The 127887-nt window shown below is 38.0% G+C and overlaps 1 protein-coding gene and 2 long non-coding RNA genes across 3 annotated transcripts; 1 reads left to right on the forward strand and 2 right to left on the reverse strand.

The window, feature by feature from the left end:
• Positions 1-42954: 42954 nt before the first annotated feature.
• On the reverse strand, positions 42955-50517 carry LOC131189171 (uncharacterized). The gene is made up of 4 exons (XR_009152937.1): positions 50385-50517; positions 46609-46663; positions 45334-45489; positions 42955-44611 (listed from the first exon to the last, which is right to left on the reverse strand). It is a non-coding gene; the product is annotated as an uncharacterized LOC131189171 (long non-coding RNA).
• On the forward strand, positions 50401-68247 carry LOC131189170 (uncharacterized). The gene is made up of 3 exons (XR_009152936.1): positions 50401-50877; positions 64272-64602; positions 68114-68247. It is a non-coding gene; the product is annotated as an uncharacterized LOC131189170 (long non-coding RNA).
• Positions 54504-121524, reverse strand: ANAPC1 (anaphase promoting complex subunit 1). Its single transcript, XM_058165095.1, has 48 exons — positions 121201-121524; positions 119819-120055; positions 118262-118423; positions 116380-116431; positions 116114-116217; positions 115804-115886; positions 115136-115209; positions 110941-111086; positions 110382-110602; positions 109183-109389; positions 107958-108053; positions 107214-107304; positions 107049-107114; positions 105590-105727; positions 104808-104948; positions 103990-104050; positions 103432-103619; positions 102139-102213; positions 98903-99168; positions 98182-98273; positions 97096-97244; positions 93762-93840; positions 93603-93639; positions 91355-91425; positions 90727-90905; positions 90033-90259; positions 87124-87242; positions 84651-84922; positions 83001-83235; positions 80876-80967; positions 79915-80049; positions 78977-79059; positions 78311-78389; positions 75878-75952; positions 74397-74473; positions 72316-72406; positions 70007-70060; positions 68126-68319; positions 66288-66374; positions 65018-65135; positions 64058-64135; positions 63740-63807; positions 62848-62986; positions 60429-60515; positions 59134-59229; positions 58598-58796; positions 55723-55857; positions 54504-54887 (listed from the first exon to the last, which is right to left on the reverse strand). The coding sequence occupies exons 2-48, from the start codon at positions 120029-120031 to the stop codon at positions 54772-54774; spliced, it is 5847 nt and encodes a 1948-aa protein (XP_058021078.1). The 5' UTR covers positions 120032-120055; positions 121201-121524; the 3' UTR covers positions 54504-54771.
• Between the last annotated feature and the right edge of the window lie 6363 nt (positions 121525-127887).

Here is a 127887-nt window from a genome sequence, read left to right on the forward strand (position 1 = left end):
TCACACAGAGTGGCCTCCTAGTTACTTAAAAATTGATCCTGCCAAATAAGAATAAAATCTTACTATACCTCGTCATTACTTGAGCTACCATAACAAGTAAAATCACTTTAATTTTATTACTGCTTATTTATTTTACAAATAGTCTGCTACATTTACTTGGTATTTCTTCACAAGACAGGTAATGTTATGAACAGTTAAAATTACTACTAGTAGTAATTTAACAGTTTAAAATTACAACTGGTAGACAAGAATCTTCCATCTTGACCTTGATATTCCCCAACTCTTTCAAGGAAGTTCCAGTTATCTTCTCGATCCATTCCCCTTATATTATGTCTTCTATTTCCTGCATTTTCATGAACCCTGTCAAGCACTGTTGCTTTTTATTGTGCATCATCCACTCATAACACATTGCTTGCTGATCCTCATCTCAAGGGAACAGACGGCCTTTGTTTTTACAGGACTAATTGTTTTTTCTTTCAGCCCATGGTACTTTTGGTAATCATGTCCAAATCCAAATGTGAACCCATTTATTTTAGTTTGCTTGTTCTTTCTCAGTGTGTTTTTTTTTTAGATAAAACTGGGGAAACGATTGTGTTAACTATTCCATTCTTCGTTGTCACAGAATTATCTTTACATTTCATTATCTTGTCTAAGTTTTCAAAGTGTTTCTCTCTAGGATTAACACCCTCTTTTCTTTTCCAGCAAACTGTCCATCTTTATCTGCTGTTGAGCTCACCAAAATAAAACTATCACTTCTTCAACTGTCAGTTTGCTAAGTATGTTGCCTAACATTACCTTTGTCCCCTTAATATTCTGTTCATGTGCCCCTTCACCTTCTCTAAACTCCATCTGTTTATTTGTTTTTTCTTTCCACATATATAGCTCTATTTTTTTTCCTAAGATCTTACCTTAAGTAACACTTACAATTTAGTAATTGGCATATTCTTTTCATCCCCCTTGTTTATTATAGCAATATATACTAATATTTTCCAACATCTAGGACACAGTATTGTCCCTGCTAGGACACTAACTTTCTTTTTTCCTACAGCTTTAAACAGTCCAATTTTATTTGCAGCTGGAGATTTCAAATTTGACTGTCCCAAAGGTGCTTTTTCAAAAGGCAACTGGATTTTGTTTTTCCTTGAAGATATTTTGCTTCTCGTCTAAGTAATTTCTTAAATTCTCAGCTTCTTGGATGAGAAGCAAAACGTCTTCAAGGAAAAACAAAGTCCAGTTACCTTTTGAAAAAGCATCTTTGGGACAACTAAGACCTGGATGATTGAGAATGTCTACTGACATTGCAATTTGATTGTTGTACATCTCTTGCACCTCAGAAATTATTTGCATATAGTAGACCACATTTAACATGCAAATATTCCTGTAATTTCTTGGACTTTTAAAAAAATATTTAATTTTCAATTGACATTTCTGGGATTGCTTCTTGATCTATCTTATCTGATGCTAAAAGCCATGTTCACTTTCATCTTTCCCAAGCTATCTCAACAGCTTGTTCTGAAATCCAGTTGAACCTTGTTAACAGGGAGGTAAAAATGGTTTGGTTTTCACAATGTCTCATCTCTTTCCATTACAATGCAGGTTCCCTTTTATGCAAGTTAAACACACTAAATCTATTCCTTATATTGATCTTATATTTGGATTGTGAACTGTTCCTTATGGCTATGTCAACATACATTCCCACAATCCTTTAGTCAGCAGAAAACTACGCTGGCAATAATTTGTGCTGCCCCAGAGACCAAGAATTATTCTGCCTCATCAATGAGGCTGGTGACTAATATAGACATTACAGTTTTAATACTAAACAACTTAAGAGCGGGTCCTTGGGCAGTTGCCCTGATTGCATTTCCATTCCCACCCAGTGGCAACTGCTGGTGGGAAAAACAATCATCAATCACTGTCCGTAACATGTGGTAGAGGTTCAAAACTCTGTTCATTTTCCCAGGTGCTGCTTCTCAAAACCACACTACTTAAGACTACAGCTGCACAGCATTCAGTGCACATGCAATTTTTGCCTGAAGCAATTAGGTGGGACATCTATGCTATTTTTCAAGAAGCCCAGGAGTAGAAATCTTTACCTTCTCCCCATTTTGGCTGCTGGTATAACTACATGCAGCATCTCTCTCTCTCTCTCTTTTGGCAGGATTGCCTCTCTAGAGTTCTTAAAGAGTTTCTTTTTTTAATTAATTTATATGACCACTCATCTCACATAACGTACATGACTCCAGGCAGCTACCAGCTAAAGCGAAACAAAACAGAACAGAAACACAACCAGTAATTAAAAACATAAATAACATAACACAGCGTAATAAAATATTTCCCAGTCAATATAACCAAAACAGTGAGCTCAACCACACTATCAGGACCCCAGGCTTGATGGCAAAGCAGGATTTTAACACCTTGGGAAAGGCCATCCGGGTTGGGGGAAATCTAATCAGAGAGAGAGGGAGAGTGACATTCCAAAGGAGAGGCGCCATGGCACGAAAGTGTCTCCTCCAGGGTATTGCTAGAAGGTACTCCTTAGTGCAGGGGTCTCCAACCTTGGCAACTTTAAGACTCGTGGACTTCAACTCCCAGAACTCCTCAGCCAATAAAGCTAGGAGTTAAGTCCAAGAGTCTTAAAGTTGCCAAGGTTGGAAACCCCTGCCTTAGTGGACAGGTCCTGGAGCATACCTCACTTGCCTGATCTAACTTGCCTGATCTAACAGGACAGATAGATGCTATTGGGGAGATGGTTCCCTGAATAATCCATAACCATGAACAGCTTTAAAAGTAACCACCAGTGCCTTGAATTAAATAGCCAATGCCGCTCATGGAGCAAAAGTGTCGCCTCTGCCACCCGTTGCTGCATGTTGCAGTGCAGAGTTGTAGCTTCTGAATACTCTTCAAGGACAATCCCATGTAAAAGGTATTGCAGTAATCCAAATGGGTTGCATCATCAGTGATAACATTTAGCTACCTTGTCGTCCGTTGATCTCTTTTAATGGCATTTGATATTTCCAAGCACCAGCGTCTTCTCTAATGATTCTTGCTTTCACCCTGTGTCAAACTTCATTATTAATGTTTCTAGTGAGTAGTCTGGTTTTACTTCTGGCACGGAATGATTTATTTCTTCTTGTGGTCTAAGGTATTCGCAACCATTTTCTCTGGCATTATAATTTAAAGGCATTTTTTTTTCTTCATTTGGCTTTCCCGATTATCCCTACTTTAAACAGAGATAATCTGGGCCCTTTTCTATTTCATAAGATGAAAAATGATGAGGTAGGCACTTCTATCACTGGACAAATTAATCAGTCTTTCAGAAATCTGGTTGCATTTTAGCAGATTTACTTATAAGTAAGCATCAATGAATTCTACACGCAGTACTGTTCCTGTAAGAATATGTTTTAAAGTTAAGATAAATTTTATATTTTTAATGATATAGTGAAATTGCCGTCTGGTGGCCAAACCAAAAAAAAAAAAGTGTATCAGTATCATAAAGAGGAAGAAAATTCTGTTCTGGATCCAACCCTGTGTATTGTTGTGTGGTAATTATAAGTCTATTGATGTAGCCTACAATTGTATTTGCTTTTTTTGCAGCTTTGTCACACAATCCCAGCATAGGATTAGTTTGTCATTAACTAATTCCAACAATGGATATAAAAACCAGATATTAAAGTGGTAGATATCTTCTGCCTTTTAGGATCAACTATCAGCAGTAAAGGAACAAGCAGTCAAGAGGTATGTCACAGACCAGCATTTGGTAGATCATTCATGAAAGCCTTGGAAAAGATTCCAACATGTGTCTATACCTACAAAGATCAGAAACATGCAAGCCAATACATTCCCTGTGACACTCTATGGAAGTGAAAGCTGGGCTTGGAAGAAGCAGGACAGGAAGAGTATTGATGTCTTTGAACTTTGTTGTTGGAAAACACTCTGAAGAATACCATAGAGTGGACAGCCAAGAAAACAAACATATCTCTGAACAAGCCTCTAGTGCTGGAAAAAGTGGAAGAAAACAAGAAGAGGACAGCCAGCAGTAAGGTGGATAGACTCTGTTACAGTGTCAATGGAAACACCATTGAAAGACCTGAAATAACTGCTTAGATATAGAACATCATGGAGAAAATCTCTTATCAGGTCACAAGGAATCAAAAGTGATTTGATGGCACACAATCAATCAATCATTCCAGACCAGATAACCTTCATGCTAGAGCTGTGTGGTATATCCTTTAAGGGGTCCCCAACTCCCAGTCCGTGGACCGCAATTGGTCAGCAGCCCATTGGGAATCGATCTGTACAAACAGCAGGCAACCGTCTAAAACTTTATTTGCACATGTGCAGGATTAGGTTGTGCACATGAAACCATCCCCTCCCCCCTGTTGCTCCTGCCAGTCCGCAGAGCCAAAAAGGTTAGGGACTGCTGCTCTAAGATATTTTTGCTAGTACTTTTGCCAGCAGAAATCAGGCAGGCTGTTAGAATGTGATCTGTCTGATTAAAATTGTTGCACATTTGTTCCTTTGTTAAGGATGTAAAAGATGTAAAAGAATTGAAATGCAGAATGTTCTCAAACAAATGTTGGTGTTTTGCTTCCAAAGTCACTTATTATGGTAATTAATGCTAGCAAGAAAAAAGTCTACCTACTGTTTGTTGTCTTCGTATTAAAAAAATTCTTCTAAAAACATTTGAGACAGCTGACAGGTATCATCCAAATTATAGTACAGTCGTTCTAGGAAGCACTAGGAAAAGCATGAAGGTTGTTTTAAAAAGAACCTGGCGTTGAAGTAGGCATGCTAGGTTTCTGAGACGTTAAAAGTTAGACGTAATCCCTTTAACTCCAAGTTTACTGTAAAACTAATACTACTACTCTTCAATCTGGATTTTAAAAAACCTCCCCTCCCCCCAGTTTGCACTAGAAAACACCTTCACGAAAGCAGTATAATAAAGCAGGCTTTCTTTTTTCTGTTTTTGGAGGGGTGGGGGTGGGAATAATCTAGACATGAGTTGTATCAGTCTCAGAATTTTCAACAAAGAAGGGGCAGCTGTTGAAGCCTGGAAATCAGGAAAATGAGATGAGTTGCTGACAGAAGGGAAGCACAAAGTCTTGGGTAAAAGACACAATTAGTCTGTGTAACATTTAGGTTTTCCCATTCCTATTAAAGTTTTCCACTTTTTGAATGTGTTCCTTTGTGAAATATATAATTAACGAACACTTATAGTTACCATCTCTTGCTTAGGAAATAATGGCCAAATAATGTTGCCTCAAGCAATGTTTCATACATTTCTTTTCTTGTGTACTCCCTATTTTTTCCCTATATCTTTCCCACTGCAAAGTTATTTTCTCTCCCGGTCTGCAGCTTTAACTGTGATTCACAGAAGCATCATCTCCTTCCTTAGCTACCTCAGCCTAGTCATTAATTACCACATCCTGGATATTCTTCAATTGTGTTTCAGATATGTCAGGATCATTCCACATTGGCTTTTACCTCCTGTATCCAATACAATCGCGTTTTTGTTTCTGATTCCAGAAATGCTCACTTTCTTCATAGTCATGAAATAATTTTGTTCATATTCATCCTTGCCCTTTATTTATTTATTTATATTCTATCTGTATTATTTTTACAAATAAGTCAAGATGGCGGACATATCCAACACACCCTCCTATTTTCTCCACAACAACCCTTTGGTGGTGAGTTGAGCTAAGAGTGTGTGACTGGCCCAAGGTCCCCCAGCTGGTTTTCATGGCTAAGATGGTACTAGAACTCACAGTCTCCCACTTTCTCGCCTTGTGTCTTAACCACTAAACCACAAATGTCTTATCTCAAGCTGTCATGTGTTGCTTAAAATGTTTATTTTAGGGAGTCTCTGAAGTACAATGTACCTGAAAGGCAAAATATTTGTTTATCTCCCCGCTTTCCATCTTTACTTTCAAGTGGCTCCTTTGGTATTTTCAGCTTTCTGAAATACCTTTAGAGCTTAGGAAACTTATAAATATTTTGCGCATTCACCAATGTTGCTGTTAAGCTGGGAATTATTAACTTCCAAAATGCTTCCTTGACTGGTTTGTCTTCATGAGATATGTCTTCAAAACCCTTCTTTTTGAACTGTTTCTTTTCTCACTGCTACTTCCTCCACAAGTCCTCTCAATCAGTACAAAAGTTAGTGTAAACTTTTGTACATGTATTGTTAATATTAACTGCCAGGGTAATTCTAACATTACATGTACAGTATTACATGTACAAACCATCTAAAATCAGGATTTTAGTTGCTTACTTTAAATACTTTTCTTTGTTTTAATACATATCACTGTATTTTTAATGAGACTTTGAAAGTTACCTTCAACAGGTCCAGAATGGAACAGTAAGATATATATTTTAAAGAAAAGGACAAAACAGGAAATTTAGCAAGCAGCAGCTGCTTAAATTGACCTCTTTTTTTTCTTGATTTTTTTTCATCTTTCTTTACCATAGGCGGGCAAATTATGGGGTGAAGAAATCAGTATACTTGCTTTTCACAGCACCAATGCAATTGAAGAAAATCCTAAAACATACTTTACCAGTACAAAGCTGATATTTGATCTGATGTACATCAAATACAAATTTTCACGGAAAATTCATGTTAACAAACTCTACAACTCCAAATTTTCAATATGTGACACAAGCCAACGAGCATTTTTTAAATCACTGGGTTGCTCTACAATTAAAATAAAGAGTGTAATAATCACGCTTGCAAACATTGATGCCCTGTGGAAATGTAAGAAAATCCAGGAATTATTCCAACATCTGGAAAGGGAAATTGAGTAGCTAATAACATGGATGTATTTCAGAAAGTGATCTTTTGTCTCCTGATCATTTTTTTCTCCCTCTCTCTCTTTCTCTTTTCTTTTGTCTTTTCAGTTCCTGCTGAATGTGAGATCTTGGGAAGATGCACTTTCACACTATTAGCAATCTCCAAAGGGACCCTGGCAGCCAATTAGAGAGGCCAGTGGAAGAAAAGGACAAAAGAACCAAATGCAAAAATCAATATCAATATGAACTATCTGTGCCCTCCTGGCCTAAGACTTGCAACCCAGAGACTTCATTTCTTAAGGGATTAGGATACACTTACGAGAACCTCTCTGCTAAAATAAAAATGGGGAGGTCTAAGGAAGGCTTTTTGAATTTAATGAGCAATATGATCTTTTCAACAGGAAGATTTTCCCCGATTACTTCCTCGATACACAACTAACTTAAGAGTTACCATGTTTCTTCTATAACGTTTGGTCCATGGCATATAGACAAGGAAAAGAAAACAGACAAACCTAACCCCATTACTTGCCCCTTCCAAAAGCCGTAAACAATATACTTGGCTAAGGTTACCCTGCCAATCAACTTGAATTATTGACTTCTGCTGCAAACTATTTACTATGGTTCTTGGTGGATGGCTGGAGACAAACCAAAGCTCTTCTGGGGGTAAATGAAAAATGCAGGTTGTCACCTAGAGTGAATGCTCTTCAGGTTATTGTTGCAAAAAACTATTCATCCTTGATTCTATAATGCTGCTTATAATTTGTACTTTGCACGTCTGTGTCTAGACCTCCTGCGTAGTCACCATACACCTGAAAAGTCAAGAGGTCCATTCAGGTGCAGTTAGTTAACAACTTCAAATTTTAAAAACAGTGGTGGTTCTTTTCCGGACACATACCAAAACAATGAATTTGTTTTGCCTCATTCTCTGGGAATCCTTTTCACTACTAGGTTTTTAGCTGACTTGAAATAATGCTTTATAAAGATTACTGGCAATGTCACTATTCAGAAAAATACAGAGGAAGATCCACCCATTTTCTATAGTGATGTACTTACAGATTAAGAAGATAAACGTATCAGCAATCTGGGGAGGGGGATAATCAAATCAACAAAATCTGAATCTCTGTTAGCTAACTGTAATAGAAAGGCTGTTGTATGTACTTTTGTACAGGGAACATGTAAGCTATGTTGAAACTAGGTGGGTTGCTTCAACAAACGATTGTGAACATTTTCATGTTGACATTATGATTTCATGTCATGAATTGTAGTAGACTTTAAATAGATACGTTCCATGATTGTAATAAATTGGACGAAACCATGTAATACATTTATTGTTATATAGGTAATCCTTGACTTACAACATTTAGTGACTGTTACAAAGACTGAAAAAAGTGACTTATACTGATTTTCATACTTAAGATCATTTCAGCATTCCCATGGTCACAAGATCAAAATTTGGACACTTGGCAAATGACTTATATTTATGATGGTCGCCGTACCCCAGGGCCAAGTGATCACCTTTTGCAACCTTCTGACAAGCAAAGTCAATGGGGAAGCCAGATTCACTTAACAACCGTGTTACTAACTTAACAACTGCAGTGATTTGCTTAACAAATGTGGCAAGTAAGGTCATAAAATAGGGCAAAACTCACTTAACAAATCTCTTAGTTAGCAAAATAAATTTTGGGCTCAATTATGGTCATAAGTCAAGGACTACCTGTATTTGAACAGGAAAGGTCCTGTATTCCAAATCCTGATCTAAAACAACTTGAGATATTTATGGACAGATATTTATGGATATTTAAAACTGAATTTGTTAGATTACACAATACAATTAAAGCCATTTTTGCAATACTTACAAGAAATACATGGGAAATCGCTTGACCATTTTTATTTTTCTGTTCTTTTTATTATGTGTAATTTAATAGTATTTTTTGTTGAGATTTGTGTTTTGTTTATTAAAATTTTTTAAAAAATACTTTGGTTTTGGAGTGTTTAAAGAGTAATGTTGAAAATTGCATTACAAGATTGTTGATGAACAACAGACAAATCTGGACACCTAAGGAATTACCCTACTTTTATAATTAACTGCTTCTTCTTGGAAAGTAACTTGCCAAACCTGCTATTGCTCAAACTTTCCTGTGATGCATAGTTATTGCATCTGTGGGTAGACAGGCAGTATGTGCGTCCTCTGACTGCTCTCAAAGTCAAGCTCCAAGAATTTTGGTTGGCCTTGATAAGTAGCCATTATCTGTGCTCACTCTTCCTTCTTTGAAATCCTCCAACAGACACAAAGAACTCAAGGGAGGAGAGAGGTTGGCTTCTGTTTTGCAGACTTTCCAAAGCAATGAAAAATTATCTTGCCAATTTCAAGTTTCTGCAGATCCTAGTGTAAAGTGAGTGAATGACCCAGCCTGTCCCCTTTCCCAACTTCAAAAAGATTTGGTAGGAAAAAGTATAGCTGGTGGGGGCTTTTTAACTTCACAATGAAGCTTGCAAAATCTTTAAAGTATAAAAAATAAATTTAACACACACACTTCCTATGATCCTTGCTTACCTCTTTCTTCTTGACCCCAAATTATATGAACATTTTTAAAAGTTTTTTTGTTTTGCTGCTTTTTCTCTCAACATACCTAAATATTTTTTTCTAAATGAAATTAGTAATTGGGCTGAAAGAATGTTTGGTACTGTATGAACAGGCTCCTCCTAACCCAAAGAAAGATATATTGCCAATTTTAAGTGAAACCTTAACTTGTTCTGATGTAAAACTTCTCAGTGACCAGCCCACTCAACAGTTCATACACTTCTTTCTCTGCTTGCAAGTTTCTATTAGTAGCAGATTTTGCTTTGTAAATTAGTGAATGATTATCATTCAGTACCATTCTATTTCTTGAAAAAATTGACCCTGGACAACATTATCACATAGAAATGGTATCTGTGTGATAATGTTATCCAGGGTCAATTTTGGGGTATACCTTCTGCCTGTAAAATGTGTTTTTACTGTTTTCCATAAAATGTTTTAAACTTCAGCTGCATTGTTCTAACCATGCTAAAAAAAATACCTTCACAGAAAACTTTACCCTATGGAATGAGTAATTTGTATTTTGCAAAATATTGCAGACTATGATTGTCTAGTTGCTGGAACTTGCAGCTGATGTCAAAATTAATCAATCCTTATTTCTTTAAGCCACAAGTTTTTAATGATTTTTTAAAAATGAAATTTCATTGCTACATGAAGCTCAATTTTTCTCTCCCTAAAGCAGAGCTAACAAACTCGCGGCCCATGGGCAGAATGAATCAAACACTGGCCACATCCACGTCTGGTTTAGCGAAGGGGAAAAAAGTCATATGTCATTTGACAATGCCAGGACGATGTGATTTTGACACCCCTGCTCTAAAGGATCAAAAACAATGGCTGCTGATTGGGAATTTTTGCTTTATATGCAACAGGATACTCTGATAAACCTATTCTGCCTCAAGTTTGAACTTCATCATCAGTTGCAATATACCAAAACCTATGAACAAATTTTGCTCTGACTTCTGAAAGTGTTCCTTGGTGGTATTAAAAAACCATGAATAATCGTTGTTCTCAGGTATAATCAGGAGTTTAATAAAGCATTCTAACAGAAGCACATACAGTTTCATTGTGGCAGGATTTGGTCTGTTGATCAAAGACTCCTCGCACCGAACCAACTAATTAAAATTAAATCTTCAGATATAATTGCATGCAGAAACAGGATATACAGTTAATTAACTGATCCATTAACATACTGTTTGCTAGCTAATCTTCCCTAATTCCAGATATATTTGCTCCGACTGCTTTGTTGTACTTTTGTGAAACAGATTCAATATCTTAATGCAGTGAGATGGGAAATAGCATTTAAGGTCATCGCAAATATTTAGGAACTTTTCAAGCATGCAAGACATGCTCAATCACTGAAGCACAACAAGTTTGAGAGCTTTTTTACCAGCTTCATTACAAAATTAAATATGTTATCTGAGAAGTGCTTTCCTTTTGGCACTAGGGATTCAATAGAAAATTATGTTAAAAAACTGTTTTATTGCTTAAGCAGCTGTGAGATATACTAAATGGTATACAATGCCAACAGCATCCATTTTTATACTATTTTTTTTTCAGTAGAACGGGTTCTCAAAATCAAATTGTTGCAAGGGACACACAGAGATTAGCTCATTAGCCAAAAGGCAGAACCATATGTATACATGGATACAAAGTCTTTAGTGAATTAACAATAAACAGTATCATGTAGTGCACAACCTATTTTTAAAAAAACTTTATTGTGAAATGCAGTAATGTAAAATCACAACTGCCAATTCTTTAGCTGGTATTATAGCTTTCATTTGGATTGAGTTCTTCCTAAGAACCAAGGATGTTGTAAAGTATCAGTGCACTATACACTTAGATCCAAGCAGTGTGCTTTTGTTATTATTCTGCCACTTGGCCACTTACCTGAAATTTGACAGGATTTATTCCCTCAAAGGAGACAATTATGCCTGAATATTTTTTCCAAATCTTTTAAAAAATGGGGACGTTTTGGATGAGAGTTTGGAGCAAATTAACCAGTGCAAATATTCGGAAAATGGAATGGAGGACATACAAATAAAAGTGGATAAATATGAAGATTTGATCGTGAAGAAACAAGGTGATCTAAAGAAGTTTTCTTTAAATAGTTTGGATGAGCTGCCTGAATTTGTGCTACAGGAGATTGTCCCTCAAATGGAAAAGACTCACAAGCTTAATGTTTCCCAAGAGTTTTCTTTTTGGACTGATCGAATATATGGCAGTAAATTTTGGATTTCTGGACATAAGGAATTACTAGGAAATATTGTGATTGACTTTTTAAAAGGAGCAACGAAGGAAAGACAGAGATTAATGCACCAAAAAAAATGGCAAGAGACAAAAGTATTATTTTTGAAACCAGGTTTTTTTAAAATATTAATAGACAAAAATATTAGTGTCCCCGAAAGGCAATTTGTGATTATAAGAGACTAGATATTTGGATATACTGGATTTTGATGAGGAAGGACTAAAAATATTTTTTCCAAATCTTTGAAGACAATAATTATATTTGCAACTCTCTAATGACAATTAAAATCATATTTTATCCTCCATTTGGCACATGCTACTATGAAAGGCTACAATTATTGCTAATATAGCTGAATTGTGTAATAGTTTTAATGACAAATTAGCTAAAAATTGATTAAAGAAATATTTTCTGTCACATATATACAGAGCAAAAAGCTTTGCTGGGTTTTCTAGTTATAATTAATAGGGAAGCATGATGATTGGGGAATTTGCATCAGGTTTAAAATTTGAGAGTCACATATCTCCCTGGGCTGTTGCAGAAGGGAAATGACCCGAGGGGACAGAAACTGAGACAAGAACATCTAGGGTACATGGGGTACAGGGGTGAAATTCACTTACCTTCCCTACCGGTTTGCAAATGTGGGTACGCAAATGTGTGCACGCCATCATCCAAGCATGCGCAAAGCCTTCTGCTAAAAATCATTGCAAAAAAGGGATGTCATGACATACACATGGGTGGGCGGGACTTCACACAGTCAGCCTTACCATATCATGCGATCCAGATAGAACCAGCTGAATTTCACCCCTGATGGGGTACTTTTACAACCTTATAAAGGGATGGGGCATGGATCAAGGTGCAACTCCTGGGAGGCAGGTGAGGGACAGCCCTGGAAGAGGAGTTCTGCGAAATGCAGCAGCATCACTTCACCTTGGCTGAAGAGATAGAGGCTAGCTAGCAAAGGCCCCTTCCTTCCTACCACCCAGGCAGAGACATTATTTTGTCTCTCTTTGGTGCTGAGACACATATTCTGCACCCAGCCCGGTTCTCCAGGTATGCTATGAGATATCAAACCTGGGATGCTTCCTGCTTCTGACCTATTTTTCTGCCATTCATTGATCATGGCTGTGAATGCAAGGAAGCCCTGAGCAACAGCAGCGGTACTTCACCCACCCTATTGTCCCCCAGCTGGGGCAAACAAAGAGAAGCCCTAGAAAGGAAGAACTGATGGCAAGAAGTCACGGAGGGGGAAGCAGGAATCCCTACTTACCTGTTCTTTGTGACCTTTGAACTCCCTCTAAGCAGCTTCTTTCCAGCTGTCCCAGCAAGACAGGGGTTAGTGGGATAAGTAAGGCAAGGTACTTCTTGTGGCCCGACAACTCAATCAGGGTGTGAGCAAAGAAGCAGCAGTGTGATATCTCTGAGAAAACCCCAGCAAGCCTGCCTGAGAGGGGAACATGATCCTGACACCATGAAGGGTAGAATACTATACTGTCTTTGCTCAAGGCCAGGTTGCTCTCCTTGGGTGACTTTTGTGAGTTGTACTAGTGATGTAGTCACAGGCCTCAGCTTGAGCTATGATGTCTGGAACCTGACAGAATGATCTGGAGCAGTGGTCACCAACCGGTGGTCCACAGACCACTGGTGGTCCGTGAGAAAATGGAAGATGGGACTGGTTGGGCAGCTCATGGTGGGGTTGTAAATCTCCACTTTTGGGGGAGGTTCGGGCAATTTGTAACTTTGAATGAGGTATGAATGGTTTGAATGGTACAGGGGGGGGGATGGCGATGCAGGTGGGCCGAAGCAATGGGTGGCGGGAACCCTGGGCTGTTTCTTCCCCCTGCTGTAACTTCCTGTCAGCTGAACCAACCAGTGGCTGTCCACGCCCCTCGCCCTCCCTTCCCAGTCACTCCTTGCCTGGCAAGGGAAGGGGGGGAAATGGAGATTCGCTCCATATTCCAGAGTGGGAGCTGGATCTCGCGGCTGTTTCTTCTATCCCTTGTTGGTGCTCCTGCACCTCGGTCTCTCGGGGAGACGCTTGACTTCCTCTCAGCCCCAAGACACTGGCTGGCCCATGAGATGAGAGAGAGAGAAAGAAAGAATGAGAGAGAGTGAGAGAGAATGGGAGCACCGCCTTCTTGGAAGAAGTGCAGGATGTGTGTAGGGGGATGTCTTGTATTAAGTATCGATCCCCCACCTCAATTTCGTGAGATCGGCGCAGCAGGCAGCGGTCCTTCCCAGCGCGCCTTGTTTCTCCGGAGCACTGCGCCGCCTCCTGCTTCTGCCCGCCTCTTCCTCCTCCCAGAGTCTCTGGGCTGCTTACTCAGCCAGAGGGAAAACTCAAAGGGCGCTCCACCTCTTGGCTTGCCCGCCTCCCGGGGGATGTCGCCTAGGGGGCCACTCTCTTTGCAGCTCTTGCTCGAAGCTGCCTGGCTCTGAAAGGGACACGCGGAGAATCAGAATCAGAGAAAGAAAGAGAGAGAGAGTGGGGGGAGAGAGAGAAAGAGAGAATGAGAGAGAAAGAGGGGGGAGGGGGGAGAGAGAAAGAGAATGAGAGAGGAAGAGTGGGGGAGGGAGACAGAGAAAGAGGAGGGAGAGAGAAAGAGAGAGAAAGTGGGGGCAGAGCGAGAGAAAGAGAGGGGGCCAGAGAAAGAGACAATGAGAGAGAAAGAGTGGGAGAGAGAGAAAGAAAGACTGGGAGAGAGAGAAAGAGAATGAGAGAGAAAGAGTGGGAGAGAGAGATGAGAGAGAGAATGAGAGAGAATGAGTGGGAGAGAGAGGAGAGAGAGGGGGAGAAAGAGAGAGAGAAAGAGAGATGAGAGTATGAATGGGAGAGAGAGAGGGGGGGGGGAAAAAGAATGAGAGAATGAGAAAGAGTGGGAGAGAGAGGGGAGGGGGAGAAAGAGAGAAAGAGAGAGAAGGGAGAGTGTCTGAAGGACCCCATCCTGTCACTGGGAGTCCAGGCGCGTAAGCAAGTGGTGCGCTGGATTCATATTAGTGGTCTGCAGGATTTAAAATTATGGACTTGGTGGTCTCTAAGGTCCAAAAGGTTGGGGACCCCTGATCTGGAAGGCTACATGTGACCTGTGAGTTTGAAATCCCAACCACAGAAGCTTTGGAGTTCCATTTTGCTTTCCAATAAAGTCATTGTCTGAGACAAAAGGCACACGGGTCTCTCTCTTTATCAGAGATACATTGTTTAATGATCTTGCAATATTTTCAGTTTTGGTATGGTTTACTTAGGGAATATTGAGAAAGTACCAAATGAACCTTGAGAATCTTCAAAGGTGATAAATTCTGGAAATAATATTTTTTAAAACATTTTTTCAGAACTTTGTGGTTATGGGTTTGGAGAGCATTCATGCTTTTTTCCCCCTCAACGTATTGTGTTGCTTTTTTGTGTCCTTATATATTGTCCTTAGCTCCTTCACCAATTTAGTTAAACTGTCGTTTATAGCAAATAAAGAATGCTGCAGTGGAAGCCACTGGTATGTGCCACATAAAAGACTTCTCAAGTCTGTATCCCCTACAGCAGGGGTCTCCAACCTTGGTCTGTTTAAGACTTGTGGACTTCAACTCCCAGAGTTCCTCAGCCAGCAAAGCTGGCTGAAGAACTCTGGGAGTTGAAGTCCACAAGTCTTAAAGGGACCAAGGTTGGAGACCCCCTGCCCTACAGAATATGAGATACTAAATGTGACTTCATCTTCCTTTGCTTGGATTTCTACCTGGGCATAAATCTATATGAAGAAAATCTAAGAAATAAAATACTTAAAATCGCAAATAACCAATTTTTGAAAATAAAAATGTGGGAAAATGAAATAATTTTGTCTCTGAAGTAAACTTTGGATATAAAATAGTGTTCTGAATAAGCAAGACTCTGATCTGGAGCCAGATCCTGGAAATAAAATGGTGATTTCCAACAGAAAGATACTGAATATGTTTTAAATAAATATTCAAATAAATATTTCTGTATTTAAGAAAGATATCTTATTTCTATTAAAATAGAAATTATTACATTAATTTCTATTAAAATAGAAGTTATATTAATTTTCTTGTATTAAATAACAGCATAATTTAGATAATGAAACTCATTGACTTAAAGCAATCATCAGGCCAATGGATTAATATTTTGCTCATAGAAATAACCACCCAAACCATTATTTATATTGGAAATTCTTGTAGCTAATGGCCAAAAATGCAGGCCATTTTTCCTACTTTCACCCTCCCTCTGAGATGACCAGGGAGCCCTGAAGCTTCCCTACAAAAGAAACAGCAGCTATATGATTTTTTTAGTTTCTTCCTGACCCAGGAGAGAAAAAAAGATGGTTCTTTAAAAGAGATATCATACTGCTATGATACAAGTAAAAAAACCAAGCTTAGTAAACTAATTAGATTCATCCATTTTCTTTCCTTAAAGAATGGTTTACCGGATTAACAATATATGCATTCTAACTGTATAGTTGTTCTACTTTTTTTTTCTCACTTCTTGCTGGTCCTATTGTAGATTTACAAAATAGATTTTCAAAAATAACACTGATCCATTTTGAAGTTTTATCTTTGCACAAGAATAAAGATTCCTTGCTGTTTCCCTTTTTCCATTCTACCTGTGTACCTCCCTTGAAATGACTGACACCTGCCGAGCTAGGCATTCAATTGCACATTCAAGCTTTTAGCAGGGTTTGATTTTAGAGTAGGACTTCACCTTGAAAATTGGAGAAAATAAAATATTTGACAAATATTGTATTAATGGGGAAAATTTATCCTGGTCAAGCTGAAACTGTTGGTCAATCCACTATCAACCAATTTAGAATGAACAGAAACTTTTCCCTTGTTCTAGCTAATTACTTCCATTGCATGCCAAAAACTCAGAAGAAAACATTAGGTATATTTGCACAATACAGTGAAGCATGAGTACATTTTAGCTTAATGTTGTGCAAAGTCAGCTCATAGGGTTAATTTATGCTTTACTGTGTTGTGGTAATTTATTATTCTTGCTGACAGTTCAGCTCAAGGGAAATACAAGCAGGAGTTTTGCAGCTCATCTAAAACGTGAATGGAATGAAATATAAAGTTTGAATGTACTCTGTTTGAATATGTATATATTTAAATGTATACATTCATTTATATTTAATATGTAAATATGAGCTATTTTATACACACATTTCCTTAAAACTGACTGCTCTCCATGGTTTCCAAGAGGCAGGAGTTGAACTGTGGTCTTTATGTACGGAAAGCATGTGAACTACCATTAATGCTTTATAGAAGTATTGTATTCTTTTATCTACAGAAAAGTTCTAAAGAAGTCGTCCAAAGGCTGCTGCTGTTGCTACCACTAAAATCACACCCACCAACACTACCTCTATAAGAACACGTGTACACTCTGCAGGATGAATAAGATTTTACTTCTAGTAAGATTCAATAAACAAACAGAAGAGAAACCGAGTTCATAAGCAAAGTGTAAGTGTTGTGTCTTGTCCGCTCTCACCGCAGCCGGGGTCTGCTTATCTGCTCCCGAACACGGAGGAATGTATGCCTCCCGGCCCCAGTCCTGGCTCCATGCCCAGACAAGCTGCAGAGGAGGGGGCACCTCCCGGTCCCAGCCCTGGCTCCATGCCCAAGCAGGCTGCAGAGGAGGGAGCATCCCCCGGCCCCAGCCCTGGCTCCATGCCCAGGCAAACGGAGCAGCTAGACCCCTCCCCCTCCTCCACAGCATGTGAGCCTGAGGAAAGTTTACTTCCAACAGCTGATTCGAGTGACCCTCGCATCAGAAGATTGGATAGGCGGAGGCAACAGAAGGAAGGGAGGGGCAGGCCTTAATGAGTGCTGAGTCATGGAGCCACACCCCATGGCCTATATAAAGGATCTGCTTTCTGGCAGTCTCTGAGTCAGGCAAAGTCGAACTTATCTTGCTGAAGTCACTTACTGGTCTCCTGCCTGCTCTGAGGACTTTGCTAGGACTTTGGGCAGAGCTGCAGAGGCAAGCCTGATTCGGATTTCCCTGACCCGGCCGTCAGCGGAGGAGTGGGACACAACAGTAAGAAACTGAACAGCTAACTATTTCCATCCATTAATCACAACAACATAAGAATTTTTCATATATTACAGATTAATCACATAAACTATGGAAATCTTCTTGTATGTCCCAAAGGTGCTTTTTTTTCAAGAGGCAACTGGATTTTCTGGTTTTTGTTTGAAGGTATTTCACTTCTCATTCAAGAAGCTTCTTGACTTCTGACTGGATGGTGACGCTTCTTGGATAAGAAGCGAAACGTCTTCAAAGGAAAAGCAGAAAATCCAATTACCTCTTGAAAAAAAGCTTTTTCAAGGGACAACCTTAACCTAGATGACTGAGAATCTCCATAGACATCTTTTTGTCTGTCTGTCACTATACGTGGGAGTGACCCTGTCAGACAGAAGGGAGAGCTGCAGGGTGGACAACTGGCATGTAAAAGATATCTCAGACCACAGAAGGAGAGAAGTCATGGGATACCATTCAGAAGGGATTCTCCCTAGTTATACAATGAGTAAAAGGAAAGGAGGAGAGAAATACTCCCAGTCTTGCAAGATTTTATTGATACAACTTGCAGTAAAGACAGAGTTGATATTCCTGTTTGTGTTTCTTATCTAGGCTAACACTATCACATATATGCCATACACACATAAAGTGCAATGGGACCTTGGGACACAGAGTAAAGAGATGCTGCCAAGGGAACAGTCAAATAAGAGACAGCATAGCCCACAATTGGATAGCAGATGGGGCAAGACACCCAGAAGAAATGCTCCCAGATTTTAAAGCTGTAAAGGAAACTTGGGGGGAAAGGATTGTACTTTCAGACAGGCAAGATTCTGTCCAGGTAGTTTTACAATAATTAGCAGATCTGATTGTGATTTTTATCTGGTTTATCCCACAAGGCTTACACATGCATACAGAGGAAATATTATTCACCCTGTACTTTGCAGAGTTCATGAAAAAGCACTTAAGATGGTCATGCCCATCCATGAGAGAAAAGAACATTGTTGGATAAAATAAAAAAGTCAGAGACAAGTATGCAATACTTCATCAAGACACAGAGTATAAACATCAAAGCACAAAAAAGCAGCAGGAGGAAAGAACTCAGCAAAAGGTAGTCGTTAGAAGCCGAGATCATTAAGTTCAGTCATCCCTCAGCTAGAAAAGTACCTCATCATTTGATCAGGCACTCTGAATCTACTTCATAGGGTTATTGCAAGAATAAAATTAGAGGAAGAGTATCATGTAAGTAAGGCAGGGTACAAAGGCTCTCCCTAAATCTCCCTAATTCTAAGACCTAGTGAACATCTGGCGACAACTAACTGCCCAAAGACTATTTTCACACATCTTTGTGGTTCTGCTCTAGAGAAAAAAAAATTAGCTGTCCAGGCAAAATTACCCTATCACTTGAAAGTCAGACTTTAGTACAGTCATTCCAATATTGACAATCACCAGAGCGGCTTAAGCAGGCAGCTTGGCTCCAGAAGGCGTGTCTGCCTCCTCTAAAAGTGACAGCAGAATTGTAATTATGTCTTGGAGCCTAATCGGGGCACAGAAACTGTTTGATCTCCCTTGCCTTCTACCCGAAACATCTAATTTCATGAGGTATGCATGCTTAATAAGGGGGTAGATGCTGGTGTGGGTGACTTAGATGGCAACTAACTGGTACTGCAGGGTGACTTCCTTTGACTTGTGTTCTGATATGGGAAGGAACTTCATTTAACTGTTGCTCAGCTCTCCCCAAGGCTTTACTTACAGATCTTAGAACAACTTAAATGACCTGTTAATCAAACAGGTATAAAGTAAGTAGCATGCCTGCTAGATTGCAATTTTTTTATATAATTCAATCTAAACCAAGATATGGAAGGAACTTGCTTATAATCATTTGACGAAAAAAATCCTTGTAGCCCATTATTCTTCTGAAGCAGGAGGATTAGTTAAGGAAATGAACAGTATGACTGCTTAGGGCTGGAAGTTCTGTGTGCTTTATAGCTCCCCCTTTTTATGGTGATTATTAACTCAGATGCTAGCCACTATCAAATAATGCTTTTTAATTTGTTCAAATATGGATGGAACTAGGCTGGTATCAACCTCTACCATCTCTGGCCACACATCCCCAGCATGGCTATTGCTTCTGCCGTTGGCCTCCCATTAAAAAAAGTCCAACTGTGAGGAATGCTGCGTGGCTGAGTCTAATTGCCATATTAACTTCCCACAATGCCTTTAGTGTACTATCATATTTTAGTGGCAACAACATTTGAAATTTTGAGAGAATATGGTGGGCATTCCCACAAAATGACTGCCCTGGGGTGCTTGCCTGCTGTCAGATTTCACACCAGACACTACAATAAATCTCTGCTCTACAGGAATTCAACTCTGCAGTTAGCTAGCAACACAAAGTTCAACACAGCTTAGAAAAATGACTTCATGGAAGGTATTAAAGAAGGTATACATTACGCCCCAAAAATTTGCTTACTGCAGAACATAGAAATCTTCATAAAATGGCTCCATAAGCCCGTTCAGTTGTGAAGAGCCATGCAACCTGTGAAGATAACAGCTTGCCTTCAGAAGTTGTGGGTGCTCTATCATTGAGGCTTTTAAGAAGAGACTGGATAGCCATTTGTCTGAAATGGTATAAGGTCTCCTGCTTAAGTAGAAAGTTGGTCTAGAAGACTTCCAAGATTCTTTCCAACTCTGATGATATTCTATGTTCTATATGTTTTACAATTCCTTCTAATATCCATGGATTTTCTCGACTATCCCATTTTTCATTTAGCATTTTCTTCTTACAGGCAGGTTGGTACTGTTCCAAACAAATGTGGTCATCTGAGGCCTAGAAGCATTACTGAATATAAAAATGGTGTTAGAAGCTTATTCTTTGCTCTGTTGCATGCCAGTTTCCAATTATTATGGTTTTAAAAAGTAAAATGCTGTCATTCAAATGCGGCAGGAAGTCTTGCTTGCTTCAAGGGAGATGTCTTGGGTGCCATGTTGTTAGCAATTAAGCTAGCATAGGAGAGACCAGTGGTTGCCTAATGGGAACCAATATTTTAATAAATCCCAAATGCCATCTGTGACCTTGAACAGGACAGGCAAATATCCACTTTAATTCAGAAATGCAGAAGAATAAAAAGTCTAACATTTAGTTCTTGGAATACTGGCATATATATATGCTCTCACCACATTTAATGCTTGTCTGAAATAGAGGTAGTCTTTGACTTATGACCACAACTGAGCCCACAATTTCCACTGCTAAGTAAGATAGTTGTTAAGTGAGTTTTACCCCATTTTGCAACCTTTCTTGCTACGGTTGCTATATGAATAATTGCAGTTGTTAAATTAGAAACCTTCAGTTTTTCTCCCCTTCTATAAGCAACATAAGCATTGCTCTGGGAGTAGTAATAGAGCATTTTAGATATTGAAAAGGAATTGCAGCCACAGACACCTGTGGCAAGAAAGAATAGGGTATCACTTATTTTAAAAAAAGGAGCATCCTTAGTTAGGGGGGAAAACATTGACCAGGTGTTTCAACAAAATTAAAGGAGTTAATTTGAAATCCGTTTTGCAATATACCAATAAAGCAGGAAATTGTGCCTTTGGCTTGATGAACAGCTGTGCGTGCACAATTTTTCATAAAACCTTCTTGTTTCAAACCAGAAAACAGTTGCACATTGCAAAGGAGGTGAGCATTGCAAAGGAGAAGTGTGTAGGCCAAACCAGATGATTATGAATTTGACAATATCACTTCCTGGTATCATTCACAAGTATAGAAAGAGCAGAGGATATGCCAACTGCAGTGTGGTCTACAGGAATTTGGTTACAGCAACTTGGACACCAACCCAGACAAATATATATGAGGTGAGGGCAAAAGTGATTTGAACAGTATTGGTAAGGAGATTGTTCTAGTACTCAACTCTGCAAAAGTTCAAAAGACAGGCACAGGAGGAAAGGGAGTATTGAACTAGAAGGCAGCCATAGAACCATAGAATGATTCCCTAGATCCCATCTGTCCCCAAAAGCTCCCAAGATGAACAACAGTTAGCAAGATTAAATGAAAGAGGAAGCTGCTGATGAGGAGGTTGGTTGGGAGGGAAGAACCTGAACAGATGGTAAATCAATGTTTTTTAAGGCACTGGGAAGTAGACCCAGATATCAGCATGTCATATCTGTCATGAGGTATATCTTGATGCACTTCAGAATTTAACTAGGCTGGGAACTTGCATCTAAGTCTTGCTAAACCACATCTTTTTGCATCTCTCAACATTGGTCATGCTGCCTGCACTACTGATTCTTCATCCTTCATTTAGGGGCATAAATCATTTGATATTTTCAGGTGAAAATGATTCATTTTTTGAAACATTGTAGGTTTTGCACTGTTATATCATGCAATATAACTCCATATATAACTCCAAGTTAGCTCTTATTTATTTGTTTGTTTAGTATTTATCTACATCCCACTTTTATTATTTTTCAACTCAAGGCAGCAAACATATTTAAAACTCCTTCCTCCTCCTATTTTCCCCACAACACCTACCCTGTGAGGTGGGTTGGGCTGAGAAAGTGTGACTGACCCAAAGTCACCCAACTGGCTTTCATTCATAAGGCCGGACTAGAACTCACAATTCCTGGTTTCCACCCTGGTGCCTTAACCACTCCTCATTTTACACAATTTATTCCAAACCATCCATTCAGAAGGTATGAAATTATTAATTTATATAACACCCCCAGCCATCAACCCCAGCCAGGTTTTTCAAAAACTCAGTTAAGTGCTTCCGTTTAAATGTTTGACAATCACAATTAGCTACCTGTGTATAATTACTTCTAAATATTCAAAGTGGCTTTCACGTATCACCACCAAAAATCTTTGAAACAACCTAAGATTGCCAAAACTGTTTGTGAAGAATGTACTGTGCCTGTAAGTTTCACCAGAACTCCTTCAAAAAAAATAATCACCGTGATATGCTAGCTTTCACAGGAAAATTAACAATCATGGCCTGCCCTCTTAGAAAATACTGTTTTGCTCTCACACACAAAACACCTGTTTTCTTGTTAAAGTAAAAACAAGCCAATAGTCATAGCAAAACCATGAACGGAAAAACCACAAGTGACCAAGCACTTCTGAGTCATCATCCTACCTCACCCCACCCCACCCCCAGCTTTCCTCATATACTGTGACATTCCTCTAAAAAAACTCTCAGCCACCTGCAGCCTGGCCAAAAACTGCTGATCAGCAACTCTTTTGTTTGCCTTAAACACCGGCATAATTACATGTCCGTATACTGCCCAGATGGCTGGAGCCTTCTTCAGAAAACATTCACCCATAAGCTCTAATGATTAAGGAAAACTGGCAGGGGCCTCTCCCCCTAGGCAGAATCCTGCAAAAGCTCCCACAAAACCATTTTTCTTCTTTTTTGAAAGATAAACAGAGCACTGCGGTCATATCCAAAGTTTTCAGAGAAGCCTTTGTTGAGAAGCTTCCCTTCCAAAACATTTCCTTTCTTCTTCAAAACGTGCACAGTTCTACACTTCTTAACATTTTCTCTGTACATGAAGATCATACACGATCTCTGTACATGAACATCCAAGAAAAGCTCCCGCAAAACCATTTTTATTTTTATTTTTTAAAAAAGATAAACAGAGTACTGTGGTCATATGCAAAATTTTCAGAAAAGCCTTTTTGAAGAAGCTTACTTTCCAAAACATTTCTTCTTCAAAACGTGCAAAGTTCTACACTTCTTAATATTTTCCCTGTATGTGAACAATATAAAAAGTTAATGAAAGAATTTCCATGAGTCCAATGTAATTCCCAAATATCCAATCCTGTCCTCTTCCTGCTAGATTTACAGAAAGAAGGGAAAAAAGCAGAGCTCAACTCAGTCATAATTATTGTCCCAGGGGTAACATTCTAGCAAAAAACTGTACTCTAAGTTTTATGCAGGCATAGTCAACCTTTTTATACCTACCGCCCACTTTTGTATCTCTGTTAGTAGTAAAATTTTCTAATCACCAACTAGTTCCACAGTAAAGCGCCATGTATCATCGTCTGCGCATGCCTCTCACGCATTGTGGATTGGGTTTGGGTGGGAGGGCGCCGGCTACCAGCTCTGCTTGTCTGTTACAGCTAGGTGGTGTGGGAGGAGATGCGCGAGCTATTCTGGGACGAGGCTCTTTTGTTTGCGGTCGCACTATAGCGCCATTTAGTTTCACTTACGTAACATGAACTAAACTTATGCGCCGGCGATACAACTAGTATATTTTCAGAAATTTAAATTGTCACAGGGAATTTTATGAAAACCTAATGAAAATGTTTTTAAATAATGCTATGAATTTTTTTAAAAAAGTCAATTAAATTTAAAAAAAGGAAAATGCTTCAGTATCCGACAAAACCCCTACCGCCCACCATGAAAGCTGGAAAGCCCACTAGTGGGCAGTAGGGACCAGGTTGACTACCACTGTTTTTACGTATAAAAAGCTACAATAGCCATTCCCCAAAATTATGCAGAAATTGTCACCGAACAGAATTCTACATTCTCCTCAGGTGTAGTAGATAAAGTTGTGTCAGGGAAAAGTTTATTTATTTATGTAACATTTTTTTTTATAATCTGCCCCAATCTCAAAGAACTGTGTGCAATTTACAACTCTAAAACCTAAATTGTATATAGAATTCCAAGTACATTTCTCTAATATGCACTACCAATAACTCATGAGAGTTGAAGCCAGGCTGAAATAAAACAGCTAAATTATGTCCAGAGGATTAGAGCTGCTATGGGAGGTGGGGGCTGCTACAGGAAAACGGCCTTCTGTCTGATACATGTCTTTCTCTTGGGGAGGGTTATCCTCAGCAGACCCTCTCTAAATGAACAGTCAATTCAGTTCTGGCAATAATACATCCCGGTGCAATATCATAAAAGACTTCAAAGGTATTGACACCTTATCCCAAACAATGGATTATGTGGTTTCAGACAGATGTTAAATAACATAGAGAAACTACACAGAATTCCACCATTTCTCCATGTGACCACCAAATGAATCTGCCTAACCAGGTAGTAGAATTGCCATGAAACGGTACCACAGCTATTGAAGGTGATCAATTAGAATACCACAATTTACCATATTCAACCTTACTAAGAGAACCAAAAGCATGCAGTCAGATCCATCAGAGTAACCAATGCTGTTTCTGTCCTATAATTGGGCCTGAATCCCAACTGACAAGGGTCCAGATAATTTGCTTCCTTTACCACTTTCTGCTACCACCTTCTGAACAACCTTCTCTTTAAGGGAAAGTTGCAATTCAGCTAAAAATTGCCAGGAAGAGCTAGTTCTATATGTACTTTTTATAAATAGCTTTATACTTTTATATGTCTGGATCCAACATACCCCCCAGGTTATTAATGTGCTTTCCAATCTCACCTGACTTTCTCTATTTCAAAAATGTACTTTTTAAAGTGGTATACATCAAATACACTACTTTCCATCACTATCTTCATTTCTAATAATGTATTAGAAAATAAAAAAAATTAGAATGGCAAGTCTTTTAGGTATAATGATCATATGGATATACATCTGTAGAAGAAACAAAGATGATTTTTTTCTTTGTGGAACGACAGCTTTCAGGAAATTGTCTCAAGAATACGGCAGACGTTTGTGGACTGCTGAATCCCAAGGATTTCCCGTTTGCCCACGCCTTGGGCATTACCTGAACTTTAATGTGACCTTGTGACTAATCTAGATCTTTTTTCCTTTCATGTTTCCTAACTGTATGAAACTTGCATTTCTGGTTGAAGAGTGTCCAAGTGGCTAAGTTGATTTCCTTCTCACTCCCTGCTCCCTTCAGAGCTGTACAATTGTAGACAATTATACTTCCTCAAAAGAAACATTACTGTCTGTGCTTACAAGTTTAGATTTAACAGTAATTAAGTCTAGAGAACTCACAACCAGGTGTATTCAGGCTCTCTGATCCTTTTTGCTTCATTCATTGTTCATGCAAGGCATTAAGATAACAGATTGGGCACAGATAACTATAATACAGAGAGGGCACCAAAAGTGATCCAATCAGTGAAGATTTAAGCTTCAAAACAACCAAAGTTCAATATATTTCTAGTCAGCCAAGGACACCCTGGAGGTCCAACAAGCAAGTTGAAAAAGTTTAACCAAACAACAGTATCTACAAGTCCAAAAAATAAATATAAAACACCAGGAAGGCAGATATAACACCAGGAAGGCAGGTATAAATTAAGCAACACTCTGGAGTAAATAAGGTCCAAAAAGTAAGAGGGGGATCCAGAATACAGAGTTAGAGAAAAAGCTCAGATTCAGAAGTAATCAAGCCCTGGAAGCACAAGACATATAGCACGTTATTTAGTGGAATCCCATTAAGATAGGAAGCCATCTTAAAATATATACTTGTCTGCCTAGGAGGAGCCAAAACACAGCCTGGTCCAGTCAATCCAGAATTTTCTCAGAAAATCTGTAATGATATGAAGCAGATTTAGCGAACAAAAATTCACTGAAGACAACATATATGACTCAAGTTGTTTTACTTGAATAATTGCCTTCTTTTCCTCTTGATACTCTAATCCATCTACCATAATTTTAATATTTTTCACTTAACTTTTTATATTATTGTTTTTTAGAGTCACATGCTGTGAAATGAGCAAATACTTCATCATCATTTTAGCCATTGTCTATCCATTGCAGGATGTCCACATGTTTCCAACCAATATGGTCCTGAGCGTTCTTTTGCCAATTGGGCCTGCAATACTTGCTGATATCATCTATCTATCATGTTTTAAGTCTCTTGTGGACGCTTTTTATCAAGTGGATCCATTCTATGACTGCCCAGGTCCATCTACCATCAGTTTTCTTGCTATGTGACCAACTCATTTCCATTTCAATTCTTTTACTCTCAATATCATATGATGCTATAACGACACTATAGAGCACTGCACACCAAAACAACTAGAAAAACTACAGTTTTTTCCTGAATGGCATTACTCTGCTGAACAAATAATTCTCTCAACACTGTCAAACTATTCACTAAGTCTGCATTACTATTACAATTAATCTCCTCATCGTTCCCATCACCCATCTCCTCCCACTTATGACTGCATGACTGTAACTTAGTTGCTTCTATCCTTACGATTTATATTGATATTGTTTCCTAGTATGATTTGATTGTTTATTTGTATCCTATGATATCATTAAGTGTTGTAATTGTTGTATCTTGATGAAAGTATCTTTTCTTTTATGTACACTGAGAGCATATGCACCAAGACAAATTCCTTGTGTGTCTAATCATACTTGGCCAATAAAAAATTCTATTCTACTCTGCTCTGTTCTGCTCTATATACTTTCATTTCTTATCTAATCCAGGTCTTTCTATCTTGTCTTGAAATGCCAAGCATGTATCTTTCCATGGCTCTTTGCTTCACTTGTAGCTTTTGTATTGATTGTGAGGTTAGTGTCCATGTTTCGCTGGCATATGTTAGAGCAGGTAGCACACACTGATTGAAAAATTTTCTCTTCTCACGCATAAGGGGCAGTTGTTCTTGAAAATTATGCTTAGCTTGCCAAAAGCCTGCAAACCACATTTACCATATGAATAAATAAAGTAAATAAAATCCTTTTGCTTAGTCCAGTAATCCAAGTTAAAGCATAATGGGTTCAACACTGTTGCATGACAACAATTGGGTCCATTGTTGAATTAATATTTTCTGTTATTGGAATTTACTTTTCTACAACTTAAATCTGCTATATCTTGCACTCTGGACATATGTAGACTTGTTAATCTGTGATGGCCAGAACTGGACATAGTAAAAGTGGGGTCCGACAAAAGTGGAATTAAGTCAATTATTTCCCACAATATGAAAAGCATAGTCATGTTGATTCAGCCCAAAACTGCACTTGCCTTCTTTGCAACAACACTGATTTGAATTTGGTTTGCAATCAACTGCTATTTAAAATCTTGCAAGTCTTCATTCAAATCAAATATAAACAAAGAATGACTCTTACAGCACTTCATTTGATACCTCTGTTCAACTGAATGAAGAAATATTGACTCACGCAATCAAAATACAATTGTCCAGATTTGCTGTCCAGCTCACCACAAGGTGACTCTGGGCAGCTTACAATGTTACAAAGAATAAAACAATACAAAAACATGTATATAATAAAAATAAAACTATAAAAATACAAAGTTTAAGGAAGTTATCTTATCAAAAATGGGTTTGGCTTTAGCAGCAATCAAGAAAAGATAAATTGTAAAATAAATGGCATCATTTGTTATTGACAAATGCTGACTTTTGATAGTTATATTAATGATCTGCTGCAGAATCTTCCCAGATATCACTTTTACAATGATATATATGTAATTTTCTAGATCTTTCTTTTCTATCTTTTTGAAGACTGAGACAATATATACTTACTTACTTACTTATTTATTTATTTACTATTAAATTTCTATACCGCCCTTCTCTAGAAGGACTCAGGGCGGTATACAGCCTTGTTTAAAACACATAAATACACAGTATAATTCCCAAATTTAAAATACATTTAAAACGAAATATTTAACAGGCCTAATTAACTAAAACGGTCATAGACCGATATAAAATCCTTAAAATTTAAAATTATAAATAAATTAATACATTAAAATTAAGTTAAAATTAAGTTAAAACACTTAGGCTAGTCCCGCACGATTGAATAAAAGAGTCTTCAGTTCCCGCTTGAAGGTTCGGAGGTCAGGAAGTTGACGCAGCACTGGAGGTAACTCATTCCATAGGGTCGGTGCTGCCACAGAGAAGGCTCTCCCCCTGGGGGCCACCAGTCAACACTGTTTGGCTGATGGCACCTGGAGCAGGCCCACTCTGTGGGACCACAGAGGTCGTTGGGAGGCTATCGGTGGCAAAAGGCAGTCTCGTAAATAGCCCGGTCCTAAGCCATGGAGCGCTTTGAAGGTGAGCACTAACACCTTGAATTGCACCCAGAAGGCTACCGGCAGCCAGTGCAGGCCGCGCAGGATAGGTGTTATATGGGAGCAACGTGATGCTGCCACTATTACCTGCGCAGCCGCATTCTGGACTAGCTGGAGCCTCCCGGTGCTCTTCAAGGGGAGCCCCATGTAGAGAGCATTGCAATAATCCAGGCGAGAGGTGACGAGGGCGTGAGTGACCGTGCATAAGGAGTCCCGGTCAAGAAAGGGGCGCAACTGGCGCATCAGGCGAACCTGATAAAATGGTCCCCTGGAGACAGCCGTCAGATGCTCTTCTAGGGACAGCCGATCGTCCAGGAGAACGCCCAAGTTGCGCACCCTTCCCTGGGGGTCAGAACTTCACCCCACACAGTCAGCGAAGGCGTAAGCTGACTGTACCGGGACGCCGGAACCCACAGCCACTCTGTCTTGGTCGGGTTGAGCTGGAGCCTGTTCCTCCCCATCCAAACCCGCACGGCCTCAAGACACCGGTCCATCACCTCGACAGCTTTGCTGGGGTGGTTCGGGATGGAAATGTATAGCTGAGTATCATCAGTGTACAGATGATAATCCACCCCGAAACCACGGATGACCTCACCCAGCAGCTTCATATAGATGTTGAACAGGACAGGCGAGAGAACCAACCCCTGAGGCACCCCACAAGTGAGGCACCTAGAGGTCGATCTCTGCCCCCCTGCCAACACCGTCTGTGAACCGTCAGAGAGATAGGATGAGAACCACCGATAAACGGTGCCTCCCACCCCCAATCTCTCCAACCGCCGCAGCAGGATACCATGGTCGATGGTATCAAAAGCCGCTGAGAGATCTAACAGGACCAGGACAGAGGAACATCCCCTGTCCCGAGCCCTCCAGAGGTCATCCACCAACGCGACCAAAGCCATCTCGGTGCTGTAACCAGGTCTGAAGCCGGACTGGAACGGGTCTAGAAAGACAGTTTCCTCCAGGTATTGGGGAAGCTGATATACCATCACACTCTCAACAACCTTCGCCAGAAAGCGAAGGTTGGAGACTGGACGATAGTTCGCCAATACAGCTGGATCCAAGGAAGGCTATCCAAGGAATACTATCCTTCCATGCTTCAGTAGTTTTCTAGAATTATTCAGATAATACCTAAAAGTTCAGTAAAATAATTAGTTAGTTATTTTAATGTCCTAAAATATAATTCATCTGGCCCAGGAAATTTAACCTCTTTCAAATACACCCTAATCCCATTTCTATCAATCTCATACTTGAATCCTACCTTCAATGGTTTCCTTGTAGATATATATATTTTAGGGGTTGGAAACAACAACCAAAACAGGTTTTTTTAGTATTTCTACCTTGTCTTTGTTAATGGTAGCATTCTGAAATCTTCATCAATCAGCTAATATATTGCTTTTTTGTTGTGATGGTTTTTTGGAAGAATTTCAAGAAATTAGATGAAAACATTTGGCTGAAGCTGCCTTAGTTGTACTACTATCAGATATTTCAACTGCTCCACTAGAAAATATTGCTTACAAGTTGTTTATGGTCCTCTCTCCAAAAACTAATATTGGAAGATATCAGATGGGATGTGTTCCAGAAGATTACTGATGTGGGCCCCAACACAGTCTATTCTTCAACTTGGCATTTTATGGGTACATTTTCCATGTGTGGGATTGATATAACCACATTTCAAATTGGGATGTTCCATCTCCAGATGCAGGTTATAATGAGGGATGGGGAGGAATAACTGCACTGAAATAGATTATAGTGCCATCAGCTACAACTCCCTACTTAATGATATGTAACTTTTATTTATTTATTTATTTATTTATTTATTTATTTATTTATTTATTAATTAATTAATTAATTATTTAGATTTTTATACCGCCCTTCTCCCGAAGGACTCAGGGCGGTGTACAGCCAGATTAAAAAACAGTACAATATACAAATTAAAACAAAAAATTAAAATAACATATTCTATAAATGGCCGAAAATTTAAAACCGTCAAATTTTAACAGAACTTGGCTATGAATGGACTGATATATGTATAAAGTAGACTAACATAAGAATGTAGGATCTGATGGTGAAGAACACACAAACATATGATTCTACATTTTGTTAGTATTATAATAGCAATAGCACTTAGGCTTATATACCTCTTCACAGTGCTTTACAGCCCTCTCTAAGTTGTGTTGTGTCTCGTCCGATCTCACCACAGCCAGGGCCTTCTTATCTGCTTCCGAACACGGAGGAATGTCCTAGTATGCCTCCCAGCCCCAGCCCTGGCTCCATGCCCAGACAGGCTGAAGAGGAGGAAGTATCTCCAGCCCCCAGCTCTGGCTCCATGCCCAGGCAAACGGAGCAACTAGACCCCTCCCCCTCCTCCACAGCATGTGAGCCTGAGGGAGGTCAATTGCCAACAGCTGCAGACTGGAGTGACCCTCGCGTCAGAAGACTTGATAGACGGAGGCAACAGAAGGAAGGGAGGGGCAGGCCTGGATAAGTGCTGAGTCATAGAGCCACACCCCATGGCCTATATAAAGGACCTGCTTTCTGGCATTCTCTGAGTCAGGCAAAGTCTAAACATATCTTGCTGAAATCACTTTCTGGTCTCCTGCCTGCCCTGAGGACTTTGCTAGGACTTTGGCAGAGCTGCAGAGGCACGCCTGATTCGGATTTCCCTGACCCGGCCGTCAGCGGAGGAGTGGGACACGACAAGTTGTTTGCAGAGTCAACATATTGCCCCCAACAATCTGGGTCCTCATTTTACCAACCTCGGAAGTATGAAAGGCTGAGTCAACCCTGAGCCGGTGAGAATTGAACTGCTGGCAGTCAGTAGAACTAACCTGCAATACAAGCAGGAAGGGATGTTGGAGTTCGGCGTCACCCATTTCTCTTCCGGGTTTCCAGCACACACATACGCACCAGCCAGCTAGTATTTTGCTTACTGGCACGCATGTACACGCGACAATCAGCTGGCCTTCACACATGCGGCAGTGCCAGAAACCGGAAGATCAGCCAGCCAGCTGATCGTCATGCATGCATGCGCGCCAGTAACCAGAAGACTAACTGGCCAGTATGCATGTGTGTGCCGGAAACTGAAAGTTCATTTCCTGGCACGTACATGCCCACTGGGCAGCTCCTCTTAGCACATGTGCGCACTGGCCATGCCGTCAACGCCCACATGCAGCCCTGGGACATCCACCTCGTCAGCCAGGAGCGCTGACAAGGGTGCTACCACCAGTCGCTCCCCTGCATCCGCCCGCCTGGCCACTGCCAGGAAAGTTGCACTGCCCGGGATCCATGTGGGCTGACGCAGGGGAAAGCCAGGCATGGCTGGCTGGACGCTGCCCGGAGCGTGTGGCTGGCAGGAGGAGGAGGAGGCCTGCCACCACAGCATCTTTGCAAAGGCAGTGGTGGCTCCTCCTCCTCCGGCCAGCCTTATGCTCCGGGCAGCATAGAGCAGCCAGCCATGCTGGATGCTGCCCGGAGTATGAGGCTGGCAAGAGGAGGAGGAGGCTGCCAAGAGGAGGAGGAGGAGCTGCCACTGCCTCTTCAAAGAGAGGTAGGCCATTGTGATGGTATATATAGTTTGCAAGGAAAGTATGTACATACTATGTAACTACATATCTCTGGTGAATGTGAATGTATGTATATTTACTGAAATACAGAACAAGAAAAAGAAGACAACTCTATTGCACTCCCATCCCCAGATTAAAGTAACTTGTCTTTCATGAAACTTGAAGTTGATGTCAAAAGCCCACTGACTTCTCTACTTAAAGCTCTGCTGCCAAGTCGCCAAGAAGGACCAAGATCTGCAGCAGAATCCCTGCTGTCTTCTGAGAAAATTATTTCCTCTGACTGTAAACACAGGAGACTGCCAGCTCCCAGACACACTGGAGATAAGGCCTCACTCTCTAGATAAGCCCCGTCTTATTCAGCCTTTTGACGGCTGTTGGCAGATAAGAGGCTCTGGATGGTTATAACAGGCCTGTCAGGGGGAGAGAGAGAGAGAAATAGAGGGAGAGTAACTGAACATAGAAACCAACAGTTCTCATTGTAAGGAGAAGTAAAAGGGATGAAGCCTTTGTTTTTATAGCGATCATGTTTCTCTACTCATTCATGGTTGGAGATTAATCCCTGGCTTGGAAGGCAAAGAGACCCATATGCACTGAGATCATCAAGGGATAAGAAGCAAGATTGCAAGAAGCTAGTTGTTGACACTGCTAGTAGTTAAGCAGGACTGGGAACATTTTAGACATCATACCAAAAACTGCCACCAAAATGGATAAAAACACAACCAAATTAAAAACATTGGAAAAGGTACCTTAACTAAGTATTTTTCCCTAATTAGCACAGTAGTGTTATTAGGCCAACCCAAAGGTTTCTTGCTTTATTTATTTATATCCCACTTTTTTTGGTCATTTCAAGATAATGAACATACCAAAGGCTCCCACCTGCTATTTTCCCTGCAACCACCCTAGTATGTAGGTTGGGCCGAGGAAGATAACTAGCTCTAGATAGTTTTTATGTTTAAGGGAGGTCTCAGTCTCCTGGTTTCTAGCCAATGCATCAAAATGGTGCAGACATTCTCCAGAATTCTTCCCCAGTCCTATTAATAAATACATTTAAGGGACAGAAAAATAAAGCAAAAGTGCCTTGTCTAAAACTATTTCAAGCTACCTTTAGTAATTCTTTAGAAGAATTAGTGGGAAGCGACAGATATCACATCTGCTTGCATTCACGGAAATGGTTTCTATTTGTAGCTAAGCCTTCTGGGATGAAAAAAAAGTGATTCCTTCTGTTTTTGGAAATAAAATTCAACTGTTACTCAGATCAATCCTTCAGTGAAATTCATTAGGAACTTGTTAAGCAGATAACTATATTAAAAAAAAAAACTGGCAGTTTTTTCTTAACAAAGGTGGAGATCATTTTAGATAGCTTACTGGAATGACATCTGTAACATCAATATATGTGCTAAATGTATAATACAATGCTTATTCATTGACAAGCTAATACTCCACTCCTAAACAAAGTAATTCTTCAAAATAATTTTTAAATATCTAAATTTGTTTGCTATGATAATCCAGTAAAAGAAAGAAGCTTGCTAAATTCTGAACAGAAAAAGATGATATCAAAATAGCCTTATCTTTCTGGGAATAGAAATCAACAAAGTATCCTGAACATTTCAAAGACTACAGTGTTAAACATAAGGTACATTATAAGATGAACGAAACAGTCAGTTAAATTAGACAAAAGTCTCACTGCAATATTACATTTATTTAACATTTATCCTGTCCATAGTATTTCCTTCCTCCCAATAATCTTACAGGGCAAGACGGCCTACAGTCACCCTGAAAACTTCTGTGGGAAAAGTTTTGTCTTCCTATTTCTAGTCCAACACCAGACGCTAATTACAATATATCATCTTGTTTTTTATATTTATTTATTTATTTATCAACCATAATTGTAGAACAATTCTGGATGGTTAGGTCTCCCAATAACTAAAAGTCCTGTTACACGAAACAGCTATCACAGACTTCACATATTCTAAGGGAGATATGCATTTCATGTCGTATCATATTACCTTTAGATCAGTATTCTTCCACTGCAAATAAGTTTTTAGATTTGCCTGTTGAAAGAAAGTTAAGTAATCATTGTTTAGCTCAGTCTTTCCAGATTTAGTGTCTCCAGGTAAAATAGAGTGCAATTCCCCTATTTCCCCAGCCATACTCAAAATAGGAAGATTGTTCTACTCTTTTTCATGTAACACACACACACTCTAACTAAAGTTGTAATTTGGATGAGCCCTAGTGGCGCAGTCTTAAATGCAGTACTGAAGTCTGCAGTTCGATTCTAACAGGCTCAAAGTTCATCCAGCTTTTCATCCTTCCTAGATCAGTAAAATGAGGACCCAGATTGTTGGGGACAATATGCTGACTCTGTAAACTGCCCAGAGAGTGCTGTAAAATTCTATGGGGCAGTAAATAAATTTAACTACTATTGCTATTATGTGTGTGTATGAAACAAATATATGAAATCATATAGCTGTAGATGACTTTGAAGATAAAGTACTAAATCAACAGAATACAGCTACTGCTCGGGAGGAGCTATTTAGATAGTGATCTTACCTCTTTCATAACATATAAAGATGGCATTTTCTCTCTATTTAGATATAGCAAAAGCACTTAGACTTATATACTACCCACAGTACTTTATAGAATTCGCTGAGTGGTTTACAAATGTCAGCATATTGCCCCCAACAATCTGGATCCTCATTTAACCAACCTTGGAAGGATGAAAGACTGAATCAACCTTGAGCCCAGTCAGGATCAAACTCCTGGCAGTGGGCAGTTAGCTTGCAATATTGCATTCTAAACACTGTGCCACCAGTCTTTGTCTATTCTTTCTTTTGTGAGAATCATCTTTTTATTTCACGGTTACTTTCATTTCAGGTTTATATCACAACCTCACTGCCAGAATTTTTTCAGGCAATGTGTCCATGGTAATTGAGGAAGAGATCAAAAATTAGGATGGCAGGTATGGCCACATAATCAAAGACCAACCATTTATTTATCTATTTATGTATTTCTATTTTATTTTATACTAGCTGGACACCCGTGCTTTGCTACGAATCTATGTGCTCGGGATTGATAAATTGACACCTTCAGCCTGAAACTTAATGTCAAATGTGTAACTCTATAGCATCAGAGTGTGTTAATATAATGCAAGTGGCAGTTGGAACAGAAGGGGAGGGGAAATAGAATGTCCCAGCCCACAGCATCCATCGGTATTCATCTGGCTAGCATCCTATCAGTGTGTGAGAGAGTTGAGGGGTGTTTGGAAACTCAAACAGTATTTGCTGTTTGAGCAAGAAGACAAGAAGGAGGCTGGGCATGGCTTAACTCAACTGTTCTGTAGTAAAGTTGCTTGCTGCTGTGAAAGTAAAATTGAAAGTGAAACACCTCTGCATTTGGAACAGATTTCTTTCCAGGTGGGGAGGGGGAGTAGAACTCCTTAGCATCAGAGCGTGTTAATAATAATATAGGAAATACTACTGCTCTGATGGTCATTTCGAATAGTCCTTTCTTAGTGAGTACCTAGAAGCCAAGAGGAACATACGTGGCAAATTTCAAGTTTGTAGGCTTTTACGGTTCTGGAGATTTCGTGATTAGTGCGTGAGTGGTTTTAGCTTTTATATATATAGATTTTACAAATAACTCAAGGGGGTGAACATATTCAACACACCTTCCTCCTACTATTTGCCCAAAACAATAACCCTGTAAGATGGGTTGGAATGAGAAGGAGTGGCGGTCCCAAGGTCACCAGCTGAGTTTCATGGTTTAAACACACATGAAAAATATATGAAAAAGGTGTCGGGCTTCAATCACAGACATCTTCCCTTTTATTTATTCCCTGTAATAAAAAAATCTCATGATGTATTCAAGATTTCAGTCCATTATCTTTATTTGAGGGTTTCAGACACCATTTACTAATTAATAATACATTGACACGATGGGCATTTGCTCTGTGGCTGTTATATAAGATCTGAGAGTTAATGCTTCTCTATAGGTAACTGGCTTTCCCAGCAACTAAACTCTTTTGTTGTAACCTAGGCTGCAGTTATAAAACATTTACCTGGAAATATAACCCACTGAATTCAGCAGGGTTTACTTCTTACAAAACAAGCATAGGTTTGCATGTAAAACTGAACAATTTCAATAAATTGGATTTCTATAGTCGCGTTCTGAATTATAGTCATTTCCTTATCAACCATGACAGAGAATGGATTGATACAAAATAACCCAATTCTTACAACATCCTTAACTGGAAAATAGGTGATTAGTGGATTGTATCAATAATGCAGATGATTGTCACTGATTTGGATTTAGTTTAGTTTTGCACAAGGTAAAATTAATTCTACTTAACCATATTCTGAAGACACCAAAGCCCAGTCAATCATTCCACTGTGCCTAAAAATAAAACCAAATGATGGACAGAATGGCTGAAAAAGGGAAAGCAAAACTCTCCTGTACCCAACTCATTGTTAAGATCTGATAATATTAATCCCATCTTCCAGACACAGCTTGAATATAGTCACCAAGCTAATATATAGCTGCTGGTTGAACAATGGGAAGGACCAAGTGATATAATGATGTGCTCTACAAAATACAAGGGCCTTTTTGTCATAGAGAAAATAAAGGAGGATCTACATGCCTCAAAAGGCATCTTCTGACTTTGATCATGTGCTTCCAGAATCCAATGCCAGGAGATTTGATTGGCCTTGCAGCAGACAGGGCTAGGTTTGTTACATGAACAGGGCCAGAGATGGAAAACTGTTTGATTGTCAAGCAAGGATGATATTAGTTTTACTTATATTACAACAGCAACAAGCTGATTTATTCTGTCTTTGGAAGTTGGACTCATCTGGTATTTCCATCTTCGGGTAGATGCCTTGCCCAGTGAGCTTGCTAAACTTTACAGAGATCCATGAAACTCTTCAAGGTTCCACATGAAGAGGAACCTTGTGTAGAAGTAGGACTTCTTGTTTTCTTTGTGATGTGGGAGCTATTTCATAAAATAAAAGTAAAGGTTCCCCTTGCACATATGTGCTAGTCGTTGCCGATTCTAGGGAGTGGTTCAAAGCCAAAGAGCCAGCGCTGTCTGAAGACGTCTCCATGGTCATGTGGCCAGCATGACTCAACGCCAAAGGCGCACGGAACGCTGTTACCTTCCCACCAAAGGTGGTCCCTATTTTTTCTACTTGCATTTTTACGTGCTTTCGAAACTGCTAGGTTGGCAGAAGCTGGGACAAGTAACGGGAGCTCACCCCGTTACACGGCAGCACTAGGGATTCGAACCGCTGAGCTGCTAACCTTTCGATCGTCAAACTCAACGTCTAACCCCTGAGCCACCTACTATTTAGGTGTAATGAAAATTATGTAATCTACAAGATTTGAATTGATTAAATAAGCATGTGTAATTTACAATCTGCAAATACCAAGGAAACTTATTGTTCTTCCAGTCTTTTTATAAGGACTTCGAAAGTGACTATTAATCAGGTTAATTGGACTTTTACTAGAATAACGGGGTTACCTGAGTAATAAGAATTTCTTCCTGCCTCACACATAATTAGCATGAGACCAAATACTTAGCTTCACTTGTGTTCAGAGACATTGTCACACACTTAAACCTAATTGGATGTTGTAATCCTATTAGTTCATTGCAGAAGATCATTTCATCTTTTCTCAAAGCTCTCCCTTTGCCCCAATTTATTTGTGGGTGAAGATTCATATAATAAAATGTGAAATACAGATATGTAAAGCAGCATTTAAATCAGGGGTCTCCAACCTTGGCAACTTTAAGCGTGGAGGACTTCAACTCCCAGAATTCCCTAGCCAGCTTTGCTTTGCTGGCTGGGGAATTCTGGGAGTTGAAGTCCTCCAGGCTTAAAGTTGCCAAGGTTGGAGATGCCTGACTTAAAGGATTATGATATCTTAATTCATGGTCCTATTTGTGCTTTACTTCATTTTATTTATATAAGGCTTCTAAAGTGCCATCCCTATTAAGAGTTTCTTGGGGGTAGCTTGTAATAAAAAAGTCAAACCTAAATCTATTAAAACTCTTTCAAAGTCAAAAATAATTTTTTAACTTATTAAAAAATAAGAACTTAAAAGATATACACAACAGAAACACTTTCCTAGTTCTTGCGTCTTTCTCTTAAGACTGTTGTTGTCTTAATACCAAACACCCATTGGCTCAGTGGAAGTCTGACTGAGATTAAATATTTACAGAAAGGCCCTATCAGGATTATTCAGCAGTTGCGCCACTTCTGTTTACATGAATCATGGAGGTTTGACTGCAAGGCTCTTAAAATTAGAGCTCCAGAGGAGAGTTTTTATTATGTTGATTTTTTTTTTAAAAAAAATGTCCTCAGAAGACCTTTTGGTAACCGTTCTGTGGTTCTGATCAGAAGTTGCAGCTGCTCTTTGGCCTCTCTGTTTACAGACATATCATGTGATATGGGTTTTTCTGTATATAAGTGTGTATGTGTGTGTGCGCGTGTTGAGAGGAGAGAGAGAGAGAGAGAATGTGATTCTGTTTTGGTCTTAAAAATATCAACCTTCCTTGTTCAAGGAAAACATATAAAAAAAAACCCAGAACACAATCATCCATTCCAAGAGTAGTGTATTGCTATTGCCATCTACTGCTTAAAAATGCAACTGCTGTATTACTCTGGTTCACCACCTTGCAAGTAGACAACTTTAAGCCATGAAATACTGTTCTAATATCTAACAGAGGAGGCATTTAGACTATTCTGTTCTGTTGATTTTTGATTATGAGCTATTTGGATGATCATACATTTTTATTCTGGTTTATTATAAGTACTGTTTATTATAAGTACTGTTACGACAGATAATGGGAGAGAATGCCTGACAGCTATGACTCTGATTACAATGTAATGTCAGTAGGAAGAATACCAGAAATTAGAAGTATTTTCCAAATGTGATACTTAGTGGTCTGGCTTGGCAATCCTGAGAAACCATTGTTTCCCATTCAGTAAATGAGTGCTGGTGAGTCTAAAAACTTCTGCATCCCTCTTTCTTTCCTTTGGATACCAGCCAATGTCTGATTCTCATGTTCTCTTCTGCTTTATACTATACATCTAAACAAAAAAATGTGGTTGGTTGGTTAAGTCAGAATCATAAAACATGTGGTCCAATTCTGATTTTTTTAATAAGTTAAAACAATACACAGTTCCCCAAATTTCAACATAATGGGAATCTGTGGCCAGCAAGAGTCTGCCAATCTCTTCCTCTTTCACATAAACCGGTAAAGGGAAGTTTGAGTGTTTGAGTTAAAACTCGCAGTACTAAGGAACTAATGCTGAGTCATTCCAAAGAAAAATTCTCTTCCATTTGTGTACAAATGCATCTGTACTTTAGCATCATACTTTTCAATCCCTAAGAAACTTAAAATAAATAATTTAAGAGCAGTATTTTAACTTGAAAAGTAGAGAAAGCAAAACACTGCTTTTAGAAGTTGTAAAACCTCTTTAAAAAACAATAAAGCTGATCTTTATTGGAAGCTTAGGAAAAAAAAAAGACTTAACCTGCCACTACATCAACCAATGCCTCAGCTTTCCATTCTTACAAGTCCTAGTTAAAATGCTCTTATCTTTGAACATGAGGCTCCTATTCTTAATACCTGAGCCGGTAAACTAGGGCATAAATTTTAGTAATGGTAAAGTAGTTTTAGGGAGTGGCCTAGAGATGAAGATGCTTACCTCCCACTGGAAGGTTGAGAGTTTAGTCCTGGGTAGCAGCAGATGTTTCTCTATTAGGACACAAAGAGAAAATATCTGCTGTGAACTCTGTGTAGGCATCAGAGGAAGGGCAGTTCCACTCAGTCGCCCCAACTCTGGCCCAATTAAAGGATCATAAAAAGGGGAGGGGGAGTAGTTTTAGGGAGAGATAAATTATAATTTGGAGAGAGACTTCCTGTCACCCTTATTGCCTTTACTGAAAGGGCTTTTGAAACAATACACAAGTCTGTAATAACACCCACTTCCACGCATATATTATTTTACTAAAAAAGAAAGCAAAATGACGTATGTACTTCAACAGTGGTCCTTAGAGTTTTATCTAGCAGACCTTAGACATGGCATAGGGCCGGGCTATCTACAGGACCGTCTGCTGCCACCGATTACCTCCCACCGACCCGTGCACTCTCACAAGGAGGGACTCCTTAGGGTGCCATCAGCCAGGCAGTGCCGACTGGCGACGCCCAGAGAGAGAGCCTTTTCTGTGGGGGCTCCCACCCTCTGGAACGAACTTCCCCCAGATCTTCGTCAACTTTCCGACCTTCGAACCTTTCGCTGCGAGCTTAAGACACATCTATTTATTTGCGCAGGACTGGACTAGAATTTTAAATTTTAATTTGGTTTTAATGGGGTTTTATTATTTTATTGCAATTTTTAACATTCGGCCTTATTTAATAAGTTTTTTAAATTGGTGTTTTATTCTGTATTTATATGTATTTTTTATTAGGCTGTAAACCGCCCTGAGTCCCCTGGGAGATAGGGCGGTATATAAATGTGATTAAATAAATAAATAAATAAATAAATAGAAGAGACAGTTTTATAATTGGCCTGTGTGCAGTATGCCAGCTGGACTTTGGGCCAATCACTCTGACTTAGCCTTAGCCCAGAAAATTGAAAAACATTTCTCTACCAACACAGAAAATACCAGCATGGTGAATCGCAGTCCATAAGCTTCCATGAAGAGGTCTTCATCCAGCAGCTAGTGGACTGATGTGGGATGATGATGATGATGATGATGATGTTCATTAATAGAACAGATTCTATTAAAAAGTTAAACTTTTCAGCCTCTTTAGCCACATTTCCCCCTCATCTTAAAACAGTACAGTAATCTTAGTTGTCTCCACTAGATGGCACCAAGTGCTGAAGAGATTGAAAAATATTGCAGAGTTAGGTGGCAAGAAAAAAGAAACTTCACACTCAAACAAAAAATCTGAAAGGGTGAAATATGGTATCCGATAATGCAAGTTCGTTTAATGACCATTCAAAGTTACAACGGCACTGAGAAAGTGATTTATGATCATTTTTTACACTTTTCACACTAGACACAAAACAGTTTTTTCCCGAAGGCCATCACTCTGCTAAACAAATAATTCCCTCAACACTGACAACTAGTTACTAAGTCTGCATTACTATTAATCTTCTCATCGTTCCTATCACCCATCTCCTCCCACTTATGACTGTAACCTTGTTGCTGGTATCCTTAAGATTTATATTGACTGTTTCCCTAGGACTATCATTAAGTGTTGCACCTTATGATTCTTGACAAATGTATCTTTTGCTTTTTATGTACACGGAGAGCATATGCACCAAGACAAATTACTTGTGTGTCCAATCACACTTGGCCAATAAAGAATTCTATTCTATTCTATTCTATTCTATTCCAACCAATGCAGTGTTCCCACTGTCACTTGATCAAAATTCAGATGCTTGGCAACTGACTCATATTTATAATGGTTGCAGTACCTCAGGGTCACGTGACCACCTTTTGTGATCTTCTGACAAACAAAGTCAATAGGGAAGCTAGATTCAATTAACAACCATGTTACTAACTTAACATCTACAGTGATTCATGTAACAACAGTGGCAAGCAAAGTCGTAAAATGGAGCAAAACTCACTTAACCAATGTCTCACTTAGCAACAGAATATTTGGACTTAGTTGTGATCTTAAGTCAAGGACTACCTGTAAAAAACAATGCTACAAAAACATATAAGAGCCTGTTCCTCTTATAACAACCAGAAATTCTACAAGTAACCAGAGAAGACATAACCAGTGGTGGGTTTCAAAATTTTTTACTACCGGTTCTGTGGGTATGGCTTGGTGGGCGTTGCATGGCTTGGTGGGTATTGCTTGGTGGGCATGGCAGGGGAAGGATACTGTAAAATCTCCATTCCCTCCCCAATCCAGGGGAAGAATACTGCAAAATCCCCATTTCCTCCTGATCAGCTGGGACTTGGGAGGCAGAGAATAGATGGTGGTGGGGCCAGTCAGAATTTTTACTACCGGTTCTCCGAACTATTCAAAATTTCTGCTACTGGATAGATGGCACTTAGATCCCAAAAAATTATCATGTATGTATCCTAATATCCAAGCGAAATGTTGGAGATGTGATTGTGATGATGCTACATATTTTCATATTTGGTGGACTTGCAAGAAAATTAAGGTCTTTTGGATAAGAATTTGGTGGATTATTCAAAATGTACTGAAGAAGAAGATAAAGTTCCTGCCACAATTTTTCCTTTTGGGAATTATAACGGATTGTACAGGGATTGAGACTAAATTGATTTTGAACTTAATAACAGCAGCAAGACTATTGATTGGACAATACTGGAAGAAAGAAGAGATACCTACAATAGAAGAATGGATATTGAAAGTTATTAATTTGGCTGAGATGGCTAAAATCTCAGCTTTTAAAAGACAATACGCAGGAAAGATATTTAATTGAATGGAAAAATGGATTGATTATCTACAAAACAGATATCAGATTAAGAAATATCAGATTGCCTTTGAATAATTAGAAAGTTATTTTATGTAATGGGGAGGGGGTTGGGAGACGAAAAGCTTTGGATGTGGTTATTTGGATTGGAAGGGAAAATTTTATTCTATGTTTGGTTTATGTATAACTTTACCTTGTGATTGACCCGGGAAGCCGGGGGGTGGGGGAGGGAGGGGGGTGTTTTGTTTTTTGTTTTTTTTTTGGGAGGGAGGGGGAAAAAAGGGGGAAAATGTTTTTGTTTTTTTAAAACTCTTTCAATAAAAAAAAAAAAATTCTGCTACTGGTTCTCCAGAACTGGTCAGAACCTGCTGAAACCCACCTCTGGACATAACCCCCTTTTTTTTCTTGGAAAAAGGAACTAACATTCCTTAGACTACAAGTTTTTTTCAAATTTGATTATATTAAAGTTGCCAACTGGACTAGAATATTAAAATGATGTAACAAAAAAGTTTTCTCATATTTTGAAAGTGCTAAAAACATTTGAATCTACAAGCAGAGTATAATTTTTTAAAATAACATCTTACATTCGCCTACACAAAGTTTTGGTTATAAAAATATAATCAGTTTAGGCAACATATGTCGATAAGTACATATGATAAAGTTATTCTTTCATAACTAGATCTCTCAAGTAGATAGTAAAAATTAATGGCTACCAAATATCATAATGATTCATCTTGATGTTTTTTAAATTACTTTAAAATGCCCTGTTACTAATACGTAGCAAGGCATTAAACCCACACCCTAGTTTACAAATGACCAAATTAGGAACGAGCATGAAATTACCCTGATATATTAACTGCTGTTTAACTGTGAAAAAAAATCACTATAATACAATGCAATCATTTATATAAACCCAAGGTTTCATTTTTTGTTGGGCATTTTCATGATGAAAGAATGTATGCCTAGAGTGAATTGTTATTTTTTAACAAGGATTAAAAAGATACAATACCCTTTTCTTTGTCTTGAATTTCATAGATATTCCAAAAATATTCTTTTAAACAGCTGTGTTCATAATAAAATAGGATTCTTGACTTATCCTTGCTTATTATCAAGCAGAATGTGATAGGAAGTAACATTTTCAGACTTATTGTTTCTAAAACTTTGATCCTGATTTGTTCAAGGACAAAATACCAAAACCTTATGAAAGGCACCACAATCTGATTAGTTTTATCTGCCTGAATTAAATGGGGATCAAACTGGTTGCTTCTAATTTACAATTAACCAGAATCCTGGCTTATCTCTGTTAAATATAGCTGCTCTGTAGAGTAAATACAGCATAGGATTTCTTATCTCAGGAAATTGTGCAAATGACTTGGCAAATTGGTTTTATTTGATGAGATTTTGCTGCTCTACTATGAGCATTCCATAATATTAAAATTAACTGGATTTTCCTCCTTCAGGCAAAAGCTCAGTAGGACATTTCAGGCCCTGAAAGAATTTCAGGTGACTATAAAATAATTCAGGCAAGATTTTCCCATGTTAAGACTTTATTTACCAGATGAAAGGCAACCTGATGTTTATTCAAAACATATGCAAAATTCCACCCAAAGGTAAATTCATGTACAAAATAAGACAGGATCAAGTGACATCCTAAAATAGCTTCACCCAATATTATGCCCCAGAGCCTGAGTATTATAGGATCCCACACATATGAAAGGTAGCAGCTTCTGGAAGGCTGACATAAGGAAAATCAATTTCCTCCCTAATACATACAGTATTATAGAGAAAACTCCCGCACAATCACACAGTTCAGGCATATGTTGTATGCTCCTTGATACACCACAAAGAAATAAAGTATATCCTTTAGGCTTCTTTTGCTGAGGGATGAAGGAGCTGGTTAGAATGAAGAGTCTTATACTTGCTGATTCTTCTGTTTATTGTTTGTCCTGGATAATATGATTCATAATTCTGCTCCAGCCCCACCCAACATTGGTTTGCTCTCATAGCTAAAGAGAAGATACGGACACAATAATTTTTAAAATGGAAGGGGATTGTTTTTTCCTCTAAAATATATAGCACAGAAACTCACTATTTAATTCATTCAATTATTGTTATCCTCATCATCTTCAGTGATGAACTGAAGAAAGAAAACATGGAGGAAAAGAAGTCTGGTGCTTCTGCTGAAAACTGGGAGACATTTAAGAACTAGCTTTGATTTGGATTCTTTGAATAAGCGGTCTAAATTAATCAGACGTATTTTAATTAACAAGCAAAGCCTGATAGTGATATTATGCATATTGAAGCTTAAAGCTTGGTGGGCTTTGCACTGTTGAAACAAACAGCTTGGATAGGTCAGATTCTGTTTCTGTTTAGGATGAGCAAGTACAACTGGTGACACAGTTGAAAGCAAAATACATCTGGGAGATTTGATAAGAACAATGATTACAGCAGTGTTTCTCAACCTTGGCGCAATAAAAAATATCATAGCCCTTAATAAAGCAAATCCTATATTAAAAAGTATTCTGTATCTATCCATCATCTCTTGCCCTTTTTTAGAGGTAGATATTAGAAATGGGGAAAATATTACTATGTATACTGTTATATATTACAATTACTATGTAGACGTAAATGTTAGAAGTTGAAAGAGCATTACCATGTATACCTAAATAGTATTACTATTGTGATTAGTATGGTGTATAACAGGGATAGTCAACCTTTTTATACCTACCGTCCACTTTTGTATCTCAGTTAGTAGTAAAATTTTCTAACGGCCCACCGGTTCCACAGTAATGCGCCATGTATTGTCATCTGTGCATGCCTCTCGTGCATCGCGGATTGGGTTTGGGGGGGTGCGCCGGCTACCAGCTCTGCTTTTCTGTTACAGCTAGATGGTGGGGGGGAGATGCGTGAGCTATTTTGGGATGAGGCTCTTTTGTTTGCGGTCGCACTATAGCACCATTTAGTTTCACTTATGTAACGTGAACTAAACTTATGCATGGGCGATACAAATAGTATATTTTCAGAAATTTAAATTGTCACAGGGAATTTTATGAAAACCTAATGAAAATGTTTTTAAATTATGCTATGAAAATTTTTTTAAAAGTCGATTAAATTAAAAAAAAGGAAAATGTTTCAGTATCGGACAAAACCCCTACCGCCCACCATGAAAACTGGAACGCCCACTAGTGGGCAGTAGGGATCAGGTTGACCACCTCTGGTGTATAAAGTAAACTGACCCAGACAAATACACTGTTCATTAAGCATTTATGTATGTCAAAGAAAAAACTATAAATTATAATTTATAATATAATGTATTATATTTTTATATAATAATTATCCACTAAAATATGTCACCATGCCCATATTATTTATTTAGAAATAATTTTCTGTTTATATAACTAGCAACAAATTCAGAACAATACCGGGGTGGGCAACAGGCTTTCAGCTGGGGGTAACTCTCTGGTTTTGCCAGCCAAGAGCAGTGTCACGATTATCACTGGCATAGCCAGAAAAACAAAAATAAAGCATTCTTGGTGATTATGAGATTTTAGATTGCAAAATTTACGCGGGCCCCTTTTGATCCTTAAAAGAGGGGTCCCCAACTTGTGGGCCATAAGAGGTTTGCAACCAAGCCATGGAAGCGGCCAGCAAGCAAGTGTACACACATTCTCACTTCCATAAGCGCATGTGTGCACTTCATTTAGGTGAGCAGCAGACATGTGTGCATGCCACTTGTGCAAATGAAGCTATGCTTGTGCATGCACGCTTGCCAGCCACTTGCACAGAACCACCCCTTTCCCACCACCAGTCTGCAAAACTGGAAACGTTGGGGAACTCTGCCTTAAAATATATTTAAAAAGCATTTTTTAAAAGGTTTTGAGGTTTTTTTATTTAAGAGATGGAATTTTCACTCTTGAAAGCTTCTGGCACTAATTTTGCCCCTTAAATTCCCCTCAGTTAACATAAGCAGTGCCCCCAAACTGGGGAAAAGTATTGACCTTACCCTGTCCAGTTGTACTTTGAGGAACTGCATGAAGGATGAGGGTTGTCCATTAGCTCTGAAAAATTAGACATTAAAAAAACTTCATATTTATCATCAAATTGCTCACCTTAACAATTAAAGTACTGTATACATACAGATCAATTATTTTTGTGATCTTTAGGTAATGGCCTTGCTTGTCAAAAATGCCTTCTTATTCCAGCTTTTATCTCTTTTCTTCTAATATCTAATAGAAAAGCTAATAATATTAAACAATAACCCTATTGACACAAAAACAACTAGGATTTGGGAGAGGGAGTGTAATATACCAGAAGACTGGGGAGAAAAAATCCTGGTAAAATTGCTGAATGGATTCAGGCAAATCTTTCCATCACTAAGAAAAGAAACTTATACCAGCAAAAGCTTCTCAAAGGACTGTAGCAGTGAGTTGGGTAAGAAGAGAAATAATACATCATGAAATTGTCAATTATGAACATTGTTAGTACTTTTCATAGCATGCCTTAACTGGCTAGCACCAAAAATAGCACTCCTGCTTGCTCATAAGGACTTGAGCTATAAAAATCTGGGTGACCACTAGGGGACAGTAAAGAGATAAAGAAAACTTTGCTTGCTGCCATCTGGTGACTACTGAGATTTCTGCCGCCTAGATCTAAGAGTCCTAATTTAAGCACAGACTGAAAAGAGGAAGATAGCTAAAGGAAACAGAGGTTTTGAGCTAAATAGGGGAGTGTTCAAATTTTACTTTTACCTTATAAGGACACCAATTCCCTTCTTTGATTAGGTGAGCTTTGGAAGATGTAATCATTGCCTCACACGAGTCACAGATGTAGGCCTGGAGGTCACCTGAAGGTCAAGTCTTCAGCAACCTCCCCCTCTGCACAGAGATTCCTAGGATCTAAATTAGCTTTCCTTAAATCTTGGATTACAACTCCCATCATTCCCAACACTCATGGCTGGAAACTGGTATTGGTTTCAAAGTATATTTACAGGTCAAGTACATTCATGTACTTTTTCTAATTCTGACATAAATTGCACATAATTCATGATATGATGAAGCAGGAAGATTATGTCAAGATTGCCACGTTCAATATTGTGTCTCATATGCCTTAGCCTACTTGCTCAGGTTTCACAACCTGTGGAGCAGCATGAAGAAATGATGCATCCCTGCAGTAATTTTGGTTTCCAGTTTCAACTTTCCGTTCCAAGAAGAAAACAAAGATTAATACTATTATCACTCAGTAATATTACATTGTTCAGAATGGCTGCAACTACCCTGCTATTAGGACTGTAAATCAGCATCAACTGACTTTAACCAACTGATAAAGAAAAAAAATCACCCCACAGTATTGTATGTAAATGTATAAGATGGTAAATCAAATAGTGGCACCAACTAATCATGGAAAAGATCAAGAAAAGTACTACTATTATATCTCACCAAAAATACTGATATTTGCATAGAAATGGGACTAGCCCTAAAGCTGAGGCACAATGCAATTGCCCCACATCATGCTCAGCATCTTTTTTTCAGATGCTAAGCATGAGTGCTGGCATGGATTAGTATAAGAATTACTGGGGATTCCCTGAAGTTTCATGTCTAGCTAACATAGTAACATAACATGCATTTGTTTAAGACTCAATTTGCTGGCTCTCTTCACACAAATGCTTAACCTGTTAAATTAACCACCTGTGCTATATTTATACAAGTAAAGTTAGTTCAGGAGCCTACAACTAAAATACTTTTTTTCTTTTTGGAACAGAAATTGGAAATCTATGACACAAGTAGTCCTCGCCTTACAACCATTTGTAACCCGGCGACCATTCAAGATTACAACAGCGCTGGGAGAACTGACTTATGACCAGTCCTCATACTTATGACTTCTGCAGCATTCCTGCAGTCATGAGATCTGGATGCTTGGCAACCAGTTCACACTTAAAGACAATTGCAGCAGCCTAGTCACATGATCACTATTTGTGACCTTCCCAGCGAGCTTCCAACAAGCAATGTCAATGGAGAAGCCAGTAGGAGGATGCAGATTGCAGTCACATGATGCCTTGCATAACAACCAGGTGATTCACTTAACCACAGCAAAAAAGTCATAAATTAGGCTGTGATTATGTGAGCTCATTTAAAAACTGTACTACTTGATGAATTTTCTGGTTCTTATTGTGGTTGTAAGTAGAGGACTACGTAATCAAATACTGTTGATCTATAGGTCACAGGAATCCTTGTGTTGGCCTGGACTAAAAATGTGTACCTGGCAATACTCAGTCATAAGAACAATAAGAACTGATCAAGAATATATTCAATAAGAATGCTGCAAATAAAAAAATATATACATTGATATTATGCATTTAAGGTGGATTGATTTTCTAATTTGCATAATACAGCAAAGGGTAATTTCCTTTTTCACTCTGAAGCTCCATTTGAATTTGACTATGCTTAAAGCACAATAGTGTGATTTGCTCTACTGGTAGCAGTAAGGGGATTATCTAGAATCCAAGAAATCTAGAATCTTATTCTTCCTTGGAAATGAAGTTGTGGCTCGCCTTCAGATTCATTCAAGGGTGGTTTGTGGAATTTACCAGCTTTGTTTTTTTTACTACTTTTATGAATTAGAACTGGTGAAAAAAAACCCTATCAATTCTGAGCACAGAATTTATTCTGAGTAAATAAACTGAACAATTCTTCCACAGACCTACTTAACATCTTCCCCTCCCAGCACATCTTTATTTTAAATTCTTCATTTTGATTCAATTTATTTTTTCTAATGCAATTTAAGGCAGGGACAGATTGTTGCTATTAAGAAATAGTGAAAATGTAAAAAACTGATTTGGTAAACACAATGAAAACTCTAAGATTTAATTTGTTCATTCTTGGATTTTTTTGAAGTTTTAAAAATTAGAACACTGAAAAAGTTTGACACTTGTTATTGAGCCTTTACCAATAGCTTCACAAGTTAACTGAAAGTAAATTCCACTCTGCTTTGTAGAGCTGACAGCTCAGTTATCTGTAAAAGCTTATTTCTAGTTGACTTACAGAATAATACCCAGCAGGATGGGTGTTAGGCTGATAAAAGGAAGTTGAATTCTCAGGGGCCAAATCAATTTAGGGTAGAAAGTTCAGCTTTCTCCCAATAGGATCTTTCTACTTTCTCTCACCCTCCACAGGTTCAGAATTTCATTTCATAATCCCACAAACTTGTGATTAATACCAACCCCACTCCAGTGAAAAACACAACTGTAGTATGATTAAGAACATTATTTCTCTATGTAACTAGAGGCATCCCAAAATGCTAAATTACAACCTGCCATAAAGTTACTAACCCAGAGTTAATGTACGGCATCTTCCGTTCTTAGCTAGGCGATCTATACACTATAGAGACAAAATGGGCATCACCAGATTCTGATCTTCCAAACATTTACAAGTGCAAGGAGTACAGTATTTGCAGTCCAGTGGTTGAGGCTGAGCTGAGGGTAACAAGATGCTTCCACTCTGCATCCCATCCATCCCATTAAGCAAATGCAGGGAATATCAACTAGGCTTCTCACATACACTTCCAGTTGTTCCAAAAGTGTTTTTTGGAGTGGAGGCAGCTGGGCTTTCTACAGACTTCCAGTTGATATTTACACGGCAGTGTCAACTGAGGTTCTCCAACAAGAAGGCCCCGTTCAATATTATTAAGCAGAGCATCAGCCGGCACAGTGTAGACCAGACCAAAACTCATGACTAAGGAGGCAGCCCCCCAAATCGATTTTGAAGTAAAGGAACCCCGTCTTACCGAATGCCGCTTTCTCCTAAGGGATTCTGATCGCCAAGCCCCCCGCACGTTGCGGCTGTCGACCGGTTCGTCTACAGCTTAGCCCGGAAAAGCAAAAGCGGACGAGAGAGTAGCAAAAGGGGCGCCTTCTTCCACGTGTGCGGAGAAAGCGGCAATCGCCGCGTTTGTAACGGGCGCCAGAAATGAAACTCAGCCTTCCCTGCCCCACTCATTGGTCCGGGCCACATTACCGGCTGCTTTCAAATCTGACGACAGCTACTTCTTCATTTGTTAAATGAAACAGGAAGCTTTTCTCTGGGGGCTGCGCGCAGCTCTTTTCACTGGTCCCGTTTTCTCAGCAGAGTAAAGCAGAGTAAAGATTGCTGTGTTTCCCCGCCGTTTATTTTTTGGAAGCAATACAAGCCAGTCCCGAGAACTTTTATTCACGGGCAGATTTCACGCGAGAACGAATGTGCTTTGGGAAAGTGGAAGTTGCTGCTTTACGGAACCGTAGGTACGTATTTTTATTTCGTATGAACACGAGTTTATGTCATGGTTATTACGATGGCTGATCGCACGCTCTGCCAGATGTTTACACCGGATTTGGCATTGTTTGTCCATCTCTCGAGGCTTTCCCGAGGACCCGAGATAGGCAAATGCTGTTTAATAATATTAAAGCTATCGTGGTAGGATGCAAGCTGTTCCAAGAAAGCTGCCTTTTGCAATTAAGTGATTGCAAGTGATTTTGTCAATGCCTATAGTGTTCATGTCAAGGCACTGTTACCATTAGTACTATTTTTGCTTTTTTTGCACCAGTCGTTCTACTGCTTGCAGGTGTTTGCATTTTTTTATTTTCTCCTGTTCTTTCTCTTCTCTTCTGATTCCTCCACTATCCAGATATTTTGTCTGTCATATCCACAATTGTTAAGTCTTGAGTGTTGTCAAGACTATAATCGTCTGGTTTGGTTCTGCAACCCAAGAAGGCAGACACGGACTTCAGAGGATAATTAGAACTGCAGAAAAAACAATTGCTACCAACCTGCCTTCCATTGAAGACCTGTAAACTGCAGGAGTCAAAAAGAGGGCTGTGAAAATATTTACAGACCCTTCACATCCTGGACATAAACTGTTTCAACTCTTACTCTCAAAACGACGCTACAGAGCACTGCACACCAGAATAACTAGACACAAGAACAGTTTTTCCCCGAATGCCATCACTCTGCTAAACAAATAATTCCCTCAACACTGTCAAACTAGTTACTAAATCTTCATTACTATTAAACTTCTCATTGTTCCTATCACCCATCTCCTCCCACTTATGACTGTATGACTGTAACCTTGTTGCTGGTATCCTTGAGATTTATATTCATTGTTTCCTTATGACTATCATTAAGTGTTGTACCTTATGATTCTTGACGAATGTAACTTTTCTTTTATGTACACGGAGAGCATATGCACCAAGTTCCTAGTATGTCCAATCACACTTGGCCAATAAAGAATTCTATTCTATTCTATTTTATTATTGATGCTTCTAGAGATCACAATGTTTTTACTTCATCTAATGCTGAAGAGAGTTCTTACTTAAGGGACAAATGATCAAGCTTAAAATATCCTACTTTGGACACATTAGGCAAAGACTTATCTCTAAGGAAAAGACATTTATTTATTTATTTATATTTGAATAGCCATCCATCTCATATGAAAGTGAGTCATTCTGGGAAAAGTGGAAGGAAAGAGAAGAAAAGAATGATCAGCAGCAAGTAGATAAATTCAGTTGTAGTGGTGATAACTACACGTTGGAAGAATGGAAGAACCAGGTTAGGGACCTATATAATGAATGAAAAGAATAAAAGCCCATCTGAACAATTTACTCTATATCTGAAGTTTCTTCCTGAACTCTGCTAAACAAATAATTCCCTCAACACTATCAAACTATTACTAAATCTGCACTGCTATTAATCTCTCATAGTTCCATCACCCATCTCCTTCCACTTATGACTGTAACTTTGTTGCTTGTATCCTTACGATTTATATTGTTTCCTGATTGCTTATTTGTACCCTATGACTATAATTGTTGTACCTTAGAATTCTTGATGAAGGTATCTTTTCTTTTCTGTACACTGAGACCATATGCACCAAGACAAATTCCTTGTGTGTCCAATCACACTCGGCCAATAAAAAAATCTATTCTATTCTATTCTATTGTGTGGCAGATGTTTGTCTGCTTGAATTGTAAAATCTCTGAGCACTTCAATCTCTTCATTTGTGGTCCTACCAATTCTTGTTTGCAGGCAAGTGATTATTTCCTACAGATACGCCTGTGCAACATAATTGTGTCATGACATTTGATGTAATCACTGTTCGTGATCTTTTTTGCAGCAGCTATTTGGTGGATTGTTTCTTCAGCTTCTTTGCTTTTGCTATTCTGTTGCTCTTTTCTTAACTCTAGTTTTGTATGCAATTGTGGTTAGTGCTCTGGAGGCCTTAAAGAAAGTTCCAAGACTGCCCATCCTTCTAGGTTTAATTATTGCTTTAAAAGCAACTTGTGGTTTCATGTCCCATTAGGACATGTGGCAAATGACATAGTAAAATACAGATGTGAAGTCTTCCATGAACAAAGTCTTCCATTTGATTTCTGAAACCTTCCAGTTAAAGCATAGCTGTTAAAAACTGCAACCTGAGAAATTGAAGAACTTATGCCAATTAAAAATGGACGATATAAAAATAGACCAGCTGTTCCCACTGCAGATGCTCTTTATTAAAATTCCTAGATTTCCCCAACCAACATGGCTATTCCTAAAAATGCTGGAAGCTGAAATCCATACAGCTGGGTAAATTTAAGATCTGACCCAGAATGTGGCAGTTTTGTATGGTCATTAACTCAGCAACCACATCACAATAACTCTGATTATGGCCACTGATCACTGTTAATAACCATCCAAAGACAACATATATTTGCATGCAGTATATTCATTCAGATGTAAAAAATGACTCTAATTCTCTGAGCTGTCAATTGAATAGAAAAAAAAATGGAATGAAGCCAATCACAACCTGGAAAAGTTATCATATTTTGGTCAGATTTTAGCTGCCAGAAATCTCTCTTCTGGGACTTGTGAAAGATCAAATTATTTTATGTGGTATAATTAACCATGCGTTGCAGCTTCATTTAATATGTGTCTTTGCTTTGTGTTGGTGAAGAACTAAAGGCTTTAATTCCCAGAAGGCATAAGAATTTTGGTTATTCTCCCAGGCTTTGGGGGCAAGTCCCTATAATATTTGAATTTGCTTGGTAGTTCTTCTTTTCTGGACACACATCTCTTTTGTACTCTTGCTTTATTGTTGTAGCTTTTTATATTGTAAAAGCACTAAGAGATGTTGGAACTCAACCTTTAAAAAAATCTATAATCAGGATTTTTGAAGCAAAGGTATGGCTGTCCTGTGAAGATGAATTTAAAAGCACTTCATATATAGACAACTTAATAAAGGCAACTATGTATTAGGCAGTAGGACACTATAAAGCAGAGTTTCACACGAGCGGCTGGCAAGCATACGTGCATGCAGCTCCATTTGTGCAAGTGATATACACTCGCATCTACCGCTCCCTCAAATGGAACACATGCATATGTGTTCGCCCGATGCTTGCACAAGTGAGGTTGCACATGCACGCACCCCTCCTCAGCCATTTCCGTGGCCAGTTGCAATCCCCTCACAACCCACAAGTTGGAGACCCCTGCTGTATAGAACAAAACCCCAAAGTAGCCCAGATGGAAAGATAGAATGTCACAAACCATTTAGCAAATATTCTTCTTCAATACTGACAGAACATAGAAGTAGCACAGAACACTGCCCATATTAATATATTTTGTATTACTTTTGAGCAATCTGAATCTTTGGAAATTTATATGGAAATATTTCAAATATTTCATCTCCTGAAATATTTCAAATATTTCAGGAGATGAGCTCCTTTGGTGTCTGCATTTCTCCCACTGGTGATTCAAAACTATTAACCATCACTTTTGTGTGTATGTTGTTTGTTACAATTTGACATGATTAAATGCCATTGGCCAAAGAATGCTATTCCGCATGGATTTGATATTTTACATCCAGATAGTCTATTTTTGAAGTTTATCATCAAGACTGTTTTTGTTTTGTTTTGTTTTTTTGCAAACAAATTTTATTTACAAAAGTAGATGTATTAATTTGCGCTGGCATGTCAGCCATCCAACAATATATAAACTTCTTTTGATCGCTCTGAAAACATAAAAAGGGAATGGAAAAATGTGTTAGTTGTAAGTTTGTGAACTTGAAAGCAAAGCTATATCTTTGCTATGTATCTTTCATTCCATGTCAGATACCATATTGGTATTGTGATTGGTGACTCAGATAAGTCAATCTTGTGTAATTGCTTTCACAAAGTCGCTGCCTGTGGATTTCCCAGCAAAAGAGGTGCAAGCCTCAGCAGTGCACGAACCGGTATCTTCAGTGCTTTGAATTTCAAGAGAAGATCAGAAAAGCGTGTAGTACCTAGAAAATATTTTGAGAGAAAACAATTTTCCAGCTGTAAGAACATACATACATGGCTGCAGTGTCCTGGAATCATGTGATCATTTTTTGCAACTTTCTGACAAGCAAAGTCACTGACGAAGCCAGATTCACTTAACAACCGTGTTACTTGCTTAATAAGTGCAGTGATTCACTTTAACGACTATGCAGAAATGGTCATAAAATGGCGCAAAACTCACTTAACCACTGTCTCAGCAACAAAAAAATTGAATTCAATTGTGGTCATAAGTCAAGGACTACCTGTATACTCTTTGGTGATGTACAGCAGTTTTGATTTTCCTATTATTTAAAATACAGCCACCCAATAGGCACATTTTGATAGGGTTCATAGATCTGACTATGACTTAATACATTTAATGTACAGATAATCACATCATCATGCTTTAAAAATTATGCTTTGTGCCTTCTCTAGCCTATTGGGTTTTATTCATCCAACAATATTAAATGGTGACAATGAATCTAGTCTTCATCTGGTCTATCATAAATTCATTCATTCTCTCTCTTGCAAGAGGTGAGGTATGCTTCAGAATGCAGTGAAATTCTACAATAGTTATTTAATGGTGTATTGCAACTCAATGAAATAAATTTTATTGGATTTTCTTAGTTAAGTACTTCAGTTCTTGGTATTTACCAGAAATGCTAAGGCCTTTATCTGAAAACTGAGACAGCCACTGAGCTAAAGGGATAGAAAGCCTAAATTAATACAAATCAGTAAATTTGGAATCTGTTCCAAATATAAAATGTGAGTTTCCTTTCTGTTAAAATATTTTTAAAAGAACCAAAATGGTAAATTTACCTTCCAAACCTCCAGCTAACAGCTGTCCTGGAATTGGGACTGAATGATATATAAGGAAACACGCCAACATACTTAATTGAGATTCATCAATAAGTTGTCCACTTAAATAGGAATGTAAACAAATATCACCGCCAGCTGAAATACACATAAGGGAGATATTTTAGGGGATATAAATGGGATCTGCACCAGTGGTAGGTTTCAAAATATTTTACTACTGGTTCTGTGGGTGTGGCTTGGTGGGCGTGGCATGGCTTGGTGGGTGTGACAGGGGAAGGATACTATTAAATCTCCATTCCCACCCCACTCCAGGGGAAGGATACTGTAAAATCTCCATTTTAGGGGAAGGTTACTGCAAAATCCCCATTTCCTCTGGGACCTGGGAAGCAGAGAATAGATGGGGGCGGGGCCAGTCAGAATTTTTACTACCAGTTCTCCGAACCACTCAAAATTTCCGCTACCAGTTCTCCAGAACTGGTCAGAACCTGCTGAAACCCACCTCTGATCTGCACCAAATATTGGAAAGTAGAGTTCTGTTCAAAATTCTAGCAAACCAGCTATCTCTTCATCTAAGATATTTCATATCTTTCACTATCATCATTACCCATTTCCTCTTTCTTCCTTCAATTACCAATTAGAAAGTATTCATTATGGATTCCACATCATTAATAGAGGGGCACTTCTTAATTTTTTTTCCAAAGTATGTTTTTTTCCTTCGGCTAATCTTGGAACTGCCTTGTACCTACTGATACTTCCCTTGTATGCCTATGCCTCCATCTTCACTATATACCAACAGAGAACTGAGTTTGTAATTAACACCTTAAATTTTCTTCATTTTTAGGATAAAAGTCAAAATTAAAGTAGAAACCAATTTCAATTTAAAGAACTTATTGTAGCCTTCTACCAGCAAAGTAAATAATGAAAGCTTTACCTTGTAGCCACTGATCCAAGGTTTTATCTATAGAACACTTCATCACAGGTAAAAATTCTGAATTCATAAAAAGTCCTGCATGTGGATTTTTCCTTTTTCCTTCCTGATGACTTCTGGAATTAAAAAACTCTAGAACCAATTTTATCTGCCACAAATCAAATGTCTCAGACATTTGCTTTTTTTTTAATCTTCTCACAGCCTAGCATGAAAGAAAATGAAGACAGAATTAAATTAATACAGTAGGGGCAAAAGAGTGATGTTTAAGATAATTATCACGAGGTGATAATGTTTCACTGAATTTGATTTTCCTCAGATAAATGTTTGTTATAGATTTTAATCGAAACTTGTTGAATTCTAGAAGGCATAAAAATAAAATGTGACTGAGGATGAATTATTACAAGTAGCTTTTTAAAGCATAATTCAAGAGATCAAAATAAATGTAATTACAAATGCACCTAATGTTTGTTTTCTTTAAACTAGAAAATAAGTATATATATATGAATAAGAACACATGCTGAGGAGAGAAAAAAATACCTGATCAATTGCTATATAAGCCGGCAACATCTCTGGATTCTCCTGAGTAACACACTCATACAGAATGGATGAAAAGAGGTCAAAAACTTCCTGTTTCTGAAGCAAGAAAAATATATTTTACAAAGCATGCCATCTACTCTTTTAAACATTTGTGTTTTTTCTAATTAATCCAATTCCAAAACATATTTGAGAACCTACCCAAAGTTTCTGCATAACAGAAAAGTATTTTCTGTTCTACACTATCTAGATTAGAACACAGCATTCAGTTCATATTTTTTTTCTATCTATAGACTTGAATCACATATTCTTGGATCCCAATATCAGAAAGCTAGAATTAAATATAAAATAACGAATCCCTTATTATTTTATTTAAAATGCAATGTGTGTATAGATATTAAGTGTTTCATCATGGTTGGAAACTATTTTAGGAGAAACCAATTCCCTTGGCATTTTCAGAGTTCGGTGATGAAGTTATATTGGTGACTTGGCAATCACATAGACGTTCACCATTATGTCCATAACCTGGTCTTTTAAGTCTTCCAGTGTTGCTCTCATCACCACTGTAATTAAGTCTATCCACCTTACTGCTGATCGTCTTCATTACTCCCTATGTCTTTGACTACAGTTCCCATAATTTCTGATCAGCATATCCCCTGGGACAATTATGGGAATTGTGGCCCAATATAGCTGGGAATGGATAAGGATGATCTATGTCAGCGGTTCTCTACCTGTGGGTCGCGACCCCGTTGGGGGTCGAATGACGATTTGCCAGGGGTCACCTAAGACCATCGGAAATATGGGAAGTATACTTGCGAGTCGAAGAATCGCGAATTCGGCTTCAGACACAATGAATTAAAAAAGAGAGAAATCTTTGCTCTGATGTCTCTCTCTCAAGCCAGCTGCAATCACTCCCAATCGCTAGCCTAATCTGGCTTCAGGTGTGATAAACTTAATAGGGGAGAAGTCTCTGCTTTAATGCCTCCGTCCTCAAGGCAATCGCAAGCAGTTCAGATCGCTAGCCAATACAGCTTCAGGCGCAATAAATTCAAAAAAATAGTTTGCCGCTTTTTTCCCCGTTCTGCGGCTGCTGAGGCACGCTGAGATCGCTGCCTAAAAAAAATAATTTTACGGTTGGGGTCGCCACATCGTGGGGAATTGTATTAAAAGGGTCGCAGCACTATAAAGGTTGAGAACCACTGATCTATGTCATTAGACACTTCAGAATTTTTGACCAATATAATCAATTCCCTTACCCTCCCCCATTTTCCTAGCTAGGTTTACACCTGACAACTTACTTGCCCCATAGTTGCAGCTGGCTTGCAAAAATAGTCAGCAAATTAAAGTAGAAACCTGTTTCAATTTAAAGAACTTATTGTAGCCTTCTACCAGCAAAGTAAATAATGAAAGCTTTACCTTGTAGCCACTGATCCAAGGTTTTATCTATAGAACACTTCATCACAGGTAAAAATTCTGAATTCATAAAAAGTCCTGCATGTGGATTTTTCCTTTTTCCTTCCTGATGACTTCTGGAATTAAAAAACTCTAGAACCAATTTTATCTGCCACAAATCAAATGTCTCAGACATTTGCTTTTTTTTTAATCTTCTCACAGCCTAGCATGAAAGAAAATGAAGACAGAATTAAATTAATACAGTAGGGGCAAAAGAGTGATGTTTAAGATAATTATCACGAGGTGATAATGTTTCACTGAATTTGATTTTCCTCAGATAAATGTTTGTTATAGATTTTAATCGAAACTTGTTGAATTCTAGAAGGCATAAAAATAAAATGTGACTGAGGATAAATTATTACAAGTAGCTTTTTAAAGCATAATTCAAGAGATCAAAATAAATGTAATTACAAATGCACCTAATGTTTGTTTTCTTTAAACTAGAAAATAAGTATATATATATATGAATAAGAACACATGCTGAGGAGAGAAAAAAATACCTGATCAATTGCTATATAAGCCGGCAACATCTCTGGATTCTCCTGAGTAACACACTCATACAGAATGGATGAAAAGAGGTCAAAAACTTCCTGTTTCTGAAGCAAGAAAAATATATTTTACAAAGCATGCCATCTACTCTTTTAAACATTTGTGTTTTTTTCTAATTAATCCAATTCCAAAACATATTTGAGAACCTACCCAAAGTTTCTGCATAACAGAAAAGTATTTTCTGTTCTACACTACCTAGATTAGAACACAGCATTCAGTTCATTTTTTTTTTCTATCTATAGACTTGAATCACATATTCTTGGATCCCAATATCAGAAAGCTAGAATTAAATATAAAATAACGAATCCCTTATTATTTTATTTAAAATGCAATGTGTGTATAGATATTAAGTGTTTCATCATGGTTGGGAACTATTTTAGGAGAAACCAATTCCCTTGGCATTTTCAGAGTTCGGTGATGAAGTTATATTGGTGACTTGGCAATCACATAGACGTTCACCATTATGTCCATAACCTGGTCTTTTAAGTCTTCCAGTGTTGCTCTCATCACCACTGTAATTAAGTCTATCCACCTTACTGCTGATCGTCCTCATTACTCCCTATGTCTTTGACTACAGTTCCCATAATTTCTGATCAGCATATCCCCTGGGACAATTATGGGAATTGTGGCCCAATATAGCTGGGAATGGATAAGGATGATCTATGTCAGCGGTTCTCTACCTGTGGGTCGCGACCCCGTTGGGGGTCGAATGACGATTTGCCAGGGGTCACCTAAGACCATCGGAAATATGGGAAGTATACTTGCGAGTCGAAAAATCGCGAATTCGGCTTCAGACACAATGAATTAAAAAAGAGAGAAATCTTTGCTCTGATGTCTCTCTCTCAAGCCAGCTGCAATCACTCCCAATCGCTAGCCTAATCTGGCTTCAGGTGTGATAAACTTAATAGGGGAGGAGTCTCTGCTTTAATGCCTCCGTCCTCAAGGCAATCGCAAGCAGTTCAGATCGCTAGCCAATACAGCTTCAGGCGCAATAAATTCAAAAAAATAGTTTGCCGCTTTTTTCCCCGTTCTGCGGCTGCTGAGGCACGCTGAGATCGCTGCCTAAAAAAAATAATTTTACGGTTGGGGTCGCCACATTGTGGGGAATTGTATTAAAAGGTCGCAGCACTATAAAGGTTGAGAACCACTGATCTATGTCATTAGACACTTCAGAATTTTTGACCAATATAATCAATTCCCTTACCCTCCCCCGTTTTCCTAGCTAGGTTTACACCTGACAACTTACTTGCCCCATAGTTGCAGCTGGCTTGCAAAAATAGTCAGCAAATAAAAGCAGCGCTGGATCAGATGTGAAAGCAGAAATAGCTTCTGGCTAAAAATAAAATGATATTTGAAATTAGAAGATTTCCCTTTTTTGGTTGCAAACTATTATTCTTTATAAGAAAGTACATCTTACACGCCACCGTCCCGCACTATTGTGTCTTGGTAAGAAGAACTTCTTGAAAAACATGTTTAAACTAGTGGAGTGCACTCTATGTGGTGCTATAGTCAGATCGCTCTATTCCAGGGGTCTCCAACCTTGGCAACTTTAAGACTTGTGGACTTCAACTCCCAGAATTCCTCAGCCAGCAAAGCTGTGATCAGTGATCTGACTGCTGACGCCCAAGATGCACTTTGACAAACTAGCATCTATTCTTAAGCCATTGCATTAGTAATCTATAATCTTCCAAGCCCAATTCAGAACAGTAGTTATTGCACATAAAGCTCTACATAGTACTACGTTGGACATGGTATATTCAAAATGATTCTTCCTGTCACATGAAATCATGAGACACTGCTTAGAGTCTAACTTTTCAAGAACTGGGCTCAGGGGTGGTTTTTTTCTGCAGCAGTTCCAATCTTTCATAATTCTCACTGTCCAAGGTATCAGTCTCTCCCCCCACCCCCGGTCCAGCATTCCATTTCTGTTATGCAGGTGCAATTCAAGGCGCTGATTATTAAACCCTATATGGCTCAGGCCCTTGGGATCTTAGAGATAACATCTCCCAAACAGATTAACAGTTGGAAGAGACCTTGTAGGTCATTCAATCCAACCCCACCCCACCCCAAGCACCATTTCTTGCAGATGCTGCCCTCTTGACCAAAGTGAAAAGGGGAATGCCTGCTGAAGGTCCCCTCTTAACATAAGGGAGAGCAAGAAGCAGTAGCTGCTCCCTTCCTTGGGAATTGCTAAGCCCCAAGGCAAGAGTGGTCTCTATTCTTATCACCTTCTGGAGCAGGGGTCTCCAACCTTGACAACTTTAAGATTTGTGGACTTCAACTCTCAGAATTCCTCAGCCAGCAAAGCTTGGAGTTGAAGTCCATAAGTCTTAAAGTTGCCAAGGCTGGAGACCCCCGTTCTGGAGAATAGTTAAGATTTAAGTTTTCAGAAGTCTTTGAGAGGGTCTAGATCATTATGGTTTGTTATCACTTTTATTTATTTTAAAAAAAACTTTTGAGCTGTGTCCAGAATCTCTGGAATAAGATGGCATATGAATCAATCAATCAGGTTAGCGGATAACCTGATGGTTTTTCAGTTTTAGGCTATTTTGTCTTGCCTGTCTTTCCTCTATTACTTATTTGTTTATTTGTAGTGATAAATTCAACAGAACCTTGTCAGCGATTCAAAAGCCATACTGAAATAAAAAGATTTTTAGAATTCATCTGAAGTGGGCAAAATAACTGGTGACATATTGTTCCTAGGGAAACTATATGAATGGGTCATGATTTCAGTAGAATTGAATTTGACTGAAGGCCGGGGAGGGAGACGGGAGTCGGGACACACATTCTCTAGGAATATTGTTAAAGGACAAAATAAAGCTGATATTTTGTAGTGCAGTTAGAGATGAGGCAAAAATTTAAGCCAGATAATGTATTTGGGAGAATCAGAGCAGATCACTGAGGACCTACACAAACTCTTGCGTATTTAGTCAAAAAATCATTACCAAAATTTGGCCATTTTGTCACTAATTAAGGATTCAGGGTTATGGGTTGCTAATTCCTGCTGTGACTATATATTAGTCAGAGCAGTTATTAGTTTAAACTGATTCTAGACAAATACAAGAAATAAAGTTACATAATAAAAACCTTTTATGTGATGCAGGATAACAGAAATTTCTGTTTGGATGTCAGAACACAATACAGGCATTCCTCAGAGATATTGCAGATTTGGTTCCGGAACACCACAATAAAGCAAATATCACAATAAAGCAAGTTACACAATTTCCAGGTTTCCCAGTGCATGTAAAAGTAATGTTTGCACCATCTTGTGGTCTGTTGGGTGTGCAATAACATTATGTCTAAAAAAATGTACAACCCTTAATTAAAAATACTTTATTTACTAAAAATGCTAATCATTATCTGAGCCTTTAGCAAGTAATCTTTTTGCAGGCACAGGGTCTTTTAAAAGAAATCTTCACAGAGCAATAAAGTGAAGCTTATTAAAACAAGGCATGCCTGTACTTTGCAGGTACTATTAATCTTCTGCCAACTGTCTTTCTTTCTACCGTATCTCTGAATTTGTTTTCCATTTCCCAATTCAGCCTTCTAAGGAACATCTTTTAGTTTAAAAATTCTTTCAAAATGGAAAATGGGTTATCTAGCATTATTGCTGGTATGTTTAGATGGCAGCACATAGCATGGTAATTTGAGAGGAGAAGAGCTACCTTTACTGCATAGGCATCTGTCTTTCGATACGTTACAGACTGTGCTAGCAAGCTTCGCCAGCCCATGGGGTCTTCTTTGTAGGAAAGCTGCCCAGCTCTCAGTTTTACATAGAGGACACCATCCTTTGAAAGAATTGATCTGGGGGGGTAAAAAAGGGAAATATTGAGTTGAACTGTTTTATTTATTTTTTGTACAAACAGTGCAAGATGATATGCTCTGTATAGTTGCTCATGTAATTTAAGAAGGAATGGTACAACACAAATATTTCAGTATACTAAGTGTACTTCAATATAATACTAAATACTTCAGTATACTAGGTATTCGGTGAAAGTCGGCTAGGGCAGCAGGGGGCATGAAGCACAGAGGGCTAGCAGCACAGAAGGGAGGAGAGAGTGGCTGGAGGGAATTAAAGTGCCCCTGTGGTCCTAAGCACACACACGTTGCTAAGTGCCTGAACTCTGATCATGTGAATGTGATGGTGCCACAACAGCTGTATCTTTAAGGACCAATAATAAGAATAGAACAGAACAGAACAGAAAAGAATAGAATAAAATAGAATAGAATTCTTTATTGGCCAAGTGTGATTGGACACACAAGGAATTTGTCTTTGGGGCACATGCTCTCAGAATGTGTATTACATTCTCTCGAAAACTCAAAGTTATCGAGAGAATAGCGATAAGTTGAGTACTATCTGTAGCACGCTTAAAAAGCAAACAGCTGCTTGTCCCAAAGGTGCTTTTTCAAGAGGCAACTGGACTTTTTGGTTGACTTGGATGACTGAGAATCTCCATAGACAAACAGCTGTTTATATTTGGGTTCCAACATTTCTCCAGAGCCAATAAAATTGCAAGACAGCGTGCAACTATTCAGAATGTTCACCATAACACTTACTTTAAATGATGCACCCCTTTGCTTAAATCAATCAGCAGTTCCCAATATCGAGGACCTTTCACTCTGATCTGGAAGAATAACAAATTGAAATTGTAGATATTGATAAGATTACAAAAAACCTTCAAGTTCTTTATTTCAGAGGAAGTCCCCATACTTTCTAAAGAATCCCTCCTCCTGGCAAAGTCAAGGGAGTCTGATATAATGACATATTGCCCTTGAAAAAAAATACCTTCTTCTTAAACATGCATTCTCAGAAATGCTGTCTGCATTTAGGAGCTACATCTCAGTCACTTTGCAAAACAGAATCATCTTGCATACCTGCTTCAGTAAATGAAGTTCAGGGAGAAGAGTGGGTGCCATAAGTTCCTCAGATGTTTCTTCATACCACTGAGTTCCCTTTGAAATACAAAACCATTTAGTCAAAAGTTATGAAATGTAGAAGTAGAAAACATTCACAAACCACGTAAGCTGCCTTAGATGGAATGTATAGAGCCCCCACCTCAAATTCAAAATACTACTTTTCTCGTTACAGGCATGAAATATATTTTCTAAATCGCATGGAATGAAACAATCAGGTTTCAAGAAAGCGGATGGATCACATGGAAAAATCTTCTAATTTTAAGTTTCCCTGTCATGGGATGTTTCTACCATATAAGCTTCCAAGGACAGTGCTTTAATCTGTCCTCAGTACTACAAAATAATGAGCTGATCCTGCAGATATCCTCTGTTCTTCTTAATTGCATCCTTCATTTCATGTATTTATCTAAAGATTGTGCCAAATTATGTACGGAGTGTGGCTGATTCTTTAAGCCAACCTTTGTTAACAGGACCTACAGGACCCTGGAGTTCCACTTCCACATGAGGTCAGAAGTTGTTCTATGAGAGATCTTGACAGAAAAACATCCCAATTTTTAAAACTTTGCACTTCGACAATTATTATTGGATGATTACATCCACGACTTAATGATCACATTAATGTACTGTGAACTGTAGATATTTTTTATGCAGGATTTTCCTGGGATCTGAAAATTTATATCAAAGGTTATTCCAGGGTAAAAAGATCAAGCAGTCTGCTTTAAACTAATACAATTGAGTTACCATCCCTCCCATTCTTTCAAAGAATAGTTAGATAGCTTGGCTTTCTCCAGGTCAGGCAGCACTGTGCAGTAATTTCACCTCCCCTAACAAGGGTGAACAACTGTGGAAGAGTTATCTTTCCCCACCTGTATTTCAGAGAATAAGACCTTTTTTTCTCCATGTGTCACAGAATTTACATACCTTATAGGTAACCTCTAGCAATGCATAGCAAGGGGTATCTGTATCTACATCCACAGGTTCAAGGAGTCTGGGTTCAGCTGCCAGGACATACAGATGCCTCAGGGCTTGAAGGTGATACCTGTGCAGAGAAGAAATAATCTAGGCCAGAGGTCTTCAAACTTGGCAGCTTTAAGACCTCTGATCTAGGCTGTGTCTCTTTCTGTACGAATCCATTCATCTCTCATGAATAGCCAAAGATCCATTTAAATATCCTTTCCCTCCTATGTTTGGAGAGACGTGGTCTTGATTCTGTGAAACCCTTTTTTTCAAAGTCATCCAGATTTCATAGTTATTGAGAAAAGGAATATGCTCTGGAGACCCTTGAGAAGTTATCAAAGATAAATTTGGAATTAAAACGTCTGCAATTAGAATTTGTAGATTTGTATGGGTACAGGGCAGGCATATATGCATAGCACGAAGATTTCTGAGTTGTAATTGAGTTTCTTTTTCTTATGAGAGAGGGAGAGAGAGAACCAAAAAACATTTGTTCCTTAGCCAGAGGACAATGGTGCTAGCATGGAGACTGATAATATTAGACCTTCAGTTTCATATCACTGAAATAAAATATATACTTCATTCATTTACCTAGAAAGATTCATTTTTAAAAACCTATAAAGCTTTTCACAAAACTGTTGTGGTTTTAGTGCATTAGTATTTATAGACTGCAGAGGCTGGGTATTTACCCAGAGTCATCCTATGATAAGATGTGTAGACAGACAAATATAATTGAATTTTAGAGTTGGTGAATATCATTGGCCAATCTGGTACACAGATGTTCAATGTGATTATTCCAACAGTAGAACTTTAATGTCATCAGTTTAGATTCTGTCTCTCTTTGCATGGTGCATATAGAAAAAAATAAAACGTTTCTAATTCCATGATGTTTTACAGCTTTTTCATATTTCCTCTTCTTTCCACAATCTATCCCAAGTCTTCTTTACACATAGTGAAAATTATTCCATTTATTATACAATATTAAATAAATATGGAATTGGGCAGCCAATAAATGTAAATAAATAATTGAAGACCTAGCAGCGATATCAAAATGTTAGGCCTTCTCTAGATCTCTGCAATTACTACATAAAAATTTCAAGATTTCTTTGTTTTTAATAAATTTGTATGCACTAGACATTACAAGTTGAATACTTGTTTCACAAATGACAAAACATTTTCAGACCAAACTATTTCTAGCATTAGATTTTAAATGTACTTCCTAATCAGGTCCTTTTACCTGTTATCAGTACTGTGAACTGGAAAATGAGGATAGAATGCACAAAGAAGAGCAGCAATTGATGAATTTGAAGTGCTAAGTGAATATCTGCAAAGAAACAATATTTTCCCATGAGTCGATAAAAAGCATTTCCTTGTCAAGCCAAAATATGATCCCAACTTATAATGACCATAATATTAGTTCTAAGCCAATGAAAGATTACAAAGAGCTACAAATGCTAGACTATTCAGTCATCTTGCCCAGTTAATTTAATGGGCATCACAGAAAAAGGTTTTGCCAGCCCTATTAGCCAACAGCTTTTAAATGGAGATGACAAGATTTCATTCAAAATTTGGAAGCAAAATGGAGAGATGGAAGAATAACTCCATCCCGATTGGCTTGCTTTTTAAAATTTATTATATGCCATCAAGTCATTGTCAGCTCTTATCAACCAAATATATTTTTCTTTATGATTGACTCACTTTAGTTAAACATATTTACAGAAACATATGCTGCATATTTTACTTTTCTTGTAGGAAACTAGCTTTTGAAAGAATTTGAAATTACTACAGAAAGACACATGGAAAAACTTAAGATCGTCAAACCTAAGCTTCTGGGTCACTGTAATGTCACTCAGTCCTGCTCTTTAGTCTAGTTTTATTTTATTTTTTTACATAATAATTTATATCCTTTCTTTCTTGTACCTGTACTTATGATTACGCAGCATGATGGTAAACAATAAAACCAATACAAGGGGATGTCGTTTTTAAAAGTTACCAAGAAGAATTACACCATAAAGGTGAGAAAGTAGAACACATAAATATCAGATAAAATGTATACAAAGTCTTATTAAGTCAAGTCTTAATAAAGCAGTGAACGACCATCGGGGAAAGTGCCATTACTGAAAATGCTCTTATGAGATCCCTTTCAATGTTTCCATATTTTTGTTCCTCCTTGAACAAAGCAACTACCGTATATACTCGAGTATAAGCCGAGTTTTTCAGCACGTTTTTTGTGCTGAAAAACGTCCTCTTATACTCGGATCGGCTTATATTCGAGTATATACGGCTTATACTCAGTTTTTTTTTAAGCCCTCGGCTTATACTCGAGTATATACGGCTTATACTCGAGTTTTTGTTTTTCTTTTTCACATTTTACCGGACGGCGCGGGAAGCCCTGCGGTGCAGTGAGAGGGCGGGCGGGGAGCCGCCAGCCTTCTCAGCTGAGGAGGAGGTTTCCCCAACCGGTAGGTGCCTCATTTCCCACCCTCGGCTTATACTCGAGTCCCCAGTTTACCCCAGTTTTTGGGGTAAAATTGGGGACCTCGGCTTATACTCGGATCGGCTTATATTCGAGTATATACGGTAATCTAAAAACTGGTGTTCTCGCAATGCTATGATTATAGCAATAGCACTTAGACTTACTGTATATACTGCTTCATAGTGCTTTTATAGTCTTCTCTAAGCAGTTTACAGAGTCAGCATTTCCCCCCCAACAATCTGGGTCCTCATTTTACCCACCTCGGAAGGACGGAAGGCTGAGTCAACCATGAGCCTGGTGAGATTCGATCTGCCAAACTGCTGGCAGCCGGTGATCAGCAAAAGTAGCCTGCAGTACTGCATTCTAACCATTGTGCCACCGTGGCTCTATCCTAAATTCATATAATTAAACAATACTGTGGACACAAAGATATATCCTTCCTTGCAGCCTATCTGTATACCAAGGTTAATCGCAAAGAGATCTTAGATTCTTCAGGGAGTTTTTTTGTTTTGTTTTGTTTTTTTGCATTCTGGATGTTTATATGCATGGAAATATAAAGGTTTAAGGAGCAGAAGATTCTTTTTCAGATCACAGATTACCTTCCTCCTCCCAGAAAGAGGAGTCCCAGAGCCATATGGTGTGCCATATGGAATCCATAGTTCATTTCTCCACCTGTCTTCTTGTGTAGAAAACGACAGAGCTGAAGAACCTTCAGGTTCCCAGATCCTGCCATCACCATTGCAAGGGAAAGCAACACCACACTCAGGCAAGTCTCTAGGTTATAGTGTCCAGCCTACAAAATATGGAAGAGATTGTTTTTATACCTACTTTTGCACATTCTAAATAAGCTTCTAAGATGGCAAGATTGCAATCTTTAGAGAAACTAATTTTAGCAAATGACAGACTATATAAAGCACACCAACTTCCGCAATACTTACTTTGAAAAAAAAATCATTTATACCAATAATAAGCAACCCACATCCTGTACATAGGCACTCAAGCCCAGTGCCCAGGATCACTCCCTCATTATTCAGTGATAAAATACTGATTTTAACGGTCAGGTTTTTTTCTTTTATGGGTGTAAATCAAGCTTTGTATTAAATGTTAAAAGTTCTTCCCCATCACCTAAGCACTGAAAGAAACAAGCTGAAATCTATCCCCCCTCCCCCAGTGATGTTACCCTATTACAGCCATATAACTACAGCCCCTGACAGGTAAACATAATAAAAACACCAGCTCCAAGCCAACAAAAAATGCCCATCGCAATCTAAGCAGAGCAGCTAAAAGACAAATTGACTGTACTAGTAATCATCAAGGGATTTGGGCTGCCAATCATTTAAGACTAGCAATATTAGTAGTTATTTATTGTAAATAAAATTGCAAAAATTAAGAACCCTTGGAAAAAAGAGAACGAATGGATATTACTTTTGAGAGGAGTATGAATTCCTACTAGACCAGGGGTTTGCAACCTTAAACACTCAAAGAGCCATTTGGACCCATTTCCCACAGAAAAGAAAATACCAGGAGCCACAAAACCCTTCCCGTGCCTGACTATTTCCTGAGCGGCCAGAAAACTAGCATATGTAGCATATGTTTTCTTCTGAAACTTTTCTTTTCTTGGATATATCCATGGTTGGCCTACCAGGGGTTGAAAAGCTCAATAAATCACATGCCGGCAGATGGCAGTTGTGATACATATTTTGAGTGAAGGAGCCGCAGCAGAGGGGTGAAAGAGCCACATGCAGCTCCAGAGCCACAGGTTGCTGATCCCTGTACTAGACTAATAAATCTCAAATGCTGTCCAGTCTCTTCTTAAAAACCTCCAGTGATGAAGCACCTATAACTTTTGAAGGCTAGCTGTTCCACTGTTTAGTTGTTGCCACTGATAGGAAGTTTCTCCTTAATTCCAGGTTGCTTCTATCTTTGATTTGTTTCCATCCATTGTTTCTTGTCCTGTCCTCTGGTGCTTTGGAAAATAAGTTGACCCCCTTCTTCTTTGTGACAGCCCCTCAAATACCAGAATACTGCTATCACGTCACCCCTAGTCCTTCTTTTCTCTAGACTAGCCATACCCAGTTCTTGCAACCATTCTTCATATGTTTTAGTCTCCAGGCCTTTAATCAAATTAATAATTTGATGGAATCCCCAAAGCTACTTTTCCTACTAAAATGGAGGAAGTGTTATTAAAACGTTGACATTAAATTCTCTCTTAGTATATAGCTTATACTCTATCTACTAAAAAAATCTGATACTTTCCAGAAAGAATATATTGTTTTCTACATTCATATAACTGAAGCAACTTGTATAATTTATTATTACTACTATTTTAGGCATGTGTGCATAAACACGGAAAGATAAGGCAGCATAGAATTTTCTGTGAGCTAATTTGATGATCTAATAAACCACAACCAATTTAAACAAGAAAAACTAGCATAAAGCTTCACTTGTACTAACACCATAATGAATTTAAAGAAACTTACAATGGAAGCTGTAGCTGATGATAAACACTTCATGAAGTCTTTTGCAAATGCAAACTAGAAAGAAAAATTCAAGATGAGCAAATATATTGTGGCAATGAAAAAAAACAACACAGAATGGAAAGAGAACTCAGAGATTCCAGTCATGCAAACTAGACTTTCTGCTACAGTGCTACCTAGAAGGAATTTCCCCTCTTTCATAGAATCAGTGTTAAATATATTTGAGGTTCATCTAGCTAAGGCAAGAATCTCTATCAGGCAAATGAAGAATGTCCCCTCATTTATAGTCCCAGTCTCATGAAATTCTCTAAAATAAATACGGACGTTCAGCTGCACAATTGTTCTGACCTGGTTCCCAAACATAACAAGCCCTTTGTAGTTAACAAAACGTTCCATTTACTAGGAGTGCCAGCAGCTGCTCTCTCACAGCAGGCAGGCTACAAAGTCTCTAAGTCCTGTGGAAAATGATGATCACTCCCTTTCCCCCTGAACTAGCCCAACACACCAGGAGTCTCTCCCTCCCTCCCTCCCTCCCTCTCTCTCTCTCTCTCTCTCTCTCTCTCTCTTCCCACACTTGCAAAGGAAGTCCTGGAAGGTGTGCTTGCTTTTGTCCAGCAGCAGACATACACACACACGCTCAGAAGGTACTGCAGATTCCAAGAAGAATTCTGATAATTTCCAGACAGGTTTCAGAAGTGCAGGCCATCAGTGGCTGACCGACAGGGAGATGAATATTAATCTTCACCCCCTTTATCCCCAGAGCTAGGGTGGGGCTTTGCTAGCAGCAGTGGCTCTTCCATCCCAAGGACCGGCCCATAGATTTCCACTGCTCTCCTCTTTTCTCCCTTCTGTGCATCCACATGTCAGACACTGGACCCAGCTGTTCCTTCTCTTCCTCATCAGCCACCTCCAGACCTGAGACCTGTTGACTCTCTATCAGAGGGCTCCGCCTCTGTCTCTATCTCTGACAGCTCCATTCCCCCTGGGAGCTCTCAGATTGCCTTGATGCTGATCCAATGCTGCCTCCTCATCTGATTTGGCTGCCAAATCAGGGGCTGGCAGCCGACAGGCCACAATAACAATATTGTATCCTCTACTACATTTTGCAATGTTGTGTTTTTAATTATACTGAAAGATAAGCATTTCATCATTTCTACTCCATTTTAAACTGTTGGCTGATAGTTAAAGAACAGATTATTTTATTAGCTAGCTGTCCAAGTACAGCTAGTTAAAAGACTAATTCTTCCTTCCCCAACTCAGTGTTGTCCAGATGTTCAGAACTGGAATTTCCACTATCCCTAGACAGCAAAAAGAATTTGCCTGGGGAAAACTGAAATAACTTATCATTGGGGAAAGACTGGGAAGAGTCAAAGAGGGAAGAGTTTTTTTAAAAGGCAATTGTATTACTATAGAACAACACTATGTATGAAGAGAAGCAGATGTACACAGTATCTTTTTATCTAAGATAACTAGCAAAACTCAGGGATAAAGTTGATGAAAAATCAAGCAAATTTATACTAGATACAGGGGTGAAATGCTCCCGCTTCGGACCGGATCGCATGATCCAGTAGCGATGGCAGCAGGTGGTTTGGAGAACCAGTAGCAAAAATCCTTGCACCCCCCGCCCATGCCCATCTGAGCTGCGTGATCATCAGAGGGTTTTTTTTTTTAACTTTTAAAAGCATTTTTTCTACAACCTCTTCAGCTGAAGAGGCTGTAAAAAAATGCTTCTAAAGGGATCAGGAAACTCAGCTGGGATCGCCAGAACCCTTTAGAAGCATTTTTTCTACAGCCTCTTCGGCCGAAGAGGTTGTAGAAAAAATGCTTTTAAAAGTTTTTTTTTAAAGTTGGCCACACCCACCCAGTCACATTAACACCCCCCACCAAGCCACGCCCACAGAACCGGTAGTAACAAATATTATATTTCACCCCGACTAGATATATTTCCTTAAGAAAACCCTCAAACCTTTCCTGGAAAGAGATTCGCATAGATTTATTTGTTGTGACTTTTAAAAAGATTGTTTCAAGAAAGCTAAAAATATCAGTGAGCATTTGTCCCAGTCATTTAGATGCCCAGACACCACCATTACTTTAGCCATGAGCTAAAGGAGAGCTGCCTTGTTCTACTATCAACTTTTGTGCATGGTTAGATTTACACAGGTATCCTTGCATTCGGGAAGCCTGACACGGTCATTTGTCTTTCAACCAAATGGAAACAGGGTTTTTCGAATCATAGTAATGTACTCTCAACTTGCAAAATGTCCCAGCTGTGTAGATCACGTCAAATACTAATTAGCCATTAATCTACTTACCAAACAGTTAAATGCAGCCAGATTTTCTGAACCAGCAAATCGAAAACCCAGGGACAAACAGGAACCAGCAATGATATAGACATGAGCCTGCCTAGAAAGAAACAGTTAATATAAAAGTTTTTGAAATATTGTGAAGGATTAATCATAGTGCTCTGCATTTCTTCAATTGTTAAAAAAGAGGAAGGGAAACAGCAATGGCTCCAGGCAGTAGGTAAGCTGCATTCTCTTGAATCCTGGAAGGGAATACGAAAGGAATGAATCGAGTCTCTGAGGAAATGACTTGAAAAAGCTTTGCTTGTACAAAATACAGTGACTACTGACTCAGATAAAACCTTCCATTATGCTCTTTTTATATAGTTAATCCTGGCTTTCCAAAGGAGAAATGGAATAAAGGAAGAAAACAAGGAAAGGAAACATTGAGAGCCATCTAGCTCCTTTTCATAGAGTTCATTACAACTGCATTAATTTCATCTAATGCAAATTTAGAAACAGAGGTCCTAAAGAAAGAAGTGGAAAAATTATTTCCTAGTACTGCAAAGAATCAATTAAGAGATACATCCACTTTCTCTATATCTACTTCTCGTTTACTACTTACTACAGTTCTGTTTGCTCAGAAAGTAGCTGAGTCATACACAGATTGTTGTTTCCAAAGATATGAATCTGATTTGTTTTAAAAGCCATCTGCAAACAGATTAATTGAAATATTAGATTAATGGCCATTGGCCACCTCTGTTTTAAGAGGTTTGGATATTACAAATCCCATCAGGTCCCAAAGTACCAATCTACCTTCATCTTCAAATTAAATGGTATGCAATCTACTATCTTTCTTATGAAAAAGTTTTGTGAAACAAGAATTTTGGGATTCACACAAGTCCTCATCTCGACTACCAGATGTACTGCAGAAACCTCCTATTTGAACTGGAAGACACTTCCAGCTGTATTATGAGATGAAGCCAGAAATCAGCACTTTTCTCTACTCAGTAATAACATTTGAAAAGTATAATAATTTAGTATTTGAAAAGTATCATAATGACTACAATATAGAATGCATGGCAAAGCCTGAGGGTGGAGTCAAAAGAGGAATCCGACTAGAGTCTCTATGTTACCACAAGCAGAGATTTCCTTGGGATAAGCATTGATAGTTGATATAGCTAACATCAGCGGAAGGCCTAATGTAGGGCAAAAATACTAATTCCCTGTATTATTCTCTTCCAGAAATTCAAGAAACAGAAATACCTGTATATAATCACCTCCAAGGGTACTTTCTCACATTATTTTTGCAGTATAATAAGTGCTGCCCTCCATTTAATCCACATGGCATCACTAGTCTGATTTCAAAAACAGGTAAAACAGTAAAGGTTCCCCTCACACATATGTGCTAGTCATTCCCGACTCTAGGGGGCAGTGCTTATCTCCATTTCAAAGCCAAAGAGCCAGCGCTGTCCAAAGACCTCTTTGTGGTCATGTGGTCAGCATGACTAAAAGCCAAAGGCGCACAGAACACTGTTATCTTCCCACCAAAGGTGGTCCCTATTCTTCTACTTGCAATTTTTACGTGCTTTCAAACTGCTAGGTTGACAGAAGCTGGGACAAGTAACGGGAGCTCACCCTGTTACACGGCACAAGGGATTCAAACTGCTGAACTGGTGACCTTTCGATCGACAAGCTCAGCGTCTTAGCCACTGAGCCACCGTATCCCTTAGCCACTGAGCTACCACGTCAAAAACAGGACTAGTCTATATTTTCAAGTTTCTGGCATTCAGTCACTTTGTAGCAATTTTTACATAGAAATGAATGTGTATAGAGCAGTGTAGTGGTTAGAATGCAGTATGGCAGGCTGACTCTGCCCACTGCCAGCAGTTCAGTTCTACCCAGCTCAGTTCTACTCAGCCTTCCATCCTTCTGAGGTCAGTAAAATGAGGACCCAGATTTTTGGGAAAATTAGACTGACTCTGTAAACCGCTTAGAGAGTGCTGTGACACACTATGAAGTGGCATATAAGTCTTATTGCTATAAGCCTGAGAGTTGTCCTTTATTTCACCTGCTTAAAGGATTCTGCAAGAGTGAGCACAATTACTTACGCCAAGGTCTCCAAATTAAGATCTTCCGATGATGGCATCTCAGTTGCATGAAGGGAGACACTGTTCTCTCTAACAATCTATGGAAATGTAGTAACTGCAATTGGTGATTCTCAATTTTACAAAAAGCATCCATAGTCAAAATTAATCTTTTATTAAAATGTACACAATCAACCAGGCTTCTATGGCTAGTGGAGGTGGTACATCTTGCAATGCAATATACTGGGAAGTTACCAGACTGTCAAGGGCAAGGGTAGAAGAAATTTTCACTCTTTCCCATCCTAACACAGAACATCCTCTGCAAGAAAGGTTCTCTGAACCTAAAAATCACATTCTCTCATTGCTGCCACCTGGAGTTCCATTTAGAGAGGGTTCTGGATAATGCAAGCAACATAGTCTGGAACTTGTTATTTCCACTAAATTATTAAGCTACAGGAAAAAAATAGATGGGCAAGTTTCTCAGATTTCCAGAAGTTTGATTTCTGAAAGCACCACTCACATTTTCTTCAATTTATGATCTGTTTATCAAGATGGGAATGAGATTCTCAGCATCTTGCAAATCAACATTATATAGCCCTAGTCACAGTAGGACCTTATATACAATCCTGACTAACTGATGCCATATAAGACAAGTGACTTTCAGTCTATGCTGAAAGAAATTCTGGTGTTCCTTGGGAGATTAATAGTACATTTTACAGTTGTTGCCCAAATAAGTTTGTCCCTTGCTAGCTTTATATTCAGTCATTTGTTCAGTAACTCAAGGCAACATATAAAGCTTTCCATCCTCTCATTTTATTCATAAAAGCCTTCTTGGGTAGATTTGGCCAGGTGAGATTGACTTAAGAGTTGTAGTGGTTAGAGTGCAGTACTGCAGGCTACTTCTGCTGATCTCCGGCTGCCAGCAGTTTGGCAGATCAAATCTCACCAGGCTCAAGGTTAACTCAGCCTTCCATCCTCCCGAGGTAGGTAAAATGAGGACCCAGATTGTTGGGGGCAATATGCTGACTCTGTAAACCACTCAAAGAGGGCTGTAAAGCACCGTAAAGTGCTATATAAGTCTAAGTACTATTGCTTTAAAGTGACTCAGTCACCTTCCCTGGTTGAGGATTGACCTGAAGCTGGGTCTCCCAAATGCCCATCACACATTTTACTTATTTCACTACACGGTTACTCTAAACATTCTGCAAGGCACAGCCACATGGGCTCTTCTAAAATGCATTTTAGTATATGCATACAGTATATTCAGCTAAGACCTAAAGAAGCTAAAATCTTTTCACACAAACTAACTAAATGCCATGGAGTATTCCTACCCTATTCATTTGTAGTGCCATATGCTAAATAAATAAATTCATTTGTAATAAGTTGAAGTTCAGAAGCAGATAGTCACGATCTAAGGACACTAATAAACAAAGCATTCTTGGAAGGCAGAAAATCCAGATATCACCGAGTATATATAACAAGCATATTGAAAAGCAGCAACTTACTTGTGGCACATTGCTATCAATCCACTTTGAACTGGGCATTATATCATCCCACAAAATCAAGCATCGAGCAAGTGTCTTCAAGCAAGAAAAATGACAAGAGGGTTAAAAAATTAAGTTACGATAATGAGGTCAGAAACCACAGTGATTTAAATAATCAGAAAAAATTAAATCTATTAGAATGATTTATACAATTCACCTATCCTTGAGCTCTCAGATCAAATACAGATATTACATTATGTCATGCCCCCATGTACAGAGTGTTACTGTGTTTCCCCGAAAATAAGACCCTGTCTTATATTTTTTTTGAACCCTGAAATAAGCGCTTGGCCTTATTGCCATACACTCAAAAGCCCGACTGGGCTTATTATCAGGGGATGTCTTATTTTGGAAAAGCAGGGAATGTTATTTTCAGACTCACGCATACATACCCCTTGGAACAGGGAGAAATACCTCTAATTTTGCACAGTGTATATCCTATTTGCTGTTTTCAGTTACATCGCCCACCAGGAGACAGCATTACATGACCAGTTTTTGTCCTATTTGTGATTTATCAGACATAAGAAGCCAGGTGTTATTTTTTGGGCTTCAACTCTCTACTGGAAACTGAACCCATAAATTCCAAGGAGAACAAAACCAATCACATGATATCTGTCTCCTGAGAGTTAATGTAACTGAAGAAATCATCTTTACAACGAATTGATTCCATTTTGATTTCTTGATGTTTATAAATGAAAAATGCTCCAAATCTGTGCCCTCTTTCAACATATACTATTTTAGTGTTTCATTTTGTAAATTATAGAAGGAGAGTCATGTTAATCTACATTAGGCCCAATCAGGAGTCATCTGATAACATCTTTACAGGCTCACACACTTAATTAAAAGGCATACATTTTTGTGAAATATATCTTAGTTCAGTTAAAGGTTTATGACATTTAATAAAATAAATTAGTTTGAAAAGATGTTACCAGACCTTTTCTGAATTTTATGGATTGATCAGTTAATTAGCAAATATGAGTTGTTATTCTATTTCCAACAAATCATAACCAGATTTTTTTAGACAAAAATGATACAAAATACATCTGCCTAAATTTAATCCTTTATTAGAATAAACCAATTTCTGGACATCTTTTCTCACTGTGGGGAAATATCAAACTGTCATGAATTATCTTGGAAGCACATAACAAAATAAATTGCCAACATCATTGTGGGGAATTTTTTTTAAATGTTCATGATTGAAAAGGTTTTAAATACACTTCTGTTATTGCCAGCATAAAATTTAAAACAAGCAATAAACCCTTTTTAAGATTAATTTAAGTATATCTCAAATATGAACATAAACCTTACAGAAAGAACAATTGGGGGATGTGCCAGTCCCAGTCTAATGGTGTATGTAATGACACAGATGGATCCATCATAATTTTGCCAAGAAGATTAGGTCACAGAAATACATTTTGCATTTTGGAATACAATATACATGATGCTTTATTTTTCAAGCAACAGCTTTATTAGATTCAACTAAGCCGTGCAATTCTACCTGATTTAAATTTATGTTGCTGAAAAATTTAAAAGGATGATTTCTTAAATGTTACGAACTGTACTGAGTCACATGGAATATGAATATATCATATTTTTTGGACTATTAGATGCACTTTTTTGTCTCCTAAAAGAGGGCGAAAATGTGCATCTTATAGACCAAATATTGCCAAAGCCCCGCCCACCTGCCAGCTATTTTTTGGCCTCTGCTGTTTTTGGGCCTATTTTGGGGGCTTTTTTTGGCCTTTTTCAGGCCTTTTTTGGCCCATTTCTGAGGCCCCTTTGGCCCATTTTCGGGGCTTTTGGGGCCTGTTTTTGAGGCTTTTGGGGACCGTTTTCGGGGCTTTTTTGGCCCATTTTTCCCAGAAAAAATGGGCTAAAAAGTCTCAAAATGGGCCAAAAAAGCCTCAAAAATGGGCTGAAAAAAGCCTCAAAAAAGGCCCCAAAAAGCCTCGAAAACGGGCCAAAGCCCCAGAAACAGGTTGAAAAAAGACTGGAAAAGGGCCGAAAAAAGATCCGAAAAAAGGGAGCCCAAAAATTATTTTTTGTTGTTTTCCTCTTCTAAATTAAGGTGCGTCTTATAGTCAGGTGCGTCTTATAGTCCGAAAAATATGGTAAATATTGCAGACATGTAGTGTGCTTTGCTGCCTATTATCTCAGCAAGTCTTGCATGTAAAATGCAAAATGAGTTGAACTGTGGCAGGATGGAACTCTATGTGCTTTTAAAAGCTAGCTCAGTACATAATAAAAAGCATAAAGAGGAACACTGGAATGAGTGATTGAACTACCGGCAAGATAATCTGTAGCACATTTAAACAGATTTGATATAACAGTGCACACTATCACTTTATTTTGAGCTGCTTCCTTTCCTAATAGAATAAAGACAAAGTATAAACATACCCTCAGTAAAAGGAATTCTGGTTTTACAAAGTCCAATAAATACATTGTGTCTGGAGCACAAAGCCAATCAGCAATCGACCTAACAAAATATAATAAAAAAAGAATTGTAAATTAAAACAGCTTGCCTAATGAAACATGGGAAATTGTTATAATGCATCTTAAATGGCTGAGTTTGCTATTGCTACATGGTATAATTTTTTCCTTTAACCTCCCGCTACTACAGTCCTTGCACACTAGAAAAAAATACAATGGGGTCAGCGCTTCTCGCTCAGCCTAAATTGCAAATTTTTCTTATATTTACTGAATGCTAATGCCTCTAACATATCCCACAGAGAACACTGAAGGTGGAACTACCCTTAAGCATTCATATTTTAAATTACTACTTTAACAACATTTACATTTAATAAATGTAAATGGTATGTATGTAAGGAAAAAAAAGATTGCTAGTTTAAGAAGTTCCAGAAGGTGTTTGAGCAATAGCATGCTCTGAGCTGTGAAATTGAATCTAACCAATGCAGTTAACCATTCATGTTTAAAGGTAACTAGGGTAGGAACAAATAGACTGCCTGGGAAGAGTAACATGACTATTTTTTCCTAAAAAACAAAATATCCCCTGATCCTAAGTGTGCCATACATTGTATCTAACCGTATCTCCTAGCCTCATACCTGTTGTTGGTCTTGAGATAGATCATGGCTAATGCCAATGTTGCACCTGGGCAAGTTACGTCCACATTTATAGTATCTCCTTCCTGTTAATAAAACATGCATTCAGTTTAAATCCTATAGTGATGGATACTACAAACTTCTATGGATGAAGGATACTTTCATTCAGTTTGCTATGAACTAATTTACACTTCCTAATTCAAAATGGGAACCATATTCTTTACTTTTCCATGAAGTCTATGAAGCAGTTCTCAAGTCAAAACTACATACTGTAATTAGGAAGGTGTTTGCAAAAAATGTGTGTGATGAAATACTGCATTGAAAATTAAACGTGCAACATGTTTATAAGATTACAGTAACAGAATCTTGCAATTTTACATGTGCCTTCCAACTCTCTGCTTTTAGCCTAAAGAGAACTAGGGAAGGAAGGAGAGACACTTTTTCAAACTTTATTCTTGCTTTGGACTCAGATTTCTCTTATCTGCCGGTTGTTATGGTTACAATTCTTTCTCCTGTTCTTTGAGATTATTCTCACAGTCAATTACAGGTAGAATCTACCAAGGCTTAAAAAGCAAGGAAGATAACTGAGAAAGTTCCATATTAAATAGAACAGGGTTCTCCAACCTTGGCAACTTTAAGCCTGGAGGACTTCAACTCCCAGAATCCCCAGCCAGCTTTGCTGAATTCTGGGAGTTGAAGTCCTCCAGGCTTAAGGTTGCCAAGGTTGGAGGCCCCTGAAATACAACACATCTGAGCTTTACAAGTGGTAATGTGCACGAGCCAATGAAACTGTTTTGCGCAAATAAATAAAGGCTCTAACTAACAAAAAGGTGAATGGGACATCATCTGGAGTGTTGGTGTCAGGTGATGTAGATTTTATTTAGGTAAATATGACTGATTCTTTGTAAGGTACAATGTTGGAAAAATAAAAAAAATATTACCTTAATTTGATAACTTGGAGATTTGTGTTTTTCACGGTGCATTCCAGCTTGAAAACGCCGGTGGCCACCAACCATATATTGATAAAGCTGCTCTGGCACATTCAGGTCAGACATGCCTATCAAATTGCTGCCATGCTGAGGAAGAAACTAACAATGCTAAGCATATTATTTACTTTCTGTACTCGAAGAAAATGTGATCCAATTCATGTATTTGCAGGGAAACTAAAATATACAACTGCTAATCCAGTTCTACAGAGGAATTATTGAGTCTGCCATCTGCACCTCTATAACTGTCTGGTTTGGTTCTGCAACCCAACAAGAAAGACACAGACTTCAGAGGCTAATTAGAACTGCAGAAAAAACAGTTGCTACCAACCTGCCTTCCATTGAGGACCTGCACGAGTCAAAAAGAGGGCTGTGAAAATATTTACAGACTCTTCACATCCTGGACATAAACTGTTACAACTCCTACTCTCAAAACGACACTATAGAGCACTGCACACCAAAACAACTAGACACAAGAACAGTTTTTTCCCAAACGCCATCACTCTGCTAAACAAATAATTCCCTCAACACTGTCAAACTATTTACTAAATCTGCACTACTATTAATCTTCTCATCGTTCCCATCACCCATCTCCTTCCACTTATGACTGTAACTTTGTTGCTTGTATCCTTACAATTTATACTGATATTGTTTCCTGACTGCTTATTTGCAGCCTATGACTACCATTAAGTGTTGTAAGTGTCGTACCTTGATGAAGGTATTTTTTCTTTTATGTACACTGAGAGCATATGCACCAAGACAAATTCCTTGTGTGTCGAATCACACTTGGCCAATAAAAATTCTATTCTATACTATTCTATTGTTCAGCCAATTGATATTTGCAATTTCTGAAGGAAAATACAGCAAACAATTTGACATGGCATAAAAACTGAGAGGGAGGGAAAAGTACACTTACCCCAAGACAAACCATGCCCAAAGCTAAGCCAGCAGCCAGGGAATAGGACTCTCTGTCAGTGCAATATTCCATTTCAGGACCTGGGGGACGCCCTAGGTAAGTATATACATAAATCCAACTATTAATCAACTTTTAAAATGAGCAACCTAACATTCCATTTTTATTCAATATATCTGAACTATTTTTACCACTAAAAGCTTAGACACAACTGATGGTCCTCAGTTGTTCAGACCATTTTTAACATTTTGACTCCTTTTGCAAGATAACTGAAACTATCCAACCTCTCTTTCAAGGGGCCGTGGATAGCTCAGGCTGTAAGGAGCCTGTTATTAGAACACAGTAGCCTGCAATTATTGCAGGTTCAAGCCCAGCCCAAGGTTGACTCAGCCTTCCATCCTTTACAAGGTAGGTAAAATGAGGACCCAGATTGTTGGGGGGGCAATAAGTTGACTTTGTAAATATACAAATAGAATGAGACTATTGCCTTATACACTGTAAGCCGCCCTGAGTCTTCGGAGAAGGGCGGGATATAAATGTAAATTAAAAAAAAAAAATCCTGGTAAAATGAGAAATCTCGAGGGGGGGGTGTTATACAAAGTACTTTGCACCAAATTAAGAACAAGAAACAATGATTACAAATAAATTAAGAACAAGTAAAGAAAACTACCAAGAACTAATGAAGAGGAAAGAAGAACAGTGGAAATGGAAAAACCAGCTAGGATGGAACAAGGGACATATCTGGTATGTCCCAGGAAGTATGCTTTTGCTGCCATGGTGCCCACCTCATGGAACACCTCCCACCACCACCACCAAAATTACCCTGTTTCCCCAAAAAGAAGACCTAGTCTTATTTTCTTTTGACCCCCGAAAAAACGACTAGGGCTTTTTTTTAGGTGCATCTAATTATCGACGCACCATGCCATGGTGGCACTGACAGCCCCGCCCAGCAGGAGGCCACTGCCAGTCCACTTCTGCTGCCACTTGCTGCCACTCACATACGTTGCCCCCGGCCTCTGTTTTGCAGTCAGAGCCTTATAGAAAGCCCTCTGCAGCTGAGAAATGAGCTCCGGACAGACACGAGCAGGACTCCCCACCCTGGCTTCCATTTTGCCACCAGAGCCTTCCGGAAAGCCCTCTATAGCAGATAAAAGACCTCCGGATTGATCCTGCAGAGGTATTTCCGGAAGGCTCTGATGGCGAAATGGAGGCCAGGGATGATGCGCGCGTCAATCCGGACCTCATTTCTTGGTTGCAGAGGGCTTTCTGCAAGGCTCTAATGGCGAAATGGAGGCCGGGGGGGAGGGGGGATGCTGCATGCGTCAATCCAGAGCCTGTTTCTCAGCTGCAAAGGGCTTTCCAGAAAATTCTGACAGCAAAACGGACGCCAGGGGTGATGCATCCAAGCGGCGGCAAGTGGCTGCAGAAGGCGGCGGCCACAGAAGAAGTGGCCACAGAAGAAGGCGAGGCAGGTGTCGGGGTGTGCGAGGCCTAGTAAGTAGGGCAGCTCCCTCATCCCCCACCCCCACCCTATCTTAATTTTTACCTTGTCCCACCCCTTGCATCCCAGGGTAGGTGGGGTCTTAATTAGGGCTAATTTTGGGGGTAGGGCTTAATTTGAGTGCATGCATTCAAAAACATGATAGGGCTTCTTTTTGGGTGGGTCCTGTTTTAGGGGAAACACGGTAGATTAGCTTTATTCCTCTTGATATTCCAGAAGCTCCTCAAGAGCTGATTATTTCAGCAGGCCTGGGGGTCCCACGGAACCTGAGATATATTTGGTTCCACTATGGAGGTGGATAATACTGTATATTCATTCTTTCACTGCCTGAGGTTTATAGTTTTATTTAACTTCTATTTTTAATGTTGACTTTTTATACTTTTAATGCTTGTCTTTAGACATGTTTTTTATTACATCGTTGCATGTCATTCAGAGTCACTTTCCATGAGATGGGCAGCTACATATATTTGATTGATTAATAATTAAGTTAAGCATTCTCCTCAGCCGCTTTAAGAGTTTCCCATGTCTTAGCGTAATTGGTCACCTTTACTTTGTAAGATGGCAGCATGGAAATCATTCAGACCATGTGTAGAATACAGATCTAATCCCAACCAGCTTCCTCCTTACCTATTTCTGACAAGAGAACTTCAGCAGTGTGCCTATGAGCCGTCCCTTGGTACACCAACCCTATTCCTATCACAGCCGCCACTTGTACATTATGAGGAACATCCAGCTCAGTGGAAGTCGGAGGCAAAAGAGCCGGTATGTGGATACTGAGCAGCCGGGTGATAGACATATCCATTGTGCCCAACTTGGCAGCAGAAACACCTAGCAACAGCCCAATGCTCATCATCTCATGACCCTGCCATTATAAGGGAAAAAAACATCTTGATCAGAAGCACGAACACAATACAGGCAGTCCTCGTTTAATATCTGCCTTGTTTACGGATCATTCACAGTTACATTGGTGAAGTAAATGTAACTTTACAATCATTTGCATTTACAGCCTTTGCAGGTCAATAAAGCAAAGCTGAAATAAGATCAAAACCATAGTCATGGTTTTACTCAGTGACTGCTTTGCTTAACAACTAACTTCCCAGTCCCAATTGTGGTTGCTAAATGAGGGCTATCTATACAGAAAAGCACACATACTGTGCATAATATACTCAAAACTCACTGTAAAATGATTGTTCTTAACTTTTAAACGTTTATATATACTTGGGAGCAATGGGGACTCTCTGGCTCATGGGAAACATGGTCCTGTAAAGCAAAATAATCTTCACCAAAGAATTGCAGTTCTTTTTGCTGGAGAGATTTCTGATGGGGAAAGACCACAATGGAAAGGAGGGGAGCCACAAAAATCAGATAATGAAGAGAAGTACTTTTACTATTACAAGCTACAACTGGAAACAACCCAAGAGCTTATTTTATGGGTTAGTGATGTAGTTCTTAAACTACACTGCAATTTATATAAATATATTAATTATATATTAATAGTAGCTTACTACATCATCTGCCACAAATCTAAAAACTGCTGTCAAAATTGCAGCATAGAAAATTCTGTAAAAATTCATAAAAACATTAATATTCAGTATAATATATTTCTAAAGCTTGCATTAGGAACCATTGTGTTACTGTCAATACCAGAAAATTACCCACAGTACAGATTCGGCATTACAATTAATAATATAATTAAAATTGTATGATTAATGCAACATCCGTGCCAATCACTACAGTGAATTAAATGGTTAGGAAATTCACTACTCAGTTAATAAATGATCCTTGTTCAACTTGTGAAGCAGCTTTTAGTGTAATAATCCTATCTCTCCCAATATAAAGAAGAGAACATATATATTGGCCCAAAGAAAACATTGTCTAAGGTAAAGGTTAAGGTTCCCCTCGCATATATGTGCTACTCGTTCCCGACTCTAGGGGGCGGTGCTCATCTCCGTTTCAAAGCCAAAGAGCCAGCGCTGTCCAAAGAAGTCTCCGTGGTCATGTGGCTGGCATGACTAAATGCCAAAGGCACATGAAAACGCTGTTACCTTCCCACCAAAGGTGGTCCCCATTTTTCTACTTGCAATTTTTACGTGCTTTCGAATTACTAGGTTGGCAGAAGCTGGGACAAGTAATGGGAGCTCACCCCGTTACATGGCACTAGGGATTCGAACCGCTGAACTGCTGATTTTTCAATCGACAACCTCAGCATCTTAGCCACTGAGCCACCGCGTCCCTCTCAAACATTGTCTACCTCTTACTTTTCAATTATGGCCTCACCTTTGTTAAGTAGTCATGGATATTAAGTGTTGCAAGCTTTGTGAGATGGCCATTCAAACCCAGAGCCATGAGAAAGCCCGCATATTCATTGGCAAGTTCAGCGTTTTTGGGCTTGTTGTAGACAATCCACGCAGAGTCTATTTGGGAAGCCGGAGCAATCTTCAACCCGGCAGCCACACCATTGTGAAAGTTTGCCCAGCAAGCCATATTAGGAGGCACATCGATGTTCCCACTGTTGAGATCCACTGTGGTATTCCTAGGGGGAGCCCGGCCTACATAGGATGATAAAAAAAAAAATGAAGTGTTAAAACAACAAGAATGACAAGTTTTCTTATTCTGTTTTTTGAGTGCAATACGACTTCCAAAGCCCTGATAACAGCCCTTTACAAATTACTTTGAGAAATTCTGTGGAACACAAGGAACTTTGGTGCTTCAAAAAATGCACTCCAAAACAAAGAAATGATTTAGTACAAAGGAGAAATAAAAAGGGAAATCATTTGGGACTGTTTGAAAAAAGGAGTATTGTAAGTGCAAGGTAGGAAAATGAAGGAATGTTAGATTAACTCTGAATAGCAGAACAGGTTTGGAGACAGGTTTTTTTTACGCCATTCTATACATGTACAATTCAGGAAGAGGCAGCATAAGGAGTACATCCTCCATGCATCACAAGATACAGTGTGGATCTACATGGGAGAATCTCCCAATTCTATAGGATATGATTCTTCCCAATTCTGTAACACCTCTCAGGTCCCAAAAACAAGTGGATGCATAAACAAAATTGTTGTAGCAATTGATGTGGTGGTTGCAGTAGCTGTCTTGGCTGGCTCACTCCCTCACAGTGCATTCATCAGTTTAACACAGTGGTAGTCAACCTGGTCCCTACCGCCCACTAGTGGGCATTCCAGCTTTCATGGTGGGCGGTAGGGGTTTTGTCTGATACTGAAGCACTTTCCTTTTTTTTAATTTAATTGACTTTTTTTAAAAAAATTATAGCATTATTTAAAACATTTTCATTAGGTTTTCATAAAATTCCCTGTGACAATTTAAATTTCTGAAAATATACTACCGTATATACTCGAATATAAGCCGATCCGAGTATAAGCCGAGGTCCCCAATTTTACCCCAAAAACTGGGGTAAACTGGGGACTCGAGTATAAGCCGAGGGTGGGAAATGAGGCACCTACCGGTTGGGGAAACCCTCCCCCCCCCAGCTGAGAAGGCTGGCGGCTCCCCCGCCCCGCCCTCTCACTGCACCGGCAGGGCTTCCGTCCGGTAAAATGTGAAAAAAAGAAAAAAAAAAACTCGAGTATAAGCCGTATATACTCGAGTATAAGCCGAGGGGCTTTAAAAAAAAAACTGAGTATAAGTCAGATAGACCAGTATAAGTTTAGGACGTTTTTCAGCACAAAAAATGTGCTGAAAAACTCGGCTTATACTCGAGTATATACGGTATTTGTATCACCTGCAATAAGTTTAGTTCACGTTACGTAAGTGAAACTAAATGGCACTATAGTGCAACCACAAACAAAAGAGCCTCGTCCCAGAATAGCTTGCGCATCTCCCCCCACACCACCCAGCAGAGCTGGTAGCCGGCACCTCCTCCCCAAACCCAATCCACGATGCGCGAGAGGCATGCACAGACGACGATGGCGCATTACTGTGGAACCAGTGGGCAGTTAGAAAATTTTACTACTAACAGAGATACAAAAGTGGGCAGTAGGTATAAAAATGTTGACTACCCCTGGTTTAACATCTAAAGATCCTGGTTCCTAAATGCCCCTTTCCACGAATGTATTGAAGGCTTTGGATGGACAAATTTGTGATAATCAGTGGCTGCACTAAATATAGGGCTGGAGGTGGAGGCAAGCTGTAGGTAGGTAGATAGAGGTGGCAGGTTGGAGGTGGAGGCAGATTGGAAGTAGGTAGGTAGGTACCAAGTAGGTAAAGCTGGAATTTGGGGTGTCCTTTAATAGGAAAGGGGACGTGGTGGCTCAGTGGCTAAGATGCTGAGCTTGTCGATCAAAAGGTTGGCAGTTCAGCGGTTCAAATCCCTAGTGTCGCGTAACAGGGTGAGTTCCCGTTACATGTCCCAGCTTCTGACAACCTAGTTCAAAAGTACATAAAAAATGCAAGTCGAAAAATAGAGACCACCTTTAGTGGGAAGGTAACAGCATTCCGTGTGCCTTTGGCATTTAGTCACGCCGGCCACATGACCACGGAGACATCTTTGGACAGCGCTGGCTCTTTGGCTTTGAAACAGATATGAGCACTGCCCACTAGAATCAGGAGCGACTAGCACGTATGTGCAAGGGGAACCTTTATCTTTAGAACCTTTAGGGATCACACTACAATTATCATCATTCCCCAGCTAGGATGGTAAAATACTGTCGATAATAAACACAATTTTAGCATAAGTAATTTCACGTCTTCACCCAAGTACACATCAAAGCATGCATCATTCTGCTGAATATACCTGTCAGGTTCAATTTGGGAATAGGCAACGGCTCCGTTGGAACTGGGTGATAAGAAAACAAAGTAAACATCCCCCTTCCCAAAGGGAGAGCCATAGTTCTTTGACACAACTGCAGAAGCCTGTAACAGAAGAGAGGGTGTAAGCAACAATATTTAAAATAAATGGAAATGTTTTAACAGCCAACTACTGATATTAATATGGTGTAGGGGTGGGGGAGAGAGGGTGTGCTCTTAAGTTAGTTTTGACTCCTAGCAACTTCTTTGATGAGTCCCTGCAGTTTTCTTGGCAAGGGAATTTCAGAAGTAGTTAGTCATCGCTTGCTTCCTGGGGTGTGAGAGAGTAACTGCCCAAGGTCACTCAGGTGGCTTCATGCCCAGGGCAGGACTGTGGCTAGTCATAGTTTCTATCCAGGTACCTTAATCATTTATACCAAACTGGCTCTCAATAAATATGTTACACAACTTATATATGGACCAAAGTTCTTCCATTTAAAGATGCCTATTTTGTGAGCTGCTTTGGGCAAGTTGTCTTATAAATGGGAGAAGCAACATATATATTTCTTAAATGAAATTCAATTAAAATGAATGAATAAAAAGAAAATATAGTACAACTGTAAAAACAGTAAGAAATGGCCTATAATAGATTGCTTTACAATTGCATCAGTCACTTAAGAGAAAGACTTTAAATCTAAATCTAAATAGCTAAGATACTTCTCCCAGTTGCTCACATAAGATTCTTAATGGGACTCTGAGAATTTCATTCTCACAGTTTCATTAATCAGATTTATTGAAAAGAATCTTTAAAATGGATGTGTACATAATCACCTCTCTTCCTATTTATCAGTGACTATATTAAGATGGTGCCTCTTGAAGTAGGGAAGAAGTTGTACCCCCACCTGTCATATGTGCAAGAAATGTATATATGTTTAATAGCCATTTTCGTGCTCAGAGCTCTCCATTACAGAATGATTTAATTTCCTCAAAAATGATGCTTAAAGTTGTATGAGCACTTCGGCAGTGAAAACATCCTAATAAAAAAGAGCCACCAAAAATTCAACATAATATGGGTGGCTGAATGAACGAACGAACGAATGAATGAATGAATGATAAATAAATATAACATAAATAAATAAATAAATAATTTCAGCATTTGGTATAGCACTCATCAAGTGACAAATAAATGTACAAGGCTAAAGTGTACCGCACAAACTGTAACAAGTAAAACTGAAGACAAACTTCTCCCTGAGTAAGATGAAGATTGTCACAGTGCTAAGTCTGTCCTCTAATACTTCACAAAAGTCTGACTCTAGCTGAAGGTGTCCATTCCATGGGTCTTTTCTGCATGATCAATGCTCTCATAGCAGAAAGTGGCTTCTCATGCTATTTTAGCAGCTCAATACAATTCTATAAGCTTCCTATAACAACTACTATTCAAAATCTTTAAATACTGCTTCAATTGCTTCTCCATAACCATCTCCCCTCAAGTTTTACTTGGGCCACAAGTCCAGCTGAGTGAATCACCTCCTTTCTCTTCTCTCCTGCAAATGGAGCATGATCTATGTAAAGCTACACTGATGAAATTCAATGCCCACAAGATGTTCTGACTCCGTCAAGCATAATGAAAATCAGGTTATTGGTTTAATTCAAATTGTAACTGAGGTGCATAACTATTAAGATTCATGAAAAAATAAACATATAGTCTGGAAATACTAATTTCATGTTTCATTTTTACATTAAGGCCTTGAATAACTCTCCAAATATTTGCTAAAAGCTCAGTGCCATTTTTGTTGGTTACCTCTATATATCCGAAAATATTCCAGATTCTATTCACTGATACCAACTGCTGCTTTTAGTACTGACTACCACTGATTAATTATGAAGGGAGACTTATTTCAAAATCCCATTTTCAAAACCAATTTTAAAAAAAGAATTGTTTTTTTACTTTGTCAAATATTTTAAAAACATCAAATGACAACAAAGCTAGTACAGTTTTAATCTACTGTATTTAGCATAATGTTTATATTATGCTCTGTTACGTTATACCAGATTCACACAACATGCTAGGCCTAAACAGGTTAATTTGGGATTCATTGTGCTGTGTGAACACTGCTAATGTCACTTCATTGTACTCTTTATCTTCAGACCTTAAAAGGTGTTGTGACCACATTTCCTTCCTCAGACAAACTCTGGCAGTGGTTGACATGATCTAGTAGACAAAATGGGGCTGGGATATCCCTGGGATAAAGATTTATCCCATACACAGGTAGCAGTACATCAATACGGGGAGAAGCACCCATTTTCAGTCCTCTTAGGACTTGGGAAGCTATCTGTTCCGTCTCCTTCTGTCTTCTATTCCTCAGTATGTCCCCCACCACCATATGCAAAAGCCAGTAAGAGTGAACCAACTGTGGATGGTGCTATTATGAGTAGTAGTGGAAATGGTTCAGCCACCATTCATCTCTTTCTTCCCATTTTCCAATTCCCTGCAAGGATATAAGTCATTAAAAAAAACCCAGAGAACCTGAGTTTCTAAGGGTAGCCCTATTATTCTGCTCTCATGTCACTGTTTCTGTTTTGGCAGCAGGGAGAAAATGTTAATTGCCAGTCAGTGACTGAGAGGATCAGATTGCTTGGATTCTATTAATGGCAGCTGCAAAACAGAAGTCTATTTTCTGCCAATCAGCAGCCTCTATTGTCTAATCAGCCAAGGGGGAGGGAAGACTTACTTAACACTGCAAAGGTTGTAACTTCCATAGTGGAGGTCTTGGATAGGATGGTAATTTACTCCAGCAAAAGTATATAAGAACTAGTACTTCCCCAGTATAATGTTCTGCAATGCAACAAAGTAGAATTCTTTGTACTTTGTATAAAGTATAGAAACTTTAAGAGGCAAAAAAAAATAAAAAATACCGATTTTCTTTTTCTTCAATATATTCATGGTCACTGACTTCTGGCATCTGAACTACATTGACACGAACTGGATGGGCACTTTGTAGAAGCCTGCGCAACTCTTGCACTCTCAGGTCTTCGCTCCATATCAGTGACATCACTTCCTGGTTCATATCATTCAGTCCATCATCTTCCTCCTCTGACTCCACGGTGGCAGGCAAATCGGATGACAACATTTGCGGGTCAGACTGTGGGGGAAAAAAAAGATCATGCCATCCCCATTAGATGGACCTGACCAAGAAATCAATTCTACAAAAAAGCTTACATCTACTTTTACTGAGATGAGCTATTATAATAAAAACTTGCAAATCTGATTGTGATGTACTTCCTCATTCTTATTGTTCAGTGAATTAGGGAGACATCTGTCAGTTGCTTCCTAATATTGTTCTCAACTTAAAAAAATAGCTACAGCCCTTTTTGACTAGGTAATAGCTCCTGCATTACTCCATCAAGGTCATCTTACTCTCTACAGATATGCACTTTGACTACAAGGATGCACATTCAAATATTCGTTTGACCTTCTTTGTGGGAAAATGCAACTTTTATTTAAATGGCAAAACCCCCACTAATCTACATCTAACTACATCCAATTATAGAAAGCAATACTTGAAAATGGTTTTCTCAGTTTTGCTTTTTTTGAAATTCAATTACTTACTGCTTTACATTTTGGAAGGTTTCCCTCACGAGCCTGTTTGGAAAGATCTTGACGGCCGATCAGAAGGCAGACTGCTTCTGGCCAATCAGAGGCAGGCTGCTGTCGACAGTGATAGATTGCGTCTCTGATAGGAAGAGCAACTCCAAAAGGCAAAGACTCCAGGTCTCTTAAAGTGAATCCTTTTTAGAGAGAGAATGAGAATCATTTCACATTCTAGAAGTCCATATTTGCAGAATATTCTATAAGTCCATTCAAAGCCCCAGGAACAAAGAGAGAAAAATTCCCACAGAACAGAACTCAAAGACTATTCTTAAGCTGGATATGTGTATTTCTTTTATCCCACTATTGTCCTGTACCAAATTGCAATAACTAAACTATAAAATCTGTTTTGGCCTATGACAACAATGGGATATTTTTCAAGCAGCAGTCTGCCATTCAAACTGCCACTGGTTCACTAAATTTATTGCCTGTTTCTAGCGTCATATATTACCCACTTAAAAATGAAGTTTCCAGTCTCCAAATATATTTAGGAAGTCTAATACTGCATGTCAAATCTATTCAAATGACTTTGGTTTGATGTAAAAACTCCCTACCCTCTGGAAAAAAAAAAAAAAGAAGATCTCCTTACCTTCATTTGCCATCCAGACAACGAGTTTTTCTGCAAGACTGGAAGCAGATGGACTGTTCCTCACACTGCATCTGCTAACAAGGAAATAAATATAACTTACTGATCCTTTTGACACCCAAAGATATATCTGCTGCAGTCTCTCCCAACATATTGTCCCTTCAAAAGGACCTCAATTTCCTACTTCTACTGTATGCTTGCCAGGTATTATGGGAGTCATAAAACAACATTTCTAAAATAAATAAAATACCCAGAAATTTACAAATGGGCAATAAGGGAAAGGCAAGTCAGGATGTTTGAAGAGAAAATGTTTACAAAAATTTCCAAGCACTTACAACTATGAATCTCCACAGACATTTATAACTATGAAATCTGGGCTGCTGAAGAGAGGAAAAGGCAAATTTCTTCTAGCTTTGCTAGTGTTATGTAATAGCTGATAAGAAGGGCAGGAATACACAATTTCCAGAAACCTGAGTCCCAACACTTTTAATTAAATATTGTCTGAAAAGGAAGGGGGAAATCCACAGGAATGGAGTCCTGCAAGCCAATCTAGAGCCATGGTGGCGCAGTGGTTAGAGTGCAGTACTGCAGGCTACTTCTGCTGACTGCCAGCTGCCTGCAATTTGGCAGTCTAATCTCACCAGGCTCAAAGTTGACTCAGCCTTCCATCCTTCCGAGATGGGTAAGATGACGACCCAAATTGTTGGGGGCAATATGCTGACTCTGTAAACCACTCAGAGAGGACTGTAAAGCACTGTAAACCGGTATATAAGTCTAAGTGGTATTGCTATTGTTAGAAGAATAAGGGCAAGATCACCCTAACTCCTTCATTTTGTAGCCTTGCAGGAAAAAGAAGTACAGCATACTTAAATAGCGAAAGAAGAAACTGGAGAGGTGCAAAAAACACAAGGGAGTCCCTTAAAGATCCTTAGAGCTACATTCTTATGTTATTCATGAGAGCTAACAAATGAGAACAGATTCCAAATGACAACACTCTCTCCTCCACCAAATAACATACCTAGATTCTTCCTGTTCCATCTGCTGCTTTCGCTGTCCTAAAAGAGAAAAGAAGCAATGCAAATGCAAGCACTCCTGTCTTTTTATAGCAGGGGTGATGCAACAAGTAATAGGCAAAAACATCAATTTCAGAATCTGCATAACTCTAAATTTGTATTACCTGATGTTATCCTGGATAAGTAGTTGGAGGCTTCATTTGAAACAGCACTTTCATCACCAAGTATATACAGTACAACACTCTGCTCAGGAGAAAGTAATGCTGCATTAGAGTCTGCTTACATAAGAGTCAACAAATTCATCTTAGCAGGAAAAGATATGAGCCAATATTTGGCCTTAAATAATCTGGAAATCTTTACTAAATATACATGAGAATGCACTTCCATATTCAAGGCCAAATAAGCCAGGCTCACTGGCAAATTTAGAATAGAATAGAATTTTTTTATTGGCCAAGTGTGATTGGACACACAAGGAATTTGTCTTGGTGCATATGCTCTCAGTGTACATAAAAGAAAAGATACGTTCATCAAGGTACAAAATTTCCAAGCACTTACAACTATGAATCTCCACAGACATTTATAACTATGAAATCTGGGCTGCTGAAGAGAGGAAAAGGCAAATTTCTTCTAGCTTTGCTAGTGTTATGTAATAGCTGATAAGAAGGGCAGGAATACACAATTTCCAGAAACCTGAGTCCCAACACTTTTAATTAAATATTGTCTGAAAAGGAAGGGGGAAACCCACAGGAATGGAGTCCTGCAAGCCAATCTAGAGCCATGGTGGCGCAGTGGTTAGAGTGCAGTACTGCAGGCTACTTCTGCTGACTGCCAGCTGCCTGCAATTTGGCAGTCTAATCTCACCAGGCTCAAAGTTGACTCAGCCTTCCATCCTTCCGAGATGGGTAAGATGACGACCCAAATTGTTGGGGGCAATATGCTGACTCTGTAAACCACTCAGAGAGGACTGTAAAGCACTGTAAACCGGTATATAAGTCTAAGTGGTATTGCTATTGTTAGAAGAATAAGGGCAAGATCACCCTAACTCCTTCATTTTGTAGCCTTGCAGGAAAAAGAAGTACAGCATACTTAAATAGCGAAAGAAGAAACTGGAGAGGTGCAAAAAACACAAGGGAGTCCCTTAAAGATCCTTAGAGCTACATTCTTATGTTATTCATGAGAGCTAACAAATGAGAACAGATTCCAAATGACAACACTCTCTCCTCCACCAAATAACATACCTAGATTCTTCCTGTTCCATCTGCTGCTTTCGCTGTCCTAAAAGAGAAAAGAAGCAATGCAAATGCAAGCACTCCTGTCTTTTTATAGCAGGGGTGATGCAACAAGTAATAGGCAAAAACATCAATTTCAGAATCTGCATAACTCTAAATTTGTATTACCTGATGTTATCCTGGATAAGTAGTTGGAGGCTTCATTTGAAACAGCACTTTCATCACCAAGTATATACAGTACAACACTCTGCTCAGGAGAAAGTAATGCTGCATTAGAGTCTGCTTACATAAGAGTCAACAAATTCATCTTAGCAGGAAAAGATATGAGCCAATATTTGGCCTTAAATAATCTGGAAATCTTTACTAAATATACATGAGAATGCACTTCCATATTCAAGGCCAAATAAGCCAGGCTCACTGGCAAATTTAGAATAGAATAGAATTTTTTTATTGGCCAAGTGTGATTGGACACACAAGGAATTTGTCTTGGTGCATATGCTCTCAGTGTACATAAAAGAAAAGATACGTTCATCAAGGTACAACATTTACAACACAATTGATGATCAATATATCAATATAAATCATAAGGATTGCCAGCAACAAGTTATAGTCATACAGTCATAAGTGGAAAGAGATTGGTGATGGGAACTATGAAACGATTAATAGTAGTGCAGATTCAGTAAATAGTCTGACAGTGTTGAGGGAATTATTTGTTTAGCAGAGTGATGGCCTTCGGGAAAAAACTGTTCTTGTGTCTAGTTGTTCTGGTGTGCAGTGCTCTATAGCGTCGTTTTGAGGGTAGGAGTTGAAACAGTTTATGTCCAGGATGCGAGGGATCTGCAAATATTTTCACGGCCCTCTTCTTGATTCGTGCAGTATACAGGTCCTCAATGGAAGGCAGGTTGGTAGCAATTATTTTTTCTGCAGTTCTAATTATCCTCTGAAGTCTGTGTTTTTCTTGTTGGGTTGCAGAACCGAACCAGACAGTTATAGAGGTGCAAATGACAGACTCAATAATTCCTCTGTAGAATTGGATCAGCAGCTCCTTGGGCAGTTTGAGCTTACTGAGTTGGCGCAGAAAGAACATTCTTTGTTGTCCTTTTTTAATGATGTTTTTGATGGTAGCTGTCCATTTGAGATCTTGCGATATGATAGAACCCAGAAATTTGAAGGTTTCTACTGTTGATACTGTGTTGTCAAGTATTGTGAGAGGTGGAAGTATGGAAGGGTTTTTCCTAAAGTCTACCACCATTTCTACGGTTTTGAGTGTGTTCAGTTCCAGATTGTTTTGGTTGCACCACAAGGCTAGTCGTTTGACCTCTCGTCTATATGCGGATTCGTCATTGTCTCGAATGAGACCAATCACTGTTGTGTCATCTGCGAACTTCAGTAGCTTAACTGATGGATCATTGGAGATGCAGTCATTGGTATACAGAGAGAAGTGGGGAGAGCACACAGCCTTGGGGGGCCCCTGTGCTAATTGTACAGGTATTTGATGTGATCTTGCTTAGCTTCACCTGCTGCTTCCTGTTTGTTAGGAAGCTTGTGATCCACTTACAAGTCTGTTCCGGTACCTGTAGCTGGTTTAGCTTAGTTAGAAGAATGTCTGGAATGATGGTATTGAATGCTGAACTAAAGTCTACAAAAAGGACCCTTGCATAGGTCTTTGGAGACTCAAGATGTTGTAGGATGTAGTGCAGAGCCATATTAACAGCATCATCTGTTGATCTATTTGCTCGGTATGCAAATTGCAAGGGGTCTAACAGCGGATCCGTGATGGTTTTCAGGTAGGAAAGCACTAGCCTTTCAAAGGTTTTCATGACTACAGATGTTAAAGCAACTGGTCTGTAGTCATTCAGTTCCTTGATGGTGGGCTTCTTCGGCACTGGGATGATGGTAGAGCGTTTGAAGCAAGAAGGAACATAACACATCTCTAGTGATTTATTGAAAATATGGGTGAAGATGGGAGCCAATTGGTCAGCACAGACTTTTAAGCAAGAAGGAGTTATCTTGTCTGGGCCTGGAGCTTTTCCTGGCTTTTGTCTGTGAAATAGGTCCTGCACTTCCTTTTCTGTGATCACTAGGGGTTGTGAACCCAATGAAATGGGGTCAGTTGTAGGAGGCTTGGCTGTTGTTGGTGTGTCTGAGATGGGGGTTGTGGAGATAGGTGGCTGTAGTTTCCTTTCAAACCTGCAGTAAAACTCATTCAGGTCATCTGCCAGTTGTTGATTACCTTCAGCCTGGGAAGGAGGTTTGCCATAGCCGGTGATATTTTTAAGAGTTTTCCACATGTTTGCTGGTTCATTTGCTGAAAACTGATTCTTTAGCTTTTCAGAGTAGCTTCTTTTTGCTGCTCTTATCTCCCTTGTTAGTGCATTTCTGGCCTGATTGTACAGCATTACAATCATTAGAATTATATTAGAATGCACTTCCATATTCAAGGCCAAGTAAGCCAGACTCACTGGCAAATTTACATGAAGATATAAAGCAGCATTCTTTAGATTCAGACTATTAACTTATTAAAACCAATATTATTTATTGTACAAGCAGTAACTATTCAAGGCCTTAGAGTCTGATTCTATACCTTCAGATCATTTCATCTGATAGTGCCAAGGGTATTTGAAATCTGCATGTAAAACGAACGTTGCCATAGGCAGGAGACACTGTTGGAGAGTCGTATCCTGTTGCCATGGCATCAATTTCACAGCTCGCATAATAGTGCTATAATTTAGGAAGGGTATCCATGCTAATACCTAAATTATGCTTCCAGAATTTTGGCTTCAGCCCACCTGATGTAATGTTACTGCTCAAAATCTTATTTCAAATAAATATACTTACAATTTTTTTGTGTTTTTTTTTTGTTAAGGAAAACAGATGCATTTCTATATTAGACATCAAAATTTAATAAATAAGTAAAATAAATATTGAAATTCCAAATTCCAGTATGTATTTCTCACTCAGAGAATATAAAAAACTATTCAAAAGGGCATTATGAATCTGTTCAACTGTAATAAATTTTTGTTTGGAAAGCATCCTCAGAGTTAAATAGGGGAGGGAGGAAGAATATGTCCTTTTCTATATTAAGTAATATCCAAGGTATTTTCTGGCAGAAACAAAATAATATAAGTGGCACCTACCTACCTGTATATTTTTTTTTAAAAAAAGACCTCCAACAGTTCACTGTTATCACAATAATTCTGTCCATAAACATATCATCTGGAATCACATGCTGAGTAGCTGTAGTCAGACATAACTGAGTAGTTTATACAAACAAATATATTTTCTCCATTATTTGAAGCAGAACTACCGCATAACAGCAATTGTTTGTTGAGTAATTCGTTCCTAACAAATCAGTTCTCTGTGAATTCAGTCAGTCTTCCTCCATTGCTTCAATCTATCTTTTTCTCGTATTCAGAAAATTCTAGGTGGTTTGCAGCTGAAAACTTTTTTTTCATTTCTTATGAATCAAATCACTTCTCTAGATTGTTAACTTAATACATACCAACACTACCAGCTTGCTCCTTTCACAGATTCCAGGCAAGTAAGGATAGGGTGGCACACTTTCCCCCTTCAGGCAAGAGCACAGCCACCCAAAAATACTTGGTGGCTCAGCCGAAAAAAAGGAAGGATGATGCATAAAGCCTGTTTGGGCTGAATCATACAGAACAGGAATCATTCATATACCATTTTAAAGATTATACCAAAGCTGCCTTACTGCTTGTAAAAGTAGAGAATGAAGATACTTTTTCTGGACATTAGACTTTCTATATATAAACCCAGTGTTTTTCAAAACAGGCAACTTTTAAAATGTCTGGACTTCAACTTCCAGAATTCCCCAGCTACCATGGGAGTTGAAATATACAGACTCTATTCTGGGAGTTGAAGTTCACACAATTTGAAGATGCCAACTTTGAAAATCACTAATATAAATTGACATTGGTAATACCTAAGTCTTTCTTGAATGAAAAAAGTCATCGTTTCTGTACATAAACAATGCTAATTTCCTTGATGGCAGGTGTACTTATTTCCCCTGCTATTATTATTATAATGGCAATCTGTTTGTTTTTCTTGGGTGTCAAATATCATAAATAACATTTTTAAATTAGAATAATATTCATATCATCCGTGGTAAGATGTGTTATTTTACCGACAGACTTCAAAAAGGCTGAGCTTTCTTCCACATTTACTCAGGAGGCAAAACAGTGTCATCCAAAAAACCCTCCTCAAGATTCTCTTCATTTCTAAAAATTCAAGTTTATGAAATAAACATTCTGACAGCAGGAACTGTTTTTAAGCAGAAGAAAAAACTTATGTGTGTGTATGTGTTTAGAAGAAATATAATAAGAATAGTTTATGATAGGTTATAATAACCATAAAACATTATATACAGTATTTCTTGTTCAACTTCACAGTTAACTAAAACAATGTTACAAGATTTCCCACAAAAGTCATGAAGAAATCAGCAGAGATTTGATTACTTTAATACCTCTATGATAAACATGGGGGGGAAATCAAATATTTTTATTAATATTGTTAATAATGCACACTATCTTCTGTCAAGAATTCTAATTATTTTCTTGATACTTACTGGGATCAATTATGCATGTTTGCTTGGAATCCTTGACAAGCATGGGATAGTCTCTGTAATAATAATCAAGATATGCTTCCAGTTTTAAATCCCTAAAAGGAGAATAATATAAAAATTGAATGATGAATACAAAAAATGTGTTTACTTATTTATTATATTTTTAAATTATCTGACATTTCCCTTGTTAAGGTACCTATTTGTTAAAAGCATGTAACATATAAACTGTGGTTTATAATAAAAATGCCAGCATTATATAGATCAAAACAAAAGTAGTGATTACAACAGTAATAAAGCAATATGCAACAGCAAAAATTACAGTAAAACTGGAACAAAACAATATTCCATTATTCTAAACCGTTTTTTTTTTAAATTTTGGGGTAAACAAAAAATATTCTCTTGGTGCCAGATAGACCATAATGAGGGAATCAGATGAGGTTCTCTGGGATTGCTGACATGGCTTTTTCTTTTGTGGAGGGAAATTGTCCCAGTGGAGGAAACATTTGGAAAAGACCTTTGTTGAAGTTCTCAACAATGAAGTGGCAAACAAAAATGAACTTGGCAAAAGAAGCCTTATCTCCTTTCTCTTGTGTTCACTCTGCTGACTGAAATGTAGCAAATAAAACTCAGAGTAAGTTATATCTGCTTACAAATTTTGTTCCAAGCTGACTTAATTGCTACCAAAGAACACAACTAGCCCAAATTTCTTTCAAGGAGCTCCCACCTTGCCAGTTGTACCAGAAGAACAACAAGAGAACGAATTCCTTCACTCATCAAACAGTTCAGCTTGAGTTCCTCATAGATTAAATGCAGCACACAGAAAATTACAGGGATGTGGGGGAAGAGAAGAGTGGTTGAATCCAAGCAGTGGTTGTGTGAAGGATTATCCTTAGGGAATTTGGCTTCCAATGGATCCAGTCGCAGAGCTTTAGCCAAAGGGTGAGATTCAATATTTTTATGGTAGTCTGAATTTAATAAATATTCCCAGTCCTAGTAAAACAAAAATAACAGGTAGTAAGAGTGCTTCATACTGGATTGTTAGGTTTGTTAGCATTTTGACACAATAAACTAAGGTCAGAAATAACAAAGGTAATGTTTAAAATGTACGTATTAGTATCACATGCTGGAATCCTAAAAAATTGAGAAATGTTCTATATATTTAGTTAATATTTAATATTTTAGCATTTGATCTTGTTGCTTTTATTTGGTTGTAAACTTCCTAGAATAACTTCTAAGTAACATGGGCAGCATATAAATTTAATAAATAAATAAATATATATATTAATTAGTATCCTGCATGGTACTTGGGAATAATAATAATTTATTAAATTTATATGCTGCCTGACCTCCAGCAACTTTGGGTGGTTTTATACATTGTTAAAAACATTTAAAACAAGGAACAAAAACAAATGCAAAAACACAAGAACACTATAAAAGAACAGAGATGGCAAAGAAAATAAATTCAGAAGGGAACGCTGGCATGTGTTGCTTGGACTACTGTAATGCACTCTACATGGGGCTACCCTTGAAGAGTATCTAGAATCTACAGCTGGCACAGAATCAGCCACAAGGACTGCTCTTGGGATCCCTAAGGCAGCACATGTTACATTGCTGTTCCACAAACTGCACTGGTTGCCAGTTTACTTCTAGGTCCAATACAAGATGTTGGTTATCACCTTTAAAACCCTTCATAGCAGGGATCTCCAACATTGGCAACTTTAAGATTTATGGACTTCAACTCCCAGAATTCCTCAGCCAGCAAAGAGGAATTCTGGGTTGAAGTTCACAAGCCTTACAATTGCCAAGGTTGGAGACCCCTGCTTCATAGCATGGGTCCAGCTTACCTGAAGAACTGTCTCACCATGACGGAACTTGCCCATCCCACTCATGCCGGCAGAGAGGCCATGCTATGGACACAGTCAGTCAAAAAATTCCAGCTGGTGGGGTCCAGAAAAAGATCCTTTTCTACCAAGGCTCCTACCCTTTGAAACATTGCGTCCGTCCGCCCCCCTCCCTGTGAAATCTGCATCCATCCTTTTGACCTTCCAAAAAGGTCTGAAGACCTGGCTGAAGACCTTCCAACTGGCCTGGGATCCCAATGGAGGTGCATCATTCTGGAGGTAGTTAATCGACTAAATTAAGATCCCAACTGCCCCCATGTGCATCTTGCTCCCTTCCATCCCATCTTGTTAATTTTAAACCAATTTAATGTTATTATATACTGTTTTAATGTTTTTATTGGCTTCAATAAGACAAGATGGGGGTATATAATTTGAATAATATATAAATAAATAACACAGAAAAGGAAGAAAAGGCGTGTCAATTATCCTCACCAAAAGCCTGGGCAAAGAACCACATATCCAGGGCCTTCAAAATACCAATAAATTGGGGATTACATAAATCTCTGGGGCAAACCCTTTTTAAACAGCAGGTACTGTTGCAGAAAAGACACATTTTCAGGGCCTGACAGATGGCATTCTTTAATCAATGGGACCCAAAGCACACCAATCCTGTCAAATTAAACTGGCTGAGCAGGTACTATGGGCGACAGGTGATCCTTCAAGTAACTAGGCCTTATGCCATATAGGGCTCTATAGGTAGCAACCAACACCTTGAATCACACCCCAAAACAAGCTGGCATCAGTTCATGAAGCATAGGTGTTACCTATGCATATTGAGACATTTCCATCACTGCCTGCACTGCCGCATTCTGGACCAGTTGAGACTTTCAGATGGTCTTCAAGGGCAGCCTCATGTAGAGTGTACTGCAGTAGTCAATTACTCCCACTGCCACTTTTAACTGCCTGATCAGTCAGGATGGCTCCTTCTTAACTTTCTTCTTCTGAATCTTAAGCCACTGGGGTTCCCCCCCTTTTGAGTCTGATCATTTCCTAGGCAGCATCTCTTCCCCTCACCTGGCAAGATCACTCTCGCATAACATTACACTTATAGACTCAAATGGCTGAATTAAGGAGCTGGTCCTACATGTCTGCAAGATGGTGGGGAATCATACCCTGTAATGTTAACTTCAAACATTTGTGACTTGTGGGGGTATATAATATTTGATCGCTGAATCAAAATAAATCATTTCTCCTGAAATGTCTGGATTTCAAATAGATTTTTTGCAGGGTCCCCCTAATATTTGGTAGAGTTCCCCACTATGAGGGAGCTTACTAAGTCAGAGTAAAACCTGCTTGGCTAAGTAGACTAGGGCCTAACTTGATACGATATGTACATACATTAATAATTAGAGATATGCATACTATTTACTGTTTTGAATAACTCATCTGATTTTATTGTAAGCATTCCTATGGTGGTTCAAAACAGTTATTTATTTAAAGCTTGTATCTTTTTTCAGTAAGGTCAGAACAACGTGAGAACATTTCTGTGTTAATTGAAAAAGCGTCAGAAAACTTCCTATAAGGCATGTGTGTGTGTGTGGGGGGGGTGTTGTACATGCATATGTATGCCTTCAAGTCAGTCCTGATTCCTGGCAATTGCCTGGCAGTCCATGCAGTTTCTCAGCAAAAATTTTGGAAGTGTTTTGTTCATCACCTTCTTAGTGCTCAGAGTGACTAGATTAGTCATCCAGCTGGCTTTATGCCAAAAGCAGGACTAGAACTCATTATCTCTCAGTTTTTAACCTGGCATCTTTAACCACTGTACCAAGCTGGTCTCAAGGTCAATATAGCCTATTTCAAACTCAAAATAATTGCTTTGCACATCTCTATTCATAAATGACGTTGATTTCCTTCAGTAACAGACGGAACCTCTTTGAAGATTACAGATAAAGTTGCTACTCATTAAATCATAAATCAACAAATTATATTAGCCTTCAGACAAAAACAAGTCTCTTTTTACTGTTCATATCTATGATCCATTAAAAAAAATTCCTGAATAATATGAATTCAGACATATCTAACCTGTCTGGAATGATTAATTAAATAATTCTTCTCTTACTTCATCTGATCCTGTCTCTGAAGGCCGAGCTTTTTTGGGAGCAATGACTGGTGAAAGAGATCCTTCAAAATCAAGCTGAAGTGAACAGAAAAGAAATAATCATACAGAAATTCAGGATATTACAGGAATATTCAGAGCCATTTGTGATGAAATTCAAAAGTTCCACATACAATTTGCCATTATTCCTTTACATAATTTCTACTACAAGTAATTTCGAAGAATGAATATATTATTGTATCTCCTAGTCCACCAATTGGACTAGGGAGAAGGGCGGTATAAAAATCAAATAAATAATAATAATAATAATAATAATAATAATAATAATAATAATAATAATAATAATAATAATAATAATAAAATAAAAAAGCTGGACACAATGGGCTAAGGAGAAGCAATCAGATGGTCAATTGCCTTCAGAGAACATAGACTCTTGACCACAACGTATGCAGCAAAAATGGACACACAATTATTCATGTAAAAAAGGAAGTTTAAGAATTGTTTTAATGTATCAATTTTTGATATAGTAACACAAATTTAGTGTGAATGGTTAGGGCAGTAAGAGAAGAATTTCTAATAAGATTAACATGCTAATGTATTTAAGGGATAGCCACTGGGAGATTGCAGGTGATATCTGACCTCTGACAAAAACAGAAAGCTCAAATCAAGTTGTAGACTGTTGCTGGTATTGTTTATAAAAACATCTTCCTATGTTTCACTCACAAGAAAAATATTTGTAAATTTTAAAACATAGAGAATTCATATCTCAGTGTTACGCTTACATTAAATTCAAAATAATGAATAGTAACTCTATGTATCAGTTCTTCTATTCATGCACAAAAAATCATTATGAGCAAATGTTCCTATAATAGAAATTCATATGCATCTAAGATTTCTTTGAATAATACTGTGTATTCTAGTCAAATAAAAAGCACTAGAATATTTCTGCAAAATATAGGACTTGAAAGTAAAACATAGGGAAGAGATGAAATGAGGAGAAGAAGAGTGCAACATTATTTCAATAGTCTCTTTTATTAATATTAACAAGGCATGTAGTATTTTACTCAGGGTAACTGAAAATAATAAGCACTTTTGGAGAACGAATTTTCTGAATAATATTAGCAGTGACTCGAAGTCAAGAATCACATAATGGAAAGATCAGAAAGGAACTTGGAAATCAGCTTAACAGTAGTAAGATTCCACTACTAAAGCATTCTAGATAAATGGTCATTCGGTCTTTGTTTAAACACCTACAGTTTCAAGGCAGCCAGTCATTTATAACATAAGTTTACTTACGTTGCGTGTCCATGCTACTCTCTCTGTGTTATAACCCATCATGTTCAAGAGACAGGTCACAAATAAGGTCCACTCTGAATAGTAGCTTGGCCCTCCAGGTGCATTGTAGGCATTATACCATCTGACAAGTATTTGGACAGCAATCTCTTTGGGCAGGACATTCTTAATGCCTTGTAAACATGTTCTGACTATTTAAGGTAAAGCAGAAAGAACACAAAAAAGAATGTTAGTAAGTCAGTAATCCAGAACCCAGTTATATGTAAGCCAAAGAACTTGTTCTATGCTTCATTTGGCATATTTGAGGCCAACACAATTATTTTAGCAAACAGCAGCTTGCATATTTCAGTAAAATCAAGATGACTAAGCTTCACATTGTATGTGTAAGAATGTGACAGGTTTCCAACGAAATGAGATGAACAATAGCATTTTTAACATTAGCTGGTTTTTTTTAAATTTCAAACTTAATTAGGCAGAGAAATGAATTGTTCAAGTCTCAGATTCCATAGCCATTCTTAATTTAAAAAAGAAGAAAAGGAGAGTATGAAATTAACATCATACCTAATTCTGAAGTTGCAATTTCAGGAATGGTGATTCTAACCATTGAGCCATTATTAAATTCCTAGAAAAAGACAGACAGACTACATCATCCTACAAGAAATACATTCAGAATCTGCAATATATATATTAGTATATGAGGTATGGCAGATTTAAGGTATCCCAAAGACAAATTGAAAGCTGTTGTCTCCAACCTTGAGTGGGTTTTACTTAGAAAGGATTCATTGTTATCCTCCATTTTAATTGTTCAGGACAGTTAATATGCCAAGCAAACTAACTAAAGCACAAGGAGGCATCTCTTTATAAAATAATTTACTGATATGGGTATTAATTGTGGGATACTTTTATAATTGGTGGGATTAAAAATCAATCAATCCTATACAGTAAATCACTCACTACATTGTACCATGTTATAAAACGTACTTAAATACAGTAAAAGAAACTTGCCCAAGTACCTAAATACTAGCATGACCAGGAAACAAGGCAGATTTCCTTGGACCAATACTTTCAAAAGTTCTGATCTTTCTGTTTCAGATAATCACAGTAGAGATATACTATGTGTATATTATGTCCTACTTCTAAAGCGGTTTTAGGCTCAAACTTGCTAGACAACAATTCTATTCAGATAAGTTTCTCCAAGTATGCCCCAGTATTAATAAATCTCTGATTTCCTCCAGATACAAGACAGTTTACAAGACAGTTGGATTAATATTTACACCCAAGCCACCAACAAGTTTGAGTAAATCCTTCAAACCATATTTTAGAAGTTCAAATACAAGTGATATTTGAGCAAATCATTCAACTTAAAGAGTTAAATTTACCAGAGTCACTCTGTTCTGAACAGGATCTCTTACAGAATGAATAAAAGTTGAAAGTTGCTGAAAAGTACAATCATCCATATAAGAGGAATCTTGAAGTTTGGAGGAATCCCTCAACTCTGGAACAGGGGACAGCACACCTTGCTGTAAAAGGAGAAAACGTTTTGCAGTTATGAAAATTATTACAGGAACTTATCGTTGGAAAAAAAATCTGAGATGATGTAGTTCAACCCACTCTTAAATTAGCAACTCTCACTGACTGCCATTTGAATCAAACATGAGTAACACATAACTCCAGTGAACATGCTGAACTTCAATGGTGAGTAACAATGGGAACAGCAGTCCACCAAAACATTGCCTGAAGCCCTAATTGAGTTTGGCTTCTGATGACTTCCATGTAGTTTTCTTAAACTGTAATCAGACCTAGATTTACCATTTTTGGACTTTGTACTAAAAGATTATGTGCAATCCTCAGTATAAACCAGTGTTTCTCTGCCTGGCTAGGGAATTCTGGGAGTTGAAGTCCACACATCTTAAAGTTGCCAAGTGTGAAAAAAACTTGTATACATTAATTACAATCTTGAGTACTGATAAATTGGAAGAGATAATTTGGCATCTTTGTCCAAAAAAGTCTGAGTAACTGCCGATACAAAGGCATCCTAAGGAAAAAATGACCACTCATTAAGGCAAAATTTCTGAACTGCTTCTTTAATATTAATATACAGAGCTGTGGAAAAATATGCAATGCAAGCCTTGCCAGCTAAAGAAATACCATTATTCCTTACCTCATCTAAGGGACCAAGGAGTTTATTCAAAGGCTTGGAAGGGGTGCTGATACTATCCAGAGGAGTGCTTGGACGAGGCATTTGATTTGACATTGTCATTGATGGAACTGGTAAACCAGGTATAAATACTTTTCCTACCTTTTAATGGGAAACAAAGCAGACAGTTGTTTCAATACAGGTAGTTTTTAAAGGTAAAATATTCTTAAGATATTAAGCCTAAGCAATTATTTTAGAACAGTTGAACAGCCCGACATCTTAAAGTTGTCAGATTTGAAGAACACTGATCTAGAATGCTGGAACAAAATCTATACTTAACAACTATTGTGATAAACTGAGTACTGAAAAATGTCCATGTAGAATCAAATAATGTCTCATGTGCGAGAGCAAAAACAAGCAAAATCTGAAGATTTCTGATTTACCATATACAAATGCCAATCACTTCTCCCAATGAGAAATGAACGATTGTCGATTCATTACATGGTAAGGGTGAAAGAAGTAACCTGTATATAGAGCTTAAATCTTAAGAACCTTGTTATTAGATTTTTCTAATATTGACAATAAAAGTATTTAATCAAGCTGTGTTATTGAATCTCTACAGGCAGATCTTCTAGTTCAAGTCTGAACAAATCCTGACAATATGCAGCCACCTTAGATTTTAACTTAACTATTACTTAACTTACTAGTGCCTACTCAAACAACTGGCAGTGTTTACACACCCAAGACATACCAAAATAAATAAATAATGCCCCAAATCTGTCTTCTTTCATACCGAGCCTATGCAAGAGTATATGTTTAAAATGTTTCAAAATCTTATAAAACTTTTGTTTATTCTTTTCATTATTGAGTTGAAAGAAACAGATATTCTCTAAAGTACAACAGAGGATCTGGTTCCTTCAGGTAAATGTTGCCTTCCCTTATCAGTGGCTGATTTAATGAATTTCCAGTTCCCTTATTTTAATTTCTTTCTTTCTTCTGGAGCATTTTCTATTGGAAATTGCCCTTTTTGTGTTGTTTTCCCTGAGCGATATGATTTTTACTATAAAAGAAAAAAAAAGCTCTCCCAGAGTGGAAAAATTAAAAAGGCGCTCCCTTTTGTATTGTACATTGCAACTTTCATTTTTTTATATTCTTGTTTTCAAAAACAAGTGGGAGTAGGAAAGAGGAAGAAACAGACGTGACTATCACATGCCTGACCTTACATTTCATTGAAATAGAGGCAACTGAGTACAATAGCACACATCTGAAGAAAACAAGATTCATACACGATACAATGAAAGGGAAATGGAAAGAAGAACAGAGATGCTATTACACATAGTGGAAATACTAAAGAAAAGAGAGGGCACATAAACGGAATAGAAAGGGCTTGCATAAGATGGAAAAAAGGAGAGAAAGAGAAATGTTACAAAAGAAACTATGGACAAAACATAAAGCTATTAATGAAAAAAAATAATGTACATACTCGAACCACTCCAGTATAGAGCACTAAGTTTCCATTGCCTTCCAGAATCAGCATTGTATCAACATTCTGTAAATCCATCAAATGAAGAGAATATATTAATCTGCAATTATCTGAATAAATGCTGTCAATTAATACAAGTTACATATAATTCACACTCATACTTACATCAACTGGAGCTGCATCCTTTGCATGGATGTTGGTAATGGCACCAAAGATCAACTGTGACTTGTCATTACTCTGCTGAAACTTTACACACCTAAAAGTGGAGTTGGGAGGAACAGAACAATCTTACATAAAAACGACGGTAATATAATAGGAGCAACTTTTTCTAGAAACCAAAAAATGTCTATCAATGATACAATACAATACGCATAAATATTTGACCTAGACTAGAGACTAGAGCAAGATGGAGTGCCTTTAGCCTTGGCAAAGAAAAACTAGCTTTCCTTTGATTTGGAGCAAATGTCTGAATTGCCAGGTTATGCTTTGTTATTGGGTAATGACTAAGTTCATCAGAAATGTGATTTATTCGTCGGTTATAAGACATAGTTGTTAAGTATAGTTTGGCATAATTGGATGGTAGAACATATGGTGTTCACCTTAGCTCCAAAAATGAAATTTCTGAGCAGATTCACCTAGATAATTACAAATTAGCAATACCACTTAGATTTATATATTGCTCCACAGTACTTTACAGCACTCTCCAAGCAGTTTATAGTCAGCTTATTGCCCCCAATAATCTGTGTCCTTTTACTGACCTCAGAAGGATGAAAGGCTGAGTCAACCTTGAGCCGGTTAATATTAAATGTGAAAAAATTCAAATAATATTTTCCTATCCAATTGGAAAATTAAGCTGTATCTTTAAATGTATACAATAAATAAAAATAATAAATATCAAAACACACTTACCGCAATTGGTGATGGGATTCCACTAAATAGCACAAAAACTTTTGCCCACAAAAATCAGTTGTAATAAATACTTTGGAGGCTTGACAATTCTTCTCCCTATCAACATTTAAAAGCAAAAGATAATAAATATAGACTTCTTCAAGTAAGAAACTTACTATTTGCCCTATCATTCTAAACGCTAAATATATATTTGTATATATAAACTCAGAAGGAAATCATAGAGTTCAATCAGAATAAATGGGTAGCCATACTGTGGATTTAGATAATGACTAAGATAACCAGAAATATGATTTATACTTAGGTTATAAGCCATGAGATGCTAAGTATAGTTTGGCATAACTGAATGGTAGAGCATTATATATAGAGAGAGAGAGCTATAGAGCACTGCACAACAGAACAACAGACACAAGAACAGTTTTTTCCCAAAGGCCATCACTCTGCTAAACAAATAATTCCCTCAACACTGTCAAACTATTTACTAAATCTGCACTACTATTAATCTTCTCATAGTTCCCATCACCAATCTCTTTCCACTTATGACTGTATGACTGTAACTTTGTTGCTGGCAATCCTTATGATTTATATTGATATATTGACCATCAATTGTGTTGTAAATGTTGTACCTTGATGAACGTATCTTTTCTTTTATGTACACTGAGAGCATATGCACCAAGACAAATTCCTTGTGTGTCCAATCACACTTGGCCAATAAAAATTATATTCTATTCTATTCTATATAGTATTCACTTTAGCTCCAAAAATGAAACTTCTGAGGAGATTCACCCAGATAATTACAAATTAGCAATAGCATTTAGATTTATATATTGCTTTATAGTGTTTTATAGACTTTTTAAGCTGTGGAGGAAAACACTTATTAATACTCTTTACTGTTTCAGTGCAATAATTATATTTTACTTCACAATAAGCTTATGACCCTGGCTTATTAAATCACAATGTGAATGTTCACTCATATGAACTCAATATTGTCCTGTCATTTATACAAGAATATATATATAACCAAAGAAAATGGAGATAGTGGTTTAATGCATTCATGGTTGCAAGAGAATTTCAAGTTAGAGCTTGTTGTTCCTCCAAATGCCTGGCTTATCATTACATGCAAAAATAAGGCCACATAAAGTATTCTTTTCTGAAGGTTAAATCATTTGGTTTGAGGAAATCAGGATTCTGTAAAGACTTCTTTTAGATGGAATAGATTTTTCCAAACCTCAGGGTAGTGAAGGCTTCTGTCCATAGATGTTCTATACAAAGCTCTGGAACAATGAGTTCAGTTTCTGGGGCAAGAAATGACTCAGAAGCACTGTTTGGAGAATGGCAGGCACTGTGCCTCCTAGGCGACTGAACATGACTGGAGAAGTTAAATCTCTGTACCGCTGAGAAAGAATGTACCCCTAAGGCTGGAGAATGAGATCGGCTGCAAAGACAGAGAAATGTATTTATTTTCTCTATGAGAATACATGTACAGCAGCTAACTTCCCTTTCCACTATATGCCCAAATTCTTACATTTTAGGATTTCAAGCACTACAAACTAAGAAAATAGCATAAGAACATAAGCAATTCCCCGCTGGATTAGAATCCTGGCCCACCTAGTCTAGTAGTCTGTTCTCACACTGGCCAACCAACTACGCAAGGGAAGCACTAGTCTCCCAACCAATGGAGAGGCAGGAACACTGCCAAATCCCCATGACTTTAACAAATTGGTCCAATACAATTCTGAAGCCAATCAAATTGGTAGCCAGTACCACATCTCATGTTAACTACTACTAAAGAACAAGGATTCATATATACCAATAAATTAAATGAAATAAAATATTGTGGGATCCAATCTGGGTCAGTCATGGGACCAGAGTTGTCCCAAAGGTCAACTTTCAAGAGGCAACTGAACTTTCTGGTTTTTCTTTGAAGACATTTTGCTTCTCATCCAAGAAACTTCTTCAGCTCTGACTGGATGTTGGGGAAACCAGAGGCTTAGTCTTCCAAGCTTTTGGACTCATGCTGGAGCCCATCCTCACTATTCTCTCTCACTCACCAGAATGTGACATAACTAAACCTCTGGTCCCAGTGGCCGACCCAGATTGGATCCTGCAACATTATCCTGGGACATGCATATTTGCCTTTGTTCATGAAATAAAATACTATATGCATTTATGACAATATATAAATATAACTGTGACACTGAAATTATTAAGGGTTACTCAAAAACTGAGAAGGGGAAATTAAGAACTCAAGTACTTATGACTACAGCAGGAACTACTAAAACTTAAAAATTTTGAAATCTCACTTAGTTTCATTGTTTACAAAATAGTCATAAAGGAAATATAGATCTCAGCAGCATGCCTGACCTCTGCTATAATTATAATCCTGAAATAAGAGAAATACAAGGACAGGAAAAGTGAGCGACCTACCTCAAAGCTGCCATGTTGGAAATGGAAGGTGAACGGGAATGGATGCTGGGGGATGATGCCGACCTGCTTTGGCTACAAATAGAGGAATAGTTCTGGAATGGAGAAGCCATAGGTGAGTCACCCTTAGATAGATTCTTAAGATGGACAGTGAAGGAACTGCTGGCAGCTGCATGCTGTGGGGTCCATGCCTGCTCAGAGACCTTCAAGACTGCACTTTGCTCCTACAGATAAATAAGAAATGTGTTTGTGTGATTCAAATAATAATATGTATAACTTCACATTTTAAAAAGTGTCCTTTCAGATTTTCTAAGTATCACTTCCATAAATTTCCATTAATCCAGCCAATAGTCATTAATTATGGGAGTTATAATCTAAAACCTTAGGAGGCCACTAAGCTGCTGACGTCTGTCCAATATATAAATCTTACAACCCAACATATTCGGATGACCGTGCAGTGTAAGTTACACAGAACAACAACCACTCACAGAATAGGCAAGCCATCAATTATCCTCCTTGTTTTCTATGATACTATGTTCACTTCACCCTTAATTTTTTTTACCTCTGCTTTTACTCTTCGAAGGGCCCATATGGAATGCAAGCATTGAGAGGCATCATACGTCATGAGAATGGAGGGCTCAGCATTGACGAAAACTATTCTCATGGAATAATCAGCAACATACTGTATTCTGGCAGAGGCAAACAAGGCTGCTAAGTGGAGAAAGGATCAAACTGATTACTTGTCAAGAGACATGATTTCAAAACAATTATCTGTATACTTTGCCACATTTTTAAATAGCTTCAGTTATAAATAAAATAAATCAATTTTCAACTTATGCCCCTGTAATCTTTCACCTTGGTATGTCTATTATGTCCCCTTTTCTTTTGTAACTGAATTCCACGACTGAAAAAAATGGGATAAATGTTAACATTTTTTAATAAAAAGATTATCCTCCTTCAAGTATAGCTAGACTGGGTGACTTCATGAGTATGAACATATTTTTGGTCTGCTGCTGTCTTTTTCAGTATTTTTTCAACTTTCCAGGTTAGCTTACAGCCCTATATTTCCTCCTATCCCAGTATTAACCAAGTCTAGTCCTCCTTAGCTTCCAACAAAGTTAGCCAGCTGCTGAGCTGTTTTCTGATAATCCTTTTCCAATTTAATGTCTTTCATATGTGTTTGCACTATATTTCTAATCATCCTAATCCACTGGGTACAGTGACTGGATCTATGGGAGTTTGCCATCTAAAATATCTAAAAGGCACCAGATTGGGGAAACCTAAACAATTCAAGTGTCAGCTCTGGAGGCCATCTTTTTCTTTGGATCTTCAGGGCTGCCACACTTAGTGTGGGAAACTTAGCTGTGGGAAACTGGGAGGGGGGATTGCATGGAGTGGTGGAGATATCTAGCCATAATAACATTTCTTTCTCTGAGAGTCAAGGACATTTGGCCTGCACCTGGAGTGGCGTGACTGGGAGGCATTTCCAGTTGGGACGATGCATTGATTGGACCATGTGATGGACAGTGGGTGCAAGGGACCTTGAACTTTCTTTTGGGTGGGGGAAACCTGGAAGCTTTCAGATTCGGGTTTTCCCAGATGTGCCAATATGACATCTCTAATAAAATGGAACTTTAAAGAACTTCTAGCCTCGAAGTCTTCTTTCGTTGGGGGTGTTACTTGGAATTCTGACATTAAGCTTACTGTTCTATGTGTTCAATTTCAAGATAAAGTGAATCTTGAATATACATATCAATTTTTTTTAAGAGGAAATTAACAGCTTGTTTATGCACTTTTATGATCACAGATAACAGAAGGAAAGAATTTTTCTCCAAAGTTTAAGTTGGAACGAGGCAGTAATTTTTTTTATAAAGTAAAGGTTTTGCTTTTTTTCCCCCTTTGCTGACGAGGAGATAAAATGGTGTTGATTATTGTTTGAAAGCTGTGAAGTTATCTGTGTTCTCTGGGGAGTGACTAAGAATTACAAGCTGTTGAGAAATAAATTTTCGAGTGCAAAATAAGCCGCTTCAGCTTCAATTAAAAAATTGCTGTCCCTTAATCTTCATTAAGACCCTCTGCAAAAGTGGTTTGAAATACTAGTTTGAAACTTTTTAAAATGACTCAACAACCTTCAGAAATGCAGCAAGTTGCTGCGGCTTTAAACAAAATTGGGGAAAAAATAGTAGGATTATCGGAGTGTATGGATAATTTGACATTGGAAATGAAAAAAATGAAACAAGAAATGAATGAAAATTTTGCAAAGCAAATAGTGGAAATGACAATTATTAAAGATGAACTTGAGCAGATTCATGTACATGATGCAAAAGTGGATCGGCAAATTGGTGAGATATTTTACAAAAATGAGCAGCAAGACAAGAGAATTTGTCTCCTGGAAGAAGAAATGAGGAAACACAATTTGGTTATTCGAGGAATTCAAGAAGGAAAGGTAGATAATTTGAAACAGCGGGTTTTAAAATGGATTAATGATCTTGACACGCAAATTACGCTTACAATAACAGATCTGGCAAGTGTTTTTAGAATTGGATATAGAAGGCAAAATGGTTCCAACAGGAATGTGCTTGTCAGGTTTGCAAATCTTAGTGATAAGCTGAAAGTTATGGCCAAGGTGAGAGAGATGGGAGATGCTTTGAAGTTTGAAGGGAAGACTATTCAAGTCTTCCCGGATATATCAAGAGAAGAAAGGGCATGGAGATTTTTTTTAAAACCAATTACAAAGGTTTTGAGAAATAATGGAATTAAATATAATTGGAGGCCACTACAACAATTGAAATTTTTTTATAAAGGAAGGATGCGCACAATTACCCCAGACATAGATGCAATATTATATTTACAGGAGCTTGGACTGATCAAGGAGGAGGATTTAATGGAGATAAAAGATCAAATGCTTAAGATGGGTGGAATACATGTAGAAACATCAACTCCAGAAGAAGAAAAAGGGGCTATTGGGCAAGACTCTAAAGGGTTAAAGAGGAAAGAAATCTCACTTGTGTTGGTCGAACAGAAGAAAAGTCGTGAGGATATAGCAGGAGAAGAAGCAGATAAGAGTCTTGGAAAATACGAAGCTGAATGCGGGAGAGAGTTACCACTTTCTTTTTTCTTGAGTGATGAATTTAAATAGACAGCCCGAAAGAAGTGACCCGGACATTGGCACGTCCCCTCTCCCCCATTCTCTTTATAGAGGTGGATCCGATGAGGATGTGGGGGAAGAAGATTGCTTGTTTTTTATTGTTTGTTTTGTCTTTTTTATTTTTTTTTGTTTTGTTTTTTTTATGTTAAATGTCTGTTAGGAGTTCAATGTTGGGATTTGGGTATAGAAAGGAAGAGGTGGGGATAGGATTGAAAAATTTACAGTTTAAAGAGTCATAAAAATAATGTTATGGAATGTGAAGGGTATAGGGAACCCATCAGAAATCTGAAGACTCAAACAGAATGTATATAAAAGGTATGCAAATATATGAAAAAGCATTTGGAACTTTAAAAGCCAGAGGAGTTGTAACATTGATATCAGATAGGGTGTATTTCGAAAAACATTAGGTAATTTTGATGAGGATGGAAGATATGTAATAATTGTGGGAAATCTTAATGAGGAAAAAGTGACGCTTGTTAATTTATATTTACCGAATGAGAAACAAAGAGAATTTTTTGAAAAAATAACAAAAAGTTTAGAGAATGAAAGTGTAGGGAAAGTAATTGTGGCTGGGGATTTTAACTTAATCAGAGATAAAATAGATAGTATTAAACCCACTCGCTGTGGAGGAGCAAATAAAATGGGGATTTTAAATAAGTGGATGCTTCGAAACAGTGTAGTGGATGTGTGGAGAGAGGTTAAAAGAATTGAAAGAGTATACACTTTTTTCTCTAAGATATATAATACATATTCCAGAATTGATTATATTTTTCTCTCTAAAGATTTGCTGAATAATGTGGATAAGGTAGATGTGGGAATCTTTAAAGATTCTGATTATGTAGAAGTTATGGTGGATTTAGATTTTAATTTTGAGAAAAAAAGAAATTATTGGAGATATGAAGAAAATGATATTTGAAATGATGGGGAAAGTAATAACATTGGGAGTGGAAACTATATTATTGTTGGTAATTAAGGAAATAGAATTAACAAAATATGAAAAAGAATTGATTAGAATTATAATAGTTAGATATTGGAAATTAGATGTGATTTTTAGAATAGAAGAGTGGAATTCTGAAATGTGGAAATTAGCTCTAAATGATAAAATGACATGTGGTATTAAAATTAGAAGCGGTGTGTATAAAGAAGATATCTTCTGGAAAATTTGGAAACCATTTGTGGATTATGCGCTTGGAAAATTGGACGCCTCGGTACCTGTACCTTGAAAACGTGGATTTTGACAATTATGAGGACATATCCGAAGACCCAAATCTTCCTTTTTTTTTTTTTATGTATAGCACAAGGGTGGAATAAATGTATTTTCTTTTTTGTTTGTAACGTTATAAAAAAGTAATAAAAAAAAATTAATTAATAAAAAAAAATACATCACAAAGCAAAGTAATTAAACAATTGGTGCCACTATTAAAATATATATATATATATATACATATCAAATATGTATATCTGAACTCGTATTTATAAATAATTCAGTAAGTATCCCAATATCTCATATTTTTAAAAGCTACCAAATGCAGAGTAATCAACAAAGTTACGTGTCTCTGATTACAGCTGATCTAAAATTATCTTTCTTTTTGTGCATTACATAATTTACCTCCAGACTTACAAACCATTGGTGTTATTTCATCTAATGGGTGGAGCATGCTGAACATGGTAGGTAAAGGTTCTCTAAAAAAAAAAAAAGAACAAAAATTCTAAATACTGCCACAATTGTTCTGATAACAACTTCAAATTGAAGGCCACATCCAAAATTATCATAAGCTCCAAAGTAACAATTTGTATATTAGCAATGAACTGTGATTTGATCGGAAAGGGTCTAATAAGTTAGGCATACAAGTTAAAGTAGAAGGAAATATGATGCTAAGCACATACACATGCATATTTGCATAATTCCCATCTATTATTCTGAACTATAGCTTGAAAATTGGGAATATGGCAATTATGATATTTGTCTTTATATTTCACTTTTTTTCTGACAGCGCACGTAGCCTATTTGGGAGGGTCTCCTCAATTTATCATTGTAACAACAATCTTGGAAGATGTGTTGTGATTGACTAGTCATGCAGTTGCCTGCTATTCATACAAGTGAGGATGCATACAAACGGAGCTGCGCAAAAGGAGTGTATGTGCACACTCTTGCATGTTGTTCACACAAGTGGGGATGAGTATATTGCCAAACCATCCCCTCCCCCCACCCGCCGCTGGTTGCAAAGCTGAAAAGGTTCAGAAACTCTGATCTAAGCAACGATCATCTTACTTTACCTGTTTGGATTTAGAGACACTTCATGCGAGGAACTGCTACGTTCAAATAACAAGCCATATTTTGTTGGCCAGACATTCGCTACCTATAAAAAGTTATATTAAAATATACTTCATTGTAGTGGGAAAATATCCAATTTAATCCAACTAACAGAAATTGCATGTTTTAATTATTTATCCATAATTTCTATTTTGCTGAAAAATTGTCCTTTAACAGTGCTCAATTATAAAAAGCATTTCAAAAAATGCAGACCCTACTACAGCCACTTTTCTGGTTAAAAAAGAGGTGAAATAGTACTTCGATACAGCTTACCTGAAAGGGTAAAGAAGCAGTGTAATCCTTTCCTTCAATACTGTGGATATTTATGCAAGAGCTCTGTAATATGCAGATACATTTTTCTACTAACTGACAGCTATCTAAATTGGGAGACAAGTGAGATTCAAATTATCTTCCATTCATCTATTTTTGTCACAAAAAGGCTGCATTTTCCGCACTGATTTCTGGAGCAGCTTCATAACTTGGGCAATGCTTTTCCAATTCCAGATCTTAAATCAAATGGTCTAAAATATTACTTTTACCTTTATTTCTTTCAGATTTTTCCTGGGGTATTGAGAAGTCACACCACAATGCCTAAAATTAAAAAAAATCAGTGAAATAAATAATTTTCTTTGTTTTCCTCTATGTTCTGAAAACAGCCCTATATATTCAAAACTAGATATTATCAACTATGGTATTATCATTTTGATGTTCAAATTCTGGCTCAGTATAGCTCTGCTAAAATGGCAACATCCATACATAATAGTGAGATATTAGAAGGCAAAACAAAATGAAAAAAATATCCTGAAGAAAAAAAAACCTCTCACCCAGGGCTGAAATGTAAAATTTGTCACTGTGGTTCTGTGGGCGTGGCTTGGTGGGGGGTAATGTGACTGAGTGGGCATGGCCAACTTTTTTTATTATTATCACTTTTAAAAGTATTTTTTCTACAACCTCTTTGGCTGAAGAGGTTGTAAAAAAAATGTGTTTAAAAGCTTCTAATGATCAGGCAACTCAGCTGGGATCACCAGAGGAGCCTTTTAAAAGCTTTTTTTTTACAACCTCTTCAACCGAAGAGGTTGGAGAAAAAATGCTTTTAAAGGGTTCTGACAATCTCAGCTGAGTTGCCTGATCGCCAGAACCTTTTAAAAGCATTTTTTACAACCTTTTCAGCCGAAGAGCTTGTAAAAAAATGCTTTTAAAAGGTTCTGACGATCCCAGCTGAACCGCGCAATCATCAGAGCCTTTTTTTTTTACTTTTAAAAGCTTTTTTTCAGCCAAAGAAAAAATGCTTTTAAAAGTAAAAAAAAACAAAACTCTGATGATCGCGCGACTCAGCTAGGCATGGGTGGAGGGGGAGCAGATGGGCAGAGGGAGGGGCAGGGATTTTTGTTACCAGTTCTCCGAACCACCCATCACTATCGCTACCAGATCGAGTGATCTAGTCCAAACTGGGAGCATTTCACCCCTGCTCTCACCCCACTAAAACATTGTTAATTCACTGAGTACAGTTATTTTACATAGTTACATCACTCCTACTCTAGAGATGAAAGAAAGTGGGGGGAGGGGGGGTGGAACCTGTTCTGAAGCTGCATGTTTTACTTATGATTCCATTGATTAAGCTTGGAATGCCAACATTCTGTCCTGAAGACTAAGGCCAAATGTCTTACAGGAAGGTTACAGGAAGTCCTCACTTAACAACAGTAATTGGGACTGGAAACTAAGCAATGACTAAGCAACATGCTTGTAAGTGGGAATGTCACATGACCACACTGACTTACAAGTTGCTATTGTTAGGCAACTCCTGTATGGTTGCAGCATCCTGCAGTTATTTAATTGCCATCTGAGGCCTCCTGCCAGTTGTGTGAGAACTCATTGTAAGAACTTGTATCTTTGAATGGTTGCTGAACAAGTGGACATTAAATGAAGACTGGCTGTCTTGCCTGATTTTTTTAAAAGCAAAGATGTGGGATGTTGAAATTAGGTCAGGACTTTGATTTTATGAGAAATGATAAATCCTCTTCTTTTCCACTATTTTCCTCCTGAAAATCATTTTTATCTCATGCTTTTTTTTTCCAAGTAGAAGAAAGAATGTTCTCATTATTAGTAGGACAATAATCATTTCAAGGGAAAGTTTTTAAAGCAGGATACAATCCGTTGAGGAAAAAATCCCTTTTTCTCAATCATGCAACCTTGTTCTCATATGCTACATTCTTCTGGACAGATGTTTTTTAAACTGAAGTATATATAAAAATCAGGAAATGAAATTATAGATCACATGAAGTTGTGCTAATGAAGCTTTTCCTCCATTCTCTGATCATTATTTTCAAAACAAATTTGAAACAAATCCTGAACATAAAGCATAAAGGCAATGCATGACCTTAATTTTCCTTGGCAATGCAGCTATACAAACACTTTTCATACCTGCAGAACAGAGCTGTCAACAGTAAATGCTTTATAAACTGCTGAAGATTGGTTTTTATTTCCTCTGCTCCAAATGACCATATTACCAGCCACATATAGTTCTTCATCATACTCTACTTCTTCCCCAACCTCACTGATGCCCTTCCTTAACTTCCAACTTTCCTAAAAGGAAAAAAAAAGAATATCACCATTATTGTGCAGCAATGCTCATTTAGGTCAGAAGTGTGGTTTGAAAAAAAAATGATGATACTGCATAACTTATTCTGGTGGTTCTGGTGGTTGTTGAAGATTAGTGGATTTAGCTTTCTAAAAAGGCTAATGTAAAAATTATTTTAAAAAACTAACCACAAAAGTTTAGGTGTCTTCTAGCTAGCCTCAGTGACAAAAGCAATATGTCTTTCAAGTATCACCCTGTTTTCCTGAATTTCTCAGCAATTTTTGGTACTAATACAGTATGCTTATGGATAAAATACATTTGATGGGTGAGACAACACACAATTACAGAAATAATCTATAATAATAATTTTAAAATGATAAAAAAATCTGACAAGAAACTCAGAATATTTCTTTCAGAACAGAACTATTGAATAGTCAAAAATAGAATGCAGAAGATACAAAACATTTATTTTATTTATTTTTATCCTGCCTTTATTGTTTTTTATAAACAATTTGCGGCACTGAACATAGACCTTCCTCCTCCTATTTTACTCACAACAACAACCCTGAGAGGTGGATTAGGTTGAAAGTTACTAGCCCAAAGTTATCAGCTAGCTTTCAAACTAAACAGGACTAGAACTCAGTTTTCTGGTTTCTAGTCTGATGTCTTAATCATTATTATCCAGTTTCAATGAAGTCCCAACAAATCATTATTGTACTTAACATTGTTATACTGTTTAATATTTTACTCTTAACAAAAAAAAGTGATAGCCGCCTTCTTTAGTTTATACGTGAATGCCCTGGGCCAGCTCTAAATTTTGCTTTGGTAGAAGAGAGAGAACAAAAGAGATTAAAAGTATAGGAACAATTTGGCAAATAGTAAGCATTCCCAAAATAGAGAATCAGTCTTTAATGCTGATGTTTACCTGTTGATTAAGTTCTAAGCTCTAGGTAAAGGTAAAGGTTCCCCTCGCACATACGTGCTAGTCATTGCCGACTCTAGAGGGTGGTGCTCATCTCCGTTTCAAAACCAAAGAGCCAGCGCTGTCCAAAGACGTCTCCGTGGTCATGTGGCCAGCATGACTAAATGCCAAAGGTGCACGGAACGCTGTTACCTTCCCAAAAAGGTGGTCCCTATTTTTTTCTACTTGCATTTTTAGGTGCATTTTTGTAAGCTCTACAAACCTATTATTTATGCTCTACTTGTGTGATCAATGCTTTTATTCACTTTTTAAATGTTGTATCAATTCAATGTTTACCTATGGACTTCTAAAAACCCAGAAACATTTTAACAGAATACATTTCCCTTACCCTATCCGCTTTACTGCCTTATCACTTTCTCATTCTATGCTAAGTCCAAGTTTGCTAAATATAAAATACTGCTTTCAAAAGCATTTCTACCTTGTGCTTCTCATGGATGGTAACTTCCTGAAGTGACCCCACCAAACCAGCTGCTCCATCTGATGACCAAAGTTCTGAGGCTGGTTGCAGCTGCCGTAGTTGCAGGTTCAGAGCATTAGGATGATGTTTGCAGTGGTCACGGCCAAAAGGGACAAACTCCTGCAAATCCCCTGCTGCAATCATTGTTAACCTCTCTTCATAGATGTTCGACATGAGTTCTAAATATCAACATTATTTCTAAAGCAAGTCCAAAACAGAAACCAAATTACACGGGATCCTTCAAAGCATACACAATACTGTGCAATTTTTACAGTTTTTGTTAGCCTCATTGATATGAATATCCCTGAAAATCATAAATTTGTAACTAAAGGAGCTAAACTGAAATCTCTTAACCACGAAGTACATCCAATTCTACCTAATAATCGATGCAAATTGCTATCTCTAATGAGCCTCTGGTGGCTCAACAGACTAAGCAGTCTGTTATTAAAACAGCTGCTTGCAATTACTGCAAGTTCAAATCCCACCAGACCCAAGGTTGACTCAGCCTTCCATCCTTTATAAGGTAGGTAAAATGAGGACCCAGATTGTTGGGGGCAATAAAAGTTGACTTTGTATATAATATACAAATGGATGAAGAATATTGCTTAACACAATGTAAGCTGCCCTGAGTCTTCGGAGAAGGGCGGGATATAAATAAAAAAAAAAAATTAGCACAAACATTTGAAATGGATTGCTGAATTCCAAAGAAGCTATAGCCTTTCATTAGACAAAGTATTTGCAATAACACACTCATTATAGGTGCAGGACAATCCTTCGGAGATACAATAAAACAATATATGTTGATATTTTAAGATATAAGGTTGCCTTATAATAACCATAAACTATATACCACACTCAGAAGAAGGATCCAATGAATTTAAAATTACTGCCAAATAAATGGGCATAAATTATAGAATAATGCAAAATTGTTACACCATTTTACTGCCTACATTATATTTAAAAATTGCAAGAGTGAGATTCTTCCTCACTCCCTTTCAATATAACTGTTGATACTGTTTCTACTTATGATTACTCATTTGCAGTTTCAAATAAAAATACTGTCACTTTACTTTTTCCCCTCTTTGAAAATTTTGGGGGGAAAAGCCTGAAAATGTCAACTCCAAAAGAAGGAAAATAACTACAACTGCTTTCTATGTCAGTGATCATCGCTCTGAGAGCACAGATTTGTCATAACTACTGATGATGAATGAATGAATGAGTTAGAAACACTCGAAGGAGTCCCTGGACATGCAACGTGCAAGCCAGCCTTTGATGGATTGGAAAGCTAAAGGAAGGCGGGAATTAACTGTGATAAGCTGTGGGAGGCAGAGGGACTCACGGACCTGAGTGACACAGGAAAGGGCGATCGGCTGCGGGCCTAAGCTGCAGCGGCTTCTCCCCGTGTCTCCCCTCAGATAGCGATTGCAGTTGCAGCAGCAAGTACCCCCCGCTTCCAGGATCTCAAGCGGGCGCGGCCATCTTGGAATTCCCATCACCCTCCGCGAGGAACGAGGGGCGGGGACTACAGCGGCAATTGATGAGATTCTCGGGCTGGTGAAAGGGAAAGCGTAGAAAGCGCCTTTCTTCTGTTTCGTCTTAATGGGAATAAGGTACTGGGTAGGAAGAAGCGAGCGAAGGAACGGAGTCTTCGGGTTGTTACTATGGTGATAAGAAGGCAGATGATAGTGTACCCTCAGCTGTTTCTACGGCAATTGGTTGCTGGCTGTAGGGAAGGACGATATGATTGGTTATAGCACAGTCCAATCTCCGCTTAGTGAAGTCAGAGACGGCCTCCCGTCTGTCATTTGAGATGTAAATGGTGATCAGTGCAAACTGTTGAAATAATGGCCTGAGATAATAGAATAAACTGATAAAGGAGAATATTTGTTGCTCAGGGTTGACATCGGGGTCCTTATTTATTTATTTATTTATTTTGTCACAACAATATATGTAGGTATCATACAAAAAAGATTATATAGTATATAAACACATATATGAGTAAATATAAGGAGGTATAACCATATATATAGGAAGAAAAAAAGAAAAACAATAGGACAGGAACGGTAGGCACGTTTGGGCGCTTATGCACGCCCCTTATGGTCCTCTTAGGAATGGGGTGAGGTCAATAGTAGAAAGTTTTTGGTTAAAGCTTTTAGGATTATGAGAAGAGACCACAGAGTCAGGTAACGTATTCCAAGCACTGATGATTCTGTTACAGAAGTCATATTTTCTGCAATCTAGATTAAAGCGGTTGACATTAAGTTTAAATCTATTAGTTGCTCTAGTATTATTGCAATTAAAGCTGAAGTAGTCTTTAACAGGAAGGACATTACAATAGATGATTCTGTGAGTTAAACTTAGGTCTTGTCGAAGGCGACGGAGTTCCAAGTTTTCTAAGCCTAGGATTTCGAGTCTGGTGGGATAAGGTATTTTATTGTTTTCAGAGGAATGGAGAACTCTTCTTGTAAAATATTTCTGGACACTTTCAATTGTATTGATGTCAGAGATGTGGTGAGGGTTCCAAACAGGCGAGCTGTATTCTAGAATTGGTCTAGCAAATGTTTTATATGCTCTGGTTAGTAGTGTGGTGTTTTTGGAAAAGAAGCTACGCAAGATTAGGGGCTCTCTGAGCTTGCTTGTTATCTTGCAAATTGCAAACCAAATCTCTTTCATTTGGTTTGGTTCTGCAACCCAACAAGACAGACACAGACCTCAGAGGATAATTAGAACTGCAGAAAAAATAATTGCTACCAACCTGCCTTCTGTTGAGGACCTGTATACTGCACGAGTCAAAAAGAGGGCTGTGAAAATATTTACAGACCCCTCACATCCTGGACATAAACTGTTTCAACTCCTACCTTCAAAATGATGCTAAAGAGCACTGCACACCAGAACAACTAGACACAAGGATACTTTTTCCCAAACGCCATCACTCTGCTAAACAAATAATTCCCTCAATGCTATCAAACTATTTACTAACTCTGCAGTACTATTAATCTTTTCATCGTTCCCACCACCCATCTCCTTCCACTTATGACTGTAACTTTGTTGCTTGTATCCTTATGATTTATATTGATATTGTTTCCTGATTGTTTATTTGTACCCTATGACTATCATTAAGTGTTGTACCTTATGATTCTTGATAAAGGTATCTTTTCTTTTATGTACACGGAGAGCATATGCACCAAGACAAATTCCTTGTGTGTCCAATCACACTTGGCCAATAAAAAATTCTATTCTATTCTATTCCTTAAACTAGGTAGCATCAGTGATATTACCTAGTTTGGGTAATGAAACATCTGTAAGAAAACCAAGAGAGCACAAAAAATAAACTGAACGATTTAAGGCTGTGTTTCTCATCCTTGGCAGCTTGAAGTTGTGTGAATTTCAACTTCCAGGCTTGGGAATTTGGGAAGTTGAAGTCAGCACCTATATCGTTCTACATCTACGCTAATGTGCTTCATGCTTTTTTGTTGTTGTTTGCAAAAAATATTTTGTTTTGTTTGTTTTTGTAAATGCTTTTTAAAATAAATTAGACTTTCTTGTAACCTGAAACAATATATGGTAGGAGTGCACATCAAAATGTAACAGATTGTGTAGATTAGACCTGATTTCTAAAATGAGGCATGTCAGTTACTTGGATTTTTTTGCAACCAAAGCAGTGAGGGCCACTGTAGTTTCTTGCCATATTCTGTTTCTAAAAGAAATGGTACTCGGACCTTAATATGTATGGTAATATATCATCATCATCATCACCAGATTTGTTTGGAGTATATCTTCCATGCTGTGAATGAAAGCTGTAGTTTAACATATCTGGAAAGTACCAGTTTGTTCAGTGAATTACATGATACCTAATCCATACTAATAGAAGTTTTGGCTGAGTAAATGAACAGAGATCCATTTTAATCAATCAGTTCAGAAAATAATCCAATTTTAATATCCAGTCAACATGGCAACTGTTAATTAATTAATAACAGCACTGTTGTGCTGTTTCCACCTGATTTAATAAATGTATAGGGCAGGCCTACCGACTTCCATCCCAACTCTGCATGGAATACAACATGAAACAAAAATAGAAGAATACAAAACATGTCCAAGGAACCATGCTAACACATCCAAAACAACTTCTAATAATGGTATATCAATCAAGCTAGGGGAAGGACCAGATTTTAGGGGCTTAAATAAGGTCAGGTAGAATTCTCATAAATGTCTGGTAAGCATTCTAAGGGACAAGTTCTGGGGGAGCTTACTTCCCATTTAGCTTCCCTTTGGTCTCATTGTCATCTAATCTCACTTAATCAAGAAAATGTTGACCATTGGAGAAGATAATTGTACTATGGACAAAATTGAATGCATCTGATGAAATAGAGTATTAAAGATTAGTATTAGTTAGGCAATAATAAATGTGTTCATTCATAAAATGAAGCAATACCTATGCATGGTTTTACATACCTTGCCTTTTTTCTCATTTAAATGGAACAATTTGAGTTTAATTATTTTAATTTCCTCTTTTATATTTTTTTCCTACTATATTTTCTTTCAAATGTGGAGACTTGAACTATATGCAATACTGCAGATATATGTAGATTTGTATAATGGGTATTATTATATTAATAATTTTATTTCAATTCTTTTCCCACTGATTGATCAAATTTGCCTTTGTCAAAACTGCCATGCATCAAGTCAACATCTTTATTAAGTTATTTGCTATTATTCCAATATCTTTTTTCTATCTATTTAAAGAAGAATCCAACCTCATCAACCGATTTCAATCCAAACATTAAAATATTGTTATCAAATATCACCTCCATCCATATATTCATTGACACTCAAAAAAATTACTTGTTTTATATAGCAGGGTTTACTTTGATGGTATCCTTCCTGATTTTTTAAACAAGACATAGAATCATAGAATAATAGGGCTGGAAGGGACCTTGGAGGTTTTCTAGTCCAGCCAGAGCCCTTTGTAGTCTTCTGTATGTAGCAATTTTTTTCCTTTAATTACTCTTTCTACCAATGTGCCTGAAACAGATACTGTGTTAGTTAGCCTATAGCTCAGTGTTATGTTGGATATGTAATAAGGACAATGTTTCTTTAAAACATGTTATTACAATGTCATATACTGACTGCATTCTGGGAGAAAGTAGCGGACGATATATAAGCATGATGGTAGAACAAAAGCTAAAATTTTCAGAGGATAATATTCTCTTGAATTATATACCTAGTACCTGGAATTTGACCACTGGCAACATAAATGGATTCTCCATGCCCTTATTATAGCAATAGCACTTAGACTTATATACCGCTTTACCATGCTTTGGAATAGAATAGAATAGAATTTTATTGGCCAAGTGTGATTGGACACACAAGGAATTTGTCTTGGCGCATATGCTCTCAGTGTACATAAAAGAAAAGATACGTTCATCAAGGTACGACATTTACAACACAATTGATGGTCAATATATCAATATAAATCATAAGGATTGCCAGCAACAAGTTATAGTCATACAGTCATAAGTGGAAAGAGATTGGTGATGGGAACTATGAAACGATTAATAGTAGTGCAGATTCAGTAAATAGTCTGACAGTGTTGATGGAATTATTTGTTTAGCTGAGTGATGGCCTTTGGGAAAAAACTGTTCTTGTGTCTAGTTGTTCTGGTGTGCAGTGCTCTATAGCATCGTTACAGCCCTCACTAAGAAGTTTAGAGTCAGCATACTGCCCCCAACAATCTGGGTTTATTATTATTATACAAGCTTCAGTCATAATCTCGAGGATCTAAATTACATAGAGAAAAGACTCATTCTTTGGTTCAAGTTGATTATATTGTACTTTGTCTTCTGCAAGGAGAGTACTATATTATAAGAATATGTTTCCACAGTCACATACTGGAAGTATGATTTCAGGAAAATATGTTTTTGATTTTAAGAGATTGCAGCAGGTGCTAGGTCTATACCATTCCTACTTTCAGAATCTATTTTTTAAAAAATCCAAAATGTTCCAAACTCTGCTTGCCTCCAGCTATGATCATCCTTGTTTCTGTGGAAACCAGTTACAGCAAAACTAAGAAAATAAAGACATAAAACAACATTGTAAAAATTAAAACTAAAAAAAAATGTAATCACACAATCAGACTTTCTGGAATGGGGGAATCCTACCCCACTGAAATTATTCTTGTCAATATCTACCTTACAGAATATTCATCACAATCCTAAATTATATAATTTAGAAATCAAACTTATTTAATATCAGGTGTGAAAAACCATGTCCACGCTGTTTTTTTGCTAAAGCCTATACACAGGAATCTTCTCAGTTAATGATCAGCATCTGGTTAGAGTTAGATAAGTGTTGATGGCAATCAAGTGCGGGAGGGGTTAGACTTAGTTCACTTGTGGTCACATAATAACTCTAAACTGATTCCTCTTTTTACTCCTCTTCTTGGCTTTGCCAGTCCTCCTACATTTAAGTAATCAAATCAAATATGACCTCAATTATGTCGTTTAATTATTAGATTGTAAAAATAACAATTTTTAAAAAGTGTATTATTCTATTTTTAATTGCACATTCACTGGACTGATATTCAGTGACTTATTGTTCCAAGAAATGGCTAACAAGCAAACCTCACAAATTTCAACAAACCCACCAAAGCAAGTTCTTATTATTTTCCCAGATAGTATATTATTAGATCAAGTTGTTTTCAGCCAAATGAATACAAATGTCACAGTTATGCAAGCGTTCAATAAGGCTCATCTGTTGAAGAACCCGCTTCTTAGTGACAAGTCCCTGGAGGTCATCCAGCACATTAATATGCCAAGCGATGCTTCCTGCAAACTGTGGCATGGACTGAGACAACTCATTCAGAACTTGTGGGATAAATTAATTATTCTAGTGCAGCAGCAGTCTCATTCAGTCCCAAAGCACCAGCTATTGTATAACTGTGGCAGATAATGTATAAAAAAATGAACTGATTAAAAACATTTTTCTTTTTTATATTGTTGAGGAGCAGAACTAAATGTACCAATAAATTCACTTTGACACAAATACAAAGAACCCTTTCAAAAGTTCACACTCTGATCTTCTTTGTTCATTAACCAAGAACAGAATATAGTTCACCTTTTATAACAACGATGAGATAGTAACTGTTAATTTGGTATCATGTGTGAATGAAAGGAACTTTACCTTTTTTTCAGGTAAAGCATGACTACTCAAAAGAGATTTTTACTTTCTCCACTGCAGCATTATTATTATTATTATTATTATTATTGCATGTCACATCCATCTAATTAGTTTTTTCCTCCTTTGAATGCATACATTTGCCACTGAAGATAATTTTTCAGATACTTTTTGACAAGCTCTGTGTGCAAATGTGCTATAATAAATGTGTTGGCTTTTTAAATGTTACAAGATGATTTGCTAGTTGTACTGCTGTGTTTCAAATAAATTAATGTTTTCATATCAGTCTGATCCTAGGAATGATAAATCAGCTTATTAAGCTACAGAATATAACAGCATTTAATAGAACAGATGTACCCAACAGAGGACTGACCTCAGTTCTTCCATGATAAGTTTAAATAACTAACAACTATGGATTGGTATTTAAAAAAATTGGAACAGACATCTCAATCACAAAGCCCTCCAAAAATGTATAAAAGCCCATATACTCTCAACCCCAATTTGTCAGTCATCCCAGAAACCTGCTGCTGTCACTGTTGTTTCTGGCTACCAAATAGATGGAGACAGTAACAGTAAGAGTAACAGTAATAGAGTTGGAAGGGACCTTGAAGGTCATCTAGTCCAACCCCCTGCTCACGCAGGAGACCTGTACTAGGGATTCGAACCGCCGAACTGCCGACCTTTCGGACTGACAAGCTCAGTTCTTAGCCACTGAGCCACGTAGTCATGCTTAAAAACCTCCTTTCCAAAACTGCACCCTGCCTCCAAATCACTTTTGCTATGTCTCTCTCTCAACTTAAAATAAGACATGGATCAGATTTTAATTCCAACAGTTTTAAGTAGGAAAAGAGAAAAGG

This window comes from Ahaetulla prasina, chromosome 1, assembly GCF_028640845.1.
Source record: "Ahaetulla prasina isolate Xishuangbanna chromosome 1, ASM2864084v1, whole genome shotgun sequence".
NCBI lineage: Eukaryota > Metazoa > Chordata > Lepidosauria > Squamata > Colubridae > Ahaetulla > Ahaetulla prasina.

Excerpts from the sequence above, each read along its gene's own strand:
- ANAPC1 (XM_058165095.1), bottom strand. The coding sequence starts at position 120,031 with ATGTCGAACATCTATGAAGAGAGGTTAACAATGATTGCAGCAGGGGAT. Across the intron at positions 116,432-118,261 it reads TTGACAGCTCTGTTCTGCAG|GCATTGTGGTGTGACTTCTC; the intron begins GTATGAAAAGTG and ends TTTTAATTTTAG. Across the intron at positions 93,841-97,095 it reads GGAGCAAGCTGGTAGTGTTG|AGTGTTGTACTGTATATACT; the intron begins GTATGTATTAAG and ends TCTCCTGAGCAG.